The sequence below is a fragment of the Amblyomma americanum genome, chromosome 11 (assembly GCF_052857255.1).
Source record: "Amblyomma americanum isolate KBUSLIRL-KWMA chromosome 11, ASM5285725v1, whole genome shotgun sequence".
NCBI lineage: Eukaryota > Metazoa > Arthropoda > Arachnida > Ixodida > Ixodidae > Amblyomma > Amblyomma americanum.
In genome coordinates, this window is record NC_135507.1 from 3,025,397 (window position 1) to 3,163,303 (window position 137,907).

Here is a 137,907-nt window from a genome sequence, read left to right on the forward strand (position 1 = left end):
GTGATACCCTGGCTTGAGAACTCCCGTGAAATAGGAGGATCCCGGAAACTTGATTGGAATAATTACATTTTTGACTATTATAGGCTTATGCGCCTGGTTGCAGTTAGAGATTTTTAGCGGGCTCTTAGTGACAGCCACATCAGGTTTTAGAATTTTGAAAGTGCGATTACAGTCGGTGCTGTGGCTTGCAAGCCACAGCACCGACGTTAATCGCATGTAATAAATCTATCACGCCTGCACATGTGCAGGCGCGATAAATCTATTGGGTCAAGCCTTATATATACTTCATGGCGCGCGGACAGTGCTAATTTATTTTTGTTTCTTTATATAGCCTCGCCATACCATTCCATATCTATTGGACTGGACTACACACCAGTTTCTTTTTGAATATCGATCGCCCACAATAGCGAGAAATGCCAAACCAGATTCTGTGTGTCGGACGGATTATACGCCGGGTGCGGAGTATGTACCGCGATCGGGACAGTCAAGCAAAAAAAATTCATTTCTCAGCCAAAATTGAGTCCTGTGGATGATACGCCGGGTGCGGACTGTGTACCGAATGTTACGGCACTTATGAATTTTTAGAGGCCACCAAAACATTTAAGGGGCAATGGTATACCTAGGGAGAATTTTCCATTAGGTGACACAGGTAGATCAATTGCCAACAGACTCACTGTAAGGCGAATCTCGCCTGCATGCAAAACACCACCATCCTCAACGCACTCATGGAAGTTCAGCTGGTGCGCTTGGCGAGGCGGAACATCAGCAAAAAACCGGCGGGAGGAAAAGACGACGAAGAAACGAGGCGCCTTGCGGCCGACGGGCCGCTGGGCCGCTGGGGCCCTTTGCCATGTGCCCCGGTCCACCGTAAGCAGCAGCAGCAGCAACACAAGGGAAGATCATGTGGTTCTTCCGGATGCCCTCGATCGCCAAGGTCCAGCTGCTGGCTCTGGCGATTGGCTTCGGGTCGATCGCGGACGCACTGAACTGGCACTACGCCCGGGGCTTCAGCGTGTGCATCTTCAGCGCGCACACGCTCGCCTTCCTCATGACCGCCATGTACGCCACGCCGCTCACGGCCTTCATCCACATGACGTCGGGCACCGGCGCCGTCGAGTCCTCTGCATACCGGCACGCCTGCCGGCTGCACTACGTCCTCGCAGCGGTGGTGTACATCACGGTGCTCGTGTTCCTGGTGACGCAACAGGGTGGCATCGCCCGAGAGGCCGTCCGCTACCGGGTGGTGGTCATGTCCATCCTCAACATGCTCGTCTACTGCCTGCTGGCGTTCCTCGCGTGACGCCCTCTCGGTCGGTGGTGGCTACAGTATTGACTTAGTCGCTGAACTGGCGACCGCGTTGTTCTGTCTGAGTGCCGACGCTGACGAGGTTTGCATCCCACTGCATGGATGCCAAGTTGACACCAACGACACGCTTCGTTTTTAGCTTAATGACGACATTTAACGGCGCAGTGCGGTCGTGTGTATGTGTCTGTATGCCGGGTCGACAAGAATGCTAGTGCGCAGCTCTAGAGTAGTGCTGGCTGTAACCAAACGCCTCGGAGGTCCATGCTTTGTACATATATGTTCGCAAGGAAGACGGTGCCCTTCTGAACTGAGTAACGACCATCGCCAATATTCCGGAAGTTTCTCTTCGTTCCCACTGTCCCCTGACTGTCCGCACACAGCCGCATGCTTGTTCGCTGCCTTTGCTTCGACCTGCGCTATGAGCCACTGATTCCGTTATGCAACAAAAATATTTAGTACAGCCGATTCACTCATCGGCTATAGCTCCGGCCCTGTGCTGGTCGCCAACCGGAGCACGCCCCACAATTTTCGACGCCACCACAGCGCAGCCTGCATGAGAGAGGGTGTTGCGTGATTTTATGGGGATGAACTTCCTTTGTGCTGCCTGAGTGTTCCCAGTTATTGTAACTGCTTGCTTTTCCGAGTTGCCACATTACTCGGATAGCAGGAATTTCTTGATACCTCTTGCCGAATGTCGGTCGCCACCGGCTTGTTCTACTTGGAATTGCGTTCATGGTAAGCTGTCCGTCAGCTTTTGCGTATCCTATGAATGCGTGCAAGCTTTAGCGGTGTCTAAGGAGCGGTCGTAGTCTCCAATGAAGCTTCGACGTTAAACCTTGCAGGATTTAGACTTCTGACGCAACACGAGAGGCATCAACATTGGCGAGGAGCAAAACAACACTCGTCCAAACTTGCGTTTCAGTGCATTTATTTTTAGTAGACACAACGACAGAATGCATTATGGAACGTTAGTACGGCGCGTATTTGAATGACCCAGGACACTTTACAGCAAAAAAAAAAAACGAAGGCTAAACCTTTTATAAATCTGTGAAGCCACGTGGTACGCTTCCCATTGACACAATGTGAAAAGTGCTTTTCGTGTTGGGTGTCCCACGTAGCATGGCATTAAAATGACAGCGTTCAGCGAAAGGTTTGCAAAACCAGTGGCATATATATATACTGTTTAGTTAACCTCGCGGAAGTGCAACGGTCTGAAAAACAAGAATGTTTTGTCCTGTACCACAGCACGCCTACCAAGCACCATGAAAACATTGTGTACGGCTTCGTACTGCTCTTAGTTTAGGTTCGTTTTGGACTCATGAAATAGTTTTCTAATTAAAATTTTACCAGAAAAAAAACGGAGTTTGATGTGGGAGCGATGTAGCGCGACTTTATGCCCGTGAGAACCCACTAAAAAAAATTTCTACAGGTTGTTACTAGGCTGTAGCCGCTCCCTTATAAAAACGCCACATCAGTGTCGCCGAACAGACGCCGAAACCTTTTGACCGACTTCATCGACCAGCTTCTTGACACGTTGCGAGGCTCCGGAAAACTTCTGCAGATGTGGCCCAAGAGTTTTGATCAGGGCGGACACATCGTTGTATCTGCATCGCAGAAACCTGTGCAGAGCCGTGAAGCAACGGTACGCTTGTTCTTCCTCTACCTCTCCCTCCAGGTACTGTATAATAGCCGCAGTCAGCTCGGTCGCGGTGTCTTCGAACACCTCTCTCGCCGATAGATTGAACACGAGGGCGGCGCTAAGCTCTCCAGCTAGACGCCTGCCGCACAGGAGACCGTGGACCACGGCATGGATCGTCGCCTTGGCATTGCTGCACAAGAGACCGCTCAGTTCCTCGTTCCACTCGGAGGCGTAGAGAAGCCAGTCGCAGCTGCTGGTGTGCTTGCAGAGGTTGCAGAGCAGCTTCAGCACTTCGTCTTGCTCGTCCGACGGCAGCTTGGCGATCCGGTAGACGTAGCTCATGATGCAGTGGTTCTTGCGGTCCTGGTGCAGGAACAGGACGACGTCTTTCACGAGTGCCACCGCCTGGAGTACGCGCAGAAGCATGAGTCGGACGGCTGGCGACCCGTCCCGGTGGGTCAGCACCTTGTCGAACAGGTCAAACTGCTGCTGCCCGAGGGCGAACGCGCCATGGCCCTTAACAAGGTAGTCGCGCAGCTGTGTCAAGGCTGAACGCTCCCGGTCGGTGATGACGCGCTCCAGGTGTCTCTCTAGCTCTTTTAGAGCGGCGACACCGTCGATACGAGGGTACAAGATGGGCTGAGTGTCGCTGCCCCGCTTAGGATGACGTGTGGTTCCGGGCTGATCTTCGGATTCTTCGTCACTTCCGCCTTCTGCGGACTCGGATGTCCTCTCTTCCGCCCTCTTGTAAGCCGCACGGGGCCTCTGTCGGTCCGACCGGTCTGGTGAGGTTGACGTCCTTTCGCTTCGGTGATCAGGACGGGAGGAGTCCCTGGGTGCCCTACCGGAGCCAGAGCCGTGGTCCGGAGCTTTGTCAACTGCGACTGAGAGGTTTTCGAAGAGAGGAATCAACGTGTTGCCTAGTGGCGTGCGAAGAAACTCGTCGGGAAGCTCCAGTATCTCCCGCGGTATGGACTTTCCAGTGAGGAACATGGCCACGTCTTGCGAGAAGTTGTTGCAGTTGTGACGGAGGAGGTTGTAAGTGCTTCCCTTGTAGCTGGACTCGGCCAGCTCGTCTATGTAGGCCAAGAAGACGCTATAGGGCAGCTCCGAGCGGCCCAAACTTATGACCTGGTCCGGTTCTTCGAGGATGGTCTTGCCCGCCCTGCAGCAATCGATGCCAGTCGAACCGAAGAAGTACTCCCTACCGCGGACGACGATGCTTGTGTGCCACACGCCGGGCAACTGCTTGCCGAGCAGCATCGGCGTGATCCTCCTGGCCAACCCCTTAGAAAGGTCGTAGACGTAGAGCTCGACTTCGAAACCGGTTTCTGCGTTGTGCGAAGCTTTCGCCATATCTCCGATGCTCATGGTGATCACCTCGGCGAGCGGTCGGGGTGTCGATTTGGGGTAGACGCGTCACAACAGTGGCACAGCGCGGGACGGTGATCGCGGCAGTTCCTGCAGCTGATAACGTTCTACAGAGCAGCGAACAGTCAACCGTCCTCTTAGCGCGAGACCTGCGTTGCCTCTTTTTCTTCACTGCGCTGTCCCGTGCCGCTGCCTGCCTTTTTTTTCCCTCTCTATCAGAACACAGTGAAAAGTCGGAGAAGTCCGACTGTCTGCGCCAAATCTCCTTCTGCTCCCATCGTAGATAGACTTTTTGTTTCCATCAGAGATGGGCACTGATGCAAGCGCCACGCCATTTCCGTGATCATGAGTGGCGTGTTTGACGTCAGTGCTCCTGCACTATATATACAGTTTTGAACTCGTGAATAAAGATCATTACGTGTAATACCCCACGCGTGTGCGATTTGTAGCAGTGGCGACGAGATGTGTGGATCAAGTATGTTGACGGGACGCTCGCTGAAAAGTCGGTGACCAATCCTGTCACGCATATTTTGAGTCCTACGGCGTTGGTCGGCACAACGCAGGGCCGCAGGGCCTGCAGCGTTCGTCGGACGGAACAAAGCGAACATGGCTACTACGGTACCACACTTCGAAGAGAAGCAGGACAAACGGGAATGGTATACTCCACTCGCATCGAAGCAGTCTTCCAAGGTTAACGACATTTGTACAAGACGGAAAGAAACGCGCTCTCTTGATCGCCGCGCTCAACTCTAAGAGCACCGGTGTCTTAGCCAGCTGCTCACCAGGAAAGGCAAATGAGCTTACCTGTAACGAAGCAGCCGAAATCATGAGCGCCCATTATTCTCTGCAACGGAATGAAAAAGCAGCCAGTTATTTCACAAGGAATAAAAAAGACGACGAGCCGGTAAAGGAATGCCTTGTGGGAAGCTGGCAGAGGACTAACTTTGGTACAATCCTGCAATGCATGCTCAGCGGCCGACTGGTCTGCGGCATACGAGACCTCGACGTACAACGAACGCTATTAACCAAGGCAGCTCTAACGCTTTCAGACTGGCAGAAAACGAGGTCGCGGCCATAACCAACCCCACATAATTGGTTGATAACGAACCCGTGCCGAAGTGCTACTTGAGTGGCACTTCGCCCACATATCGCGGGTTCGGGCTAGAGCAAGCTGAGGTCATCGCCAGCGTTCGCCGCGCGCCTGCGCTCTCGCTCCGAAGGAGGGAAGGCGCAGCTATTATAGAGCACAAGTGTTTATTACATAGGAAGCTGCATTACATAACACTGCACTGACCCCAGACCTCAGTACAACCCATAGCCCAGCCGCAGCACCCGAAAGCGGGCCCACGGAGCCGCGCGCGCAAAGAAGACTACATACGCGCGTGACGGCACAGCCAAGGTAGATAGCATGCCGCACGGCCAACCAGAGGGCTAAATCACGCGCGACACAACACGAGGGAGGATGGGAAATGCGCGGAGCACATCTTGACGACGCCGGTCGCACGTCGATGGCTCATCGCGCGTCGTCACCGGCAATGGCTGGCGATGACGTAGAACCAGCCAAATCAGGCTCTCCCGAATCCGGAGCACCGCACAGGCGGGCGACAGGACTCATGAGGCTCGGCCCTGGACTCAAGCGTACATGCTAGGTGCGCAAGGTTACACCACCCGAGCTCTTGGTCCCCCGGCAAAGGCCGGGGCACCCGGGAGGCGAAATGTACGCACCTTTCTGCTGCCCGAATCGGTGGCGGTCTCTCCGTTCATTTCCCGCTCGGGCCTCTCGCCGAAACAACGCCCCAAAGCTGTCACTGGGAGTGACCCAATGGAGACGCGAGGTCGAAGCGGGAAGAACGGAAGGGAGGGTGATTTACAGCGGTTCTTCAAAAGAGCTTCCCTTGGAAAGGAGGACATGCAGCGCGGCCGCCTGCATTCCGCTCGCGGACACCCCACGGGGGGTCCCTAACGAGCAAACGGCCGCAGCGGGCGCGCACTCCAATCGCTCAAGAAGCCCAATCCCCACAATTGGCATACAATTCCCTCATCCGTCCGTTACTAGAATATGCTGTAATTATCTGGGACCCTTTCACGGTAACAAACATTCAGAAATTAAAACGAATACAGCATAAAGTAGTTAGATTTATTTTTAACTCATATGGCCGTGCATCTGTAAGTGAGCTCGTGAGGCGAAGTGGGTTACCCCCAGTTGTTGAGCGCAATCGTGTTTGTCGATTAAAGTTTTTCTTCCAACTTGTAAAAGGTCATTATAAAGTTAATACTTCTAATAATTTTGCTTACTCCTCAGGTTATAACACGAGACAAAGGCATGCACTAACAATAACCCCTTTGAACGCACGAAATAACTGCTTTAAATATTCTTTTTTCCGAGAACAATTACTGAATGGGATAAACTTAATAGCGAGACTGTTAATCATAATTCTTTATTGATGTTTGAAAAGTGCCTGCAAATGTTATGAATTTGAGTGTTTCTATGCTTGTATATTTTCCCACCCTGCTATGATCTGTACTAGATCGCAGTATCTATAAATAAATAAATAAATTCTTCCTAAGGTGCAGTGAATTGAACCAAGGACCTTCATTTCGCGATGTGAGCACGCAACCCATAGGCCACAAAACCGCGATGCTTATTGGCGAGTAAAGGTGAACCTAGTGTATGCGTTTCCTTACGAATGTGTGCTAATGAATAGGTGTGTCATTAGAAATGAGTTTTTTAATGAACCTCGCAGCAGCGCTCACGATGAGACAATGCATTCGCATTCCAAGCACGTTGTAGTCTAAGTGCCCTGCGTAATTTTTTAGCATCCATCGCTTTTGCGTTGGTAGAAGAAGCCTAGAAGAATAAGACGCTACCCCGCCATTCATCTTTGTAGCATTAAAAGCGAGGTTGCTCCGATGATTCTCTTGCTCACAGTATACACGAATCAGCAGTACTCGTTATGTTGGAGCGTTGGCATCACTTTATACACCATCATTCATGCAACAAAAGCTCATCATGCGCCTCTTGGTGGAGCTCGAGGTTCAGCGTAGAATCCCTCACAAGTCCTTCATGATGTTCTCGTAGTGAGCCGCGAGGGAGTTGCCCAGCGGCGTATCGAGAAACTCGCTGGGCATTTCCAGGACCTCTGGCGGTATGGAATTGCCGGTCAGGAACAGGGCCACGTCCTGAGAGAAATTGTTGCAGTTGTGATGGAACATATTGTACGTTGTTCCGCTGTAGCTGGACTCGCCGATCTCGCAGAGGTAGTCCGAGAAGACGCCGAGGGTAAGCTCCGAGCGACCAAGGCTGATGATTCTGTCTGGTGCCTGGAGGTTGGTGTTGCCCACTGGGCAGCTGACGACGCCCATAGAACCGAAGAAGTACTCCATTCCGTGGACGACGATGCTTGTGTGATAAACGCCGGGCAACTCCTTCCCGAGAAGCGTCGGCGTAATCGTCTTGGCCAGCTCCTTGGAAAGGTCGTACATGTAGAGAAACACCTCGAAACTAGTGTCGGCGTCGGCGACTTGCGAAGGACCTGCCTCGTCTTCGGCGCTCATGGTAGTGGGCGCGGGTAGCTGTGCCCGCGTCAGTTATGGGTTGTAGACGTGGTACTATATGCACAGCGGAGTCCTAGGTGTTACAGAGAAACCTCTTGCTGCCGATGACGCCGAACGAAACAGGGCATAGAGGAGCAGAACAGGGCTCAGCGCGAGATCTGCAGCGCCTTTTACTTCTTCTCTGCGGTGCTGGTCTGCCTTTTAACGCAATAGCGCCATCGCGCGCATTTGGCGACAGCCCGGAAGGTGCGAAAACAAAATTCCCATTGGGCGGTGATCTACATGGTCCTGTCTTCAAATGACATTGAAATTGATTAGAACATCAATTAAATTGTGATTTTACGGTCGCATCGTGACTCAAATGCCATGACGACATTCAAGAATGTAAAATGGAATAATTGCGCTGCAAATAAAATGAGGTTGAGATGGGAATCAACGCCAGGACCCTTGGGCCGCGAGTCAAGCTCTTTACTCCGGTGTACAGTAAAGGAAGGGAAGGGATAAGGGAAGGGATAAAGGATGGAGTCAAAGAAGAAAAGAAGAAGAGGTGTCGTAGTGGAGGGCTTTACGTTTTTCGTATCAGCGGCTGTGCTGGTTCCGGTGCGATATAGTTCTAGACTTTGTGTGATATTTTCTTTACTTATTAAATACGCAAAAACATGGAAGGGTTGGTACCAGTTATGTCTGCCACGAGTGAACGATAAGGGGATAGTTGATATGACATGATTACAAGACATAATACTGAGCAGGGGACAAGACACAGGAGAGAAGCAAACAGGACGAGCTCGTCCTGTTTGCTTCTCTCCTGTGTCTTGTCCCCTGCTCAGTTTTATGTTTTATAATCATGTCTGCCACGATATTTAAGACATACGAATACATTCTTTTATTTTAAAAAATACACATTTCACTTGTCTAGACAGTGCGTAGCGTTATCTAATACACAATGGAATTGTCAATGGCAATTCAGTTATTATTGTTGGGTTTGATCCTTCCGCAAATTCTATGAGGAGGCCGCGCTGCAACATGAGCCCCTCAACCCGAACAAAATTTCTGGCTACGCCACTGGCTGGCACCAATGTTACTTCTCACGTCACTGTTATGTCGCTTCATTACAGAGACGGCCCTAGAACTTCCCCCACATACTAGGCTCGTTGGTGCTCACGCTGACGGCGATTCTCGGGGCCACACTGTTCGAAACAGGCCGGTGACATGAATGCTTCTTGGCGAGTAAAAAAAAAAAGAAAGGATAGAATAAGGAACAGCGAGAGGAAATAAAAGCGAATAGCAGAAAATTGTTCGGTTCAAGTAGACCTATAGCGCCAGATTTCAATATCCTTGCCACCTCATAGCCTTGCTAGTCCGACAGGAATTCTACCATGCATGCGCACCGCATTACAAGTGTCGTAGCTTCGTTCCTTCAAAGTGGCGTGTCGCATTTGGCCGCTATTGACTGGCCCTTATACGACGCGCAGACGCACGAGGTAGAACAAGTGTCCAGTCGTCCAAACACCTGTCTCGAGCGCACCGGGGAATACCTAGGGCTCGAAGCAACACCGCATCGGGCACGTACTATCGGCGTCAAATGAAATGCGAACAGCGGAGAGCGTGGTGAAGCGTCTTTTGCACCGTCTGCCTGTCGTCATCGGACATGGACGCGCATCCGGTTTTCGATGGTTTTGCGTCTGTTTTCTTTGACGTTAGTTTTCTCGCTTTGAGCGCCACATTTATACTTCCCACCACCGATCGCAGCGCGGCTTCGCTGGCGGCTGCAGCCCACGTGGGCGAAGCTTCCTGTCCCGAAGCGCTCCCATTTTGCTTCTGTCATCGGTCTGTTATCAGAGTCTGGCTGCGATGCGAACGCTGTGTCCAACGCGGCCGTCGCTGAACCGCCTGTTTCTGGCGGTGAGCAGAACTTTATCGCCCTTCCACCACCAAAAGTGTGACAACCACTGTCGAAGAAAAAAGAAACAAAACAATCACAAACCAGAAGAGTGCGCCTATCTCTGATGGCGACATGCGGACGGTGTGACGTGGAGCTGTGGCCACGCGCTCTGCTGTTCGCATTTGACGCCAATAGTGCATTCTGATGGATTGCGTTTAGGTTAGTATCCTTGGAAGATAAATAGCTTCAGCCCTGTAGTTTTCGACCTGGAGTACGAGAAGGGCGGCAACAGCTGCTCGAGACGGAACAAGTTAATCAGTTTCAGCCGACCCAAGATAATATCGAGGCTGGACTTTTTAGCAGCCAGTACTCTGACTGCGCTCGAGAGGATCCCCAGCTTTGGTGCCCTCTGGAACGCAGCAGGCAAGTCACAACTGCTTGTTCATGATGTGCGACACGATAAGAATGCGCTGAGATAAGCGCAAGTGCCGCGAAACTGCTACGGTGTACACTTTACGCGTGCATTGTCTTGCGTTCCTCAATTCCTCAATATCATTCCTCATTCTCCTTAAAAAGTGTAGTTAAAGAATACAAGTATGATAGAGCGAAATAATCTTAGGCACATCGTTTGGTGGTTTTGCAAATACAAACTGCGGCAGAGCAGTTCATCCGAGTAGGTTTACCCTAAACTAATTAGCTTAATTGGTTTCGACTGCACATTTATTTCCTGCGCTTGCGAGCATTGGTACGACACATTTTCTTCCTTGCGAATCGCTGGACGAAAGGCGGAGGGGACAGGCGATTTCAGAGGAGGCACAGCAGCCAGAGCTGCAGGCGTAAGTTGTAGGGCTGGCTCACACGCATTGCTTTCCGGCGCAGTGCGCGATAACAACAGACGTTTTTAGCATACCGGAGACGTACCACCGGAGACGCATACCGGTTTACTGCACACTGGCTGCGCACGCGCAGTGGCTCCCCCTCACCCCAACAATGCCACTGCGCATGCGCGAGAGGGGTCCGGTAAACCGGTATACGTCTCCGGTAGTACGTCTCCGGTATGCTAAAAACGTCTAATCCATTAGAGACCGGCTGAGTCCCTCCGCTCTGTCTTGGAGGCACGGCCCAGGTGCGAAGAGCGAACGTTGCTGACGAAGCAGTAGATATTTGCTCATTCTTGATTCACGTTTCAAGTTCCTCTTGGAAACAGTATTTCGTGCAATTAAAAAATAATAATAAAATTACTGCCATGTTGTACAAGTGTGGACAATAATTAGCAAACGGAGCATGCTTTTCCGATCCCCACGCAAACGTTCCTTCCCGATTGTAAATGGAGAAACGTTAATTGTTTCTTAACGAGAAGCGCATATCAACGTCATGCATATACCATAGCCGGCAAATGCAGTCTGGCAACCCGCGAAGGAGGTTGTGTGCATTAATTTTTCCGTACCCCATAGCTAACTGTACTGCTACCGTGTTTTTTTTTATTGCTACCCAATACCCATTCGCTCAGAAATTCAGCATATATAGCTTCGTATACGACCGTTTATTTTCTTACAGCAAATATTACAGTGCTTATAATGATGCCTTTAATTCCGTGCCTGGAGCCCAACTACTGCTCTCATCTCCAGTCATAAGCTCATTTTCGCTGACAAACCACTGAGACCTGGCACGGAGAAGGCAAGACTGAACGTTTGATTGCTGTACGTACCTGTTTCAGTTCAAGAGATCAGTAATTCACCCGCCACGCTGGCTCAGTGGCTATATGGCGCTCAGCTGCTGATCAGGAAGACGTAGGTTCGATCGCGGCCGCGGCGGTCGAATTTCGATATGGAGGCGAAATTCTAGAGGCCCGTGTACTGTGCGATGTCAGTGCACGTTAAAGAGCCCCAGGTGGTCGGAGTTTCCGGAGACCTTCACTACGGCGTCCCTCGTAGCCCGAGTCGCTTTGAGACGTTATGAACTCTAATAAACCATAAACTAGATCAGTAATTCCGGCAATGACTCTTAAGAGCAAAGGAACTCGCCGATTCGAAGACTATCAAAGCAAGATCAGTGTAAAGAACGTAATACAGCTGGGAACTATTGACGGCGGCTACAATTGTTCTCGTTTTAAGAAGCAATACATGCTTCTCGATCCCTTCACTTTTTGAACACGTTGAAATCGATATCGGATGCCTTGGTGAGATGAGAAAGAATAAAATTAAGTTGCGCGAGTTTCCCATACAGTTTTACATGGGGAATTAAAAAAAAGCATTATTACAGTTCATTTTACGCATCTAGGGAAACGGAAGATATCAGAATAGTTTTTGCCCGGTGCCGGAACGGTTGCAAAGTTGTCGTGGTAGAAGTAGATATATAGCCAGGCGGGAATGAATGAATCACGCCGCTAGTACGCAGGTGAAAGCTGCGGTCAGGAGCGCAAAGCCCTTGCTGTGGGACACTCGATCTGGGCACCAGCTGATTTTGGGAATGGAAGTGTCGAGAAGGAATTCCACTGTTGCCTATTTGTTCGCTCAAACAAATTACCGTAATTATGTCGGCAACATATTCGCGTACGGCCGCTATTAGGCTCGTTGCACTGGTAGCTTTTGTAACAAATTTGGTGTCTTTGCATATAATACCCCTGTCACACGGGCATTTCGAGGGCCCTCGAACCGATAGTCTATCGACTCAAAGGCGATCGAGCGCTGCCACACGGGCAGTTTCAATGGCGATCGAGTCAATAGCCTATCGAGTCAACGGAGTAGCGCAGAACTCCATCGAGATTTCGAGGGCCTTCGAGCGCTGCCCAAGGTTGCTAGCGTTGCTTCGAGCGGCGCCAAGCGCACTTTCGTACACGACACATCCACGGTGCAAAAACATGAACAAACATTATTCGCATAAAATTTAATGCAAGCAGCCTGTAAAATTATTTGAAAATTATATTAGACTTGTTTTAAGTGCATTAATTTTGCGTTGCAGTCTTTGCGTTGCTTGCGTACTTAACGTTGACAACATGGCGGCACCCTGCCCGCCCGCTTTACAGCGATAACAGCTTCGTCGCTAATCCCTCAAAGCAATATCGTGTTCCAAGCTGTTGTATTCGCCTTCAATTTGCCCATTCTTACCCTCGCATAAAGTTTCAAGAGGCAAATAGCTCTTATTTTTCAGCTATCATGGCGATTTCCCACGTCTTAAGCCTGACGAAGCAGCGCTCCGACGCAGTTGGACTGGCTTGGTTTTGGCTCGTCTTGTATTAGTGTGGCTATAGCAGTGTATGCATATGTCCGTCGCGTACGTGTAGTTAAAAGGGTTTTGAACGACTTTCGCGTATGTCTGTATTTCAGCATTTAGTATACATTTATTAAATATTTTTGTAATTTTTCCAAAATCCAAAGTAGCGATTGTGGCGCCACACATCCGTGGCGTAAGACACGAGAACCATTTCAATGGCCATTGAGATTTGCCGTGCAGCAGCGGCGAGTTCGATGGCGATTGAGAATCTCGAAGACCCTCGACTCGAGGGTGATTGAAACTGGCCGTGTGACAGGGGTATAAGGCTAATCCGGTACGTGTTGCGCATAGAATCATTACTTGTACAGGAATTGCACAAATAGCGCGCCGTGTGCATACAATGAGCGCACGCTTCAGAACCACTACAGCGGCAGTTCTCTCATAGGAACGTTCGACTGCAGCTCTCTGCATCGGTGATATTTTCACGGTGATCACAGCACGCGTTAATTACCAGGCGTTATACAGGAACCGATATCGCTAAGGCTCAATTAGCTCCTCCGTGCCGTTGTTTCGCGGTTGATCTCAGCAATTCCGCCTAAATACACAATTCGCAATAAAATTTCCGTTAAGCACTAACGTACGATCACCAGAGATTTTCGCACCGGTTTCAAACAGGCCAAGAAACACGTCTTTGTCCCTGAATGATGAGCATGAAAGCGCACATTAGCTGAGAGCAAATGCTTGCTTCAATGTCGAATAGAAGTGAGCTAAATAAAAAAAAACTAGAAAAGAAAATATTCCGCGAGCATGTAACCCCGCTTCTAATTCCTGTGTTACGCCATGGTGTATTCTTCCACAGTGCCCAGATGGGAAGCTGCGAAACTGGTTCAGTTCTACGCTGACTGTTGCGTCGATCAGAGAAAATCGAAAAAAAAAATTATCTCGGTCTAACTGCAAGTTTGTTCGGACTCAGATTTCACACTGAGGTTGCATTTGGTGATCAGTCTTGTTTTATACTACATGTAAGTGGGGTACTAGTTTGATTCGGTCAAAATTATTTGGAAATCCCCATCATCTGCTGCGACGGTGAACCAGTCGAAAAGCTTGGCTGCAGTGGAACCCGTAGCGCCATCTCACAGCCATCGGAGAAACGAGCCCTCCACTGGGTACGGTGGGTGGCTGCGCGGTAGCTTTAAAAGTACTTTCTTAGCTACGTTATCATTGTTGGACGAAAAATTGTTTGCTTGTGCAGACATTTTGAGGGATAATAGAAAAAAAAATGCCGTAATATGGCGTTTGAACTTGTACTCTGGGGACCGCCTTATGGCACAAAGTACTAGGGGGCAATCTATACTGCACCTATGGCGGCTGAGCTGAACTAGTCAGACATTCCACTCTTGCATCCCTGGCCCCTATGACATGCACACGTCTCTCTCTTTTTTCTTTCTTCAATTGTACTCGCGATAAAGTCACGCGCACTTAAAAATTATTCAAGTGAACAGGCTTCATACGTGCATAGCAAAGGCCGGAGGAGCGGACGCAAACCGTGATTTCACCGGTGGCGCCAGCGCTGCGTCATGAAAAAAGGGTGCGCGCTTACCCCGCCGGCAGCGCACCTACTCATCTACAGATACCATAGTTCCAGTAACGTTGCTCCGAATCTCCTCCGGCCACCTCACTTTTTGTCGCTGTCTGTTACGCGTATCTTCCTTCTCCCTTACTCTTGAACACCATAGGTTAGCTTGCCTTCGCATGAAATTAATGCCCTGCCCATGCTCATTTTGTCTTCTTGATCTCAGCTAGAATATCATTAAACAATTTTAGTTGGGCATACGCTGTGAGCTTGCCTACGCAGCGACTCTACCGGTAACGAACGCGCATGCGCACAACGCTGCTTAGGCGCTCGCGTGCCACAAAGCGTGCGCATGCTACGGGCACGGTACGGACTGCGTTGACGGCAAGTTTACGAAGTCCAGAGTCGCCATATGTTCATATACGATAATGAGAAAGCATTTTGCTAAAACCTTTGGAAGGCAAAGGCCCGTACGTGCAGTTCGGCTTGGCTGTTTTCCACCTAGAGCACGAGGAGCCAGAGAATGTATGCTCGGGGCTGAATAGATTCGACAGTGTCAGTCGTGGCCACGTTGCGGGAGTCTTTTAACAGCCAGTGCACCGACCAGTCGAAGGAGGCAATGTGTGTTCACACACACACACACACACACACACACACACACACACACACACACACACACACACACACATATATATATATATATATATATATATATATATATATATATATATATATCGATCACTCCTCAGTCATCGTCGGTGAAGCTGCTGGCGGTGCGTTACTATCGGAATGCGTGGCAGTATTTCCACGAAGAGCGCCTGCCGTTTCGGGGTGTGTAGTGTCAGCAGGCGCAAGGGGCATGATGTGTTTCAGAAGATATTTTATTCCAAAGCGTCTTTAACAAAATACTTCATAGGAAGCGTAAATCGGTTCATAGCATATCAATGGCACATATTTATCATCATTGGTGGCAGTATTGTGAGAGCACTTCATTAAAATAGCACCATCTCTTCGCAACACTTAATTATTGAACAAGCCTTTGCGCGTGAAGAAGTTTCCCCCCAAGCTGCATAATCGAACCTGCGACGTCGTGCTCTAGTTGAGCCGCCGCGATGAGTCGTAGTAATGTGCCGGCTCATTCATGCCTGCAGGACACTATGTCTCAATGGGTTATTGAGCAGCGTCGAATCGCAACTTGACTGCGTTGACTGCAGTATATAATAGAATATGCTGCAGTCATTGTTGCGATAGGCATCTTGTCAACAAGAAACGTAAAAGCGACGCTAAGCCAGGTGTTGAATCACCGCAAAATGGAGCATCGTTCTCGATCTGCGTGCCGGGGAAGCAAGACTTGCATATTTACAAAGTAGACGCACTACCACACCGCGCAACTTCTTTTTTTTCTTCAAGCGGGGCACAGACTAATTTGGAAACAACGGGCTGGTGTTCTTGGGAGTCTGTCCGGGGTAGGCGCTGTACTGCGGGGTCCACGGCTGCCCCGGGTACGATGAAGCCGGACCCTGCTGGGCAGCGTATGGGCTGGGCGCTGGATACTGCCACGAGGAAGTCAGAGGCATGGCGACGGGAGCCCCGTACGCGATCGGGGCTGGGGTTGGGTACTGCGCCGCCTGCGGCCAGCATTGCTCGGGGTAGACTGGGCAGCTGGGGTCGGCACCCTGGAGGCAGAGAAAGGTATGGACTTCGTAACGATCTGACAGAAAATAGCCTCGTAGCCAGAGCTCTTTGAGGGGACCCTGACGACAGAGGAAAGTTGGCCTGTGTTGACAGACCATACTTTGTCATAATGAAAAAGAGACTATTGTCATTTAAAGCTCAGGTTTCTTAAGCGAGAAAAGGCAGACAAAATTGTAATGCTATAGCATTAGATTTTCAGCTTCTGTTGAAACTTCTGTGTGTGTTTGCATAGCCTCCTTTATACTTTCTGTGCCTGTCAACTCCGCGCTCCGCGGCCGTCGTCGCCGCTCCTCCTCCTTTGAGAAGTTACGCCGCTGGCTGCCGAGAGATGGCGACAGCGACGTTGGGGCGCCCACAGCAGCCCGGATAGCCGCGTGCCACGTGCTGTTGCTCTGTCGTCGTTACGTGGGCTTTTTTGCAGTGTGCAAGGTCTTACTTCCACTTTTCTGTGCCTTCCGATGCCGCAGGAATACAGCATTGCACCAAGTGGTGAGTGCCAGCTTTGATTTATCCTTCCGGCTATCGCTGCGTAGTGTTCAGCTGCATTAAGGCTTGTGAAAAATAGTGGCGGCACAAAAGCTGCGTTTAGCACGCGTCAGTACTGCAATAGTAATTCGGGATGTGCACGTGTTTTTTTTTGGACTGCAAATGCTCCTTTTTGTATTATTTTTAATAAAAATTCCACTACCACCAATGCTAATTGCTTCTCTGCCTAGCTCGTCTGCGTAGTATGTTGGATGTGCTCCTGCGCATTTTTTTTTACAACATACGCTAATTGTGAAATTTTGTGAAAAAATAGAAACAGAAGATTTACCTATTGTTATGGTGGCTACTTTAAAGTGAGCTTAACCGAACGATGGAAAGCTATATTAGTTTAAAATGTTGTCAACTCAATCGTTGTGTCCCTCTCTTGCATCGGAAACCGCCAAACTCGTATTCAGCCGCATTGAGGCCTGTGAAAAATAACGACAGCACCATAAACTGTTTATTACGCGCCAGTAAGGCAATAATATTAAATGTGCGCTAGTATTCTTTGGTCTGCGGTGCTAATTTCTTCCCTGGTTAGCTCGTCTGTGTGGTATGCTACATGTGCTCCAGGGCAGTATTTTTTTTTGCAATGTATCGGCTAATTGTGAAATTCTTTGATAAAATAAAAACACAAGCTTTACCTATTATGACCATTGCTTTGGAGTGAGCGAAACCGAAAGATGCAACGCGTATGTTTGTTTTCCTTGTTTTTCAAGTTAGAAAAAAAAATTGTTTGCAGGACGCGATGAATCAATTAATGTAACAGCTGATACCGAAATTGTTCTTCTTACAGCTCCCAATGGCATACTGCTGCGTACCATTGTGCCGGTCGGACAGTAAAAAGAAGGAGCCCGGCGTTTCTTTTCATGAGATCCCCGTCGAAGCTGCACAGCGTGAGCAATGGCTGAAAGCAATACGAAGAGATGACTGGGTACCTAACTGCACTTCCAACTATTCAAGGGTATGCAGCAAACATTTCAAAATCTCTGACTTCGCAGAGGGCAAACGGCGCCGTCTGAAAAAGGGAGTTGTACCATCAGTGTTCAGTGACTACCCGTCGTACTTGCAACCTCGAGTATACATGGCTTGCACTGACGCCGTAGCTGGGAACCCTGGGATACTGTTCCGCCATGTTGGTGCAGTCGCAGCGTTCGTGGTGCACTTGATGCAATTCGCGCGTACGGTGTACTTCGACGGCGTTGCGATGGTTATCTGCGCTGTTGTTGGATGCTCCAACCGCACTTGTTGGGCGAAATCAACAAACACACACTTTTTTCGTCTTCCAAAGGTCATCAAGCATCAAGGTGACCGTACGAAAGCTTTATGCGCGAAGCGACGGGAGGAGTGGCTGGCTCGGATAAAACGCGCCGAGCTTAACACCGAAAGGACGGGCATACGTGTTTGCGGCGCCCACTTCGTAAAAGGTAAGTCCGTTGCATAAGCACAGTGTTTATTTAGGTGCATGACGTACAAGCATAGCGGAAAATCTCATTTTAAACAAATTTTTCTTGCATTTTGTAGGCAGGCCGTCAAAACTGTGGGAGGAGACAGACCCGGACTGGGCCCCTACGCTTTTGCTCGGCTACAGCGCAAAACATGGTGATCCCGGTCGCCACGCTCGCGCGGCAAGACGACGGACCCAGAAACGCGCGGCTCAAGCGGAGTGTCAGGCTGAGGAGTCACTGTCGATCTTGTCGCGCTACCGGACCGTCGAAAACGGCAACAGCGATGAGCTTGATCACTTAATGCCGGCCATAGTGCGCGACGCGACAGGCGAGACCTAAATTGTTGGTCGACAAATCTGTAGCGAGCGATAACAATCTCTCCACGCATGACCGTTTCTTTTTTGCGCAATAACTTGCTGGGTTTCCAAACTAAGATAAACCAGCAACGGTTCCTTTCATATGCCCATAAAAATAGAATAACTCGCAATTTAATCTGAAGTCGTCCAGGTTCAGTACATATGAAGAAATGAATCACTAGCCTGACAGTTTGTAAACAGTTCTTTTTATAACTTTACTGAGTGATTGCCTACACTCAGTCACTTGTGGATTTAATAACCGTTATTTCTTTACTCTAATCCTTACAAAGATCAATGCCCTGCGGCTTACCTCTCCAAGTAGAAGCACCTTGTCCCCTTGCAGCTGTTTTGCCGACAGTCCCTTCACCCAGCCGCTAGTGAAATAATTATGCGCCTCGGTGAACTTAAACGCCTTCATTTCTTCAAGGGTCAGAAAGCTTGCAGAAAAAGCAAGGTAATTGACGATGTCACCGTAACAAATCTCTGGAAATATGTCGACATCGCTTGTGTCCGTTCCCGGCCGCAGCATGAACGGGTCGATATTATCGCAGAGACGCACTTTTTCCGCATACCGAACGCGCTCCAACCCCGTAAGATCTAAGCGGTAGGTAGCGTCTAAAGGCTGCTTACTGAGAAGCGGCGGCATGCCACACAAAAGGCAACAAAATTGCACGTGTTACCACTAGCGAGGAAACGCGTGCGATACGCACTCTACCAACTCCGCACAGACTGCACCAACATGTCCGCCGCAGCGCGCGCCGCCGGACGTGACGTCACATGCAAACCATGTATTGAAGGAGAGGCACAGTGTAAGCGGAAGAAAAAGAGCAGCTTTTCAGCATCACCATAGCCAAGATGAGCCAGCGAAAAAACTCATGAAGCATGACGAAAGCACGAACGTGGAAATGCCGGCGTCTGATGCTGACAGTGAGGTCTCTGAAGCCGCTCCAACTACAAGTGTCAACTATTTTGAAGTGACGCAACACCAATCAAGAGCCACTTGTACAAAGCATGAAGAAGAACTTGTCCGCGCCGACAAAACAACGCAAGCTGACATCAGATCTTCCTACTGGCTGGCAGTGGAAAGAATCAAGTGGAAGAGGAAGGAGAGAGACTTAAAAAAGCAAATAGAGAGGCTTCGCACCACGGTAGATAAATATAAAATGGAGCTGAAAAGGCTTAAAGAAGACAGTAATTTTGGAGATATAACATATATCCGGGAACAAGCGGAAGAAAAAAACATTGCTGCAGTTTTCCTGCTCAACCAAGTTGTCAATTTCAAGCGAAAAATGCCAACATGGTCTGAAGATGTAGTGCGACACTGCATTGTACTTAGGCATCTTTCTACAAAGGCCTATGAGCACGTCCGAAAGGAAAAATTGTTGAAGCTTCCAAGTAGGAACACACTACAAAACTTCATTGGAAGTACCTCTGGAGAGACAGGTTTTAGTCGCTTGGTACAAGCCCGGCTGAAAGCAGAGCTTGACAAGCTTGAATCGCCGCAGTCCAGAGTATGTTCTCTCATCGTCGACGAGATGCGAATAAAGCCAAGGTTGCAGTACAACAAGCAGCAAGATAGCTTCGTAGGCCATGTGGACATGGGTGTGGCCACCGATCTTGACAGTGCGCCGGTACTGGCAAATTCCTTGCTTTGTTTTGTAATTAACGGCCTGTCTACTTCATACAGAATACCAGCATCGTACTTTTTTACGAAAGGACTGAATGGCGCACAGCTGTCCAAATTGATGTGATATGTTCTCACTAAGGTTGAAGAGGCAGGCTTCAAGGTGGTGCGCCTTGTGAGCGACAACCATAAAGTAAACGTGAGTGCCATGAAGGACCTCTGCGGCGGATTCCTCACGTACAGGATACAGCATCCGTGTAATCCTGATCGGCTGCTTTTTTTAAGCTTTGATTATTGCCACGTCTTGAAAAACATCCGCTCTCAGTTCCTTGCACGCGACCTTGGAAAGAAAGGCGAGGTTTCGTCATCTCACTTGAAGAAATTCTACGAGATGCAGAAAGATTGGATTGTAAAACCTGTGAGGAGCCTAACCAGAAAACATGTTTTTCCGAACAATATTGAAAAAATGAACGTCAAACGAGCTGTCGAAGTTTTTTCTCCAGGCATTACATCTGCTCTGGAGTTTTTGAAAGAGCACGCAGGACAAAGCTGCCATTCATCATTTGCCTATGCGGGACCCACAATACTCTTTATGAAGAACATCCATCGGTGGTTCCTACTGCACGACACCAGCAACAAGTACCAACATATCGAGCAAAATTTCCCTGACGTCAGGCACTTTGACGACAAAAATGATTCTAGGCTGGAATGGCTGGAAGTTACATTTCCGCTATATATCGACCAACTGAAGAAAGATGCAACTTATCCTCGTGCCTTTTTCACAGCCGAAACGTACGAGGCCCTTCTGCTCACAACATACTCGACTGCTTGCTGCATTCGCTATCTGTTAGCTGAGGAGAAGTTCTGTTTTGTACTAACGCGGAAATTCAGCAGTGACCCGATTGAAGCGCTGTTTGGAACCCTGAGGCGGTCACTGGGATGCAACGACCAACTTGACGTGCGGTCAGTCCTCTCAGGACTAGAAAAAGTCTTGAAGACGGGAATTGCCGCGACATCTGAACACAGCAACGTGCTATATCATGAGAGTCACCACAGCACTGGACTTAGGACTGCAGGGCTATGTGCACTTGGGAGGATCGATGAGCTTCCAAAGGCTGCTTTGGAAATCTTGGGACGCTTAGACGTGCAGCATGTCCCTGCTTCTCTACCTACATTGCAGCTGTCGGCCACGTTCTATGTAGGTGGCTACATTGCTCGTGTGATAAGTGAACATATGGAATGTGAGCAGTGCTGTTTACTCACAACCAAGCCACCTACTGGTAACCCACTCGAGCAGTTCACGCGAGAACAGGACCGTGGTGGGCTGCTTTACCCATCTGACGAATTACTCTATGTCTTAGACACGCTGCGGCTGTTTGTGGAGACAAGCTTAAAAGAAAACCCACGACTTGAAAATCCACTGAAGAACCTGACAGATGCAGCTGTTCCAGCCATCTGTAAATCAAGGCTGCTGAAGTGCCCTTTCAGTGACAGCAGTCACCGTGAACATTTTTCTCTACTTGTGGCAACTAGATTCATCAGACCGCTGCTGGTGAACTACGCCTGTTCGATAACAGACAAGAATGATTTGTATAAGCCGCTGTTTCGGCAGAAGCCACTCTCACGAAAAGTAATGAAGCTGTAAAAGTAGCTACTCTTGTAGCACAGCGGCTGTTGTGAAATGTGTAAATAAATGTTGGTGCCTTTCTTCTTAAGTTTTGTTTTAGCGCAGCGTAGACTAGCATTGTAACTGTACTATAACCACTTACGCTAGCGGAGCAGTCATGTAGTTTTTCGAGCCATGCCCACGTATCTTGAAAGTGCCTCACATAACATGTCATAGCGTTGGTGTTACTGGCTAACAACTAACGTGATCACCTGTTATGCTTAGAGGATGTCTGCTTTACGAGTAAATATAACGAGTTTGTACGATTCATGCTTAGTAGCAGTTATCCCGCGAGCGAATAACAGCGCTCCCATCCTCGCGCCGGCATTCGCACCAGTGCGCCTCGACACCTACGTCAGTGGCGCCCTCAGCAGCGGGAGCGGCAGCGCCGCGCAACTTTACCCGACGGCGCCGCTGTATGGTTCGCGCGGCGCGTTGACAGGCAAACACGCGTCAGTTTGTTTGCAATTTTCAGTCCATCAACCGCCATACTCGGACTACTATACTGCAGTAGAATGTACCCGCTATGCTGTGACAGTGCTGACATTTACACATATCACAGTTTTTTTTTTGTCTGAGCTCTTGTCTAGAAACCTAGGTTGCTCACAAACCCGAGGGCTGGTTGTGATGACGTCACAAAGTCACGCGACTTCTCTCGACTGATCAACAAATTTTGTCTCGAACATCGGAGGGGTTCTGGTGTGATGCGGGCAACTCGAGCCTCAAGTAATGACGAATCAACAGTCGACATCATCATCAGCCTGACTAGACAAAGGCCTTTCTCACACTACTACAATTAACATTGTCCTGTGCCAGCTGCGGCTGCCTTATCCTCGCAAACTTCTTTATCTTATCCGCCCACTTATACTTCTGCCACCCGCTTCTACTCTTGGTATCCAGTCCGTTACCATTAGCGTCCATCGGTTATCTTGTTTACGCTTTATAGGCCTTTCGCAAGCCCATGTCTTCCTCTTGATCAAATCAAATCAAATCAGTTTATTTCCCATCTAGCACTACAGATGGAGGAATCGTAGAAAAAAGCTGCCCTTGGGCAGCTTCTGAGAGTGTCAATAACTCATTTTTTTATTCCTTAACAGAACTGTTGAAAGAAGCTGAGGGAAAGTCTCCTAATAAGGTGCGTTTCTATGGCAGTCTCTGCTGCATTGTGAGCACTAAGGGGTTCGCACTTCGCAAAATTTTGGTGCTGCTACAGCGACTTCAGCTGTAGCCACGCTGACCTGCAAACTACTTTGCGCAGCCGCATATTTCCCACGTGAAGAATTTTATCAAGCCGCACTACGAGGAGGCAAGCGACACGTCGTGTTTCTTCGATTTCATCATGTGGAACCACGGAAAGAAGGGCTTTCAGTTTCGGCCTGAGAGCCCAGGTGTAGAGCGCACGTGAACTTATCAATACGTAGACGAAATCCAAGCAGTGAACATAAACAGCGACGCGCGGCCAGAAGCAGCCGCACCCGGCGCGGACAATGCGAGGCTAGAGCCAGCCTAAACCAGATACCAAACTGGCCACGTGATCAAGCGCAGTCAACGGGCGTGGCACAATGGACGTGGTACTGACACAAGCCTAGAGATAGCGCTCGCGTCTATATGAGTCTTTTTAGATTAAAGCGGGGACCGTATTGGGACTGCATCCCTGGAGCAAGTTTTCCAATTGTCTCCTTATCTATGACGTTGGCCCAAAGCACCATAGCCCAAAGTTAGCCACCGGTCTCGGACGCCACGCTTTACCTCCTTTCGGTTTCTTTCTCCTCCGGCAGATGGCGAGGCAAGTCCGCAGTGCTTGCCGGCATAGACTATAAAGAGGAATCGGTAATTATTCCTATTTGGACTCGACGGAAAACACTTCTTTTGAGCGCTTGGAGGCGCTGCTGACCTGCGATAACTTGGAGGACCAACGGGTCCTCATACCACAGGTCCACAGGGCAGCTCAGGACGGTGGAGCCCTGGTGGAGGCCCCACCCATAAGCTCGCTCAACTCCACTTCACCTTAATAAAGCTTTTCCTCCTCATCCTCCTCCGACACATGACAAGACAGTCCGCTTGTCTTAGCGTTTCATACAGGAACACTAGCTTGCCCTCGCAGACTGTCCTAAGAGGGGAGTCAGCCGGGCCAGTTAGTTCATGATAGAAAGAATTCAAAGCGCTACAGACGGGACAAGGTGAAAAAAGGAGGTGTGTGTGTGTGTGTGTGTGTGTGTGTGTGTGTGTGTGTGTGTGTGTGTGTGTGCGCGCGCGCGCGCTAAGGGGGAAGCACAGAGGATATATCTTTCACGAGGGCGTAAATGCAGATACGCTTTTCGCATGGAAAACTCCTCAGTTTGAGGCGCTCGCCTCCTTGGCAGCCCTTATTCCTTTATTAAACACAGCTGCAGATAACCAATAACAATAAATCAATATCAGCGTTTCTCTCGCATGTTCCATTACGCTTTCGAATCAAGCTATTCACAGACGAAGTGCTGGGCAGCGGCAGCTAGAGTGACTGTATAAGTACGCAGAGTTGCACTTTTGTTTACACGGCGCTGCTCGCACCTCTATTGGCTGAACGCGGTCACGTGGTTGAAAGCATCCATGCATTGCGGAAAACCCATCTCATTCGCTTCGCTTAGCACTAGACCGTTGCTGACAGCCCATTCGTACACCTACTGCTCTTGTGCTGTGCGGCACTTTTTTTTTTTTTGTCCGGCAGCACATGTTCACTGAAACCGATGTATTCTTATCAATGCGCGCAATTTTTACACAAGTGTTCGCCGATTGCTAAAACGAAAACGTTCATGATTTGTGGTGTTCACAACAGTTGAAACGGATGTTTGGTCGAGTTGGTAAGCCATTTTAAAACAGAACAGCGCGCACTTTGACAGGTTTTGTTGGAACTGTATATATGTGCCTCGTTCCAAGCAATCAACATCAGTTGCAAGTCAGCGCTCGTCTGTGTCGTGTCTTCCTCGTAGTCCCTGTCAAAGTGCACGCTGTTCTGTTTTAAAAAGTTTACAACAGATGGCGCCACTCATCCACTACATGGCGAATATGTTTGCAACTGATAGGCCTTGGTGCAGCCGACGCATTACTAGCAAGCTCTGTCATTCCATTCCAAACAGAAACCCGTATGCCTAGAATAAACCAAGTTCGGCAGCCAGAATCAAGCGGTTTGAGCCTGCACTTATAGTGTAACCACTCCACCAAGTCCGCCTCCTGCATCGAAGAGCTGCGGCTTTCCTTCACAATTTGGATGCTTAGGGGAACAATATAGCGTAAAACGCGCAACTCGGCATGGTACTGTGCAGTAACTCTAGCAGCAGCCCGTGGTTAGCGCCGCGCGCTTGGTAAGACGCGACTCATTCGATGACTCTAAGCAGTGCAACCTGAGAGAGGCCTCGGCTGTTCTACCACTGGCCTACAGTGTTGCACATGTTTTGGGATGGCCTCGGCTACCATGAGGTCAGGAAAAAGCACCCCATGTCACCGCATACCGTGATTTAACAACACCGGGTAACGGCGCGCGTGGTCCTTGTACCGACGTTGCTGTCCCACTGGGAATTTGCACGCGAGGCAAGCACTGACCTCACGTTTATTTTCTGGCCCCACTTCTCGCCCGTAAATAGGCCTTCGTGCCAGCCCCGTTGTAATGAAGACTAACTCAGTCACCACTACAGCCTCGCTTCACGGTGCTGTGCTTGGTGCGGCTGGTCGTGACTTTTTTTTTTTTGGACCCTGCTGACACTGAAGCGGGGTATAGATATCGCGAAGTTATCTTAGCCTCAAGATGGGTGCGGAGCAACGAGGTGGGTTGGATGGTGATGATGATGATGATGATGATAAAAAAACGTCTATGAAAGACAATACACTTGCAGGGAGAGAAAAGTTCGCCTAGGGAATCTAGACCAAGCCGCTGTAAGCGCATGTGATAACATGTCGATGTGATCATTAGACTCCTGTATCGTGTCGTGTACCGTGTAACCGCCGTGTACCCTCCGATTTCCTAATAAGTACAGAGCCCTCGCCCACTCGACATCCTCCCTTCATGAAAGAAAAAAAAATAGGACTCAAGGGGCTTTACCGTACAAGGCGGATTTCGGGCCCTCGCTGATAAATTTTCCATCAAGGTTACACCAGTGCCATGGTGTAACAATACATCTGGCGCCCTCAGGGTGATCTGCTCATTCCGCGGCCTCCGCGATCAAGCGCGCCGTTGCTCGGTGCACTGAGGGCGCGCGGGCTCCCGGTACTTCACTAAAAGTTAACGGAAATACGGTACACGAGGTGCCTGTGTACCACGGTACTGTTGCCGCTGCATGGTCCACTTCGCGTGTAGTGCCCCGTGTATGGCTTGAGCACATTGTTTCGTTCGGCGCCTTGTCCCCGCGTGACCGTCTGCGCCTAACCTCGTTCGTTTTGCTAAATAGGCAGTTTGCCGCTGACTCCTGCTGTGTTCGCATCGGTCATTACAGTGCTGGTTGAAGCACCACTGCTCCCATGATGAACAGTTGGCGCGAATTTACAGAATCAGTCGAGCAGCTCGGGCTTGTCATGAAATTGTGACGTATGATACAAAGTTAGGTAGTATGAAGGAAAGCCTCTGACGATGAGAAAAACGCGGAGCTTTCGAAATCCTTATTGTGGAAAGAAAAACAGAACTTTAAGCCTCTGTAGACAGTGTGTACTTAGAGAGTATTGGAAAAACGGCTTCGAAAAGTACCTCGTAAAAAAAAAACAACCTCTGTATCGACAAAGACCATTTCGTTTAAAATTAAGGCTTCAAGAAACAGTTTTACATTTACCAGGTAGCAGCGAAACGTTAAGGCAACGTTTTTGTTGGTTTTGGTCAAAATTTTAAAACTGTTCTTAATATCGGTTATTTTCTAGCATTTCTGAAAAGTTCCAAATAAACGTCGCAGTAGTCTTTTCCTGACAATAAATAAACGTTTAAACAACATTGTTGTAATTTTCGCTAAAGGGGAAAAGTCACCATTTTGTGCCACCTGCTAATTAGGAGGGCGCACAGGTTCAATCAACGCTTTGTGAGGGGTCAATGAGGGTACATGAGAGCGCATAAATGCAGAAAATTCATGCAGTCCATACTTTCACCTCCTGACAGTTCTCTTGTTTGCGAGAGTGTTGAGATAAAAACGGTAATCGGGTCACATGACCATTTTTGTTTCCTGTGAAATTTTCATGTATTATGGGCAAATCCTATATCCAATGAGGTGGAAAACGTCATGTTCACTATTTCGCGACATCACTTGTTCGGCTCCTTGCGAAAAGAAGAGTGAAATTGTGTGGATTTTGAATATATCTTCAGTAATTGTATGCAAACTTTTCTATTTCAAGCACCGAAAAAATACTTTTTGGCTCCTATAATTTCGCAGCAAAACAGTCGCAAACGTTGTTAAAAAGTAGGGCATTCTAATAAGGGCAATGCAATAGTGGGACAAGACGCAGTAAGCACTTTAGTCTGCAATTTTTTCTCAGTATTAATCTATCCTTTTTACTGCAGTTGGACGAACTTTGTAGTTCTAGACTGGTCAGATGACGTTTAATTAGGCGCTTAAATCATCTGGAACGCAAAGTATTTGGAAGAGAAAAGACGAACTTTCAGGGAGATTAAGAAAAAATACAACACCACTGATTTTCTTTAAAATTTTCGTGAAAGACTATAGTACCCGGTAACTTTAGGTCAAGAAAAAAGTGTTGAATTGTGTTGTTTTACACTATAGAATTAAAGGCTCAATGCAGACCGTAATTCGTTCTGTTACCATTACTGGATATTGTTTGTTAAAGACATTAACTGTCGTGAATTCAACTTCGAACTGAGGGCATGTGGTTGCATTTTAGTTAACACAATGGCAACAGCTTAGAAAATACCTTGGAAGCCTGTTTTTGCTTGTAAGCCTTTTCATAAGCAAAAGCAGGGATACGTTTGCTTCTTCGCGTGGCTTCTCTACGTCGGGTTAATGGGAGCCAGAATTTTGGCGTAGTCCAAAAGTATTTCATGGCAGTTTGACTTGCAACCAGATTTATAAAACGCTTAGCTGAAACTTTCATAGCGTTTAGATCAAGCGTAGCTACTTTAATGAAAGTTATAAGAATGGTGCGCGAAATGTTATGTACAGATGTACATTGTGCGTGTAGTACTGTCAAATCTGCCAAGAAGGTGCCTTGGTCGCAGAAATATGATGACTTTGTACATGTGTTGGCGACGCTAGTGCCACGTGCGCCTTCGGCACAGGCAAGTTTTGCCGAAACGATGTGGCTTTCGCCGTAAAAATATTTGAAGTTGGTTATGAGCACGAAAAAACAACGTGAACTTGGGAATCGAGTGTGGTAACTTTGAAACTGAAACGCCTTTATTGCTATTAAAATAATGCGAGCGAATAGTCTATCCACAAGTACGCAAGCTCTATTCCAACAGGGTTTATGAATGCACGAAGGCAGAACTATAAGTAGACGATAATGTTTGGAATTTTCGTTTTGTCCAGTACTAAACAGTTAGATTTCAAAACTATGTACCATTCCTTTGTGACAACACATTTGAACATCAGATATAAAAATTTCAAAGAAAACAAGAAAATGTTCATCGGACTTCGATTACCGTCCTTATCAGAACACACCTTATATATACCCAACCATGAGGATGTTTTGAGCGGTAGTGATGAACGGGTGATACCGTTTTGTAATGAAATTTTAGCACTTTATATGAAACCGATAACAGGTACAATCTGGGAGATTTATGTGCGGAATTCTGCTAGGCGAAGAGAATCATTACTCTCTTAGCACTGAAAAAAAAAAAAAAAACCTTCGAGACGCAGCGCTTGAAGTATACGGGTTATGTTGTTTTCTAATTATGATTGGAACATTGTAATATCATTTAAACCATAGCATTAGTATAATGTTCGGACAATTTTCTAATGTTTGATACTATCTGGTTTGCCCAGTTTTATTTAGGATAAAGCAGTCTAAATACAGCTTGACAAGAGCACTACGCGATATTATGATGATGCGTATTATCGGCGTCGATTCTTACTGACAAGGAGAATGCGCCTGGTGATAAAAAACAGTCGCACTCCAGCTTCGAAAGGTTTCTGCGGCTGCGCTCACGAAATTAATTGACAACATTATGCTTTCGACACCGGCGAACCGTTATCGATCATCGTAAACATAAAGGATGGTTGGAAGATCGCGAAGGTTAGCATGCCAAGCTTAGAGGGAGAAAAAAAGAAAACCAAGAGAAAATGCCTATCTATCGATCTAAATCAGCTTATTGGAATTCAGACTAGAACCTTACCTGAATGTTTCGATTTCTTCGCGGAAATATCCCTTGCCGTCGCAGGAGTGCCGCTATGTAAAGGCCGACAAGGCACGATACAATAATCAGGGCAACCACGCCGACTACCAGCAAGACGCGTTTCACGGACATGGAGCACCGGCTAGCACCAGAACAACACTGCCCGACACTAGTTGCACTCGGCGACGTAGGGCGCAACTATTACTGCGCGACTCACAAACGTGCTAGTAACCATCTTCTGCGTTTACTTAGACGAGCTGTGCTGCCGCTGCTCCAATTGAGCGTTGTGCGCACTTCGAGTCCGCTATGAGGCGACGATACGGCGCAGTAACACTGCACGCCGGAAGCTGTGAGCGCGTAGAGGGGTTTCGGCCTTGGCAACGAACGCAGCAGCTGTGAGCCTCGAGTGCACAGAGCCGTGAAGGAAGGGCGCGCGGGTATTTGTTTCGCGTGAATGGTGGGCTGCTCCTGACATGACGTCACACGGTATGCAGACGGCAGCTCATGTCATGTCAGCCCGGACGCGGAAACATATCTGGGTATGTGCTGAAATAGTCGCCCTAGAGCCTTTCTGTCTTGGCCGGTTGGGACGAGAGAGTGAGAAACAGATGACAGAAAGGTAGGGAGGCCGACTAAGTATGCTGCTGTGCACGTGGGAAGGGGAAACAATGTAGCAGAGTATGCACGCTATTCGGGACATTCCCAAGGCAAGTCCTGAAATTATAAGCACTCAAGAGAATAATCACTCATTAGCATTCACCTGAGCACTGCCTTACTCTGGCTTACTCATGAAATTCGCAGTTGAAGAAAAGTTCGTCCCGGTGCGGTAATACTGGTGTATAATTACTCCTTCGCTGAAGTCTTCTCCAACATGAAGGATTCCCCTACATTCAACATTGAACTAAACTAAACGTCCTAATATCATTTTCTCTTAAGTGCTGTTCGTCTTGAGGTAATTTCCAACTGATTTCACGTCGCACAAAATGCGACAGTTGAAGCATTTCTGCACGAACTTTCTCGCGACTCCACCTTTCTTAGTAGCCTTGATTTCTTAGTAGCCCTCATTGATTACGATAAAGCATTCGACTCAGTGGAAAGTCAGCAGTCATACAGGCATTGCGGAATCTGTGTAGATGAGCCTTATGTCAAAATACTGATATATATATATATATATATATATATATATATATATATATATATATATATATATATATATATATATATATATATATATATATATATATATATATATATATAGCAATAAAATTCCAATAAGGAAGGGCGTCAGGCAAGGAGACACGATCTCGCCAATGCTATTTACCGCATGTTTACAGGAGGGATTCCGAGGCCTGAATTGGGAACAGTGGGGGATAAGAGTTATTGGAGAATACCTAAATACGATTCTTTCGTAAAGGCTTTCGTAAAAGATATTCCACAATACACCATATTCACACTGTCAATCAGGTGATAGGAAAATGTGCAGAATATAACCAGCCCCTATATATAGCCTTCATTGATTACGAGAAAGCATTCGACTCAGTGGAAACCTGAGCAGTCATACAGGCATTGCGGAATCAAGGTGTAGAACAGCCGTCTGTCAAAATATTAGAAGATATATATAGCAACTGCACCGCTACCATAGTCCTCCATAAAGTCAGCCACAAAATTCCAGTAAGGATTGGCGTCAGGCAAGAAGACATGATCTCGCCAATGCTATTCACCGCCTTTTTACAGGAGGTATTCCGAGGCCTGGATGGGGAACAGTTAGGGATAAGAGTTAATGTAGAATACCTAAATAACCTGCGATTCGCTGATGACATTGCCTTGCTTAGTCACTCAGGAGATGAACTGCAGTGCATGATCAAAGAGTTAGACAAGCAGAGCTGAACGGTGGGTCTAAAAATTAACATGCGGAAAACCAAAGTAATGTTCAACAGTCTAGCAAGGGAACAGCAGTTCACAATTGGAAGCGAGGTGTTGGAAGTGGTAAAGGGATACGTCTACTTAGGGCAAGTAGTGACAGCTGATCCGGATCATGAGAGGGAAATAACTAGAAGGATAAGAATGGGGTGGAGTGCATATTTTTTATCATAGATACCTCAGGGGCCCTTGAGGGCTTTACATGAGGGGTAGGTTCTCTTAGATCATAAATGGCAGTTTACCGATATTCATCTAGAGAAAAGTGTACGACAACTGTGTCTTACCGGTACTGACCTACAGGGCAGAAAAGTGGAGGCTAGCGAAATTATTTCAGCTTAAGTTAAGGACAACGCAGCGAGCCATGTGTTCAAGTTAAAGATGCAGCTTCTTCTTCCGCAAACGTAAACTCGGGCATTCCACAAGGCTCAGTTTTAGGTCCGCTATTCTTTCTGATCTTCATAAATGATATCGTCAGTGACATTCACGTCAAGATCAGACTTTTCGCAGACGACTGCGTCCTATATCATGAAATACGTAGTGCGAACGACCAGGCAGTTTTAAACACTTCCCTATCTAAAATACAAACTTGGTGCACGAAATGGCAAATGACTATTAATCTTAAAAAGACTGTGGCAATGACCGTTACACGCAAAAAGAACCCGTTATCATTTGCTTATAACATTAACAACCAGTGCTTATCTGTCGTTTCCAGTTACAAATACTTGGGAGTAATAATTTCATCAGATCTTAGGTGGAATGAACATGTAACACACACCTACAATAGAGCAATGAAGAAACTTGGCTTTTTAAGGCGTACGTTAGGGAACGCTTCACCTGAAATTAAAATCCTAGCCTACAAAACATTTATCCGACCCGTCCTAGAGTATGCCGCGATTGTATGGGATCCACATACACAGTCTAATATTACCAAACTTGAGAAAGTTCAAAGAAAATCAGCTAGGTTCATCTTTAACTCATACAGCTGGCGCACGTCCCCATCATTACTTCTAGAAGCTGCAGAACTGGAAAGTCTCACATTCAGACGTTACCGGGATAGGATGAAATTTTTCTATTTACTCTATCATAACCAATTGGGAATAGACAAAAGTTCATACATTCTGCCAGCTAACCGCCGATCTACGCGCTCATATCACACCAAAAAAGTCCTGGATTTTTCGTGCAGGACGGACGCATTTAAAAATTCCTATTTTCCGCGCACTATTTGCGATTGGAATGCATTACCCGCCGACACAGTTGACTGCCCAACGGTTTCCTCATTCCTCTGCGCACTTGCGCGTAAGTCCTGAGTGACATGTGGCTCCCCCTCATCAAAATGACACTCATGTTGTAAATACTATCTTGTGTTTCTGTTTTTGTTCTGATTTATCATTCAGCGTCCTGTATCTTGTTTGCTGATTTTGCTGTTTCTGAATTTGTTGATTTGTGTTGTCCACTCCTGCCTAAGGCCTGATAATAAGGCTGGCAGTACCTGTAAAATAAAATAAAACTGATAGGCGTAACGTTAAGAGACCGGAAGCGGGCAGCGTGGGTGAGGGAACAAACGCGGGTTAATGCCATCCTAGTCGACGTCAAGAGGAAGAAATGGGCTTGGGCCGGGCATGTAATGCGCAGGCAAGATAACCGCCGGTCCTTAAGGGTAACGGAGTTGATTCCAAGAGACAGCAAGCGTAGCAGGGGGCGGCAGAAGGTTAGGTGGGCGGATGAGTTTGCAGTCATACGGGGGCGCAGCTGACAAAGGACAGGGTTAATTGGAGAGACATGGGAGAGGCCTTTGCCCTGCAGTGGGTCTAGTCAGGCTTATGATGATGATGATGATGATGATTGTACAAAATGAAGTCATTTGTGAGTGTGTTCGTGGCTTATGAACCATAGCAAAAGCTGCACGAAAGCATTTTTAAACGGGAGCCAGTTTATGGACGAAACTTTTTCATATATTGTAAGACTTCACTGTAACAATCCACGTATCCGCAGATCTTCTATTAGCATGCTTTAAATTTGGTATATTAACGTTTTTGCTGTCGTGAAAAGCGTTTCCCATTGGTTTTCTACGTCTTAACTGCTCTATGCGAGTGGTGGAAACACTCTGAAAGAAAGGTTTTGCTACACATCGCAAGAATGGACCATTCATTACCTTCTATATTTCGATAACAATGCCTTACAATATTTCAATATTTAAATTTTTTTTGTCCAAGAAGGTTGGACATGTGGCGTACTTTCAAACGATCAAACGTTCCTTCTTGCAGAAGGAAATTCGCAGAGCTAAGCTATGGAGCCTGGAGTGGATTGAGTTGTGGAGTCTAGAAGGCAAACCTTCTTTGGCTGCCAGAGAAGAGCAAATTAATACTTTATGGTGATGAAAAATACTTGAAACCATGATGAGATCGAACACGCATGCAACTCTTACGTTTTCATTTGCCGTGGCCGAACTAGTCATGGACGGCGTCCATAAGTCGTAACACTTTACGTTATAATTCCGCTGTGACGCAGAAGGCGATTTCATTACTTTAATTCATGTCCCTCGGCTAAGGAAGACAGGTGTCTAATGAACGGTCGATAACTGCAAGAGGTTTAACTGTATCTGGTTTCTTTTGAAAATTGGTGCAAAATGCGAAAATTTCGTGAGTAGGGACTATTAGTTGTGAATTATGGCACATAACTGTCATGCGCCGAACGCAAGGTAGAGTGAAAGTTCGCTTAAGAGGAGTGGCGATTTCGATGAGTACCATTACAGCATTAGCTTCTTGCCCCTTTGCTGTATGACAGAATTCACCTATGCTGCGAATTGTGTTAGTAGGAGCAATGAAAGTAGTAGCAGTATTGCTACTCAAGCGTTGTATTCGAACTTATTTATTAATACCTCACAAGAACACGATCAAAATAAAAAAAGGACAGGCCATTCTACTGACTGATCACGCTTACAATGGCAGTGCCTCGCTTCTTTTTCACATAATAAATGAGCTGAGTTATTTTTGACACGCTATTTTGCAATACATCGTCACTGATAGGAGAGCCGGATGCTCTGGAGCACACTCCGCGCCTTCTGTTGGCTGCCCGTGGTGGCCCTGCGTTGTTGCTCACATCGCGGGGTAGGGCGGCGCAGTGGCGCTGACCGCGAGCGACGGCTGACCGACACCAGGGCCCGATGGCTGCATGAAGGCACCCGGTGCGGGTGACTGGACCACCACGGTGTGAACGTCCTGCAAAGTGGAATTGAAGACTCTAATAAAACCGAAAGCAACGAAAGCTGTTTGTCCTTAATTCTATAGAAAACGAAAGCAGGTACTTATGTTCAGTTACTTCCAAAGGAACGTGCACGATAAAATGCTACTTTCGGAGGGGTGGTAGTTTTCGATTAGGCCAGTATATTGCGTACGTGCATTTTTAAAAAAACTTGACAGATAAATACGAAAGTCTCTGTATATTTCCGAATAGATGACGAAAGAAAGAAAGAAGGCAAAAAAAAAAGAAAGGAAACGACTGAAAACAGGCACTTTTGCGAAGTACTTTGACTTGCGAAGGTTTTCCGAGGGCGTTTGCGTTCGTTCAGGTAAACAGCACCTTCGAGGCAGTTCACTGACTAGCTCTGCTCTATGCATAGAAGGCGTGCTTGTTGTGACGGAAGGCCTAGACGCCCTAGCCGCAGCTGCTACCACGTTCGGAAGAGGCCGCAAAGCTGTTCCTCCTGTTTCAGGGAGTTTACCGGGATAACGCGTGTGGCCTGGCGCAAGACAGCAGATAGGAAGTCATTGGGGAAGCCCTTTGTCTTGATCAATCCGTGACATCGAAGGAGCCCAAGCACTGCGCATTTTGAGCGGTGGCGCGACTTTAAGGATTAAATGAGCAGTAAGGACTAATTGAAAATGGCCTCTGTACCGATATACTTTATTTACTTATTTATTTATTTATGTGTTTATTTATTTATTTATTTATATGTTTTTTATGCCGAATTCCCTCTGGCGCTACGGGAATTATTGAGGGGAGCGGAACAGTAAGGAGAATTAACACATTACATGAATTGCGCTTGCAGCATCTTTTTCGTTAATCTCATACCCCGTCCAACTTTCTGCCACCCTCTGCTATGCTTGCCTTCTCTTGGAATTCAGTCCGTTGCTCTTAACGACCATCAGTTGTCTTCGCAGTTGTCAGTTGTCTTCCTTCCTCTTTATTTCGATTAGGATGTCATTAACCCGAGTTTGTTACCTCACCCACTCTGCCCTCTTCCTGTTTCTTAACGTTACACCGATCATTTTCCTTTCCATGGCTCGCTGCGTTGTCTTTAACTTAAGCTGAAATAATTTCGTTATTCTCCCCATAGGTGAGTACCGGAAATATACAGCTGTTATATACTTTTCTGTTGAGGGATATTTTTAGCCAGCCTTTCGTGGACTGAGAGAACCAGCCACATGCGCTCTACCCCATTCTCATTATTCTAGTTAATTCGCTTTCGCGATTCGTATCTGCGGTCACTACCGGCCCTAAGTAGACGGGAGAAGGCTCAACGCGTCGGCGATGGCCACGGAAACCACCCAGAGGGTAGGCAACCTGGAAGCCCTGGAAGGACGAGGAGGGTTGGCATGGAAGGAGTCGCCAGTTTTACTCGAGCGGCAGGGACAGAAATGTGTCACTTTGAAACCCAATCTTTCAGCGACAAAGGCGTCCTTCGCTGGCGAACAAATATCACCATGGCCCGAGAGAGCCATACACCCGATTTTTCTTGTAAACGAAAATTAGATGTCGTTATTCTCGGTGCCCGTTTTACTGGACGCGGGATTTGGTTCCGCAGTGTATTGTGGTGCCCGATTCATTTTATTGCTAATCGCAGAGTACGGGCCTTCCGAAGAAAGTGTCCTCTCTGCTGACGTGATTCAAGTGAGCCTGCCCTGCGTGCCGCTGGCGTTGCTTGTCTTTCCACATGCATGACAGTTTTGAAGCCTTCTGCGAACTGTTTAAAAGAAATGAAGTCTCTCTCTCTCTCTCTCTCTCACACACACACACACACACACACACACACACACACACACACACACACACACACACACACACACACACACACACACACACACACACACACACACACACACACACAGAGAGGGAGAGAGAGAGAGAGAGAGAGAGAGAGAGAGAGAGAGAGAGAGAGAGAGAGAGAGAGAGAGAGAGACGGAACCTGCGGCCCAGAATGTGCTCTTATGTGGGGGAAGAGGGCGGGGTGTGTGTGGCAGCAATCTCCACGCCACCTTATTGCAGGATGCAGCATGCATGGCCTCGCCAGTCTTTCTGTGCAGCAAGATCGGTCCAGTCAACTAACTGTATACGGTTGCCGTTGACTTCCCCGTTAGGTCAGCGGATATTTAAGTGCGCTCATTAGGGGTCCCGCACTTAGTGCCGAGAGGCAACAGCTAGGCTGTGCATCGGACCGTCTTGATCCTGGCACTCTGACGGAGGTGAATATTTGAATGCCTTCGCGATAGGCTACGACTTTGCCAAAGTCGCCCCGTCCTTATACTTCACGAACACTCTTCATTAGCTTAGTTTTCTTTTCTCCTTGCCATTTCGCCGTGTTAACGATGGCGGTGAATGTTATGGTGTCTATTCAGCTGCCGGCTTATCTGAGCTTAGAATCTCGAAGTAAGACATGATGTCGGGCTAGTTAGTGCATAATGGCAAAACTGAGCGGAGAAGACAGGACGGGAGGAGAACACGAAGGCGCACATAAAAGTGAAAAACTTCCAACTGGGTTTGTTTCGCGAAAACAGGGGACTTATAAGAGTCTTCAATGTAGCAAACAAGTTAAAACAGCAAAGAATTCATTACTAAAGAAATACCAATTCCACGTGTACATTGAAACCATGGAGAGTCTGGATATGCCCGTCTAAGAATTCTATCTGTCCTTGATAGTGATAAAGGTGAAATAACGCAGTTGTCGCCCCCTTTGGTGATGTACAATGCCTAGATAATTTCTGTTTTTGTCTTCGCCTTCGATATGAATTTCGTTTTCTCCAGATAAGGTAAACAACTTTCGCTGTCGCAGCCGTCAGTGCAGGGGGAGCTAACTGCCCGTACCGGTACGTATAGATCGCTTATGTTCCAAAGCGCACTCATTAAAACAGCGCCCAGTTTTGCCCTATGTCGGACCGGCCGCGCACGACAGAGGTATGTTGTAGATAACATCGGAGACGTGTGGAAGCGCTTATCGGTCCCCTGTTTTCCCGAAGTAAGTCTAGTTGGAAGTTCCGCGCTTTGCGTTCTCCTCCCGTCCCGTCTTCGCGCAGTTTTGCAATTGCTGACGCTTAGAATCATCCGCTGCAAGAAGCGACATGTTACCCTCTGCGCCATGCAGCCCCGGATGCAGCAGACGCAGCAGGCGACGATGGCCACGACGACGGCCACCACGATGACCACGATGGTGGCGATCACTCCCGTGGCCAGGCGGCCGACTGTCTCGCTGGGGTCCATCTTGGCACCGCTTTCTTTCTTTCCTGCGCCAGAGAGAAGCCACGCCCGTGGGCACCGCTCGCAGCGAGGAACTTTGCCTACCACACTCACTGATCTGGCACTCTCCTGGCGGAGGAAATGAAAAGGAAAAAAAAAAAGACTTTGAATGTGGACACATAGGGACAATCCGTAGGCCCATTAGAGTGCTATAGTGGATTCTAGGCGAAGCATGGAGGAAGGAAATGTTGGGAGTGGCCGTCGTTTTTCGAGCTGCATAAAAAAGTATGCCGGAAATGCCGTGTTTTCGCAAGTACATCAGAGATTCTTTGGTCCTTTGCGCAGCGGTGTCGTCTGCACAACCATCTGTCAGCTACTGGCGGACAGGCTTTATGCGAGATCGTCTGCTCGAGCAGGCTTTCCGAGCCACCTAGAGCGACGAGCCAACTGGCCAGACGGAGCCCTAACTTCCAGCTACAAAAATATTTCGTAACGGCCTCTCCTATATTCTTTTCTTTCCCTACGAGCCGAAGGAATGCAGCTGTATATTTGGCAGAGACTCTGCAGGGGGCATGAGTTGGTGAAATCTGCCGGGATATATGGTGGCTGTGGCTGGTCCAGGGTTGATCCAGAGTTAAATCAGTGGGAGAGGGCTCTCTCTTGGAGTCGATGTAACTTAGTTCGCAGCATTGATGACCTCGATGACTACGATACACTAACACGGGACCTTGCAAGGCAGCGATGTTGAACGACCACACGACACTCTGTCTAAGAAACTTCAACCTCATTGCCACTTGGTAGAGAGACCACGCACGAAAGATGTGCAGCAGCGGCTGAGTTTCATCTTTTGCTGGCTTCGCGCGGCTGCGCTCTTGAAGACGAATGCACGTTAGACTAGTTTGATACTGCTTAGGAGGAAACCAATTCGGCGTTGGTCCACGAGACACGCCGTGGTGGATTAATTTCGAATGCCTGGATTTGTCTAACGTGCCCCGAAATCTTATTACACGGATATTTTGCATTTCGCCTGCGTCCAAACGCGGTCACCGCGGCTGGAATAGCACCCTTCAACTCATGCTCAATGCGCACTGATCGCGACAACACGGCCTCTTCTCGCTTGGCAGTAAAAATACGGCATGAAATAAGCAAGAGGGAGAAGTAGAAAGGGTAATAGATTCATATATTTGCTAAGGGATGGGGGGTAACTATAGCGCTTCCGAAAATTACCACGACGATTCAATAAAAATGACGGCTTCGTGACAGAGAAACTCGTACAGAAATACGCGGATCGCGCACATGGGTAGAAGCATCGGCAAGCTTGGTAGGCGACGCCATCTGCCGGAAAGGCTGTTTCCAGTTTTTACAGTTTCCAGTTTCTCGGTACGCAATCACAAGTAGTTCAAAATTCTGCTTTGACATCACGACCGCAAAGTTCATACGGTGCAATCTGGGCAATCTGAACCCAAACGAATGAGAATTTTAAGCGGCGGATAAACGAGACTACGCACAAACGCGAAAGTTTGCAAATTCCTGAACATGATGCGGTAAGTGTCTTATAAGGCATAATTAAAGAAAACATAAACGTAAATACGTAAAGCACAAAAAAAGTCAATACGTAAAGGAATGCTAAATGCCAGTGTTCCGTTACTGCGACTAGAACATCATTAAGGTGAAACGTACGCTCAAAATCTAATATTTGCACATTTTTAACAAGATCTACAGCTTAGAGCATGACGATCGCTTCCTACATTTGTTTATGCTTAATTTGAAGGCCTCAGAACGCTGGCGTGGCCCAGTCAAATACTAGGACAAGATACACATACCCCCCTCGGTACGTATGCCATGCTCTTTGTTGATGTTACTTTTACTGCTGCACTACCACAGGTTTCTCAGAACTGTAAAGCTCCCAACGTGTTTCAGAGTGAGAAACAAATTCTACATACTTGTCGTCCGCAAGGCACGGGCTCCGTGACCGATCCGCCCACTGCGCCGGCCGGTGCTGAATGCAGTGAAGCGTGTACACTGGCTAGCTCGAGCCGTGTTGTTCCATGCGCGTACCAGCCCCGAAGCGAACAATGAGTGAACCCGAGAGGTGTGGGAGCGAAAGCGAAACCATACACCCAAGCTGCCTAAGCGCTCTATGGACCCAGACACGGGAGAACCCAGACAGCCAGCCCTGTTGTCGGGACGGTGCGTCAGGCCCCCTCCGTCCCCATTCGTCCGCGCAACTCTCTGCGTTGCCAAGGGCAGCATCCGTGGGCGTATGCTGCAGTCCAAGGATGCCTAGAAGACTGCGCATCATAAGCAATGCTACTCCTCGTAAGCTCAATGCATAAAAATTAGCATACATTGTGATTCAATATTTAAAAACTTACAAGTTGTCGCGCCACCTTTGGACGAGTAGCTAAACTGCTTGTGACTATTTTGCACGGTCAATATTTACAACACAAGAGCGTGTAAAGTATTATTCATTTCTAACAGATGGCGGTTTCAAATGCTGGAGCTCGTGGGAGGGCTGGATTCGATGAAGACGATGGTGTGCAGGGGCTTAACCACTATCAAGATCGCTAACCGCCGGAGCGGGCGCGTCAGGTGCGCATGCCGCGCGCTGTCTGGGCTCTCACATTTCGCGTTCAGCGGTGAGCCTGTCCGTGTGCTTGCTTGCGCCCATCTACCTGCGGGCTGCTGCCCGGACAGAAGTTGTTGAACGACGTGCCTGCGCGGGGCGCTGAAAGAAAAATGAAGCACGAAACAAAAAGCGCCTTAAGCAGGGCTGCCTTCGTTGTTTTTTTTTTAAAGCTAGCCTGTGTCGGAAAAAATGCCTGACGTTAAGAGGTTATTTAGAAACTGTTCTGAGATTTAATAATTCTAGCACTGCAGACATGCAGACCACTCAATTATAATTTATTAATTTATCAACGAACAGGATTTTCAGTTTTTGTGGAATAACTTCCAATATGTTAATCTGACGGCAAAAACAGCAGGAATATCAGTACATATTTAGAGCTCGTCGATACTTCGTGGAAGAAGAAGAGCAAAAAGGCCAAATTTTCTGTCCTCTGCGGCGACGGAAAATGTGGCCACGAGGAATAGCACGGACGCCGGAAAGGAATACGTGAAGAATACAATCTGGCACCCACAATACTGCCCCGGCGCCTAACGTATTCCTCCATGCTCCGGCAGTCGCCTATGCGTCAACGCTTGGTCCGGCGCCTTTGCGACGCGCTTGAAGGGGGCCCTGAAACACATTTTCAGTGCATTGTTTTACCTGTTGGTTGCATAGAATTAGTTATAGTTATGCTATTAGCATCGGTCGTACCACGTATACTACGGTTTTTAGTATTTTAATTAGTTCGCAAAAAAAAAATTCGTGGCGCTGACGGTGGCACCATACAGTGGCGGTTTTTAGCCGCGGATATGACCACTTAGTGGGAGCTTGATGATTGGACAAAAGAGTAAATATACTGCAAATTGTGTTCATAACTTGAGATCGTTGTGTCAAGTTTTTGTTTTTTTGCATTAAATTAACAAAACCAACTTGTTTGCCCTAGATAGCACTGTAAAGCAAGTAAAACAAAAATACACCACCACAGGCTCTGGCTACATTTTGCATCGAATGACTTTGCGCCTCTTTGTAAACATCCTACGACCTAGCGCTCAACACTTATGGCTACTTTCTATGTATCCCAGAGCGGCTTTGCAGATGTCACAAAATTCGGCGCATTTTCAAAAAAAAAAAAAAACGGCGCTGCTCTTAAGCAATCGCGCCCGTGCGCAGTAAAAAAAAAAAGAAAACAGCGGGGGAAGGACCCCCGGAGAGTGCGTAGCTTTGCGTACTGCTGCAACTCAGCTCGCCGGCGCGGCGCCGAGGGGGGCATGGCCGCGCGCGGCGTCGATTTTTCTCGAATGTCGGAGAAGTTTCTGCTCTTTGTCGACGGAAAGGGGGTAACCTTGACCGCGCCAAAGTGATACCCTCTCCCCTTCGCTCCTGCACCGATGACTCAGCGTGCCGCGAATGACCTAGATCGTTCTAGAAGGTGGTTTCCACGCTCGACCAATGGGGTCGCGCGCCCGGCGCAAGAAGAAGAAGGAGTTTGTGCAGTTGAAGCTGCGTGTATGTGCGCGCCTGCCCTAGCGCGAAGAACAAACAGACGCGGACTGCGCCTATAAATGAGGGGCTTCAACCGCTGTCTGTTAGCCCGAGCCTCCGTTCAAGCTTCCGAGAAGCGCGCCCGCTCGACTCCCGGGAGAACACCACTCGCCCATCCACGGACCAGCGAGGCAACGTGCGCCGACCTGCGGGACGGCCCCGTCGTGCTCCTCAGGTCGTCGGACTGTCGCAGTGCCCGGTGAACAAATTGTGTTTTGTTTGTCTCTCTGTATTTGTGCCCTTTAGGTGCAAAGATTTTATTGAATTGTTATCTCTCTCTATTGTTACTTTGCACGAGTGCATTGTATTTGTAAATCACTTCGTATCTGCTCGTACGAGTGATTGTGAAAGCGTCTGTATTATCTCTTAAGCTGTATAAACTGTTTTGTTTTGTGAACCTTTGGCTCTGACCCATTCTCTGGCTTGCGACAGGCGAAAGCTGGGCACCAAACGACCAACCCCCTTGTCACTTGGTAGCTGGTCTCCGGCTGAGCTTGCCACGCTGAGTCGAGGGCATCTCCTTTGTGACCGAGACCACTACCCCCCACACGCTCTAAGGGTGTCTGGGAGCGCACGCAAAAGTGCGCGAACTGATGACAGCGGAATCGATCCGATCGAGCCATTGCACTCTATAAGCGTTCGTTTCGGTTCCAACGAAGGATGCGTTCGTTTCACGTTTAGCATGCAGTGCGCATCGTCAGCTTGTGGAGGATCACCGGGCGGCGGCGCCAGATGGCGCCACGTTCCCGTCGACAGTGCGCGCTCCTTCTTCGCCGTGACTAACCAGCGCGCTAGGAGCGACGGGCGATGGCTGGCGGTAAGCAGTAGCGGTACGCGCTGTGCTAAATGTGTCTGATATCTTGCGCAGGCTGCCACACCGTCGCAGTGTGTCACACATCTTGTGTCACACATTATTAACTGCAGCAATTGTGCACCGCTATTCGAAGAGACGGCAATTCTGGGCAGGAGCAGAAACGAACACGCGCGGCTGGCTCTCGAAGCATTCCATATAAGAAAAAGGCTGAATGATGTGTAAGCGATACTTCCTTATCACTTTACACCGCCGAATTGAAGTTTTTCTGCTCGCATCGTTGCCAGTAATCTCGCACGACGAATTCTTGTTAGCTTGGGCAAGTGTGGAAAAATGTATGTCTATGCGTTGGTGTGAGAAGAATAAAATAGCTGTTAGTGTTGCGCCAGTCCTTGTGTTTCTCCTGTGTGTGTGGTTCGTCGAATGGTTTGCGCACATCTGTCACACCGTCGCAGTATCTCGCGCTCGAGTTCGGATCCATAAGGGAACGTCATTGACCAGTGTTCCCATCTGCGCCATCGATGCGACGATGAAGCATCACTGGGTCAGCTGGGCGTTCACATGGTGGTTGTAGCCATGCAAACGGCGCTGCCAGCCTTGGCATGAACGAGTTGCAGATAGCAAGCAACCATGGAGTGCATACTTTCGGGACGTGCTCAGGTAGGCTGTTTTGATTGGTCGCACTAAGCGTCGTCACTGCGAGAATGAAATGGGGATGGGAAGCTGCGCGAAAATCGAGTTGAGGGCTGCATTTTGTTCGCGTTTATTTTGAAATTTCTTCATTGAATATCTCCCGTTCTTAGGCATATATTCTTGTAATTCTTTTTTGATTCAGTAGCAGTGTGACATAAAGAATCCAAAAGAATCCATCTGAAGTGTAACCGGTATCCGCTCAAGCAGTGTTTCGCAGCCCTTTTAAGGTCGTGATTGAAGGTAGCCAGAAGTCGCGAGGATTTTGCGCACGCTACGCGAAGATGTTCACGAGCATCGCCACAGATTGCAGGTGTATACCAATGCAGGAAAGTGTTAAAGATAGAGCCGTCTTCTTTGCTGAAAACGCACAGTGCGGCGCTCGTCTGCGACGTCTTTCCAGCTCTTCACGGCGCGGATAAAAATGTTTGTTAAAGAGACACCGTGGACAACTTCCCGCCACTTGGTTCGGACCCGTGACGACCAGACCGACAACACTGTCACAGTTCAGAAGTGAATGGCGGCGCCATGGGTACCGGCACGAAAGAAACTATCTTGACGTCATTTTACTTGCCACAGCGGCTGGTGGTGGCGACACCTGTATTCCGATTTTCGACCTCTTCTAGGTGATAAAGGCGCCGCATTCACGTAAAATAGTCTTTGTCACTGTGCGCGGTAATCTACTGAATATAGGGCAACTTCATTCGTGCCTTTCACAAAGACGCACACATTAATAAATGGCGCTGGTTGACAAGCAGCAGAATGAGCACGTACATGATTTTAGAACGGCCGCCACGGTGGCTCAGTGGTTATGGCGCTCAGCTGCTGACACGAAAGACGCAGGTTCGACTCCGGATGCGGCGGTCGAATTTCGATGGACACGAAATTCTAGAGGCCCATGTACTGTGCGTGTCAGTCCACGTTAAAGAACCCCAGGCAGCCGAAATTCCTGGAGCCCTTCACTAAGGCGTCCCTCACAGCCTTAGTCGTTTTAGGGTGTTAAATACCCATTCTTCCTAAACCATCTTTGAGCCATCTGGTGGACTCGGGATATTAAGAGATGTGTGATAGGAATCGTGCGACCATGAAGTGGCAGTGACGACACGGACACGCGTTCTTTAATAAACGATGAAAACTGTATGGAGATTTCCAGTACAGATACGCAAAGAGCTGTTAGAGCACTTGACAAAAGAACCGTTTTACTGGTTTTTATTGTCGAAAAGCTCACTGACGTGGCGAGGAAGTCCAGCCGTTTTCCCTGGAACGGGATGTTTCGCCGCCATATTCGCCTCGCACAGTTCCAATTCCCTTGCTCTCACGTACGCACGCACGCACGCACGCACGCACGCACGCACGCACGCACGCACGCTACGTTGATGTTCGGCTGCAAAATACGCATCTATAAGCGTGTAAAAGGGCTTTAAAAAGTGCGCCCAAGTAAAGGTTAAGTTGTTAGGTGGCCTTGTGTCGTGTGTGTATTGTCTCTTGTTGGCTGTTGCTATCCTTACGCATAATGCACACGGGGTCTCGGAGGATATTCAAGCTGTGTGGAGGATCGGTCGGGGGTTTGCATTACTTATCAAGTGACCTATTTTGTGGCACCTGGCCTGGAACGCCAGGAAGCGGCCCGGAACCGTTGCCGTCCGGATTCGCAACCAGGAAGATGATAGGAATGCACGAACTGGCGTCGTCCGTCCAGCGCTGTTTATCGCCTTCCTTGTTGCTTTTGCAAAAGTCGGCCCGTCAGACGCGAGGCTTTTCGTCCCGCAGTTCCTGAACGGGTTCTGCAAAATGGTCCCCGTCAAAGTACGTTCTGAAGTCGTGTGACCTTGATTATGCAGCTACATGCGCTCACCTCTTTGCCAGTTTCCGTTTCACCCCCCCCCCCCCCCCTCCCTGGAGAGCTAGAATGTCTAGCTTGCACTGCCGACACGAGGAAAGCGCATTTTTCAAAACATAGAAACTTATTTGGCTTTTGCGTACTAATGGCTAGCTAAAAGCTCTAATTACAATGTGAGACATAAATGTAACAATTGGAGGACGGTTGTTATTTATATTGCGCTCAGGGTTGGATAAATATTTAAAAATATAATAACCACCTTACTGCTTTAAATCAATCAATCGGTCTATATTTAAACCAAAACTATGTATACGAGCCTGCTGAAGCCAAACAACGGCTTGAGTGGCAGTGCTCAGCCGCTGAAAGCATCTGGAAGTTTAGTAAAGCATAAAATGCAATCCAGAAGTTAACAAGCATCGGTTGGAAGTTTTGCGGAGATGTGTGTAAATGAAACAAGATTTGTTTAGTTTGTTTGCGAGAATTGATATCAATATTTCGACTGGCAGCTTATTATGGGTAAGTGGCGCATCGAACGATCTAGGGTGTTCGTATTTAGTAGGCACCCCAGGAAGAGAAAATCGCTCACGTGGACGCGCAGTTCGGCACACGCGCAGCACAAAAATCAAGTCTTAAAGGCTCACCACAGTTTTTTGACTTGCTACTTACAATACCACGCAGAAGTTGTTTTACCCCATATCAAAATTATTTGAAAATATTACCTAAGATCTTCGCTCAGACTCTAGGAACAGCTGAGTATTGAAAATTAGTTTCAGGAAAGCAAATGGCGCAGTAATTGTCTCACATATGTCGGTAGACACCCGAACTGCGCCGTAAGGGAAGGGATAAGGAGGGAGTGAAAGCAGAAAGGAAGAGGTGCCGTAGGGGAGGGTTCCGGAATAATTTTGACAACCTGGTGTTCATTAACGTGCGCTGACATCGCACAGTACACGGGCGCCTCTGCGTTTCGCTTCTATCGAAACGTGGTCGCCACGGTGGGGTTCGAACCCGGGAACTCCGGCTCAGTAGACGAGCGCCTTAACCACTGAGCCACCGCGGCGGGTAGGAGCAGCTGCACCCATCACGTTTTCGGGGCGTCTGATTAGTGTTCGGTTAGGTAGCATCACTAGCTGATTGCTTCGTGAGGCGTTCTTAATACAGCATGCCTTTTATACATGGATTCTTTCATTCACATGCGTCATTTTTATTTTGACCAAAGATGTGCCCCTCCCCCGCTACATCTTTGGAGACAGACACGAGACTGCTACTGACAGACCACTGTGCGTTGGTCGTCTACGCGGTCGTTTAGCGGTTGCATTTCTTTTTCAGCGCACAATTCAACTTTGTCTTAAAGATTTCTATTAAGGCGGTGCTGTTACGCCTTGCTTGGTGTATATTGCTGCCCACTCTTACTCTCCTGACAGAGCACGTTGACTTTCATATAGCAGTTTGGAAATTGCTGGAAGCTTGCAAATAAGTCACAAGCTGGCACTCCTGCTGAAAGGAGTCTCTAGCACTCCATTAGCTTTTGACGTGCAGGGCTTGTACTCTAGTTACTGCGTATTGTATAGGAAGCGATGGTAATCATTAAGAGAACGGCAATATCAATCGGCAATAACAAAGCGGCGTCTCGCGCAGCACGTTCGCAGCCGCTGGTTGCTACTAGTTCAGCCTCAGTTAAAAATGCTATGTCAATTGCCCATGCAGTAGAATACGGCAAAAGGCACACCCACGGCATAGAAATAATTATTTCGTCGAATGGCGTCTCATGATCACTTGAAAGGGAGGCGGCTCAAAGTGGTGAAGAAATTTTATTCAACCCAAGGTGGTCGGAAAGTCAAACGAAAGACAGACTACTTTAGTCATGAAAGAATGATCTCTCTCTCTCTCTCTCACTCAAATAACGGTGGATACATGTTTCGTTCATAACAATGTCCGGGGAACTCCGCCGAGCTACCGGCGGAGACGGTACTCCGTAGAAGCTCTGCGATTTATTATCTGTGCAATATACTACTGTGTCAATAGACTTGGCTTAAAATTTTTCTCACTGCCTGTGGCCTCTAAACCCCCAAGAGCGTGAAACCACCTTTGGATGTCCTGGGCGTTGTTGCTGTAGGCGGGCTGAGGCCAGCTTTCGGAAGCCCGAATAGAGAGAGAGGAGCTCCAGGGGCTTCTCCCTATACGGACTGAGGCAGCGGTGTAGACTGTGCTCCTTCTATGAAGTCTCTGCAGAGCCAGCAATGAAAATGCAGCGTGGAAGCAACAAGAAGAAGAACGTTTATTCGTGACCGCTTGCCGATTATATAGCGTAGGCGACAGCCGAGTGATACCGCGGTCATGCGAGGCAGAGGGCCCGTGCAAAGAGCGCATGCGCAACTGATACGATACAAGGAGCACGACACGACCTCTAGAAGCGTTGCTCTATAGAAGGCCTTCAGCAGTGATGCCAGCTGTGCTTATTGCCAAAAATCTTGAGCGCCTCCAGGCCGAGAAGGGCTCGACAGCCTGGAATCACTGCTCTGGAAAAGCTTTATACAAACAGACTGCTTCTCGTAACGCTGAGTGCCACATCACGAAGTCCACGTCTCTGCATTGGTCAAGTGTTCTGGGAACTGGTGAGACGAACGGCGTCACGCGGGCCAGGCTGAGTCCATGGCTCAGCGGACGACAGTGATCTCGCGGACAGTGCAGGCTGCTACGCGCGTCACCACGGGCTGTGCCACCGTCACTGTGTAGATCTGCGCCGGTGCCTCCTGGCACACCACCACGGGCGTTGGCTACCATTGGGTGCAGGTGGCGGAGGTTGTTTGTCAATAAGGCAGGAACCATGAAAAAGAAAATAATAATTGACTGGCGGTCATACAAGGTGATGTATTAGAATTTTAATTTCTGCATTGTCAAATTCGCTTTCAGTATACGCTTTGAACGGCGTTTTTCTGATTTCGCGTCCGCTGGAGGCGCTTTTGCTGCGCCCTACCTTTTCAACCTTTTGCTCTCGCTCCGACGAAGGCGGCTTCGACGCAAGCGCTAGTTCTGCTCGCTCCAGCTAGAGGTCGCCTCCTTATTCCTTCTCCATCTCTTTTCTCAAGAAATCCTTCGCTCCACCCTCCACCCACACAACCCTCCGGTCACAATGCACGCAACAGTGCGCTTTAGAGAGATGCGATGTCAGTGCCCACCAAAAGTCCCCTGGCGATCGAAATTATTTCGGTACCCTTCACTATGGCGCCTCTTTCTCTTCTGCCACGCCCACCTTCCCTCACGATGGCGTTTACATGTCCACCGAGAAATATTTGAAGGTTTTGTAATACGAAGTACAATCAGAAGTGCCCAAAAAGTGCCCAAAAGAAGTTAGTACGATTATACGGTTATAGTTAAGATGTCTGTTAAGGAAAGCGTAATGCACGGAAAAGAAAACATGCCGCTGAAAGAAATATATAGTTTTTGCTAGCACCTGCATACCAACAGAAATTTTTTGCTGATTGATTTGGTGTGTAAGTTGAATTTTAGACGAGAGTCAAGCGTGATTCCCGAGAAATATAGCGGATTCAGAGGCCTGCAGGAATGATGTGATCCCTCAGGTAAATGTGCGAGCTCATGATAGCTTGCTTTTGATGAGAGCTGAATGTCGTGCAGGTGCTTTTTGTCGGGTTAATTTGTAGTGAAGTTCTTTTGACACCACGTGATACAGTTACTGCTCCTTTCTTTTTCTCAAAGCCCATTATTTTGTGGAAGCATGGGTTATGCTGCTGAGGAAATAAGAAAATTTCAGACAAAGTCTTGAAACGCCGAGGACACTCTCATCGTTGGCCCCATAGCATCCGCATGCATTTTGTCCGCTACTTCTTCCGCTTTTCATCTTCCTATTGCATTGCTCCAAGCTCACCTTAACAACGAAACTTTCTACGTTTACCACATCACTAACCAGTGCCGGCACTACCAGGACTACAGTTTGATACAACTCCAGAACGAAACTGAAGACCCCCGTTAAAGGAAGACTTCCAGCCAATGGCATCGATCGATTTTCATGACATCTCGGTTGATTCGGTTAAGCCCCTTGCATCTGCCAGCCCCCCGCGATGTCAGGCTAGCAGGTGCGAGGGGATTAACCATGACCTCATGAGAATCAGTCGACGCCTTTGGCTGGAAGGCCTCCTTGGAGGGGAATTTGCCGCTTTGTTTTTGAGTTCTATCCGACTGTAGCAGAAGGCAACGGGGGTAGTTTGTGCCAGACAATTATCGCAGGCTTGACTACTGAACCCCCGTTTGGGACTAACAGCTTGTTTCAGTGCTTTACTAGCGATTTCAAGCAGCCGTGATGAGGGCGTTTCCGAGCATGCGGCTTTTGCAGGTCTACTGACCCAGACGGCAAGTCTTTGCGGGCTTTGAAGTGGCAGATTTTATGGGACGTTAGCGGCGAGGCAGGATGGCCAAACATCCATCACTGCTAAATAAATCTTCATGCCTGGAGAAGGTGAACAGAAGAGCTACCCAGTCGAAAAATGCGACAGAGCCGGCATCAAAGTGCGACAAATTTTTTCTTCTGTCGTTGCGACCCATTTTTTTTTGTAGAATTGCGAAGGTGTCTGTTATCATAAAAGAACTGGCTCTATCGTTACGACACGGGAATTCGCAATACTACAGAAAGTCCTGTTGTAACATCAACAATTTCTGTTGTCATGTCCCAAAATACTGCTGGAGAATCGTTTTTCACAACAGACAGTTTCTGTTGTGTTTTTCGATCGGGTACTACAGTGTACTATCGGAAAGTAGGGTGGACAGTCTCTAAGTTTCAAGCTTATTTCCTGCACTGCAAAATTTGAGGTGCCGTTTGTACCACTAGATCCAAAGTCCAGCGTCGCCATCAAATAATATATATATATATATATATATATATATATATATATATATATATATATATATATATATATATATATATATATATATATATATATATATATATACACACCAAAGGTGTTCGCTTTTTCACGGTAGGACTGTCCTGTTATTCAGGCACCGAGATAAAAGAACCCGAGAGCTCGCAGAAGCGTTTCAGATAAGAAAAGCAGGATACTCATGCATTAGAAGCCCTACATTAGCCTTGCATGCGAAGGAATTAACTATTATTGACAGCTTTTGTTAAGTCTTGATTTACCATTGCCACACGTTGTATAGCCCCTTGACCTGCATAACAGTGACTTGAAAAAAAAAAAGAAGTGTTTGAACGTTTCCATGTGTTGTGTAACCTCTTGACTTGCAGGACAGCTATGCTTGAAAGAAGGTTTTTTTTTTTCCGAATAAACTTCATTTGATAGTCCAGCGCCTTGTAGTGTGTCCTCTCCTTTCTTCTCTGTCGTCGCTGCGCGCTGCTCCGTAGCTTTGAATGCATACGGACTTGCCCTATTAACCGTTCTAGCACAGTCAAACATGCACTGTTGCGCTTTATTTGGTGCTCGCATATTATTTGTGTATTAATAATGTTACATATACTGTACTTCGCGGTGCTTTTCTTTGTTCTTTTGCCGAATGCAGTACCCTATTATGTCCTATCTTTTGTTACCTCACCGCGATTGTTATCACTATCATAGGAATGACTCGAAACAATGGTGTACGGTATTCTGACAAAACTCAGAAACTTCAAAGCCAGCGTAAAATGCTTCAAAAGTGAGAATCGTATCGCGGACTGAGGAAAGGGATATAGCAGGTGTGGCGTTGATAAGCAGAGAGACATCAGAGTGGATATGAGATAACGTCTTTATCGTCATCACCAGCTTGACTTCAGCCACTGTAGGAATAAGGCCACTCCGATATTTCTTTGATAACCCGGTTCTGTGCCAGCTGCGGCCACCTCGTCCCCGCAAACTTCCTGATCTCATCCGTCCACTTGACTTTCTGCCGCCCCTACTACGCTTGCCCTTTCTTGAAATTCACTCAGTTACCGTTAGGGACCATCGGTTATCCTGCCTTCACGTTACATGCCCTGCCTTAGCCAATTTCTTCTTGATTTCGACTAGGATTTCATTGCCTCACATTTGTTGTCTGATCCACTCTTCCTCCTTCCTGTTTCAACTTTACGCCTATCGTTTTCCATACCACACCATACCATACCATACCATACCATACCGTACCGTACCGTACCGTATCATACCACACCATACCATACCATACCATACCATCCGCATTATTTGAAACACGAAGGCTCGAGTGACAAACGCGGCGTCACAAAAGGAGTTGTGCGCCTTTCGATGGAGGAAAAATGCAAAGGCGCCCGTGTGCTGTGCGATGTCAGTGCACGTTAAAGATCCCCAGGTGGTCGAAATTATTCCGGAGCCCTCCTCTACGGGCACCTCTTCTACCTTTTTTCTCTCAATCCCTCCTTTATCCCTTCCCTTACGGCGCTGTTCAGATGTCCGCCGATATGAGACAGATACCGCGCCATTTCCTTTCCCCCAAAACCGATTTTCAATTTTTCCTTGTTCGCGGCGAGCCGCACCCCTCCATCAGCGCTGCACTCGGTGTGTTCCTCAACTCCCATACCCCATAGTGAAGGCACAGCTCATTTCCTTTTCTCTGCTCACAATCCCTTTATGTATGTCAGTGAAGTTTCGGGCTTGAAATATGACGTGTATATAAAACTTTTGTTTGTCATCGCACTGTGAGAAGGTTGGCGAGCAAACTCACCCTTCGGCAACAGCAGCGCAGAAGGTAGCTCTTCAACATGTAATACAAGATCGTGGACGGGACGCAGACAGCAATAATGATTAGAATGACGTAGAAGAATTCCATTTCGTCGACACAGCCCACAACGTTGGCTGACGCAGTCGGCTGGACGGGTACTGGTGTTGTGAATCAGTAAATGAGCACAAGATTCAGTGGGGACTCCGGCTTATTTGCGTTTCCTCCGCTGTAGTGCAGCCAAGCCTGGGAGTTGGAAACGTCGTAATTAGAGAGCTTTAGCGTGTAGCACTGTGTGCGTCAAGTGGCAAAGACAAACAACGTTAACACATGTAAAAATGGAAAGACAAAGAAATGCTTGCTGCAGAACAGTTGATGTGGGGGCAAAATAATACATGGTGCAGCGAAGAAGAGTGGCAGCGCGAAGTTTCACAGGAGCCCATCGTTCAGAGAAAGCGAGGAGAATAACCAACACCTATTTAAGGCAAAAGAGGAATGCCTAAACAGACGTGAGGCAACAGCTCCAGTGGGATGAGAAGTTCGTACTTTAGAGGAACGCATATACGCGCACCGACTGGCTAGTTTAAACCCCAGCAAAGCCAAACTCACCACACGATTTCTGATCTCCTTCCAGGTCAATCACCGAGATTTAGAAGTCAGAACCAACAACTCAACTGTTTAACCTCGCGCTACTGAAAATCTCTCATTTCGCTGTGGTCGTTTCAAATATACTCCTTTAGCGATTATTTGGCGTCGCTATATATGTCTTCGATGTACAATACCAGCGTGCCTGGACGTAGCTAGAGTAGCTCCAATGAAAACACCGCGGCACTCAGGTGGAGAGTTCAGTTTGACCACAACTCAAAGCAGAGCTCTCATACCGGCCGGGGATGCGTGCAGGCGGGGGAAGCACATCCTTCGCGCCAGTGCAAATACGAAGCACATTCGCGTGTCGCTTTCACCAGACCACTACAAAAGCCTTTGCACAGGTTTATTTATTGATTTTATTGTCGCTTCTATTTGTATGCTAAGGCATCTTCAAAACGCCAACTACAGCTGCAGTGATGTTCTCTCGTGACGCGTGGCCTTGCAGCATGAATAAGCTAGAACACTGATCAGTCGTTCAAGAACAAGCTTCCCAGCTCTTGCACAGAAATTAATCGATGAACGAACATATCCGCAGTGCGAAAGGGCAGTGCAATTCGCAGCTCACACATAACTTCGCCGGATTCACCACGCGTCGCATGACTCACCCGTTGTAGGCCTCTGCCCCTTCCTTCAGCTCTCGGGGCTGTATGTGCAGACCTGAGACGAGTTAGCACGGTCGCCCGATGCCCACGGCGTGCACTCCCGCCCCTGTAATATCGGTGCAACGAACAGCTGGCATCCGAGCGTATCGGGCGCCCGCATTAAGGCGCCTTCGCAGGAAGCGCGTCGATAACGGCTGGGGCCGAGTTGCGCACAGCTCGCGGGAGTTCCTCAATGCGAGTGTGCGGCCGAAAGATTAACCGTCAGCGTTGTTCGGCAACAACGGACTGGAGAGGGACACAAGGGAGGGTTTAACGTCATTACTGACGAAACGATTAAAATTGATTTTTTATTTGTTTATAATACTTTCAGCCCCTTTGGCGCTGTTACGGGGTGGAAAGAAGGAAAATAATAAGAATACGAACAGTAAATATAATAAGCTGAAGATAACATTAACTGATTTAGCAGCGCTCACCACGCTTGCGCACACCTTGCGCGGGAACCACGATACCTCTAGGCCTCACCGGTTTACCCATGGCTTTAGCTGTGCTCTTAAATTTGAGGCAGCCATGAGGGAATTCAGCAATACGGCCAGATCGTGTCTTATAACGGAAAGGGGTTCTTCTCTTTCTAATTTCCTCGTCGCTGTCGTATATGTTGTGATTTACCGTTTGCGCTTATGGCTATGGTCGTTCACTACTCCGGCAGCGCTGCACCGTACTGCGCTGAGCTGTTTTGTCGTCCTGCTGTTTTTCCCTTGCTGTCCTTTCGTGGTTTTGTTTATCCGCCGTGCTGTTTTGTCTGGCGTGCAGTTTTGCCGTGTGCTATTTTTTCCCTGTGCTGTTTTGTCGCTGTGCTGTCTTTTGTGCGCTATTTTTACGCAAGCTGTTTTGTCGTGTGCTGTTATTCCGTGTCCCCATGGTGCTCTGCTGCTGACTCGAAAGATGCGGACCCGGCAGCGGCGGTCGCATTTCGGTGGAGGCGAAATGCTTGAGGCCTGTGTACTGTGTGATGTCAGTGCACGTTAAAGAACCCCCAGGTAGTCGAAATTTCCGGGGCTCTCCACTACGGCACTCCTCATAGCCTTAGTCGCTTTGGCGCGTTTAACACCATAAACGAAACTAACTAATTTTCTTGGCGCACTCAGTGGTTGGCATTTCGAAAGATTGCGCGTTAGAAAATGGACGCTATTGACTGTAGACACCCTAGTTTTCGGCAACGTGATAACAGGAAAGGAAGCCATACGTGCTGTACTAAAATGTGAAGTTTTATTAGAAATGTAATATGCTTCCTAATTAAATGATCTTGGTCGAGAAAGGAATTGTACCGTAGCAATCCGTTTCGATGCGTATCAGTGCGTTACCGCGTCGATCCTTTTTTGGTGTTGGCGTGGTGCAACTATCAGAGATATCGGCCCGTTCCTCCTTAGAAGCACCGAGTAAACATCCATGTTTTCAAATTCATTCGGGATTGTTGAGCTTCTTACGCTCACCTGTTTCTGTTCTCCGTTGCGAGAGGTCAGCGACGCAGTAAAGAAAACTGACAGGGAGTCTACAGAGTTCTCAACTAAAGGCTACAAAAGTTCAATCTGCTAGGTTCTCGATCAGTGTCCCTGCCTATGAAACTGAACTCATGCTTCTGAGCGCAAAAAGAGGCCCCCGCAAAAAAAGAAAAACCCAAGCACCTGGCTCCCATGTCGAATGATCGTAAAAACGTCGTCGTCATCGTCATTCAGTGCTGCATTGAAAATCTTAAGGAAGACTGGATGCGAGTGTCGCATAGACAGCCGTCCTTTCTACAAGAAACAAGGGCGTTAACGTCTGGGGGATCATTGAAGGAAGAGAAGAGAGTGGCGGGCGCCCACAGGACGACAAGTGTAAAGTTATAAGAACCCCAGTAAGTGCTCATTGGAGATACTTTTCGTGACGTCACATGTGCTGTGGTATCACATATATTATCTAAAAGGACAGGCGCGTCGGCGTGCGCTTGAGAAAAAAATTCAAATTCCTAAAGGGTAGGCAAAACTCACAGTTACCCAATCAGTGCTGATCTAAAGATTGCGCGTCTGATTTTCGAGCGCTTACATTTTAGTGAGGCAGGCTGCTCAACGCACAGGCGAAATAAGGCATGCTTTGTTTGACAAGTGCGTCTCGTACAGAATTCAATCTGACCCAAGATGTCACACCTATCCCCTCTTGGCCTCTGCTCAAGAGAAATTTATTAATAGGTGCAGCTCTCACACTTTTATCAAAGACTATTGTGGAGGGTGTTGGAAATGGCAAGATAATGAAAACAATTTCGCTGATCAGTCATTATCACGGTTAGCCCAGCCTGCTCGTAGCGGCATGTTCGCTGCTGCTGCATCCTTTTAAAATACCGGGGCCATTGTCTAGCCGAGAGCAGTAACTCAGTTGGCAAAAAAAAAAATAGATGATTTCGAACTAAAAATATTTAAGGGTTATCGATGAGGCACAATGAATTGACGTCGAAACTTTATTCAACTCGAAGTCGTTTCAGGTCATTCTTGACTGCGGGGCTTGTGAACAATGAAAAAAATCGTCGACAACTGGCGGAGAGAGTGCTCTGAGATGCTTTACACAGTGCTCATTTTGCGCCTGGCGTTGTAGACTTCAAGCGTTAGAATTTGCTCGCTGTAAGCGTTCATTTTTACAGTTTCACCGTAGCATTCGTCTTACTGTGAGACGCCTGGTGCTCGAAGTGAGCTCTACAGGTTCTCGGCGTTGCTCTAGAAAGGTTGATACAGTGCTGCAGACTGCTCTTCGAAGGTTTTGGTAGAGTACACTGAAGCCTATGTCCTCGATACGCCGTTCAAGAGGGCTTGAGATAGTAACGTAAATTTTGTTCTGTCCCGGAAGTCTCCAGAGAACCGGGAGCGCGGCGGCGAGCGAGCTCTAAACGTGCTACTCTACACGGGCTCCGACGCTACCATAGACTTTGCTCTTGGTCAAAAGTCTCCAGATCTCCAAGATCACGAGAAGGCTTTAAAAGCTACAATTTTCACTCCATACACAGTTTACACAGAGCCCAGAGGCTCAGAGGCCACGAAATGGGCCTCCGGAAAGCTTCTGCCGTTCTGGCTGTTTTAATCAGTGAGGACTGTATCTCGAGCACCAGGCGCACGGCTCTGACCCCACTGTCCCACTTCGGGAACTGTACCGGTAACGAACAAAATGGGCCGGGCATTTTTGAGAAGCACTCTGCTGCACGAAGTGCGAAGTTCGTAAACGAGCCAAGAACGACCCTTCAGGAGGGGATGTCCTGGATGGCGGTGACCTCTCGGATGGCGGTGACCTCCTTGACAGTGGCGACTTCTGTCACGACGGGCGTTGGCACAGCCAACGTCTGCACGATGACCGTTGGCGCTGGTTGTTGGCGCACCACCACCGGTTCTGGCTGATGTTGGAATGCAGGCGATGAAGGTTGTTCGTAACCGAATTCGGCACCATGAAAAAGGAACCAGAAAAAGAGAGATAGAAAATCGTGACTGTCAGTGGTGAGTACGCGCGAATCTTTGTTCTTCGTGCCGTCGCGAACCGGTGCTGGCGGAAAGGAAACTACAGAGCTGATGTTAATGTGGACATTTTGCGAAACGTGCGCCCAGGCTTGAATGGCTAGCCATCATTTAAAAGTGACTGCAACTATAATCAGTGCTACTCTTACAGCTTGAGTGAAGTCTTTGATTCGGAGAATCGCACTTAGTGCCTCTCCTCCTCATTTGCTCCAACCTTCTTATCGTAGCTAGGCGCCTGATTTCACACTAAGAACTGCATGAGTGACATTCTCTGTGCAGTGAATGAAAACTGCCGCCAAGCTGCGGCGCTGCACCTCATCCACCATGAACACCCGAGGCATGCCGGGAAGACAGCGCTTCGGATTGACATTTGACGGCTTGTTTTTGTGCTACGGATTGGGTTTTTTGGTTGTTAAGTTTCATTTTCACCATTGTAATATTTACCCATGTTTTGTGGGCTTTGTGGTTGTGCAGTGGAGCTACGCACGCAGCTCATTTGAGACCCGAAGGCACTTGACTCGAACTGAGCCCGCTAAGAATAAAGTCCACTTGCCCCTTCACTGGGAGCCATTTACGCAGCAAGCTGGGCTTTGCTCAGCGGGAACCTTTGCTATTTGCGCACTGAAGTGTGAAAGAAAGTAACAAAGTGTTTTGTGATTTGAGAACTCAGCAGTCTGCTGCCGTGACCACTGGGCACATTTCTCGTAGGCGTCTCGGAGACAACTTTTAAAAGCGCAAAGCACTTCGACAAGCGCAACTCGTGTTAACCGCCTACTCCCCGAGGATTGCTTTTGGTCCATTTCGAAGAGTGACGGTGGCCGCGCATTGCATGCAGGGACGACTTCCACTTCATGAATTAATTCATGCAATACCCGCATGGTGCGCTTGCCAGCATGAACATAGCCGTCACTTATTTGTGGTAGGTTCACGCTTCCTAATCCGTTTTTCTTGGCAAAGCCGCTAAGCGCAGCGCCAGGACATGCCTAGAGCCGGCCCTCAGGGCGCGCAAACAAGTTTCTCATAGAAAAGCGGGTGATGGGACAAGTTTCTCATGGCACAAACATATCGTACGCACGAACATCGGGCGCAATAGCAGACTACACCATTAAACGTTTCTGTTTTTCACAATGCTAAAAGGGAAGCCTCTAAAGTGTAGTATTTTAAGCGCTAACAATTCTTTTGAAAGAATATTTGCTGTAAAAAGTGTCTGTCAAGCGCAAAAAATTATTTTCCACGATTAGCTATATTTGGCGACATGAAGAGAAAGCCCTCTCTGGCCATGAGCAAACTCAATGATCGTTTGCTTTTCTGCTCATTTATTGCAAGTCACAGTAAGCATATTTTATTAGAGGACATACTGAATGTAAAACTACGCTTGTATTTTTTGCGAAAGTTTGTATTTCTGCAGTCGTAGCCATGTTTTGCGGTCAAGCCAAGTACGCGCCTACGCTGTCTTCCCGGAATTCCCACGGTGGATGAAGTGCCCTTTAAGAAACGCGCATAGACGGTGGCGCCAGCTTCCGGGTAATGCTTAGAACCTATGCCTATAGCTGTTCAACCCTGGGGGAGATAGCGTCTTTTGCAATGATGCGAGATCATGCGGTGTGTTCGTTGTCGTCAACTGTTTTAACAAGAGAGCTGGCTCTGACTGGTTGGTTCATCTTTACTTAGCGCTGTTCCACCTTTTTCGCCAACCGCCTGTGACGGCGAAACATCAATAATGATAAGACTGAGCGGCCAACCGCTTAAGAAAGCACCAGACTTCTCGAGCGCAGTTCTGTGCCAACATTTCAATGAGTCGGCAGGAAAATGCCAGGTGATCATATTTTTGTACGTAAGCGGATATCGGCCGTTGCGTTCACACGAAAGAAGACGCATTAGCTGTCGTTTCGCTTGTGCGGCTGTCGCGCCGAAAAAGTTAGTCGTGCGTCTGCCTACGGGGATAATGTGTGAGATCCATTTCGTTGTTTTTCGATGTAATTTTGCCGTTCATTGCTCGCTGTACGTTATCATTGCCGCCGGTTTAGAGAATTTTACCTTTAACCACAATAAATTCTTGTTTCTCCGTTCCTCCGTCATTTCTTGAGAACAGCTCGCCCCTTCCCTGGGGCAACTGATCGACTGAACAATTCTCACTTGTTCCATAGTAACAGTGTGGGCTTTGGGCCAAGGCACACGTCGCATTGGAGGTCTCGCGATAAATGCTACCCGCCCCAGGTGGTGGAATCTATCATCCAATGGTGTACGTGTGCTCACACGTAAAGCAACGTGCGCCAAGGTTGCCAGGGGCTGTTGACAGAGCAATTGAATCGCACGTTATCTCAGCCCACAACTGAGAGACCGGGGCGCCGAGACGGATTGCTTTTGTTTGGCAAGGACGCAATATTGCTTCGCTGCCAAGATAAGCTGAGAGGAGAGTGCGTATGTGGGCCCTTAATACCAAATGACAAAGCTGGGAGTTCTCAGTATGCTCCGACATGCATTCCCGATAATCAGCAGTTGCGATAAGGGCTCTCAGGACCATGACATTTGGGCTCTTCTATATTTGTCGGTATTTCGCTTACACCGCTAAAGCAAAAGGTACCAATGCTTATTTTATTACTATTTTTTACCTTTTATTAGTATATTAATACTAATTACACTGCAGTTACTAGTGCCTTTTTGTGAAATTCGATATTTATATATGTCTTGTTTCGACTTAGCTGACACTATGACTGTTGTTATGGTGGTTGGAGTTTGAACGCAATATTGTCTGTCGTGCTTTTGCTAGAGGGCTAATTCTTTATATGGGTGCGTTTTCAGGTTCTGAGATAGTTCTTCACGGGGATGGCAGTATTCTTAAATAAGCCGCCACGGTAGTTTTGTGCCTACAGATTCTCCTGCAGATCTAAAGGTCGCGGGACGGAATACCAGCCACGGCGGCTGCATTTCGATGGAGGTGAAATGCAAAAAAGTTCGTGTGTTGGGCGACGTCAAAGTATGTAAAGGGCTGTAGGTGGTTGAAATTAACCAGGAGCCCTTCACTACAGCGTGTCACAGGTCACGTGCCGCTTCGGGACGTTAATCCTGTCCCACATTGGCCCTGTCCACACGCCGAGAATTTTGAAATAAATAAGTAAAAGATACATACATGCATCATAATCCCCAGCACCGCTACGTCAGCTGGAGGATAAAAGCCTTCCCGATTTATTTCCAGTTTGCCCTGTCCCTATCGCATCTCCGCGTCTGACATCCTGCTCTCCTCTGCTGTTTTTCTTCCTATGGAATCCACTCTGTTTCCGCCAAGAGATCATCGGTTATTTTGAATAGGTCTTACATAACCTGCCCATGCCTATTGCTACTGCTTGATTCCAGCTCATTAACCCGAAGTAATCCTTTAACACCCGGTTAGCCCTTTCTGTTTCTCAGTGTTCATCGTCATCATCATTATCAGCCGAAGTAAACTGCAGGCTGCAGGTCTCTGCCTTATCTTTTCATTAACTGCAACCTGTGCCAACTGAAGTCAGCTTATCACCGGAAGTTTCTTCATTCATCTCATGTGTTCGCCTGGTTCTTAGCCGTCTATTGTTACGCTTGCCATCTCTTGATATCCACTCTGTTGCGTCATAGAGAACCCCGGTTTCTTGTCTTTGCGGTGCATGTCCTGCACATGCCGATTTCTTCTTTTCGATCGATTTCTCTCAATGATACCCTTGTCCCTTTTCTTTCGATCCCGCATCGGGCTGTCCCCAGCCTAAGTTCACACTTCTCAAAACTAGTCTGGATGTCTTGAAACCCAAGACGAGAGCTTGCAAGATATCTCAAATTTTTATTTTAATGGATGTCGGTAATTTGATGTTTGTAACTTGAGAGTTCTTGCATGCATACGTGTCTGTTTAAATTTACACAAGACTAACGCACAACGGATACGTAAAACGTGTTGGCTGAGTCACGTCGCCTGTTGCCACTGGCCCACTGTCCCAGTCCTCTGGCGGCCTTCGTTCCTGTCTCTCCGGGCACGCCAAAGTCGGCCCCACGTGAGGGCTGGGAACCGGCCTCGGCCCATGAAACTTTCTCCTTATTTTTGTGTGACTTCGAAATTCTCGTGTGCCCCCAGTTAAGAGAGGAGGCTCAAGAGCACGCATACCTTAGTGAAGCAGCACCAGCAGCAGCGCAGAAGGTAGTTCCTGCAAAAGTAATAGACGCACACGGCAGGGACGACGATGGACAGAATCGGGAGGATGTAGACGAGTGCTTCTGCCATCGTTGCAATGACGCTGGCAGCAGAGTTGGTTGCACTCGGCTGACGTCCGCTGGGAAGGCTGCTGGCGAAGTGACCGTTGGATCTGCGCAAGATTCAGCGCAAAATCATTATTGTCCTTGCGTACTCTACATTAGCATTACCGTATAAATTCTAAACGCGAGCGAGGAAATGAAAACACGCGAAAATGTGAATCAACTGTCATCATTTCGTCGCTACAAACCCATATACGTAACCCCCCCCCCCCCCCCCCCCTACCCCCCCCAAAGAAAAAAAAAACTGCGAATTTGTTCAGAAAAATACGACTACTGCGGAATTAAGAGGAGCAAATTTGGGCGATCTTTGAATGCTTAAAGCTTTAAAACTCTACATGCACATGCTCGGACACGTAATCCAAACAAACAGCAGTAATCAAGATTATTCCCTTCCGTTGCCGATTTCAGAATGAAGACTTGAAAGTTTTAAGCACGTTTGGCCGTTAGAATTATATTTAGCACTGAGTGATCTCACAGCAGGTCTTTTGGATTTATGGCCATTAAGGCTTTGCTTTCGTAAAAAAAAGTGTTCTGGAAGGCTGTTTGTGCTGTACAATGAGGACACGATACATTTAAACCAGGAGCTGCGTTTCTACAGTTTGAATTATACGTGATACGGCGGGACCTATAAGAGTAGAGAAGCGGTTTTTAGGTAGATATAGGTGTTAATAAGTGTCAGCGGGACAATTCGAAAGCGCAACGCCAGAACACTATAGAAATAACAACAATAAGTTTCCTTTCTTCATAGGGAACTTGTTTTGACGCCCCGATAGAGAAAACCTGAACGAGAGCACTATTAATAATAACGACACCACTTGTGATTACTTTCGATGGTCAGTAACACACTTTGAGAAATGCAAGTGCTCAAGTTTCCCCAACTAAATCTCATTCGTGTCCCGTTTCACTTGTCCTGTTGGCGCTTCATTTGACGCCGATAGTTTGCACGTAATAACCTAATACCGGCGCGCTGAGACGGAGCCCGTGTATGTGCAATGCTCACAGCGTCGGAAGCATCGGCCTTAACGGCTTCGGCTCTGAGCTGCTCTCGGCGAAGAGAGAGACCACATTTTTACGTTGTTCGGAGTGAAGTGCTCTTCCGACGAATATTCGCCGTCTTTCTGTATGGCAGCCTATTAAGCCACCACCCACCGGAAGAGCCTCCCAGTGGGTGTACATCGGAGCACGCGAAGGTAAAAATCCCTCTCTCCACTTCGAACCTCTACGCACCAAAAGACCACACAGTAGTGCAACGACAAAATGACGCGAAACAAATTCGAAACGTAAAGACAGTACTGCTAACTCTTGGTCCGCCGCGGTGGTTCAGTGGTTATGGCTCTCGGCAGCTGACCCAAAAGACGCGTGTTCGATCCCGGCTACGGCAGTCAAATTTCGATGGGGGCGAAATGCTAGAGGCTTGTGCACTGTGCGATGTCAGTGCAGGTTAAAGATCGCCAGGTGGTCGCAATTTCCCGAGACCTTCACTACGCCCTCCCTCATAGCCTATCGCACGGTGTGATCGCCCGTCAGTTTTCTACTGCGATAGCAGTGGCACTTAGCGAAAATGCAGCGACGCCTCGGTAAGTGAACCCACAACCCTCGAGAAGCACCCCGTCCCACCCCAGCAGAGAGATGACCACCCATCCCGCCCTCTCAAAGCGCCTCACCACCACCCAGATACCGAACCCTGCCCCCCAGAACCTCCGCCCACCACGACAAGGCCTCCTCAACTAAAAGCCCGTGCAACAGGGGAACAAAAAAGGGCACGACGAAATCTGAATCAAAGACGCAGTGGAAGAGGCAGCTGCCCTCCAGCATCACCAACCACCGATGCACCTCCCGACCCAGCATTTATTAGCTTGACACCATCAAAGCAATAATCCAGGGCAAATCCAGATGCTATCGCACGTTTCTTGCAACAGTTTTAATGTGCGCCCTGTCAATTTCCTCCAATAAATATTTTTTTTTCAATTCGACATCTCCCGGAACTGGTTTAAAGTTGGCAGGGAATAAGTTAATCTATATATTTTAAAACTGATTTCCTGAGGCTTGACACAATAATTTACTGGAGTCACCAGGGCGGCAAACGCGCAAAGGTAGCTCGATTCCGACGTCCCAGTAGTCTGATTAGGCTGCACCTCAGTCGCAGTTTCACCTACTACACTACACTCTCGTGCGAAAATGGGGGAGCCTTTACCTTACCTTTCGTTACCCTTATATCGTTGGCCTTATGGCGTAGTTCTAATCGTCCCAAATGTCGTAGTTCTACACGGTCGTTCCTATGTCCTGGTCCTGCTCGTCCCAAATGCTGCAGTCCCGTGTCGTGGTCCTTATGTCATCTGTCGTGCAAGACGTACCCTCCAGTTGCTGTTAGGTTGTGCAGAGCACTGTGAGGAGCGACCAGGACCGCCAGATGCTCACGGCGTACACTGATGCCTCTGCAATATCTTCGGCGCGACGTTCGCGCAATCAGTGCTCTCGCCGTCCGCATCCGTTTATATCGGCCAGGAACAGCCGCATTAAGACGAGCTCGCAGGAAGCGCCACGATAACGGCGGGGGCAGCGAAAAACACAGGGAGTGAGTTCCTCAATGCGCCCTAGTGCCTTGGGCGCTGACTGGGGAGGTTTTCTGTTTGACGAGTATTTTTAAACGGGAAGGAGGGACAAATAGACACTTTAAATTGTCAAAATAAAAAAGCGGTCATGTCCTCGCTAACACCACTGTAGTCTGTTGCACGAATATGTATACATGTTGCACAACGTTGCGTTATTGTCACGTGTACGCTCGCAACAGTAGGTAGAGGGTTTCGCGCGGCAGCTGTACAGCACATTTCCTTTGCTCTTCCTCTTCTAACGGCGGTTGCTGTTGAGGTCCTTGAGTTTAGGTCGTTTGGATGTTGAGCGCGAGGATGCTGTATTAATTCCCGACCGCGGCGGCCGCGTTTCGATGGAGGCGAAATGCATAAGCTGCGCGTGTGCTTTTAAACGTCTCTAACAGCACACGGACTAATGTCGAACTCAAGGTGTTCGATATTAGTCGCGAGGCCTCCACTATAAGGTACTTCTTTTCCATTGCTTCTTTCACTCTCTTCTTCTTGCCTTCCCTCAGGGAGTCGATGAAGTGTCCACCGAGAACCGAGATAGTTACAGTGCCTTTCCTTTTTCCATAAGCCGTTGTTATCGATAGTGACTTTCTTCTCTGTCTATTACTTTTTCCTCTCAATCGCCTTCTTCTACATCCACTTGGAAACAGGGGTAACCTGTAACATGGGTAATCTATAAAGTTGCTAACTTGGGTAACCTATGCTGCCTTCTCTGCAGTGTTCGTTTAAAGACCCGTGGTGTTCTTTCTTCTTATTAAGTTTAACTTCTACCTGAACTGCTACCCAGGGAAGATGTCCGTGCGCGGACTGACTGAATGACAAATTATTGTGAGACTAAGACGAAAATTTAAGAAAAAAAAAGAGTACCGGCCCGCGCCACTTGTCTGAACGACAGACGAAGAAAAATGTGCGAACACAAGAAAATTAAAATTTAGATGTGCAATGCCTTGCCGCATCAATAGCGTGGACAGTCGGGTCAGCTGGTGCACGGTGCTTTATGAATGAGCCAGCAGCAACAGACGGAAACACAAGGAAAACAAGGTACGCTGCTGGAACGCGCTGGTGTAAATTGGAAGACCTTCATGTTAGCGAGCCAAGCAACGTATGCGTAGGCGCGCGAGCACGGAAACAGGATAGCTGATCCTCGCCTGTCGCTTTCATAAAGCTTACTACCTCAGCAGAGGCGGATTTAAATCAGAAACCATACTGAAACACACAAATACATCATACATTATACTGAACTACAGAAAGGTGTAGTTAAATGGGACCGCTTCCCCCGCCGTCCCCTCCAAGAGTGACCCATGAATTCACTCCTAAACAACAGTGATTACCTTCGCTGGTCCCAGATTAAATCACTATTATTCACGATATCACGAACCCACAACCGAAAAAAGTGCTCTTCTTGGCCAGCTGGGGGCGGATTGTTACCAGGCGTTTTAAGGAAGACTTATAATATAATAGGTTTCAAAAATAGGCGCCTTGGGGTAAAAATATGGCTTTTGCAGCATAGTATTACCAGTGTTGGCGTATACCGGAAAGACCGCGAATTGTCCTAATTAGTAAGCTGGTTAACTAATAACTGATAATTAACTTTTTAACTTTCACGGCTAGGCAAATGGTGGCAATTAAAAATTTGTTGGCGGTAATTAGTAAGGGCCATGTCAGTTTTTAGAGTTTTGAAAATGCGATTATCCTGGGCGCTGTGACTCGACAAAAACTGGCTACATCGTGTCAAAATACATGCGCCTTCGAAAAGCATGCAAACAAAGCAGACTTTCCAGTGCACGTAACTAGTAAAAAAAGCCAATTTTTTTCGAGCCACAGCCCCAAAGGTACTCGCGTTTTATAAATTATAAAAACAGATATGGCTGTTCTCAACGACCGGGTACAAATCTCTAATTGCAACTAGGTGCCTAACTCTAATAGTCAAAAATTTAATTATTACAAATTAGTTAACCATGTTTACTGCTCAGGACGGTTCACCGGTTTTCTGGTGTGCGCCAACACCGGTAATACTATGCTATAATAATAATTGGTTTTTTGGGGAAAGGAAATGGCGCAGTATCTGTCTCATATATCGTTGGACACCTGAACAGCGCCGTAAGGGAAGGGATAAAGGAGGGAGTGAAAGAAGAAAGGAAGAATTAGGTGCCGTAGTGGAGGGCTCCGGAATAATTTCGACCACCTGGGGATCTTTAACGTGCACTGACATCGCACAGCACACGGGCGCCTTAGCGTTTTTCCTCCATAAAAACGCAGCCGCCGCGGTAGGGTTCGAACCCGGGAACTCCGGATCAGTAGTCGAGCGCCCTAACCACTGAGCCACCGCGGCGGGTCAAAAATACTATGCTATAGAATCCACATTTTTACCTCAAAAATCCTATTTTTGAGAATTACTTAAAGGCTACCGTGAAACGCCTGGTATAGGCGGCTCTTAGATAAGGCGGACAAGAAGAGGGCGTGATTCTTGTTTGCAAGGTATAGTTCTCGGAGTTTAACCGCAGACAAAAAAAAAAAAAGAGGTGCTATGTGTCTCACCCACTGAAGTATTCTCGAAGACGGACGGGCACCCTCTGTACTTAGAAGAACCTCTTAAGAAGCGTGCCACATCAAGAGAAAAGGCGATAACTGTGTTAGTGATACTTCCCTAGTGCTGCGGAAGATAACTTCCTGCGCGGCTTATGTTGACCTCTGCACAGGCTTGATCTGCCTTCCTTCTCGCGTGTTTCCCTTTCTTTAGGCACTTGTGCACACTGCCTATATAAGCCTCAGTGCTGTTAATAAAACCAGTTGACAGCTTGAGCTCTTTCTGTCTTCTTGTGTCTGGCTTTATGTGTGCCCAACTCATCTTAAGAACAACCGTCTGTATGGAGTTCAGCTGTGGAGTTTGTCGATTAAGCTCTATTCGTTTAAGGCGAAGCGCAAAAAAAAAAAACGTTACAAAGTGACCATCTAAGATTCTGCGTATTTATGGGGTACGGCATTGTATTTCAGCCTCATTCAACTAATTATTAGTAATTAGAATTTTTTATTTTTTTCAGTGTTTATTTCAGAATGCTGTTTTCGGTGTCTTTCGGCGAATATTACTTCTTACTGACAAATTACCATTTTCTTTATTTTTGGAGATATGGTAGCCATGTGCGGTCAAAAGTCACTTATAGTTTATCATGGGTTTTTGGTCAGCCTGACCATTATATTTACCAGTAATTAGTGCACAGATTACTGGTAATTACTGGTAAAGCAAGTTATAGCTCTGCTTGCAGAAGAAAATGCTGTTGGCTGTAAAGGAAGTAACGGAGGTTAAATGATAAAACTGTTGGACAAAAAAGCAGGTGGAAGTTGTTCTCTAAACTTTGAATTGTCATGCTATCGCTAGAGTGCTGTGTGAGGTTGTGTTAAAGGGTGGGGCATCACGTGGTCGACGTGTTGACAACAGCGACGGAACAGCCACTTAACCGCTGCGATTGCCAGGACATGACACTTTTTCGTGAATATTATGCAAGGTCTCGAGTGTTCTTACACGCATTGAACATGGTTCATCAAGTGACTGCTCCAGGCGGGTGATGGCAGTGAACGGGGCAACGCTAGCAGACGATGTTTGGCGACGATATGGAGCCTCCCAGTTTCCGGAGTCGTGTGAGGTACAGGACCACTTCTTTAAAACGCAGAACTGCGTTACACATTGCAACCGTGCACTACTTCCCTGGATTGCACAAATCGTTAATTTTATACTTTGACTGAGTGGAACTGCTAGTCACTAGCCAGCTAGCTGCGGCGAGCATGTCAAGGATACCGACCTTTTTCGGTGAAACCGGAATTTTAAAAACTGAATTCGGCGTAATTCCATGCGACTTTGAATGCGTGAGAGCTTTTACCCTGATAGCATTAGAATTGCCGTCACATCAAAACCCCACTGATGTCTGGTGTCGCGAAATTCGCTGATTGGTCGAGTGCGGTGCCGTGACGTTGTGACGTCATCACAACCTGCCCCTCATGGCAGGTAACAACCTAACCATCGGATTGTGAGCAGCGTGCGTGCCCACTATGGCTGGTGGCAATTAAATTAAAAATTGGTTGAGATAAGTCACGCGACTTTGTAACGTCATTTCACAGCATCCTAGTTTCTAAGAGCAACCTAGAAAGATAATAGAAATCAATAATCAGAAAGCAATGTGATGTATGCCAACACCGTCACAGCATAGTGGATAGCTGCTACTGCAGCTAGCTGTTCGAATATGGCGGTTGATTTACAAAACGTTGCAAAGAAACTGAACTCAAAACACACCCAAAGCGGCAAAACAAAGTTGCCACGGGATATGCGACAAATGCGAAATCTAATGCTATCGCATTCCACTCTTGAGATGACTGAAGCGCCTCCACAGTTTTTCCATTAGATCAGAGATGTGAGGGTGCCATTCTGCGCAAGTGTACTTGAGTATTGGACGAACGTTTTTAATGTAAAGCTGCTCTTTTGCTGTGCATATGGGGCTTTGTGAAGATTATGTCTAATGAGCTTCAGCAGTCTAGATGATTTTAAAATTAGATGTTCAATATACAAATTCCATGGTAAACCTTTTGCTGATAGATCCCGAAGTATTCGCAATTTTCAACCCTCTCAAAAGGTAGTCCGCCTGTAAACGACACAGATGCCTGTAAGATGCCTGCAAGCGACACAGTCGTCTGCATATTATTTTACTGTGCACTCAAGGTCTTCTACAATATAATTTATACACTAAAAGTAACAAAGGCACCAAAAGAGATTTTTCCACTCACTGCCTTGGGTGGTCAATCTTTTGCGCGCTATAATAAAACTCTGAATGAAGGCCCACTCAGGAGCCATGCTTCAGGCACGCCATGACACTGTGACGTCATAGTTAACGCTGTCGCTGACGAGCTCTACGAAACCTACCCACCACTCTAAAACTCTGGCTTGCTGTGCGACGTCAGTGTGTGTTAAAAATTTCGGCCAGGGTGCCGAATTAAAACCAGGTGGCCAAAGTTAATCTGGAGCCCTCCGCTAACGCATCGCAGCTTCATCAACCCATCAATATCGGTCAGATGATGAACTATGCCTCTGCAAAAGCCCTGAAAACCTGCCTGATAAGTCCATCGCAGCAGAGAGAGAGAGAGAAATTGGCGGGCGGTTTAGCATTGCTAAGCAAGTAATATTTTGCGAAAGCACAATTTTTTTTGCTAGTGAACACCACCGCCATGTACCCGAAAGCTCGACTGAGATGTTCACTGACCCAAAGAGCTAGTTGTGAGCGTATTTAACTTTTTCGTCGTCAGTGCCAATTTATCCAATGTACGCCCGTAGCCTATACCCTCCAGTGCCGGCTTTCTTCAGCAATGTTGTCAGCGCCAACGCCTGTTCCTCCAGTGCCGGGTTTCCACCATAACGTTGTAAATGCCAACGCATGCAGCCCACATCTCGCTGCCACTAATACCACATAGCTCGAACCGCGAGTATCAGTTGATGAAGACGACGACGCGCAGTGCACAGCGCGAGAGTGTGTTGCAGTGTTACGCGAGGCGTGTTTGGCTGGGACGATAGCCTCGTGCTCTCGTGCAGTGGTCGGCGAAGCTGATCTGTTACTTCACCCCGCCGCGGGTTCGAGTCACACTCGCGGCAATATTTATTTTAATTATTCACTGTTTTCCCAAGGTCGCCCTCAAGATCAGGCTTCACACAAATCGGTAAGCCGGTTGAACCTCGTGAAGCAGTGCTTACTCACTGAGAAGAATTAATCAACCAGCCTGGGCGATGAATCCAAGAGGCAACAAGAAGAAATGAGAGCCACCCATGGTTGTTGCGCATATTCCCCTAGAACCGGACGCAGGTTCCCTCGCAAGAGGAGCGGTGTCTTGAGGGAAACAATGGTTTTTACTGCGATAATGGAATCTCGCAGCTTATGCGTCAGTGGAAGTTTTGGCGTAGTTTTGGATAACTAAGCGTCGTTTAAAGGAGCCCATGCACACTTGAAAAATTCAGCTACCTCAGCTTAACTAGTTATATTGTCCTGCAGGTTGACCCGAGGACGATTTACAGCGTGCCTAACTTTAAATGCGTAAATGAACACCTCAAATAATATAATATCTAGGAATAAGAACGATAGTTTACTATAAATCGTGAAGTACTTGAAGTCACGAGAAATTGCGTCTAGGCCAGAAGTGACGGCAGCTCCGGATAATAACAGTAAATCTGCGTTGTGGTGAAATGAGTATGCGCTGTCAAGGTATGAGCAGAAACTTGCAATTACTGCTCAGAACGAGCGTATCTAAAATAAGGAACCTACCGTGCCAATACTGCTCCTCACGGTGACACCAAAATAGTGGGAGGCTACGAATAATTCGGTTTCAGACCACTGAAGTGCTTCTTATATTCTGCCTCTTTCATTTTGCATAGATGCTTACAGGGTTTGTTGCTAAAAGTAAGAAAAGAATGTGGAGGTTCCGGGGATTGAACCCCGGGCCTTTCACATGCAAAGCGAACGCTCTACCACTGAGCTACACCCCCGCACGGACTGCCTTTCTCCACCCGGACCAATAAGTGTTAATCTGTGAGTGCAGTGTCTTTACAAACCTACTTCTTTCGTTAACGCTCCTTATAATCTTGTGCTGTTAAATGTAGAAAAAAGTAAGAACGAAGGCAGTCGCCTGTGGAGGCGCCGGAGATTGAACCCGGGGCCTTTCACATGCAAAGCGAACGCTCTACCACTGAGCTACACCCCCGCACGGACTGCCTTTCTCCGCCGGGTCCGATAAGTGTGGACCTGTGAGTGCAGTGTCTTTACAAACCTACTTCTTTCATTAACGCTCTTTATAATCTTGTGCTGTTAAATGTAGAAAAAGTAAGAACGAAGGCAGTCGCCTGTGGAGGCGCCGGAGATTGAACCCGGGGCCTTTCACATGCAAAGCGAACGCTCTACAACTGAGCTACACCCCCGCACGGACTGCCTTTCTCCGCCCGGTCCGATAAGTGTGGACCTGTGAGTGCAGTGTCTTTACAAACCTACTTCTTTCATTAACGCTCTTTATAATATTGTGCTGTTAAATGTAGAAAAAGTAAGAACGAAGGCAGTCGCCTGTGGAGGCGCCGGAGATTGAACCCGGGGCCTTTCACATGCAAAGCGAACGCTCTACCACTGAGCTACACCCCCGCACGGACTGCCTTTCTCCGCCCGGTCCGATAAGTGTGGACCTGTGAGTGCAGTGTCTTTACAAACCTACTTCTTTCATTAACGCTCCTTATAATCTTGTGCTGTTAAATGTAGAAAAAGTAAGAACGAAGGCAGCCGCCTGTTGAGGTACCGGGGATTGAGCCCGGGGCCTTTCACATGCAAAGCGAACGCTCTACAACTGAGCTACACCCCCGCACGGACTGCCTTTCTCCGCCCGGTCCGATAAGTGTGGACCTGTGAGTGCAGTGTCTTTACAAACCTACTTCTTTCATTAACGCTCTTTATAATCTTGTGCTGTTAAATGTAGAAAAAGTAAGAACGAAGGCAGTCGCCTGTGGAGGCGCCGGAGATTGAACCCGGGGCCTTTCACATGCAAAGCGAACGCTCTACCACTGAGCTACACCCCCGCACGGACTGCCTTTCTCCGCCCGGTCCGATAAGTGCGGACCTGTAAGTGCAATGTCTTTACAAACCTACTTCTTTCATTAACGCTCCTTATAATCTTGTGCTGTTAAATGTAGAAAAAGTAAGAACGAAGGCAGCCGCCTGTGGAGGTACCGGGGATTGAGCCCGGGGCCTTTCACATGCAAAGCGAACGCTCTACCATTGAGCTACACCCCCCCACGAACTGCCTTTCTCCGCCCGGTCCGATAAGTGTGGACCTGTGAGTGCAGTGTCTTTACAAACCTACTTCTTTCATTAACGTTCCTTATAATCCTGTGCTGTTAAATGTAGAAAAAAGTAAGAACGAAGGCAGTCGCCTGTGGAGGCGCCGGAGATTGAACCCGGGGCCTTTCACATGCAAAGCGAACGCTCTACCACTGAGCTACACCCCCGCACGGACTGCCTTTCTCCGCCCGATCCGATAAGTGTGGACCTGTGAGTGCAGTGTCTTTACAAACCTACTTCTTTCATTAACGCTCCTTATAATCTTGTGCTGTTAAATGTAGAAAAAGTAAGAACGAAGGCAGCCGCCTGTGGAGGTACCGGGGATTGAGCCCGGGGCCTTTCACATGCAAAGCGAACGCTCTACCACTGAGCTACACCCCCCAACGAACTGCCTTTCTCCGCCCGGTCCGATAAGTGTGGACCTGTGAGTGCAGTGTCTTTACAAACCTACTTCTTTCATTAACGCTCCTTATAATCTTGTGCTGTTAAATGTAAAAAAAGTAAGAACGAAGGCAGCCGCCTGTGGAGGTACCGGGGATTGAGCCCGGGGCCTTTCACATGCAAAGCGAACGCTCTACCACTGAGCTACACCCCCCCACGAACTGCCTTTCTCCGCCCGGTCCGATAAGTGTGGACCTGTGAGTGCAGTGTCTTTACAAACCTACTTCTTTCATTAACGTTCCTTATAATCTTGTGCTGTTAAATGTAGAAAAAAGTAAGAACGAAGGCAGTCGCCTGTGGAGGCGCCGGAGATTGAACCCGGGGCCTTTCACATGCAAAGCGAACGCTCTACCACTGAGCTACACCCCCGCACGGACTGCCTTTCTCCGCCCGGTCCGATAAGTGTGGACCTGTGAGTGCCGTGTCTTTACAAACCTACATCTTTCATTAACGCTCTTTATAATCTTGTGCTGTTAAATGTAGAAAAAGTAAGAACGAAGGCAGTCGCCTGTGGAGGCGCCGGAGATTGAACCCGGGGCCTTTCACATGCAAAGCGAACGCTCTACCACTGAGCTACACCCCCGCACGGACTGCCATTCTCCGCCCGGTCCGATAAGTGCGGACCTGTGAGTGCAGTGTCTTTACAAACCTACTTCTTTCATTAACGGTCTTTATAATCTTGTGCTGTTAAATGTAGAAAAAAGTAAGAACGAAGGCAGCCGCCTGTGGAGGTACCGGGGATTGAGCCCGGGGCCTTTCACATGCAAAGCGAACGCTCTACCACTGAGCTACACCCCCCCACGAACTGCCTTTCTCCGCCCGGTCCGATAAGTGTGGACCTGTGAGTGCAGTGTCTTTACAAACCTACTTCTTTCATTAACGTTCCTTATAATCTTGTGCTGTTAAATGTAGAAAAAAGTAAGAACGAAGGCAGCCGCCTGTGGAGGCGCCGGAGATTGAACCCGGGGCCTTTCACATGCAAAGCGAACGCTCTACCACTGAGCTACACCCCCGCACGGACTGCCTTTCTCCGCCCGGTCCGATAAGTGCGGACCTGTGAGTGCAGTGTCTTTACAAACCTACTTCTTTCATTAACGCTCTTTATAATCTTGTGCTGTTAAATGTAGAAAAAAGTAAGAACGAAGGCAGCCGCCTGTGGAGGTACCGGGGATTGAGCCCGGGGCCTTTCACATGCAAAGCGAACGCTCTACCACTGAGCTACACCCCCCCACGAACTGCCTTTCTCCGCCCGGTCCGATAAGTGTGGACCTGTGAGTGCAGTGTCTTTACAAACCTACTTCTTTCATTAACGTTCCTTATAATCTTGTGCTGTTAAATGTAGAAAAAAGTAAGAACGAAGGCAGTCGCCTGTGGAGGCGCCGGAGATTGAACCCGGGGCCTTTCACATGCAAAGCGAACGCTCTACCACTGAGCTACACCCCCGCACGGACTGCCTTTCTCCGCCCGGTCCGATAAGTGCGGACCTGTGAGTGCAGTGTCTTTACAAACCTACTTCTTTCATTAACGCTCTTTATAATCTTGTGCTGTTAAATGTAGAAAAAAGTAAGAACGAAGGCAGCCGCCTGTGGAGGTACCGGGGATTGAGCCCGGGGCCTTTCACATGCAAAGCGAACGCTCTACCACTGAGCTACACCCCCCCACGAACTGCCTTTCTCCGCCCGGTCCGATAAGTGTGGACCTGTGAGTGCAGTGTCTTTACAAAGCTACTTCTTTCATTAACGTGCCTTATAATCTTGTGCTGTTAAATGTAGAAAAAAGTAAGAACGATGGCAGCCGCCTGTGGAGGTACCGGGGATTGAGCCCGGGGCCTTTCACATGCAAAGCGAACGCTCTACCACTGAGCTACACCCCCCCACGAACTGCCTTTCTCCGCCCGGTCCGATAAGTGTGGACCTGTGAGTGCAGTGTCTTTACAAACCTACTTCTTTCATTAACGTTCCTTATAATCTTGTGCTGTTAAATGTAGAAAAAAGTAAGAACGAAGGCAGTCGCCTGTGGAGGCACCGGAGATTGAACCCGGGGCCTTTCACATGCAAAGCGAACGCTCTACCACTGAGCTACACCCCCGCACGGACTGCCTTTCTCCGCCCGGTCCGATAAGTGCGGACCTGTGAGTGCAGTGTCTTTACAAACCTACTTCTTTCATTAACGCTCTTTATAATCTTGTGCTGTTAAATGTAGAAAAAGTAAGAACGAAGGCAGCCGCCTGTGGAGGTACCGGGGATTGAGCCCGGGGCCTTTCACATGCAAAGCGAACGCTCTACCACTGAGCTACACCCCCCCCACGAACTGCCTTTCTCCGCCCGGTCCGATAAGTGTGGACCTGTGAGTGCAGTGTCTTTACAAACCTACTTCTTTCATTAACGTTCCTTATAATCTTGTGCTGTTAAATGTAGAAAAAAGTAAGAACGAAGGCAGCCGCCTGTGGAGGTACCGGGGATTGAGCCCGGGGCCTTTCACATGCAAAGCGAACGCTCTACCACTGAGCTACACCCCCGCACGGACTGCCTTTCTCCGCCCGGTCCGATAAGTGCGGACCTGTGAGTGCAGTGTCTTTACAAACCTACTTCTTTCATTAACGCTCCTTATAATCTTGTGCTGTTAAATGTAGAAAAAGTAAGAACGAAGGCAGCCGCCTGTGGAGGTACCGGGGATTGAGCCCGGGGCCTTTCACATGCAAAGCGAACGCTCTACCACTGAGCTACACCCCCGCACGGACTGCCTTTCTCCGCCCGGTCCGATAAGTGTGGACCTGTGAGTGCAGTGTCTTTACAAACCTACTTCTTTCATTAACGCTCTTTATAATCTTGTGCTGTTAAATGTAGAAAAAGTAAGAACGAAGGCAGTCGCCTGTGGAGGCGCCGGAGATTGAACCCGGGGCCTTTCACATGCAAAGCGAACGCTCTACCACTGAGCTACACCCCCGCACGGACTGCCTTTCTCCGCCCGGTCCGATAAGTGCGGACCTGTAAGTGCAATGTCTTTACAAACCTACTTCTTTCATTAACGCTCCTTATAATCTTGTGCTGTTAAATGTAGAAAAAGTAAGAACGAAGGCAGCCGCCTGTGGAGGTACCGGGGATTGAGCCCGGGGCCTTTCACATGCAAAGCGAACGCTCTACCACTGAGCTACACCCCCCCACGAACTGCCTTTCTCCGCCCGGTCCGATAAGTGTGGACCTGTGAGTGCAGTGTCTTTACAAACCTACTTCTTTCATTAACGTTCCTTATAATCCTGTGCTGTTAAATGTAGAAAAAAGTAAGAACGAAGGCAGTCGCCTGTGGAGGCGCCGGAGATTGAACCCGGGGCCTTTCACATGCAAAGCGAACGCTCTACCACTGAGCTACACCCCCGCACGGACTGCCTTTCTCCGCCCGGTCCGATAAGTGTGGACCTGTGAGTGCAGTGTCTTTACAAACCTACTTCTTTCATTAACGCTCCTTATAATCTTGTGCTGTTAAATGTAGAAAAAGTAAGAACGAAGGCAGCCGCCTGTGGAGGTACCGGGGATTGAGCCCGGGGCCTTTCACATGCAAAGCGAACGCTCTACCACTGAGCTACACCCCCCAACGAACTGCCTTTCTCCGCCCGGTCCGATAAGTGTGGACCTGTGAGTGCAGTGTCTTTACAAACCTACTTCTTTCATTAACGCTCCTTATAATCTTGTGCTGTTAAATGTAAAAAAAGTAAGAACGAAGGCAGCCGCCTGTGGAGGTACCGGGGATTGAGCCCGGGGCCTTTCACATGCAAAGCGAACGCTCTACCACTGAGCTACACCCCCCCACGGACTGCCTTTCTCCGCCCGGTCCGATAAGTGTGGACCTGTGAGTGCAGTGTCTTTACAAACCTACTTCTTTCATTAACGTTCCTTATAATCTTGTGCTGTTAAATGTAGAAAAAAGTAAGAACGAAGGCAGTCGCCTGTGGAGGCGCCGGAGATTGAACCCGGGGCCTTTCACATGCAAAGCGAACGCTCTACCACTGAGCTACACCCCCGCACGGACTGCCTTTCTCCGCCCGGTCCGATAAGTGTGGACCTGTGAGTGCCGTGTCTTTACAAACCTACATCTTTCATTAACGCTCTTTATAATCTTGTGCTGTTAAATGTAGAAAAAGTAAGAACGAAGGCAGTCGCCTGTGGAGGCGCCGGAGATTGAACCCGGGGCCTTTCACATGCAAAGCGAACGCTCTACCACTGAGCTACACCCCCGCACGGACTGCCATTCTCCGCCCGGTCCGATAAGTGCGGACCTGTGAGTGCAGTGTCTTTACAAACCTACTTCTTTCATTAACGCTCTTTATAATCTTGTGCTGTTAAATGTAGAAAAAAGTAAGAACGAAGGCAGCCGCCTGTGGAGGTACCGGGGATTGAGCCCGGGGCCTTTCACATGCAAAGCGAACGCTCTACCACTGAGCTACACCCCCCCACGAACTGCCTTTCTCCGCCCGGTCCGATAAGTGTCGACCTGTGAGTGCAGTGTCTTTACAAACCTACTTCTTTCATTAACGTTCCTTATAATCTTGTGCTGTTAAATGTAGAAAAAAGTAAGAACGAAGGCAGCCGCCTGTGGAGGCGCCGGAGATTGAACCCGGGGCCTTTCACATGCAAAGCGAACGCTCTACCACTGAGCTACACCCCCGCACGGACTGCCTTTCTCCGCCCGGTCCGATAAGTGCGGACCTGTGAGTGCAGTGTCTTTACAAACCTACTTCTTTCATTAACGCTCTTTATAATCTTGTGCTGTTAAATGTAGAAAAAAGTAAGAACGAAGGCAGCCGCCTGTGGAGGTACCGGGGATTGAGCCCGGGGCCTTTCACATGCAAAGCGAACGCTCTACCACTGAGCTACACCCCCCCACGAACTGCCTTTCTCCGCCCGGTCCGATAAGTGTGGACCTGTGAGTGCAGTGTCTTTACAAACCTACTTCTTTCATTAACGTTCCTTATAATCTTGTGCTGTTAAATGTAGAAAAAAGTAAGAACGAAGGCAGTCGCCTGTGGAGGCGCCGGAGATTGAACCCGGGGCCTTTCACATGCAAAGCGAACGCTCTACCACTGAGCTACACCCCCGCACGGACTGCCTTTCTCCGCCCGGTCCGATAAGTGCGGACCTGTGAGTGCAGTGTCTTTACAAACCTACTTCTTTCATTAACGCTCTTTATAATCTTGTGCTGTTAAATGTAGAAAAAAGTAAGAACGAAGGCAGCCGCCTGTGGAGGTACCGGGGTTTGAGCCCGGGGCCTTTCACATGCAAAGCGAACGCTCTACCACTGAGCTACACCCCCCCACGAACTGCCTTTCTCCGCCCGGTCCGATAAGTGTGGACCTGTGAGTGCAGTGTCTTTACAGAGCTACTTCTTTCATTAACGTGCCTTATAATCTTGTGCTGTTAAATGTAGAAAAAAGTAAGAACGATGGCAGCCGCCTGTGGAGGTACCGGGGATTGAGCCCGGGGCCTTTCACATGCAAAGCGAACGCTCTACCACTGAGCTACACCCCCCCACGAACTGCCTTTCTCCGCCCGGTCCGATAAGTGTGGACCTGTGAGTGCAGTGTCTTTACAAACCTACTTCTTTCATTAACGTTCCTTATAATCTTGTGCTGTTAAATGTAGAAAAAAGTAAGAACGAAGGCAGTCGCCTGTGGAGGCACCGGAGATTGAACCCGGGGCCTTTCACATGCAAAGCGAACGCTCTACCACTGAGCTACACCTCCGCACGGACTGCCTTTCTCCGCCCGGTCCGATAAGTGCGGACCTGTGAGTGCAGTGTCTTTACAAACCTACTTCTTTCATTAACGCTCTTTATAATCTTGTGCTGTTAAATGTAGAAAAAGTAAGAACGAAGGCAGCCGCCTGTGGAGGTACCGGGGATTGAGCCCGGGGCCTTTCACATGCAAAGCGAACGCTCTACCACTGAGCTACACCCCCCCACGAACTGCCTTTCTCCGCCCGGTCCGATAAGTGTGGACCTGTGAGTGCAGTGTCTTTACAAACCTACTTCTTTCATTAACGTTCCTTATAATCTTGTGCTGTTAAATGTAGAAAAAAGTAAGAACGAAGGCAGCCGCCTGTGGAGGTACCGGGGATTGAGCCCGGGGCCTTTCACATGCAAAGCGAACGCTCTACCACTGAGCTACACCCCCGCACGGACTGCCTTTCTCCGCCCGGTCCGATAAGTGCGGACCTGTGAGTGCAGTGTCTTTACAAACCTACTTCTTTCATTAACGCTCCTTATAATCTTGTGCTGTTAAATGTAGAAAAAGTAAGAACGAAGGCAGCCGCCTGTGGAGGTACCGGGGATTGAGCCCGGGGCCTTTCACATGCAAAGCGAACGCTCTACCACTGAGCTACACCCCCCCACGAACTGCCTTTCTCCGCCCGGTCCGATAAGTGTGGACCTGTGAGTGCAGTGTCTTTACAAACCTACTTCTTTCATTAACGTTCCTTATAATCTTGTGCTGTTAAATGTAGAAAAAAGTAAGAACGAAGGCAGTCGCCTGTGGAGGCGCCGGAGATTGAACCCGGGGCCTTTCACATGCAAAGCGAACGCTCTACCACTGAGCTACACCCCCCCACGAACTGCCTTTCTCCGCCCGGTCCGATAAGTGTGGACCTGTGAGTGCAGTGTCTTTACAAACCTACTTCTTTCATTAACGTTCCTTATAATCTTGTGCTGTTAAATGTAGAAAAAAGTAAGAACGAAGGCAGTCGCCTGTGGAGGCGCCGGAGATTGAACCCGGGGCCTTTCACATGCAAAGCGAACGCTCTACCACTGAGCTACACCCCCGCACGGACTGCCTTTCTCCGCCCGGTCCGATAAGTGTGGACCTGTGAGTGCAGTGTCTTTACAAACCTACTTCTTTCATTAACGCTCCTTATAATCTTGTGCTGTTAAATGTAGAAAAAAGTAAGAACGAAGGCAGTCGCCTGTGGAGGTGCCGGGGATTGAGCCCGGGGCCTTTCGCATGCAAAGCGAACGCTCTACTACTGAGCTACACCCCCACTTTTTTTTGTTTTGTTTTTATTGGCGTTGAACAAAACATACACAGGAATAAATATCTCTAGCCAAACTTTGGCTGAGGCAATTGAACAAAGCCTGTTAGTAGTGACTAGTGGTGGTTAGTAGTGGCTGTTAGTGGTGGTTAGTGGTTAGTGGTGAAGAAAGCCCGTTAGTGACCACCCAGCCAGGTGGCTCAGGCTGACTGCGGAGAACATCTGTGTGAAAAGTTACACTTTCTATGAAGTTTTCCTTGACTGGCCGCACATTTACGTCTGCGTCCTAACCGCCATGTTCGTTTTCCATACGGTGTGGAGGCCTAGTGGCATAAGCATGTCGTGTGGAACTTCTCCGCTTTCTATAGGAAGAAACCGGGTGCCGTAAGGAGTAACAGGTAGTCCTTTTTTTAAAGTTCTTTGCAAGATATCACAGTGGAAAACTGGGTCCCTGCAGTGGATGAACACAGTATCGATGGACTGCCAACTTTCCTTTCTGCCTAGCAAAAAAATGTTTCCATCGCCAAAACTCTATTCATTACAGTTGTGCACCAGGTGGCGATGAATTTCATGTTACATTGCCACAGCCTAGGGACCAATTTTTCTTTTGTCATCCAGCATGACGAACAATCCCAATAGGTTTATGCGCATGGTAGCGTATTATGAGAAAGAACACGTGCATTAATGCTTTGCCACTGCTCGACCGTGGTGAATAACGACGAGTAAAAGTGAAAAACAAAAACGAAACATTGCAGCTTATGCTTCCATACCCAACGGTTCTGGACAAGCGCATGGTTTGAGCAGGAGGTTGCTCATGGACGCAATTTTTTCGCATATCGCTAGATCGCACCATAATGGCTAATATTTCCGCAGATGCCGCTCGAAACGCTTGCAGTTTTCGGCGATTTATTGTTATAAACGCAGCCCATTGATCTTCTATGGCAGCCTAAACTACTCACTGCGAGGGCAGGACAAGCTTTAAAGGCAAAATTTTCTTACACATTGGAAAGTTATACCATTCCTACCAATAATTTTTTAACCATATTTTACAATACTGCATAGTTGCCTCACAATTAATGGTGAAGTCCAAAAAAACTGAACTTGTGGCTTGTTCTGGTACTTCGGTGTATGCAATAAACTTGAGAGAATGTCCAGTTTTGTGTTCGTTGTCGTTTTTGCTCCAGTTACCACGTTAGAGATATTCAACTAACACTAGCTGGCCCAACTCTCATTCATTAATTTTGGATACCGAGGGCTCTGCATACCCCCCGCGTTTTTCTCTCCGGCTTCCTCCTTTTATTTGAGCCACGTAAATGCGCAGCTGAATAGCTCTCTATGCTTCGCGATCCTTGGCCGACCCTCCGGTGTGGGCGTATGCCGTTAGGACAACAGTAGCATATCTCCTCTGTCGGCGGTGTCTTGCAAGCACAGGCCAACCACCCAGCATAATGTCCTTAGTCACTCTCATTTTCTCGGAAGTGTGACGGGGAAGGAAACCACGCTCGTTTTCTGGGATTGTTAGAGCATATTTAATAAACGCAGCTCGTCTTTCGCTGTTTCCGGTTTGACCAAATGAAGAGTGCGTTTATGACCTCGACTGATCGGAGCTTATATACGTTGCAGAAAGAGCCCGCGGTGGTATAAAGGATAAGAAAACATAGCGGCTTTTTCTGTTCGTACGACTACACGATACCGGGAATTGTTTACTTTCATTTTTTTTGTCACTGAGATTTATTCTACCGGACGTAGACAGTGACTGCACTCTAACTACGAATGCGCCTATATGGGAGTAAAAAGGGGAGTAAGCTGTCCTTTAGCAGTGTACTCATTTTTTTACTCTTTTCTGTTTGGAGTGTATGTTTGTTCCTGTTCTTCAACTGCGCAACAACTTGGTCTAGGATTCTATTGAGAATTAAGCACTTATTCGGCAATACATCCAATTGAACCACTTTTTCACAATTGGAAACTGGCATGCAGTTTTTCTTTCCCGACCGAATTGGCCATTTGCTGAATCGCGAAAAGCACATCTTCTGCTTGACCATGAGGAAAACATCGCGATCTATTTGCGAGGAGTATGTGCACTGTAAACACGAATTAATCTCTACGGAAGTGAACGGCCTTCTACCGCGACCCCTAATTAGGCCGGGGTAGTATGTGCCCAATCCGCATTCCCTGGCCCATTTATAAAATGTGCCAGAGCACTGTTTTCCCCCTATAGGGTAATAATTGTTCACAGTGTTGCATTACGCTTCGTTAAAACTCGATTTTGCGACTACAATTTAGGTTTTTGTTTTCTGTCTAACACGGCTTCTGGTATTCTCAGACTGCATTGCTCAATAGAGTAGTGCGAGTCAGGCAAGCCTAGGTATTCTGAAGAAACGCGTTTAGTTCACGCGGCTGCCACCATGTGCCGCTTCGCGCAACAAGAAAATTTGGAATGTTCGGTACACCCTTTTGATTATCCATAGCCGTCGGAAGCAGTAGGTGCGCTCGCAGGAGCCGTTTTAAAAGTCAGTTGTTGCGGCGAGTTGGAAGAGTAAGTTGTCATAGTCAACATATTCGCGCTGAGTTTTACCGCACCCCAGTTATCTCTCAATGACAAGTGAAAATATCCGCTTTGAGTAACGCGGTGGCCGCTACTAGAGGCTGACAGAGAATGCTAGTTGGTGTTGAGCGCTGAGCGATCTCGCTAAACGAAGCAGGGAAAAAAATTATGGCAGTCATTTCGATATGTGAAGGAATTGTGATAGCATTTTTCTCTCACTCCCCATTGTATTGCACCTCTGATTCTATTGTAATTGTTATCCCATTCTTATTCAATTTCCATTCGCAATCGCTTTCTTCTTTAATTCTTTTATCCATTCTTAGTGATTTCCATTTTTCTTTCAGTTATTCTAAGTTCGGCGTCTTACTTCTTTCCCTTATTAGGGGAGAGGGGGATGGTTGGCTAGTGGCAGGTGTAGGAAGAGAAACCCCCTTAAACACCACCTGTCAAGGCGGGCAGTTTTCGCCGCCGTCATGGCAGTCCTAATGCTATCGAATTAGGACAGAAATAAACAGAAGGCAAGATGAAATGAGAGGCTGTTACAATAGAAGAGGGAGATGAGTCGTATCTCCTTGCTTACTCAAAGTGCACGCGACTTTCGGTACACGTGGCACGAAGAAGCGGGCCGCATCGCGGAGACCCCGCTCGGAATGGCGCTAGGCTCGCTCATTGGGCGCAGTCCTCATCGTCCCTGTCTGCCGCCGCAGCTCGGAGTGCTCCCCGCTCCATTCGTCTTCGTTAGCGCGCAGCACTCGCTTGGCCACGACAATCGCGGCCTTCGCACTTCGTGTAGCACACAGCTCGCCTGCGTTCCCCGCGAACAGCGTTCGTTTATTTAAGCGGTACGGGTTGTTCCCTTGTGACAGCCGTGTAGAGAGCTGAAGGATGATCATCCGACAAACACGTGTCACGAAGAGACTATAAAGGATTTATGTAACAGCCGTGCGCTTACGAACCATGTATAGGACTCTGTTATAGACCTTTTGGCAGTGTGGAATGTGGCTTTCCTTGTTCACGGAACGTCGAAAATGCAAGAAACTTGCGATTCCATCGAGGCCTGTTTGAGCCATCACACGAAGCGGGGTGTAAAATCACCGGTGGTTTTGGAAACTTTCGCAACAACTCGTGTGTGAAAATCCGACTCTCTGACTGCATCACAATTAGGGCGTCAGCAGGCTGTCACGCCAGATGCAGCGCAACGATAACCGCACAAAAGAGAGAAACACGTGCGCACACGTGTTATTCTATTTTTGTGCTGTGGTCGTTGCACAGCCGTTCATTTTATCATGCACCAACTCGCCCCACACCACGTTATTCTGAAGACCTAACATTTGGCGTTCTTCTGCGTCCTCCGACCGCCCTTTCTTCTGCGTCCTCCGACCCCCCCTTCCGACCCCCCCCCCCCCCCCCCCCCCCACACACACACACACAGGAATTTTATGATTGCGAGCGCCTGAACGTGCCATCCTGTAGCTGTACCACCAGCGCAGCGAAGGCGCCGAGGGCCTCAAACATGGTGCGATTTACTTATTAATGTCTCTTTATATATGTGGCTATTGTATACAGTGCGCCTAAGACTAAGCAGGTGAGTAAATGTTATCATAGAAGGGGTACAAACTTGAATTTGGCTCCGATGAGGTTATGTAGAAAATAAGTAAAACCTAACGAAGAAAACATTCTAGACATTGAAGCCATCAGCTGCTCAGACCTGGCTTATAATTGATAAACTTTATTGACTGAAATGGGGGTTAGGGGTAGTGGATTAGGAAGAGTTTGGTGAGGGAGCAGCGGTCGGGGTTCCTTGGTCCAGGAGCCCGTTGGCCTCGCGACTGCGGCCCCGGCTCGCTGTTCCGTGCAGCATGAGCTGACGCTGCAGGTCCGAGACCCACTGCTCAAGACTGGGGCTATGCATGTTAGGCGTTGTGGGGCCAGACTTGCGTCTCTAAATTGTCTGCTGCAAATGAGTCGGCTTTAGAAACATAAAACAGTTCATGAATACACCTATTAGTGCCAGAAGGACCACTGTGCACGTTCCCGGCCAGTTGCAGAATTTCTCATGAAAGTGCAGCAGGCAAATCATTCAACTCGTTAACTATATTCGAAAAAGATGAATCATTAAACGCCTTTGCCCAGTATAACACGAACGTAAGCAAAGCTACAAATGAGCCTATTTGGTAAAGCTGTGTAACCAAGGCCGGCAACAACAGTCTTAACAGCAGGCTCTGACCACCTCGAGCTTTCACGTGTGTAACACAACAGAACTGGTGACGAGTCTTTGTCACCACTGCCACTCTCAACATATCTTTTTATTTTTATTTTTCTGATTATATTTTCTGGAAAAATTTCCCGCCAAATTTGTGCTGCGACTAGATTATGCCTCGGCAGGATTACACCCCCGGCCCTCCCTCCTGCAGGAACTCATGCATGTTGTCGATGTTTTGATCGCATGCATGCGAGATGCACCCTGTCTTTTGTAAGCACCCCGTGGCATCAGCGATGACATAACATGTACTACATATCGACTTGAAATCCTCGCTTATTATCGGTTGCTGGGTGCAAGCATTTGTTTCTATCGTTTTTCTAATTCGTTACGGTTATTATCGCGCGTTCCAAGTGAGGTCAGTTTGACGTATGCATGGAGCGAGGATGCTAGCGTCGGAACGAGCATATTTATAAGCATTTTTTTGTTGCTCGCGGCGAGCCAAGCAGACGCCAAAACCATCGCACACGAATATATCAAACGTGGACACTGCAAACCTGTGAGCGCGAGCGGAAGAGCACGTGCGAGAAAGCCCGAAAGACCTTACAGAATTGTAAACAAAAATAAAGTAAAAGAAAAAACCTCTTAGGCGATCTTCGGTGCGTCGTTCGAATGCGTTAGCAGCCAAACGTTCGTTACATCCGAGGTTTGCCCCTTATATCCGAGGTAGTATATATACTGCGTTCGTATAGGTACTTTGCTAAGTTCGTTCGTTGCCCCGGTGGGAAGACTGCCACTGGCCACTGACAGACGCGGGCGCTCAGCATTTCCGCTTTCACAGACCCATCTACTTCTCACGCAGTAATACAAGAGAAGACCTTGGGATAAAGCGGAAGACTACAACATTCTGCGCGCTGTTTCAAACGGCGACCAAAAATAGGGAGGCGGCACGTGGCGCGCTTCTCTGTTGCACCCTGTTCCTTTTTTTCTTTACTAGCAAGTGGATGTCACTGCTTTCGAACCCATCTTCCCTTTCCGCCCTATAATAGCATGCTTTCTTAGGAGTTCTTTCTTTCCGTGTTTCTAATGAGAATGAATGAGAAGGGACTGTCATTTTGTGTCGAAGGCAGTTATACCGTTACAGAAGATTGACGTCCGGGAGAGCGTTAAAGGAGGAGTGCTCAAAAAAAGAACCAGAGAAACAAAAAAGCTCGCGTCAGTGTCACGCAACGGTGGAACGAAGAACTATTACAGCTGTTTCAAATTGTCTCACGAACCTAATGGGAAATGATGACCTATACGAAGGAAGTGGAAATTATGGTGAATCAAAGTAACCGCGCGCAGAGGCATACACAACTCAAAACTTCGGCGCATAAAGTATTGACGAATTTAGATACATTGGGTTGAAATCTCCAGTGCATGTTGGCTGTGTTATGCCAGTTCTCTTTCAGTTTCTTTACCGTTGTCTTTTTGAGATTGTATTTTTGATGCTGTGCGGTGAGGAGTGTTCCACGTTTTCGAAGTTACTCTGTGGCCGGATGAGGAAGTAATGAGAAGGACCCTTGATGAGACCGCGAATCTTTTCCTCATGAAGGGCAGTGATGGCTCGCATAGATCGCCATTCGCTTGCGATGCTCAGCTGCGCCTATACGACTGAGGCAAATGTCAGTCGAAGGGCGAGAGTCTAACCTGGCTATTCCAACTGCATACAAGTCCGTAGTCTTCATTCCGAGCTCATATATACCAAGGCCATAGTCACCAAAGCCCCTAGAGCTCGTGCGTCTGCAAAAGCGAGCCGTTCAGCCTTTACACGGTCACCCTGAAAAGAAGCAGAACGCCGACGCTTACCACGACAGCGAGCACTGAGTTTCTTTTTAAGCGCTCTGGAGCATTTTGCACTTGGCAGAGTGTATAGGCGAGTGGTGTCATACGTTATCGCAATGCTATAGCTAGATGGTTAAAATTCGAACATATTTAGCAGTGCGTGCACCTGCCGGGTGCACCTGGCGGGTGACCCTATACAGCGTGGGTCACCCGGGATCGAGACAAGATATGTCGAGTAGACGAAGACAGGCATAGCGCGGAACTTACCTTCGCCCGCACACATTTTTTGTTTCCTCAAAGCGTTTGTGTTCCCTGCAGTTCACCGGCTGTGTGCTGGCCATTCACCCGTAGTGGGTATATACGTGCCATCTATATTTGAGGCCAACCAACCACGTAAATAGCGCAAGACAGCACGGCACTTGAAAAGTTGTACGCGCAATTACTCGAAAGCAGTTCTAAGTACTGTGGGCGCTGCAACATGCGGCCATCAAAACCGATTGTTGGATATCCTTGCGCTTTAATTACGAAGTAATCGGGAGACGTTGTCAAGTTTCATTTCAGGGCATAACGAATTGCATTAAGAAAATAGCGGTGCTATACACACGCGGACACTATAGCAGAGGAGGCGAACGGCAATCAACAGCGTAGTAAGTCGCTGTAAGAATTCCATAAAGTCGCACAGATTAGCTACCAGGCCTGCAGTTACCGTACGCTCGCGTTCCTACGTTTTGGAGACAGATAGACATTACACTGCGGAAGGGAAAGTGCTTCCCATTGCCAGCGCTCTATGCAGCGTATCATGGTGCACGGTCATAAACATGGAAAATAGTGAACTCAACAATATGTTTGTGCCAGAGCGACGAGTTGCGCGGGTTGACCCATGCGCATACTGGGAGACGTGTGCTGGCCCCTTCGAGTAAAAGAGTGCATGAAATTTGCACAAAAAGACGGGTGTTCTGGTTATTTCTCTACTAAAACTGAAAATGACTTTGGATATTATACGTCAAGACCAAAATGTGCCAGAAAATAACAAAAACTGTGCTTGCCACGAATAACAGTGGAGTAATTATTAACTGACTCTTTAAACTTTGTTTTCTTTCATATTGTAGGGAACTGAACGCTTTACATTATCTGCCTTGAGACATGCTAGAGGAGCACAGTGGCCCGTGAGGGACGCAGTAGTGGAGGGTTTCCAATCAATTTCGATCGGCAGCGGTTCTCTAACGTGCTCGTACATCTCAGCGCATGGTCGTTCATGAAATCCATGCCTTCCACGGCAGGCTTCGAAGCCGCGACCTCGTCTCAATATAAAACAGACCACTGCCGAATTATATGTCTAGAGTGCTTTATTTCTTTTAATGCACTATGACTGTTAAACTTGTCTCCCGAGAAGGCAGGCGGCGAGCCCTGGAAGCTCAACACGCTGAGAAGATTCGTGATTAGCTGAAGTCTTGGCCATTCACATTTAAAATATCTCCATTTATCAGCACAAGAAAGTCAAGAGTAATTCCATGCATCCGTGCAGCTTTGTGAATTTCATCCCCGATGGTGTTTATCTGTTGGGAGCCTTTGCTTTCCCGCTTCCCCTTCAAGGTTCCGCCCTCATGAAAATGGTCTATTTGTTATCTAATGACATATATAAACTTTATTGCCTTCCCACAGATGTTTGCTTTTGTCTGTACACAGTCTATAGAGTATAGATTGTGTATAGAAAGGAGTTAACTAAATCATTGTGGCCATAAATCTTTAGATTGCTTATAGACAGTTTATAGAATTTGTATAATCTATAATTAGTCCGTAGAATTTGAGCATAGAAAGTCTATAGACTTTCTCGACTACATTAGGCTAGCCCCACTGAATCTCACTCAGCGGTGCATGCGCGGCGCACTCCGCGTACGTCGCCACTTGTGTACGCTCGCTCGACAAAGGATGTGTGGGAAAGAACTCCTCACGTTACACGAGCGGTGTCGTGTTCGTTGGCCGTGGATTATTCCACGAAGACATTTATAGCTGCGTTAGGTTCTTGTATTTGCAGCAATTTTGTTGCGGAACGTAACGCTCTCGAGAAATACGATGACGTCGATTAATCCAAGAACAAAAGGTTCTCCAAGCGAGTTCGTTTTTAGCGGCGACGCGGCTTGGTGACAGTGCTCGACCCAACTGCGCTACATCGCCCGCGGTATTAAGCACGAAACGCTTTTGGCTCCTTATTGCGACAAACTCGGGAGAACATCGTCCAAAGCTGACGGTCTGCTGCTCTACGTTTTTTTTTTTTTTTAGTGAACTACGCTCCAACAAGCCCCACAAGACAAGCTGCAGAATAACACCAACTCAAACCTGGAGAAAACATGAAGCTGCACTTAATAGTTGTTGCTTTTTCGGTTTATCCAATACAAAAACCGAGGGCGGACAGGCTAAAGGTTTTGCTTTCATGCTCTCCTGAAGCAGAGCGAGAACGCCCTCTACCAGAGCTCTTGCGTTTTAAACAATAATACAAGCTCTTATTCGCGTGCCCAGCTGCCCTCGTAACATCCCTCGACAAACATACCTTCCGGCTTCCTGGTGCTCTTGGCTTGCCGGTGACCAGCCTGTCATACCAGGAAGTCTTAGGATGAACAGACCCTGATAATATTCGGTGCTAACGTATCTCTGAATTGCGTATTTTCCTTTTCCTCTGGAGCTTAGCCGACAACAAAGGACCTCTTTTGAGAGTTATATTTCGTGTCAAGTAACCCTCCTTGGACTCAAGAAGCTCCTTGACAAAAAGTTTTGTTGCATCCCCGTTCTTTTCCATTTTTTTTTTGCGTGACCGTCATCTACTTACATTATTCTTCCAGAATGGCTAAAAATATCAGCGGGATAATCTCAGCTATCATTCCCACTCTGATTGATGTATAATCATTTTTTTTATTGGATTTGGTACTGATGGCTTTCAGCGCTGACAATCGATATTTAGTATTGGCTTTCGTTTTTTTTAACTCCGTTGGTTCTTAATTTGATTTCCAGCAACTCTACGAACTTTCACGATGCGCTTTTAATGCCTGCGTAGATCAAGACCGCAATTTGCGGACTTCATGGTGTCATTATGTAATTAGGCAGGTGATAACGATTTCCCGCCAGTTTTCTAGCGAACGTAATGGCGGCAGACATTGCGCAAAAGTTATTTTTTATTCATGAAATTCGCGTGGCATGCAGGTACCGTACGGCACCACATTTGCGCACCATTTCCACTCTCATATCCGCGCAAATGAAAACATATGTTGATATGCTTGCGCACTCGTGCGCAATTACCATAACGCCTGCTCCGTCGAGCCTACACGGGCGCAAAACAAAGGAAAAATAAAGAAAACAAATGTGATAAAGGTGAACGCAAAACGAATACGTAAAGGCCCCGTGGGAAGCTTTCCTTCCGCGATGGAATCCGCGGCAAAAACGCCGATTCACCAGCCTCAATAGTCACACGGTATAGGCACGGAGGGAAACAATGAATTCCGACGTACTTATTCCCCGCATTCTCCGATATGGGTGCAGCTGGCGGACATCGTCAGCGATTTTCTGAGCTACCGACTTCACCGCCCTCCCGGAATCGATAGAATTGGCTCTTATCTCCCCTGCAGTCTCTCGAGAAATACATAAAAATAAACAAATCAAAATTCTGTGGGCGCTTGTTTTCTTATATCAGGTATACTTTGTGATTCTTTTTTTACTTTTACGAATTTTTATTTTAAACGCAGCGAGAGGGACGTCGCTGGGGTCTGTGCACTGTAGGTACAGTCGGGGATAAAGGTCTGGAGACCACGTGTTCCTGAAACGAAGCCGATTGTTCTGTTATTAGCCAGCGGCTGGAGGCCGCACTTGTGGAGATGAAAACACAAAATTTTGACATTCACCTCCACAGGTGTGGTCTCCTGCCGCCGGCTAATAGCAGAGCTGTGTGCTTTGTTTCAGGAACATGTGGTCTCCAGACTTTTGTCCTCCACTGTACATGATAGAGCTCAATGATTAGACAATTAATTAACTAAATAAGGTTTTATTTTTTATTTTAGGGGGCTAGATTGCATTGCGAAATTAAAGACCGTCAACATCAGAGGCCCAGTTTTATTATATTTTATTAAATCTGCAATATGGGTCGAAATTACGAACGTCATATATGCTCTTTTGAAAGCTTGTTGAGTTGGTTTCCCGCATTGCATAGGGAAGAAATGGCGTTGATGCGCACGGTATCGTCGCCGAAATCACGTTGACTGCTTCTACGATACGTCATGGAATACACAAGCGGCGTCTGTATTCGCTACGTTAGAAATGCGAACGACACCATTTTATAAACGCGCAATGCGCAATGCAATGAGCGAATGCCATCTCAACGACCTTTCAAATGCTTGTTTTTGATGTTCGATATTCTGAACCACACAGCCGATTAACTAGTAGTAGTAGTAGTAGTAGTAGTAGTAGTAGTAGTAGTAGTAGTAGTAGTAGTAGTAGCATAAAAAATTTATTCCGCAAAATGGGAAGGGGGTTAGGGTAGAGGTGTTGAGGTGCCGGTAATGTTCTGTACACCTAGGATCTCAGTGGTCCTTGTTGCTTCTTCGCTTCGCTGAACCAGCGCTAGCTGTTCTTGCAGTCGGAGCCTGACAGAAGCCCCTCCTACTGCTCGACTGACGGGTTTTTAATCTTGGGGCCTGTCGGGGCACGTCCAATAACTCAGTGTGGATTGGTGGAGGGTGGCTATCTTTCCGCACCACACGCATTCTCGGGTGAAAATAAAACTGGGCTCACCTCCGATGTTGACGGCCTTCAATTTCGCGATATAATATTGCCCCTAAAATAAAACAAAACAGAAGATAATAGGTAATTTTGGCAGATTATTCTCCGAATTGTTGAGCTCTATCTACCTTCATACATGATGTCCGCCTCGCTGTACAATCCTCTGCACCGACGCATCTCTCCCTCTTTTTAAAGTAAGAATCTTAAAACGTTAAATAAAACGCGTCCTGTATAAGAACTTAGGGTGATGTACTCTTTAGAGCAAAATAGTTCTTCAGGAATTTCGGTGCAACAATGAGCGAACGGCTCCGGAACGCCAGCACTGGCCCAGGCAGCCAAATGCGAACTGTTCTTCTTGTGAGGAAGCAAATAATATTAGGGGATTGCAAGGCGCGAAAAGCGCGGTACAGTAGAACTTGGCTTGGTAAACGAGTAAGAATGCAGTGAATTTATATTTATTCAGCCATAGTCATATTTGTTACTGCCGCGGATATTTCAAACCTTATTAGATGAGCATGGTTGCTTGAGAACTCGACATTAGAGCGTCAGTAAGCTGCACAGAAATGAGGCTGAGACCCTAAGCCTGAAGAATACTACCTACATTATATTTAGGCCCATCGACGTTGTTGAACGCTACGCAGTCGATACTCATTACGGGAACACAATAATTGACAGAGTCAGCAGTCTCAAATTCCTCGGTGTCTGGTTTTCCGAAACTCTTTCTTGGAATATTCACGTTACTAAGTAAATCTTATATCTGATCTATGTTATGGTTATGGAACGGGAAAGCGAAGTGACTCACGCCGTAGTGGAAAGCACTGGAGAAAAGATGAATATCTGGACTGCTACGGAAATCGGTTTCGACGAGAAGGGCTGCCTCACGTTTTGGCAGACCCCTGCTAAATTCTACCATGGACACGGTAGTATAAAAATGCGACCGCCTCTGTGTTTCCAATATGAGCATTCAAGCTAGCCGCAGTAGTTAAAAAGTCATTACTAAATTTTAGTAATCAGCTGTCTGACGGTGGCAGTTGTCATCTCACTTTGCGTCCCTCTTGCCGCACAACTTATGCGCAGAGGTGGATTCCACGTATCTCCTAGCGCTAATTTTAGGAAGTCTGTAAAGCTTATTTTGATCGGCAGGTGTATGTGATCCACCTCCTACATGCTCGAGTGCAGTCCAATCATATGAACACGACATATGTGGCCTGTGCTGTATGCCTCTTAAAACTCTTTCGTTACAACGGGAAAAGGGCTGTTTTTTTCATAGGTCTCAGACAAACATTTTTTCTAGAAAAAGTATGCTAGGCAAAAGTGTATACACGATGCATAACAATGACTGAAATAGAATGCGCTTTCTAATCAATTTATTTCAACAGAAATACTTGCTTTAAATATTGTGAAAAAAAAGAGAAAAACAACAAAAATAAAAAAGGGAAAATTGTATCTACAATACAGTAGCTCTCCAAGATAACTTATTAAAAATTTTAGAAACTACAAAATGATTCAAATTCTTTTTGTAACTTGGCATTAAAATGCAAACGTTTTACCTCAAATAATTTTTGAGCTAGAAATTTTTTCTTTACGCTCTTTGAAAATGTTGATTTCAGAGTGTTCTTGATATGATTTGTACAGTCTCACACACACAAAAAAAATAGAAGTATTACGTTATGTGCCAAAATGAACCTTGAAAAGCGTGCTTTTTAAAAATACAATTTGCAACTAATATAATTTCAGGAAAAACAGAGATAAATTATACAAACACAAGTATTATGCAAACGAAACTAACAGGCCAACGTTCCGGCTCTGTTTCTCCGTTTCCGCCTTTTCGGCGTCCGAACCAAAATCCCATTATTCCATGCGTCGAAAATATCTGCTGCCGATGCAGTAGAACGCTCGTGCAGCGGGGGTTTTTTTCGAGCGCGCACGGTTCCCGCGCTCGACGCCATGTTTGGAGCGGCGCATACGCCGTAGCCTCTGCTTCAAGGGCGTTGCAAAAATTCGCGCCTCGTGGGGAAATTGCAATCTACCCAGAAAAATTAAATTAATTTCCGAACAACAAACCAGATGGCGCCGGATCATCGTAGAGACTTCATACGCGTCTTAGCAGCGCTCCGCTCGCACAAGCGTACCGGAGAGCGAAACTAACAGGCCAAAGTTTTGAGCGCATGAACGAAAATACAGCGATGCGACATCATCGTTCGAGACCCCGCTACTCGATGCATCGAAAATATCTGCTGCCGATGCAGTAGAATCGCGTGCAGCGGGATTCTTGCGAGCGCGCACCGTCGCGGCGCTGGCAGCGCTCTACGCAGTAGCCTCTGCTTCAAGGGCCTTTAAAAATTCGCGGCTCATGAAAAAGTTGCGGTCTACGCAGAAAATCAAACTATAGTTTCTGAAGAACAAACTAGATGGCGCAGCATCACCGTAGAGGCTCCAAAGGAGCGCTGCGGTTCCCGCAAGTTAACCGGGAACAAAAAAATAAACATGCCGACGTTCTGGGCTCTGGTGGTCTGGTTGCGCTGTTCGAGCGTCGGAAACAAAATCTGACGATGCAACATCGTCGTCGAAGTGCCTGCTAGTCGAAGCATAAAAATAAATGCTGTAGACGCAGCAGAATTGCGTGCAACGGGGTTGCGTGCAACGGCCGTCCCCTTGATCCTCAGTCCAAGGCACTTCGGCGGGAAATTTCACAGCTTTGTTTATTTCACAAATTGCATTATAACTTTCCACAGCTAAGAAACTTTGTTCTCCACCCGCCGCTGTGCACTTCACGCCGACTTTTTAACTCTTTAAGAGTACAACGGGCACACGGCTCCACAAACTCGTTCAATGAATCTTTCCTACGCTGCACCATTGCGTTATGGAATGAACAGCCTGATGACACTGTCATTGAAAGAGAACCAATTAAATGCAGGCAGCTATTAATAGCGCATTTCAAGTACTGAGTTATTTTTCCGCGTCTCTGAGTGTGTGTTTTCTTTTTATTCTCGGGTTGTTCTTGAGCCGCTTGAGTCTTTTATGTTGATGTTTGTAGAATAGTTATAACATGAGCCTGGTACCTTGAATTTCTGCTTGATATTATTGAACATTGTATTATGTCTCGGCCGGACCCCTCATACGTAATGCTCTAACCTAAGGGCCTTTAAGGGTAAACAAATGACAACGATGATGACGGTAGTGATCATCAAAATGCAATGCGAAGTGTTAATAATTGATTACAAACGATTTAGCGCCGGCAGTTTGCGTCTCGGTCGGCGCCAGCGCTGAAGTGTGGCTTGACTCCACCAGCCAACCTGGACAACCACATTGCTGATGCCGTCGCCGCAAGCAGTGGCGGTTCCTGTGAATAACCGCTGGGCTCGGCGACGTCACAATAGTTTAGGCAAGGGCACCTTGACGGCATTCGATGCAGGTGGAAATGCCGAGCGGCTCCTCGGACGACATCCAGAAACATATTAAATTATTTTACACTCAACGCCTGCGGCTGAAACTTGCTATAAGGCTTCTCCTTACAGTCATATAGTTTTCGCGCGTTGGAATTTTTGTGTTATCCTCCTAAAAAGTGATGTGGACGGAGTTTCCACGGGTAACGACTACAGGGCACACTGCATTAGCTTTTGGGGCGCCTATCTAGGGATGCAAGCTGACGGGGGAAAACAAAAACCTGAATAAGGATTTGTAAGGGACCTGTGGATGCCCGCGACTTTGTTGGAACCATCCGTCCTTTTGTTGCTGGTCTGGCGATTCCTCCTCCCTAATCCCCGTCGGTGTGTCGGCAAGAAGCGGGCGAGGCGAGGGAGACGGACGTTGAACATCCGGGGCCACGACAGAGCTGAGGGGAAGGAAGGGGCACGTTTTCCCAGAACTCCCCGAGGTCCCCGTTTTGCAGCGACGATGCGGCTGCGCACGGAGACACGAGCAGTGACCCTGTCGAAGCCGCCATACGCCGGCCGTACCCCGTCGTCCTAGCCAAGACCGTCTAGGTTGGAAGGTCGGCTGAGCATTTTTTTTTTTTGGAAGGGACAACACCGCCAGGCGATACGGGTTCGGACGCTCGCGCTTCGCTTGGAGCAATTAAACGTGACGTACGGTCAGCGCGACGGCGCCAACGCCCGAAGACGGTGTATACCAACAGATCTCCTGTTTGTGGGCTGGCAGAACGACACGCAGATAAAAAAGAGAGTTGCCGCCGCACGTTCAACTGCAGCAACGACATGAATAATAATAATAATAATAATAATAATAATAATAATAATAATAATAATAATAATAATAATAATAATAATAATAATAATAATAATAATAATAATTGGTTTTTGAGGAAAGGAAATGGCGCAGTATCTGTCTCATATATCGTTGGACACCTGAACCGCGCCGTAAGGGAATGGATAAAGGAGGGAGTGAAAGAAGAAAGAGAGAAATAGGTGCCGTAGTGGAGGGCTCCGGAATAATTTCGACCACCTGGGGATCTCTAACGTGCACTGACATCGCACAGCACACGGGCGCCTTAGCGTTTTGCCTCCATAAAAACGCAGCCGCCGCGGTCGGGTTCGAACCCGGGAACTCCGGATCAGTAGTCGAGCGCCCTAACCACTGAGCCGCCGAGGCGGGTGCAACGACATGGTTGGCGCCACTTTCCAGATTTTGGGGGACGCCTGTGAACGGCCGTCACGAAGACGAGTAGTTACGAGCAGGGATCAACGCTCCCGTTTGTTACTCCCGGCGGTAGCGGCTCGGTTGAGATCGATAATTGCCCTAACGCTGGGAGCCGCCAGGGTCACGAGTTTCTAGGGAGCCTGCAACACGTGAGAGTATTTTTAATGCATTTTTGTGTGTTTCTCTTTTCACTTCGTAAGGGAGAGGGCTTGGGTAATGCTGTGGAAGTATGGGGAGGGCATGTAAACCTAGTGGGCCCATCACTTTGAGGGCCCATTCCCGGAATGCCATTTTGTTAAAGAAATTTTGATGTTCTTTTCGCGTTGTGTGTTTTAGTTTGAGGGTTTTGAACGTTACAGAACTGGAAGGCGTGCCATACAGTTGGTAAACCAACCATGTGTTAGTATGTTTTGATTGGGTGGTGCAAAATGTGGGCTAGGCTCTGAGACCTTTAAAACCGGGCCCCGGAGCCTGCGCAATGATTCTGGGCTACGGTCAGATGCAATGCATCTTCGGATATTCGGCTATGCCGAATAATTGCCTCCCTTAGTGTTAGCCAGTTTCACCTTTTGTTCTTTAACGTTATTGCCTCTTAAATTGTCTCTTGTGCATCAACTTGTGTGTAATGTAAACTTTTGTATGTAAAACTTCCAGTCGTACTTTAATCCCTGCATCCTAATTCTTCGCAAGACCGTTTCTGAGGGGGCACCCTTGGTGCGAAGAAAACCTTCAGTCAGTCAAATCAACCAACCGTCACTGACGGGGCACCCCTGATGCAAGGGCGATCAACAACGCAAGCAAGCCAGAACTTTACTGGATACCGTCCGGAATAAAATCTCTTCTGAGACACCGTACTGGTTCGAAGAGTTTTGTCGGAATCCGTACACAGACATCTTAGGAAATTAAAAATGCTGATGTTTATATACTTCCAGGGCGGCAGCTGCAAGGTGGAAAATCCCGTAGCAGATCGGCCGTTCAGCTACACGGCCGGGACAGCAAAAAAAAAAAAAAACATCGGAGCTCTGGGTAACTGCGGAACTCTGTAGGCTACAATAGCGCGCATCAATCATCGCCTTTTCCAGCGCAGTGTTATACAGGGTTCAAGGTTCTCGAAACGCAGGACCTTATATGCTGGGTGTACTACATGCATATATCGACGGTCCTGTGCTGCTTGGAAGATTGAGCAGCTCTTCTGTCACTAGCGTCATAAGCCTATTACACTCACCCCTTTTCTTCTGTGCTCCCGTTATCCTTTCTTCTTCATGGAAAGCCTCTAATAGGCATGAAGAGAGTCGCTATGGAAGACTGCTGTTTTATTTATTTTTTTCATGCCACAGGGGCTTCCTTCTGTCGCTCATTGCGTCCCCCCATAACCGAGAGGCCACAAAAAGGTCCCCTGTCGCCGACTCGGACGTGTTTTACGACGACGTAGCCGCACGACATACATCACCAGCAGCAACGTTGCAGGTTTTGCACAAACACAGCCTCTGTTGCGCAGCCCATTTGCCCCCCGGCGTTGTCTTGTTCGCATCATGTACTAAGCGGCCGCTGTCTCGTTTGTTCGCTCTTTTCTTTCCGCTTCGCACCCTCTTTGCATGAACAGTACACCGGCTGCTCGAGCCACGTCGTGCGGAGCAGAGCTTTCCCGCGTCAACCCTCGTTGGCCATGTCCCGGGTGGAGCTAATGGTCTTCCCTAATTAATCCTGCCCGCCATTAGGAGTGTCGAGTAAAGCATGCCATCTTTACATCCTTTTATTTTTGTGTGTGATCAGCTCTGCGCTTACAAACGACCGGTGCAGATATAACGCGTACAGAGAGGGAAAGTGAGGCGGACAGCGTAGGGGAGGGATAGAGAAGTAGACCGTGTGCAGTGGTTTGTGGTGAAGGCCGCCGCACAGGCGGTTGAATTTTCAGCCACGCTCAGCTATGGGCATGGGAAACTTGGGTTCATCGCTGGATAGCGGGGAGAAAGGTGGCATTCAGCCGATGCTGAAAGCCAAAGGCCTCTCCCATCTATCCCCGATAGATCTAACTTCAAACTTGTGAGCTGGTGTGTCTTCACGCGCTGACCGTTCACATGATAAAAAAGCGAGGAAGAGGGGGGGGGGGGGGGACGTTCTTCTTCAACTAAAATTTCATCTGAACCGGACGTTTTGGAATCAACCCAGTTTCTTGAAAATTGGTTTTCGGGGAAAGGAAATGGCGCAGTTATCTGTCTCACATATCGGCGGACACCTGAACTGCGCCGTAAGGAAAGGGATAAAGGAAGGAGTGAAAGAATAAAGGAAGAATGAGGTGCCGTAGCGGAGGGCTCCGGAATAATTTCGACCAACTGGGGATCTTTAACGTGCACTGACATCCCACAGCACACGGGCGCCTTAGCGTCTCGCCTCCATCGAAACGCGGCCGCCGCGGTCGGGTTCGAACCTGCAGGTACTCCGGATCAGTAGCCGAGCGCCCTAACCACTGAGCCACCCTCTTTCTCGCGGTCTTTGACAACGGGCAGCGCGATCAGGGCCTTCTCTGTTGTCGGCCCGCACTTAGTTATCTCTCCAGGCCTCGCACTTATCGGCAGCCCTTCCTTGCTATGTAGCATGAGTCTGCTCTCCTGCCTGAAAACTCTCCAGTCTACGTATGGGCCACAGAAGCTCCGGCGATAGAACACACACGCATGATCTGCATATATAGTAACGATAGACAATAGATGCTCTAGGCACTAAACCGTCTTGATTCTCGCCCGCAAACGGGGATGAAGATTGTCTGAGGGGTGCCCGCATCGGATTTGAAGGCATCGAGGCGCTGTTCTATTTCTGATCGGCTACGACTTCGCCATACGTGAAGTCCTTAGTTCCTTTCTATATTTTACTTTTAACTCAGCCGTTTTTGCTCTTTTCCTGTTTTAATCCCTCGTTCCTTTCCGCGAGTGCACGGTGGCGCTCTGGAACATCCTCATGGTTAAGCTCGTAACTTTTCCTGATCACCTCACCATTTCTCCTTCTTCGGTGACTTAAATGCCTGCCTGAGAGGTGGCCGTGACTGAATCAATAGGACCTCGCTGTTGCAATGAGGACGTCTTAAGCATTGCTCCACAACCACACCGTTCGCAAATTGTGTCTGCAAAAGTGTGACAAATCACTCACTGCTGCATAAAATGCCCGTTTCATATTCATGTTTTTAGCGATTAGTTAGAAATAAAAATTAATCACTGTTTACTTCTATACTGCGAATATATACTGTACTGCGTTAAGTTCACGATTGACGAAAGGTTTTGTTGAAGTTGCAGATTTGAAAGAGAGATGGGCTTGGGAAACCGTAACTCTAAAACGAGCAAATTCTGTATGGAAAAAGCCGCGTTGACCATATCTTTACAAAGTAGAAAGCTAAAAAAAAGCACTTAATTGTGTCAATCGGACCTATTTTCCCCAACCACCTCCCACAAATGTTATTCGTAGATACGCATTTTAACCTAAATAATATGTTGAAGTGTAATTTTCTGGGAAAAAATAAGGCAGGGTGATATTGAACAATGCGCGAACGATGATAATAGGACTGAGATGGAAAAAAGAACAGCAAGAAAGGCAATTATTGGCGCGTGCTTCCTCATGCATAGCAGATAACAGCCCAGCAACAGGATTACAACTAAAAGAAGGTGTCGTTGCCCCCCTATCAACCAAGGTTAACTCGAGGGAGCAGTTCTACTGGGGTTTCGTAAGGGGCGCCTGGCTCCTCTCGAGGTCACCAGGCAACACCGCGTTGCAAGGCTCGTGTGTGTACAGTGGTGAGCAGCCTGGTCTAGAGCGCGCCGACGGTGCTCTGAGGAGCAAGTGAGCGCCATCTAACGTTACGCTCTGGGATTGAGTTGTGCGTCCCGTGAGCATGCGCGGCAAGAACAGAGGCATGCCTGATCATCGGTTCCTCGTTCAACCCCCGCCTTGCGAGTTCGTTTCGGGCAGCTACGGCCGCGCTGCCTGCATTTGTGACGCTGTGACGGTTGCCAGGGCGTCACCATGGCGCCGTGTCTCACGAGTGTAACGAGACGGCCAGGCAAGCAAGCGCGAGTGATAGCGGATGATTGTGCGTTTCTGCAACCGGTTCCTAGATCTGTACGGATGAAAATGCGATGTCCCTTGTAGCTGATAGCACAACACAAAATACACGCCATCGGACAATGCGGCTGAAGCGCATGGTGCATTGCGGTAAAGCGCTAACCTGACACGGACAAGACGAAAACAGACACCAAACAGCCAACTAGGCCTAGTTCTCGCACTCTTAACCTGGTGCGTGTTTGAAACGCGCGATCAGCCTCTATCACCTGCACTTGCATGCATAGCCGCCTCATGGTTCACGCGAAACGCTTTGGTTTTCCGGCCACTGTTACATGGCATTCAGTGCGGCCCTGACTGCGTGAAGCGCAAGCACTGAGCGGAAATAAGGCCCAGTGCCCACGAGGGGGCACTTTATTTTGGCCGCGCATGCGCACGGGACGCACAACTTAAACCCAGAGCGTAACGTTAGATGGCGCTGGCTTACTCCGCAGAGCACCGTCGGCGCGCTCTAGACAGTGCTGCTCACCCCTGTAAGTACTTGGCCAAACCACGGTCGCGCTAATGGAACAGTACGGCCTCCCTGAGATGCCGCGCTGGCATAACGAGGTGCCGGAGTTTGCTTGTAGGAGTACGAACATCGACAACGCGTCCCTTACTTTCTTTCCTTCCTTCTTTCTTTCTCTCTTTCTTTCTAGAACATGTTCAAAAGGACAATAGTCGCTGTGCTACATTGGTCTGCGTTTCATAGTGATAATGTTAGATTTTGAGAGAACAAACTAGGGAACGAAAGAAGAAGCAAATGAGCAACAAACAAAAACAAACAGGCCGCTGAGAGAATCCTTAACGTTCCAGGAGAGGCTGGACCCCTGTTAGAAGTTTTATTCCTCGACGGCGCTCGCCATGCCTACCATAGCAGTGGAGCCCAGCATGTTTTACTGCCTTGCGCGCAGCCTGACGTGGGGGAGGACGCAGAGAACGGAGCTGTATAGGCTTGTGCTCGCTATTCTTGGGCAGCGGACCTTCTCTCTTTCGCTTCAATGCGGACACGGACACAATACATCACAGTCACAGTGACATCATGACAGACGGAGGCATTCAGCATTAAAATGTCACATTTTCTTTTTTGTGTCTTTGTCTGTCTGGGTTCATCGATTCATTGACTAACTTGGCTGGGAAGCGGAACACATGGTGCGAAATCGGTGGACTAGAATCTTTCCCTCTATTGCGCGTTACGCTACGACATACGCATAAAAATCGCCATATTCTTTTTGCGGAATATCGAGGCGCGGCAGAATGACGCTCGACTTTTGGAAAACAAGTGACAGTTTGAACACTTCACATGAAGAAGCAACATGCTCCAGACATGGCGCACACTCCGCGGATAGAGCCATTCGCAGGTGAGCTGTGTATCCTTATTCTGTTTTACTAATGTTTAGCTAGCGTCATTTTCCTGGTTTTCGAAGCTCTGCAAACAAGGGTCAGGAAAGAGAAGATAGTAAAAGAACTGAATAATATTAAGGGCTGGTTTTAGCATTATGAAAACATTTGTCATCCTAAATTTAGTTTTGCTCGTTGTTTCTTATGGTACTGATTTGTTTCGTATACGAAACATTACTACCCTAGATATAAGGAAGCGATTCTATCAGTACTTCGGCGCGTTTAAAACACGGTACCTGAGCACTTAAGGCTACATGTAGTGGAAAAAAATGACGGTATGTGTGCGTCTTTAATCAAGTTACTGGTTTGTTTCAGGTATTGGCACAGACAGTAAAGGAATGAGTAACCTTCAGAAAATGATAACTGAACCATTTAGAGTCATGATAATGGACATAAAAATGAGATATATTCACTTTTTTTTTCTGGGAGACAGTTCAGTTCTCAGAGTTCAGATTAAATTTGCTTTAACATTCTCGCAGTCTAATACGCACTGAGAAAGAAATTTTGATACACAGTTTTTAACGTGTCCACGAGACGGGTGTAAAACTGAAGGAAATCTCTACAGCGTGTATGTAACAGACAAACATCATTCGCATGAGTTGCGGCCTGCAATATTTGATAGACGACGCAGAGAAAAAGCTGTTTTGGAAGCAGAGAAAGAAATCTAGTTGAGATGTTTTTAGAGAGAAGTTCGCTGAAGCGTTTGTCCAAAACACTTAGCGATCTCACTGATTTACCTTGAGAGGATATGACAGCCTTCACAGGGCATATGTTCCTTTCACCAAGAGAACGTTTGCGTACGCAGGCTGATGTTGAGCACAACTCGAACTGACTTCACAGGACGCTTAAGTTTATTCAGCACAACAAATCGAATTTCAAAGGTAGTTTGATCAGGTTAAGAAATTAACAGTTTAAGATATGCTAGAACAATGTACTGTCGGAGACAAAAGTGCCCAGGACACATGATCGACATAAAAAGCCTTGTCATCAGCCGGTGGTTGCAGATCACGCTGTGGAGATGACTAGGCCTTGGGCTCTACAAGGTAATTCGCCTAAGACATTACACAATTTTTAAAAATCGTCTTTTTGAGTTAGAATAACGATTTGTTTTCGGCATAGCATTGTCAGCAGTGGAGTACATCGAAATACGGCTAAGACGTGCTAACTAGCAGGCTGGTTAACTAATACTGAATAGAGAACTTTCCAACTATTGCTGTTAGGCTCCTTAATTACTGACAGGCGTGTAGCTCACCTTTAGTAACATCCATATCAGTTTTTTGAATTTTGAATCTGCTGTTACCTTCGGCACTGTGGCCCAACAAATTTGGGCTATTTCGACGAGTTACGCGTGCTGGAGAGGTTGCTTTATCTGCAAGCTTCTCGAAAGCGCATACATTCTAGCGCTGTACACAAAATTTGTTCGTCCACAGCTCCGAGGGAAACCGCATTTTCAAAATTCTAAAAACTGATAGGGATATTACTTACGTTAGGGTATACACTCCTGTCAATAATTAAGGAGGCTAACAGTGACAGTTAAAAAGTTAACTATCCAATATGAGTTATCCAGGCTGCTAGGTAGGAGGACTTAGCTGTATCCCGGTGTACTACACCGCTGACAACGCTATGCCGAAAAAAGCGTTCTTATCACTAAAAATGGCTATTTTTTAAAATTGTATAAAGCCTTAATTAGGTGAAACACCCTGTATAATATGTGCTAGTGAAATACGCCGAACAATAGCGCATTCGCACCTATAAGCAGATATCACCAGTCGCGTGCCCTGTAAAATTTTGTCCCCAATAGTACGTATCCAACTGGCCAGATAACTTGTTCTCCAGTGCGATGCCCCGAAGAATAATACCATTAAAAAAGTTGCGGGTTGAATAAAATGACACATCATGTATATTAGCCGCGGTAACGTACACGATGTTTCTGACCGATGTGTGTTCTTCGCCTCGACTCAATACGCGAGTCCTGAAAGCTTTCAGTGGCCGTGCTGTAGGCTGAGCTTTTCAGTCAGTCTTTCACTACTCCGCTCCGGTCACCAGGCCGGCGCAAGAGTGCACTGAAATACGCGCGCATCGGATCCATCCACAGGCCTCAGATTCACGTTGGTTTCGGTGAGCCACTCTCGGCCGATGGTGGCCACAGGACGTCTTGGACCACCGGACACAGACACACAAAAATACAACGAGTCTTGGTCGGCTTTTGTTCTGTCAGTCGGACGAGAGGAGCTTCGGCACCTCATCGAAATGTCGTCCACACCAGACGCCTGTGCGAGCGACGTGTCCGATGTCTCCGCAGGTAACTTGAGCTAAACATAGGCCAGGCTATCGCTGCTGTAGACCTCGGTTGCGGACACGAAGACGATTTGGTGATGTTCAGGAAAGTCCGAAGGGTTATCCTCGTCAGATGAGCGAGAAAGAGACAGAAAGTAGGACGAGCCGCTGACAGGAAAAGTGCTTCGGGCAGGTGTGTGCAGCAGGGAAACAGGGCGAATTACATTGTCATCTTGCACTCATCAAGAAGACATGATGGGATGGAAAGAAAAACGCAATTTTTTTTTCTGTGTCGGCATCACACGTTAAAAGAGGGCGCCTAAAGCTTCCTTACAAACTGTGCTGGAGCCACTAAGACAGTAATGCAGGAGCATTCAGCTTTGCCGTACCGTTCTTGAATCTGCCGCCTGTTGTTATCATTTCAAACCAAACTTCCCCGTGCCACAAGATGCCTTTTTGGGCGTCCGGAGCTGCTGCGCCACCTCATTCTAAATCTAAAATTAGATCTCAGGATATGGACAAAGTTGACGCTACTTATCGCTCTTCATGTCGACAGACTTGCGGATGCTATTACAATCCCAAATTACGTTTTCCTTGTTTTACAAGGGGCAATTTCTAATTGCGTGTTTAAGCCTGTTATATCCAGTCGTCATGGAATCTCCATCCTGATAACAGAACCTGCAGACATGTTACCTTCGCGCGCATCACTGTGTGAGGACCTCCTCTAAATCCTGAAGCTGCTTACTGCTGTATGTAACGACGAGCTCTTGATTACAACAAGTTCAAATTTGGATATGTGTTGGCCTCTCATTTTGCATTCTTGTTTTTCCTGCGACACTGTACAATTCTGCCTCTTGGTACAGTAATTGCAAGATAACTCTTTTTTTGGCTGACCTTTGGCCACGAAGCACCGTCTCTTCCCTTCTGTGGTCAACCCTGAAGAGGCTGGGCTAAAGTGCACTTCCGTCCATTGTGTCCTTGCAAGGATTTTCAAAGCGCATTAGTCGGGCGTTTGACTCTCGCTCCTGAAAGGCTAGGAGTGTTTCCCTTGTAGAGTTTTTAAGAGTTACAACTTTCGAAGCAGCGATGAAAAGCGTCTTCGATAACTCCTGAGACGGTATACTCTCGCCCTTGGGCGTCCGTAGTGAGTATGCTGCATCACAGTTCTCTGGCAAATGTGCCGTCCGTCGTTTGGGAAGGATCCGCGTACATGGCTAGGCATGCTCCGAGGTTCCGGCTGTCGTTCCAGGACCCAGGCGATCCATTTGCTTCGAGTCATTTCGCAGGAGCAGCCACTGCCGTCCGCTGTACCTCCACGCGGACGGTGGCACGCCCAGCAGGGATCCTGACAAGGGACCCACGAGCGCCTAGTGCGCGGCGCTCACTACTCGAGGTGCCCCGCATCGCGTTATCCGTTCGTGGCGATGGCTCCGGGTGCAGCGCCGCAGCTGGTCCATCGGATGCAGCGGATGCCCGGCTGCGGAGGCTGGCGTCACGTGACGTACGTGGCCGAGCGCCCCAAGCTGAGGCTGGTGGTGCGTGTCCGGCTCAGTCGCAGCGTGGTGCCCCGCTGCGGGGGACCGCGCTGCCGCACGCATCCAAGGATGGCGTCCCGGAAGGACACCCGGAAGGAGCGAGACATGAAGCCGTAGACGAGCGGATTGACGCAGCTGTTGAGGTAGGAGAGCAGGTGGAAGCAGGTGCGCAGCGGCTTCAGGTAGGAGTAGTTGAGCGCCGAGACGCTGCCGAACGCTGTGAGCACGTTCAGGATTAGGATGGGAGCCCAGCAGAGCACGAACAGGGACACCACCAGGATCAGCATCTTGATCACCTGCGTCAATCAGTCAATCAAATCAATCAATCAATAATTAATCAATCAACCAATCAATCTCACTGAATTGAATATATGAGACGAGCAGCCAGTGTAACGGTAAGACGCAGTCAAGACACGATTGAGTTAGCCAATCAAAATCGCAGTAGTTCGCACGAACATGAATATCATGAATATCTTTTGATATGGTGGCGCAAGTGAAGGCCCTACGCATGTGCTGGCAGCAGTCGACGCTCTTGCAGGCAGTGATGCTGGATTGCGCCCACTGTGCCAGAAAAGAACCTTGGAATGCTGACAGGAATAGTCAGAAGACATGCGCAGGAGGTTTCCTCGTCCTTGATGTACAGTACAGTGCTTGACTCAATGTCATCTTGTAAATTACGTAATCGAATGACCACCGTAAAACACGCAGGCGGGAATTGCGTCCTTTGGTCTTTCGCCCTAGCCACAAACGCGGACCGATGCCACACTTGGATCTGATTGTGTAGCGGCTACCGCATACGTCCACTACTCTCACTGTGCAGTGTATTAGCAGTAAGCACCATTTCTTGCTGCGCAAACAGTGTCCAGCTGCTGGAAGGTACGAAAACTGACTCAGACATATTGCGCCAGTCTGCGCGAGCGACTGCATGGCCGAAATGGTGAGGCGCGGGCACATACTCGATTAGCTGTGTTTCTTCGCAATCCCTGTTTGCACGGGGCGTGTATGCACCAGCTTCATCCTACTACCTTTCCTGTTTTGCTCATGCTGGCGTCGCTTTGTACTGTACGTATGCACTACAGTGGGCAGAAGTGCCCAGGACGCAATAACGCACGCAAAAAAAGTGTGTGTGGGGGAGGGGGGGATGGTGGGTGCGGCGTTCTCACAGTGCCCCGGTGTTCCTTCGGCTTGCTACGAGAAGCAGAACTCCGGCAGCCCCAGCAGCCGACAGCACCGAGCTGCTCGTAAAATAAAAAGGCGGTGCAACGCGCCGATGCCTTATCTGAGTGGCGGCATGCGCCGGGAAGCGAGCCAGCTTGTCGACTCATCGTATGGACAGCTTCTCGCACTAAGCCCTAAGGAAGCGGAGCAGACGCTTCCTGACGAGCACCCCTTGGCGCATGAAATGGGCGCGCCATTGTGGGACCACTGGGTGACTCTGGTGACGCTGCGATGCATTGAAGCCTGCAGTGGCCACTTCGTTTCCCGATAGTACCTGCTTGACTGTGTCTTCATCGGCGCGTGACGGCTTGCCGAGGAACCTCTTGTCGCCGTTGACGCCGAAGCCCGGCTTTCCGGGCGTCTTTTCAAGCATCTCCGTGCAAGCCCTGCACAAAACAAGAGTGGTAGCATAAGGTGAGTGCTTGCGTACAATAGCACTGAAAAAAATTCGGAGAAAGGGAAATGCGGTGGGGAAATCTAGGTAGGTTGTAATGTTCTATCCTGCACGGGTCACTGCATTTCAAAGGGAAAATACGTGATCTTATTCGTTTGATGAGGGAAGTGCATGTCCTGCTAAACCCTTTTTAGGGCGAAGTCACACAGAAGTGTGGGAACTGAGTGTCGAGAAATTGTGAGCGCTGTATAAATAAGTACTTACGAACTATATATTTCCCATCTGCAAAGTAATTCCTGAGGGCCTTGCTTAAGAAGCTCCGTTAAACGTCTCTTGCACTATCTCGCGCCTTTATTCTTAGACTGCGGAGGCGGTGGCGGCATAAAACGGAGTTTTAGACATCGGCGCCGTATTTTTTAGCGTTTTGCACTGTGTCGTTCCGTTTTCTCTTCGTTTATTCCTCAATTATTGCTACCGTCTGCCACGGACTACGTTATCGGTAAGCCACGACCAATGATAGAGGACCAAAGAAGGCGCACATAAGCGAAAAATGGCGAAACACGGCACCTGGTGCGGTTACAAATATTGTGAGCGCATTAGCCAGCCCGCCATCGCGAAGGTGGAACTTACGTGCCGGATGTGAGGTGCGCCCTCTCCCGGACCACCATCCAGAGCTGGGCGCATATCTTGGCGTATGCGTAGCCCATGACCAGTGTGGGTATGCACAGCACCAGGATGAGCATGTAGATCTCGAAGGAGCGCCACGCGCTGGGACTCGCCTCGTCGCGCATGCACCAGTAGGCGCGCCGCCGAAGACCCATCTCCACGTGCACCTGGAGCATAAAGATTCGTTATCGCAAAAGGAAAGGCGCCGTAAGTGTCTCATTTCTCGCTGGACACCTCAAACGCGCCGTGAGGGAAGGGATGGAGGAGCGAGAAAAAAAAAAACTACGTGCAACGAAAGGACTTAACCACGTCATTAGCAGACACGGACCGGGAATTTATTAACGCGATATCGTCAAGGAGCTCGTGTCTCTGAAAGTTCGGCGTTGTCGACGTGAGCGAAAAATCCCCCGAGAAGCAACCTGGGAGACAGGTGGGTCACATTCGTCACGTGGCCTCGCAGCGTCATCATAACCTTCCCACCGGATAGTGAGCAAGCTGCCCACCATGACAGGCGGCAGTTAAATTAATGATTGGTTGTGAGAGATACTCGGGAAGAGCAACCTGGGTCGCACAACGCCCACCGCTGGGAGCACCTGCCATCGCGGGGCAGTGGCGCATCGCTTAACCGCTGCGCACCACTGCGCCAGGAGTGGTTTGAGGACTCCCATGGATTCATGAACGTAAAGTAGAGAAAGACCAATTCCGCATATATTTAAATTAACTCATTTCGATACTGCGTCATACTCTTAGCGCGGAGCTTGTGTCCGCTCCAGTTTTTTTATTTGCACATAACGACTCAGCACAATTAGGGCGATTCTCCGCATCAATAAAATTGATTACCTCTATAATTTTTATTCTTAAATTCTTGGCCCTGATCATGGGCAAAACCGTAGTGAAATCATTTTTTACCGAAAGCGAAACGATTACAAATTAATAAAAACACATCCCGCCGGTGAGATCCGAACCCACGACCTCGGCATGTTGCGTGCGGTGCTCTACCGACTAAATTCCGACAGTGACTGCCGCCAGTCTTCTACTTTCGGGGGTATTTATGCTGCATGTGACCTAACGTTTGAGAGTGTTCACCAGTGCCACCATCGATTATAGCGGCGGTCGTTGGAACTACCTACGCAAGTGCCACGTAGAATGTGACTGAATGGTGAGAGAGGCAGCTGTACGAAAACTCTCCAATGCCTCATATGGTATCTAGACTGCCGGAACCGAAGTTCTCACCTGACTATCACACAAGGATGGGAAATCTCACTGTTATGGTAATACGATACGTGCTAGTACGCGACTACCATAACTATACCAACTAGAATCAAAGGTAGGCTAAGGGGTTCTAAACTGGTCACAGCAGCACTTCGCTATGAGACGCTCTGTAATACAGGGCTGGCCATTGCGCGGTGCTTACTGTGTAGCGGCATTTTAGTGCACGGAGTAGTTTTGTATGTTAGTATCAAAATACGGCAGACGCGGCCGCAATCAACACCGCGAAATCATGCTCAGCAGCCGGAAGAAGGAGCAGCCTAAAGTGAGCCACAGCTTCGATCCGGAAACAAATGGAAATGCAGAAGTCCAAGTGAGAAGCTCTTTTCGTTATAAAAATGAGCGAAATCCTCATGAACAGAAGTCGAGAAAAGAGAAAACGTTTTATGCACACTTATCAGTCAAACGTTCACAAGGATATTAGCTATGGTGTATTTATACATGTTTTCAAGGCAGAAATTACGATGGTATTTTAGTAATAATTTATATCTGAATATTGGATTTGGCTCCTATAGTTATGCAACTGGGTCGTTAAAACATTTTGTTCTGAACGCATTACCTTGCGCGACCTTCGGGACTTACCCAAAGAAGAAAAAACATGAGTTGAGCGTTTTACCTTAAAAATGTCGGCGGCAAACCTGATAAACAATAACAATGCGAATCACATTTAACTTAAGTTGCTCACGGCGTATAGTGCTGATACCACGCTGCCTGGGCCAAATTTGCACTGTGGACCTGTTATCCTCGTAGCACGTGCAGAAGTCATTAAGCCTGCCAGTCTCGTTTTCCCAGTTTATCCAGAGCTTGCAGCTTCGGCAGGCTAATTTTGTTTGCGTATTTCTTGTTCCAGGCGCGCCTGTATTGTTTTTTTTCTGTTCTTGGAAGCAGGCACGTCCTTCTTAAGCGAGAATTTGGACAGAGCCATCAATCCTTTAGTATAAATGTTCTAATTGTTTTTAGCCTCATGAAGGCCGGCCAGGTTTCAAAATGTGCTAAGGAATCCTGTGTTCATTGGCTTTCATCTCTTCATGACTGAAATGCACGCACAAGACAGCACACAGGTGCACAGCTCCATAAAAATATCAAAATTTCAATAATAATAACTGGCAATAAAATGAAACATCTGCTCTAAGCGACTGCAGTTCGTTACTCCCAAAATAAAATAGGTGATTGAAAAGCAGGGATTCAGCCATCCGTGGAATTATGTGCTCGAGGGCACGCAAAAGCACAGCATGGAATTTCCAAGAACACATGTTGAGAGCCACTGCTTTAGTCTGCGCAGCGCTTGCAGCTCTTTTCGCTAGTCTTTCGGCGTAGCTCGTCGCCTGTTCCGTCGCACCCGCGTATACCTTCCTCGTTAAACTTCCATGCTCACCTCTGTACGAATTCCTTATCCGTTTTCATACTATCGCGTTTTAAACATTGTGCAACGTTTTTTTTAATGTAAGTGTTTGATGCTTGTTATTTCTCGTAAAGAATCATATAACATTTTCTTTAATTTTTCTTCTTATGTGTGATAAGTTCATGCATGCCCGGGCCCACTCATAGTCCGCTCACAACCCGGTAGTATCACGCGATTTTGTCAGCGCAGCGCACGGTTTGTTGACTCCGTGACGTCCTAGTAAGCCTCTCATTAGATTGACATATATTGATTGGAAATTGCCTTGTACTTGGCTTTTTTTTTGGTTAAAAATGAATTCTTTCTAACGGCACACTGTACTTATATAGGCTCAGTCTGACATGACCTTTGGTTTTCGCCACATTCCCTGATGGAGCACTTTTAATAGCCGAAAAATCTTGCATACGTCGGTTGCGACATTCGGCTAATTAAAAAACAAAAGAACTCCCTGAATTTTTTCTGGCAAAAAAAAAAGACGCAATAAATGGCACACCCTCCGTAAGCACCTCAACCGGCGCCGTGAGGCATGAGATCGAAGAAGACATGAAGAGGAGAATAAAGAAAGGTCGGCCGCAGTGAAGGGCTGCGGATTGATGGAGTGCTTTAAAATACGCTTATACAGCACTGTAAGCAAGCATTTTCGCATTTTGCCGCGGTGTAAATGTTGCTGCCGAGGCCGGGATTCGCTCCTGCGACCTCGCGCTCGGTAGCTGGAAGCCACGACTACTCAGGCACTGCGGTTTTTTTGTTTTTTTTTTCATTATTTCACAAACGAAAACACACTTCTTAGATCGGAACAGTGAGAAGGCTTACAGGCAACTGATATCACTAGAAGGGGTTCAAGTTTGTCCTTTTTTCAATGAACCTACGCTCAGGTACATATGTGTCAGTTTTTTAGAACCCTAGTATTTGCCGAAACAGTCACTGCGGCGAGTGGTTGGGAAGCGATGAGTATCGAACGGTGTTGGTTTGTGCGAATGGTTTGCTATTTATTGCATTCCGCGATTTGAAAAGAAAGCGAAGACATTTTTTGTTGCCGCAGTGTTTGTATTGAGCGCCCGATATCGAGGCGAAACGCCAACCGCTAATGGCAGCTTTGAAGTCGCTTAATTAAAGCCGAAAGTTGGGCAAGTTAGGTAACGTTAATGATGGAAAAATAGCGCAAAAGGAACGCGAGGGATGGAAAGGGAACGACGCAGACGAGCGCTTGGCTGCCGGGGAGCGGTTGTGGCCAGCGATGAAGTAGATACGCTGCTCGTGGCGACGCCATCGACTGACCATCACAGCGGGGAGGCTTCTCCGTACATTGATGGAGCCCTGATGACAGGCGAAGATACGATGGGTATGCCATTTGGCTCGACTGGCAGTTCCGCTAATTTCCGCTGCTCGGGGCAGACCTCCTTCGGCTTTCACGTTTCCAGCTGCGGAGAAGTATATATGGTGCCCGAGGAAGAATCTCGCTGATAGGTAATTCTACGGGACGGAGCGAATTCCAACAGCGCGATCCGGAATTCCGAGCCGGAAGTCTCCGATTGGGCTTATATTTGGATATGCTAATGGCAGCACGGAAGGTTACATCTCTTCCTTCAGCACCAGTCGTCCCCGCCCCAGACCGCTCTTCTCCCTTAACCCCTTCGAGTACAGGGGAGGCTTAGATTTGATCTTTCAGCGTGCAATTCACTCTCGTAAAAGAAAGTGAGCTCACTGCAATGGTGAATGAGTTATTCAACTTGAGTGCTGAAAGGAAAGGCGCTTTGCGAGTGCGCAGAAAAAAAGTGCGTTGTATGCTAATGTGCCCGGGAACTTAGTTAAAGCTCTCCGACTCTGTAATTTACTTTTGCCAACGCGAATTTATAAAAACCCTTTGCAAACCGGAAAAAAAAAAGTTCAGAGAGCCACAGGGAAGTCGCTTCGCGAGTTTCGTTATGAGCCAGTCTTACAAGCCGTCTTTTGTTTATTTGCGCGCTCCGCAAAACGGCCGGGCTGCGTCAAAACGACGCATACGGAGTAACTTGCTTAAATGCAAGCACCAATGGGAAGAGGCGGGTCGCGTATTCCATGTGTTGTTTTTCTTTTTAATTTCATTTTAAACGCCAACGGAGGCGAGACTGGGCTTGCCGCACACACGCCAGTGAGGAGAGGAGGTGGCGGAGCGAGGAGAGACGGAAAGGCTGCCGCTACTACGGCATTTTCGATGACTTCAGTGCGTTGTATATAGAGCCTTCGTGAAAAGTAGTATTCAGCGAAAGGGGTTGGCTTCCTAGCCGTGCAGTGGGGGTCTCTGTAAAACCTCTCGAATTCCTATGTTCGGAGGAACTAGGACGCGAGTTCCTTACTCCATTGAGATGTCTGGGACGCTGGAAATACGCAAGGAGCCACAGTGCATGACTTCTAAGAAGCAAGTCTGGTGGGCGAATGCTTTTGAGGAAGGCTGCGTTAGCTTTTTCTGCCTTTAACCCCCTGAATTCCATTCCTCAAGGCGTGGTTCACGTGTCCCTTGGACTTTCTTCACAGCGTCCTCCTCATCCTTCCTTACCTGCACGAAGATGATGGGCAGCGCCGTGAGGAACGCTGCGAGCCAGATGAAGATGATCACCCGCCGAGCCTGGCTGAAGGTGCACAGGTATCGAGAGCGCACCGGGTGGATCACCGCGTAGTACCTGCGCACACGGTTAGGAGACGTGCATTCTCGGCACAACGAACATTTTTCAGTTAAGGATCGCCGTGGCAAAATCTAGGCTGCAAGGCCGGTACGCACCGTTTGCGAAAAGATTGCGGTCCACTGCAGTGGCTCGTTCACACTTGGGCAATCGGCGGCGGCGGGAGAGAGAGAAATCCGTCGCCCCCGAAATGCTCCCCCGTTAACTTTCCGGTCACCACGTATGGCCACCACGTCGCCGCTTCGACCGCGACCTCTCGCGTTAAGCGTGCGCCTCCACGCCTCGTCGTGTGCTTGTCGTCTGCTCGTGGCGTCACAGATGCAGTTTAAGAAGACTTTAAATCGATGCACTCTACGCCCCATAAGCGTATGCACGCTTACGTACACTAAACACAGGTATTCTGCGTGACGTTACGCCATTTCTCGCATTCTCACCTTTTGTTCAGCTTATGCAAACGAAGACGAACAATAAGCTCAGCCTAGTAGAGCCATCTAGTTGTTAAAACGTGAAAAACTTCTTCAACAAACCGACGCTGCTCTTTATACCCATAGAAGCTGCAGAATCGTCACTATATATAAAAATAAAGGAAATTTATCGCTCTTGCGTTTTGTTGTAGGCGAGATGAGATGAAGCGAAAGACCGGTTTCCCATTTATGGCCAAAGAATCTACTGAAAACGGCAGTAACAGGATAAATTCAGTCCGAGGCGTCGGGTCCGGCTTCGAAGGGCGCCGCCATGTATATCGCCGCGGCTACGCAACTTCCTCCTTGCCGTCCTAAGGGCCAGTGGGAATTAGCGTGATTTTTCCGGCGGCAGAAATCGGTCATCGACTGATCCGACTTTTTTTTGGCTATTTCGGCGGAATCTCGGTCGCGTCGGCGGGTTCCGCTCGCTCTCGCCTCCGGATGCCAAAGTGTGAACGAGCCGTGAGTTGGAAAGCTGCCGAGCGGCGGCGCTTCTATCAGCGCCGCTCGGCACCGTGGAGAGCGGGTAGTGGGGAACCTTCAGAGGCATGCATGGTTTCATTCATTACGCTTACTTGAGAGAACTTTCGCTGCAATCGCAGCTAAATTTTTCGAACAATAACCACACAACTACAAAAGTGTTTGCAGTGCTCCTCGCTGGCAGTAGTCTCTGTTCCCAGAAATGATGTTTTATTTATTTATTACCTCAGAGGTCCCGGGTATGGGACATTACACGAGGGATGGGTGTGACATATAAGAAGATAACTAGTATAATATGAGTAATCGCAATAAATGAAGCGGATAGCGCGATTTTGTACTTTTTCGAGGGTTAGTGCGAGGTTTGACTGAATGATGAGGGTCCCATAATGCTGAAGCAATTCTAATTTAGGTCGGACGAAAGTTTGGTACGCTAATAACTTGATGGAAGGGGCAGAAAAACGAAGACTGCACGTAGAGAGGAAAGGGTGCGGTTAGCGTCATTAGCAATGTCCGGGATATGTGAAGACCATGATAGGGCGTGAGTTAAAACAATGCCCATACACTAACATGTAATTATGGAAGACGCTTCAAAACCAAAAATAAACATTCAGGGGAATGTGGGATTGCCTGTAGTGAAAAGAAATCATACATGTTTTAGCACGATCAAGGGACATCAACCAATGTTTGCACAAAGTTTCGATTGGGGCTATAGATCTTGCTGAAGGATGTCGGCATCAGTTCTTCTAGAAATCAGGCGGTAAATTGCACAATCGTCGGCAAATAATCGGATGTTAGAGGTATACTTAGGCGCGCCTCCAAGCTAGCGTGCATGCGCCTTCCTCGTGGAAGGCAGAGCAGAGGGGGAATGTGCGTGGGATTTTTGCGTCGTTTCAACGCATTCGTTTCCAAACTGTTGCCAGCCCGATAGTGAGTAGCCTCGAAGCCTAAGGCGCTGCCCATTAGGAAGGCTGAACATCATTTATCTCCCTGATAAACTACTCAATATGACGAACTAGGTTCAAGCGGCAACGCAATAAGCTCCATTCCCTGCGTTTTCCCTCCGCAGTGGTGGGCAGGTTGTGATGACGTCACAAGATCAAGTGACCTCTCCTGATCCGCCAGCTAATTTCGGGAAACACGCTGCCATTTTTGCGGAATGTGGACTCTTACGCTATCGCATTAATATACGCTAGCATCAACGCATCAGCCGAAACTTCAGTCCTACAAGATGTTGATAGTTTTTTTGATCCATGCGGATGGCACTTAGTGAATCTAGTTCAATTTGTGGCGCTGGAGCTTAATAAATCTTTAGTAGAAAGTTCAGCCTAGTGTTGCGAGTATAAATATAACGTGGTATGAGTTTTTCTTCAGTTAACACTAACTGCTACTTGGACCTGCTGCCTCCCACGTGTTGGACTTGTTGTCTGAAGTGCCACTATGGCGCTTTAAGGAGTGCCTGTTCAACCTCTAAGGAACAGAATTTGAATGCGCCGGCTCCTTTCCCAAGAAATCCCGCCCTTAAAAGCCGAGCATCATGCCGGACCATAAGCGTGCACCCATTTGAAGAAACGATGGCTTTCCGGCGGACAGCGGGAGTCGAACTGGCCATCTCCCGAAACCGAGGGGGGCGCTTCTGTTGTCATGAAACAAACTCCAACAGAACCCTCCGACCAAGATGTGGTGGGTGCCTACGGACTGTATGCAGCTTTAATTTTTCATGTTTGCCTATTTTCGTTGAGAGAAGCGTTAGCAGTAGGGAGGTTGCGCAGAGTGAACAATGCTAAGCTGCGCCGCCACGGTGTCTCAGTTGTTACGGCGCTCGGCTGCTGACCCGAAAGACGCGGGTTCGATCCCGGCCGCGGCGGTCGAATTTCGATGGAGGCGAAATGCTAAAGGCCCGTGTGCTGTGCAATGTCGGTGCGCGTTAAAGAATCCCAGCCCTTCACTACGGTGTCCCTCGTTGCCTGAGTCCTTTGGGACGTTAAACCCCCATAAACCAAACAATGCTAAGCTCGCTGCTGCGCCGCCACTTGGACGCCAAGCCAACTCGCGGGCAGATCGCTGACTCTGGCCGCTTGCAGGCACTGCAGCCCATCACGGCGCCACTAATAACCTGCGAGAGCGCCAGATGTGGCCGTGCGGGCTCGAGAAGGAGGAGAAAAATCTGCGTGCCGCCGTAAATGACAGCGCTACGGAGGCCCGGGCAAACGGGCGTGCGTGCTGTGCCGACGAAAGAACGGCGTCGAGGGCGCTTATGGAGCGCGCGCGCTCTGGCCATTGCTCTGTGCACAGGCGGTTGCTTTCGACTGTGGGGACAGACGGGCCGCCGGTTTTACGAGCCCGCGCGCGCCAGCCCGGTGCGAGCTGGTTGCTCGGTCGGCGACAGCACAGCCTGAGAAGACGCAGGCTGAGGGCTTGTGTGAGGAAGAGGAGGACGAGGCTGAGGAGGTCCAGTACCTTTAAGGAGCTCTTTCAGCGTGTTCTTTGCGGCGTTCTTACACCTTGTGCGCGGGCTGCGGTTCAAGATGGCGCACAAAGTTTGATAAGCTCGCTTCAGTCTGCAGGCGTCATACAGGTGTCAGTACACTAAAAAAGAAAAGGAAAGCTTCTGCCAGCAGGAAGGCCACGCTCTCTATTGAGAGTCAAAACAAACTCCTACGGATTTTCTATACCTATTGTTGTAATGGTCTTGGTGCATCGTCATCAAGTTTGTCATTGCTCGCGGTGGTCTTCTCTAAATTCGTGCATTACATGAGATGTATCCTTTGGTTAGTACAGGCTTGAAAAGTGCTTTTGATTAGGAAGATATCGCTAAAGGACACCGCATTTATTCCAGATTAAGTTCATTCGCTAATATCTAGAATACTTGCTTTATGTAAACCTAATCCAGTATAGGGTAGTAGACAAGTTCAGCCGTGAAAATTGACTCATTACTAGATCAGCGATTTTCAATACAGCGCCTACCAAACGATATAAAGTAGGCCCGTGCAAAAATTGACGGAAAATATAAAGGTTGGTGAGATTGCTCGTCCCGGAGCTTTTGGTGGGTTCACGAACATAGCGGAGGAACCATGGAGGAAGATAATATGCTGTCTTGTTTTGGCTGGGAGCAGTTTTGTAAAGTTATTTTCTGTGCGCATTTCAACACCCCTTGAGTAGCGGCCTCAACCGAATCATTCAGGGAGGGCGACGAAGAGAAAAAAATAAACAACGAAAAGGGAAGGCTGTGAGAAAGAGCAATTTGGGCCCTTGCATCGGCTATTACGCCTCATAGCCTTTCTTAGTTGAACGATGAAGTCCACTCCACTAACGACTGCTACTCGAGACAACGCAATGGTACAAATAAGCTGAAAATATTCCAGAAATAGATTAAAAATGCGACGGATATACTCTGTACGCACTAAACAGGAATCACTTGTATGAGAGCAAAACGAAAGTAAGCCCTCCCTTTCAGGAGCCCTGTTGTAGATTTCGCTCGCTAAAAATACAAAACGCTTAGGTTGGCACTTCTCAGTTGAAAACATGCGAAGTGCTAGTAGTTCCGAAGATTTCAACTGCCGTTTCAGTCTCCCCAGTTTGCTAACCTCAATATATTCGGTGTCACGTTTAAAGCTTCCCCACTTTGCTAACTGTATCAAGTTACTGTGCTTCGCGATGGTAATATGCCTCCGTTGCCAAGAGTGAGCATTCCATACATTTAGTGATTGAAGTGTGCCCCAGAACTTGGGCAGCATTCCCTGCCTATCAAATAAAGTGCGCTAGAGGGCAGCTCACTCCTTTTTTACTCCCATATAGGCCATTTCGTGGATAGCATGTAGATACGCTGCAACATATTAATATTACAACCGGAAATATAACTGACTGTCGCCTCGCAACTTCTCCAAAATAGGCCAGCCTTGCATCGTGGTCCGGGCTCTGAGAACAGTCACCACTGCACACAACTTGGATCGAGCACGGAGCTCCGGGCATGCTGGTCTCGTTAGCGTTCGGGAGAGAAGAATCCTCGCGGCCGTTGTTCGTGCGACGCCCGTTCGCGTCAACTGCCGTCATTGTTTCAAGAGGAGGAACTTGCGCGTATCAGCGGCCAGGCTGCCGGCACGTGCCATGCCGCTACACGCGACGCAAGCGTGCTCCTGTTTGACGAGGGGGGCGCGGAGCTGACGCCGAGTTTCTAACACGGCTGCGTCGTAGTGGGGCCGAGAGGCAGGACCCGGGCACGCGGTGAAGGTTGAAAGGGCGTAATTCATCGCACTGCCAGCAGTTGTTACTCAAGAGGCAGCAGCTACGGATCTGTCGGGCTGAACAACTCTTTAGAACGTTTCGTACCTTCTGTGCAAACTTCCTGCACTAGTTGGGACGGCACTGCACGCGCGTAAACCGCATACTTCACGGACTGTTGCTCGAGTCCTGAGTCAAGCCTGCCTAGCCTCTCTCCGTGGAGTTCGTCTGGAGCGTTGAAGATATTGTGCAATGAAAACGCGCTTTGGCTTTTTTCACCAGGGTCCCTCCGTTCCTTGATAGAGGAAGTGCTCAGGTGCAGCAGTCGGCGGCCCTATTTGTAAGCCTCCTGAGGCTTACATCGTGCTCCTGCTTCTCGCACCCGTATTCTGTGTAAAGTTGTTGTGGCGGTGCCGCTGATACGAAATCGTTGGGACTGAAAAATTCTGCGCTTGGTAATGTTGCCGAGAAGGTTGGGCTCAAAAGTGTCCCAAAGTGCTGTCGGGCTCTGTACTGGCTGGAATTCGGCTCGAACTTTTTTTTCTGCGGCGTTCGTTGAACGCATGGGCCACCATTGGTTTATAACTAGCCTTGGCGAATTAGCGGTTAACAATGATCCGTTCCGTAAAGAACAGCATGACTTGGGCTTTTTTCTACCTGAAAAAAAAAACTCAATAAACAAGCGAAAACAGCGACGTAGTGGAACCATGCATGGATGTTACAAATGGCAAAATTAAACAATTACCTGCTTCGTAAGTGCCTGCTGATTTATATGCCCACAGATCAGGCGTGTCCGATGGTACGTGTTATTTAGCGCCGTCTCAGTTTATATAGATGCTTCCAGGACGGAAATAAGCTATATTCCTGTTGAACCCATCGTTTCAAAGCTATCTTGTACCCAAAACCTTTCTGCAATGCATATCGACGACTGAACACGAAATTAGTGATGAGAAATCGGCACTCCTGCACTGCTGTGGCGAATCTCGCAGTTGGACAAGTGGACATTAACTCGCGTGGTCCAGCCCTTCAAGCCATTCTTCTGCCGCTTATGTTAAGCTCATCCTGACCTGTTAATCCTTTACTTACGACGCCTATTCAAATCGCTCAAATTGAACGATGGCGCAAAATGGTCCATTCCACGCTTTCCAACGCAGTCCAGTATATTGCAAAAAGACTGTACTTCGGTTTAGGATTCAGTTTATCTTTTTTTGTCATCCTTATGAGGCAGTATTTTTAAAGTTGCATCAAAATTTGTGAATCCGGAGCGATTAAGGCGAGCGTGGCGTCCAAAATGGCATCCTCGTTTCGTGCCGATGCTGATCAGCAGCGGCGGTGCTCTTGCGAATCCTCAGTAAATTCACGCCTGATTTTGTAGATGCAAGCGACAGCTGTCTTTAGCTCGAACGAAGATTACTGCTGCACCCAGCCCGGACTTTTGACAGGTACCCGTATGCAAATTTGTTTTTGTCGTTGCCCTGAAGATTTTTTGCTTTCCGAAGTTACCGGGCATGTTCTAAACTATTCCGTGCCACCAGCAGTGCGAATTTTCTTCAAGACGGGCCGGGATCGCCTTTGGCATTTAATTCTGGAGGAGGCACGGCTGGACGGGCGAAGGGCTGAAGGACAGGAGGACAGGGACGGATCTCGTTGGGGTATTCGCTCCCGTACCTCTCGATGCTGAGGAAGGTGAGGTTGAGCACGGAGCAGATCATGGACACGTGCTGCACGTAGAGGAGCAGCTTGCAGCCCAGCTCCCCCAGCGTCCAGGTGTAGGAGAAGAGCTGGCCGAACTTGACCGGCACGCAGAGCAGCACGATGAGCAGGTCGGCCGAGGCCAGCGAGGCCAGGAACAGGTTGGAGATGGAGCGCATGCGCGGGAAACGGGCCACCGTGTACACGATGAGCAGGTTGCCCACCAGCCCCAGGAGGAGGGTGGCCCCGTACACCACGGCGGTGGGCACCAGGTCGGCCAGGTCGAAGCGCCACGCCGACTCCTCGTAGTCGTAGTCCTCGGGCAGGTCGTCGTCGTCCTCGGTGAACAGGGGAGCTGCCAACGACCCGTTGCTTCCATCGGGAGACATTGGAGCGCTGGCTTCAGCCGCTCGGAAACCTTTGGGTTCCGCTTCAGGTCCTAGCCGAGAGTTGTCGCGGTCATGGTGCGCTGCGGAAGAGTACCTGCGAAGGAAAACAGGACGACCGCCATGAGTTAACGCGTGCGCGGCTTTTCTCACGACATGAACAGAACAGAAGGTCCGTAACGGTAGATGGAGGCTGAACTTGTACCTGGAACTCGGTTTCGTATATTCTCCAGAATATAGCCGGCATGCTGTTCCGGATGTGCACATGTGAAACAGTGTTTTTAAACATGAAATGATCTTAAGTTAACTCGAATGTTGTTCCATGCATTTTATTCGTTTTTGTACCTGCAACTCTGTTTCCCTTGTTTAAAGGGAAATTTTTAAAAACTTTCTCAGTAAGTTCCCCTCACTCGTCGCAACCTTTGTGGAATCAGATTAGGAGTGTAGGGAAGATGCAGCCCACTGTGGGCTAATACGAGTGCATACTGCCGATCTAGGGTGTACGATAGCAACAATATATATATATATATATATATATATATATATATATATATATATATATATATATATATATATATATATATATATATATATATATATATATATACATATATATATATATATATATATATATATATATATATATATATATATATATATATATATATATATATATATATATATATATATATATATATATAATCCAAGGACAGAACGGCTGACGACGGGACGGGGTGTGCTAATGACCTCCGCATGCCGCATGCGGGCTTTTCCGGTGGCCTCTTTGTTGTGGTGTCAGTATTAAGCGAATAATCGTGCAATCCAAAATATGCATTGTGTATATATTTGCCCTGAGATTGCCACGAACGCGCCACTGCTGACGACGCTTGTGAATACGGAACCATTGAGCACACCGCGAATGAGGCTACTACGGTCCGACCCTGGACTTTTTTGTAAATGAATAAATTTCTTTTGTTAGAAACAGCGGTACTTAATCAGGAGTTATCTGCAGGTGCCTGTCTCTTGTCTAGGTTAGACAGGCACGCTCGGCTGCTAATTAATTTCTTGTGCCCAGAGTCAACAGAAAGTGTGGGCTTCAACGTCGACTCCCAAGATCTGCCTGGCATAGCTAGTCAATCACCCTGGGTGAAGGATGAGCTGACACATCGTTAACAAAGGTCACGCGTTCTTTATATAGCGTGGAAGTGAACGTGGTATTGGGGATAAATTTCTAGAAACCCCACTGTGCTAGCGCCAGGGGTTCGCTCTGCTAGTTCCAGGGTTCCATCCTTCTGGCTGCAGCAGATATGTTTTACAAGCTCCGGAGCTCATCGCTTTCCAGAACTGGTCTTCAGATGGAAGCTCAAAACTTTGCCCTGTCATTTCCGTTTCCGCGTTGGTCTCAAAGATGTTGAACTTATGGAAAGCGCAGACATAAACGCAAGAAAAGAGACACGAAGAGCGCTTTCTTGTGTTTGCACATAAAGTGTATCCAGCCAGAACGGACGCAGGACAACAAATAGGAGGCGCACACACAACACCGGCAGCCAGCGGTGTTGTGTGTGCGCCTCCGACTTCTTGTCCTGTATCCGTTTTCACTGGTTCCACCGTCTATGCATCATGAACCAAACAGCCCAGCGTTTTACGCTCTTCCTTGAGTTTGTGCGTGCAGGCGCTCTTGATAAGTTCGCAAAGGCTCAATAGAGACGAACACCACACACTGTTCAATACACCATTAAACGTGCACCCGCTGGTTCACTTCACTTCAATTCTTTTCACTTTATTTACTTAAAGGCCTCCGGGATGGGGGGTGCTACATAAGGGGTGGGTCACATGTATAAATCAGGTTTAATAAACGAAGAAAACACGTAAGGTACATAAATTGTTCGCTGTTAAATATAGTCTCTAAACAATTCACAAATGTTGATGGACAGGTGATTGCGGCGATGTCGTGTGGAAGGCTGTTCCAGTCCGTGGCTGAACGTGGAAAGAATGGCGATGCACGTTTAGTTTCAAGGGTCATGTTTTCTATGTGTATTATTACGTGCGCGTGCATATGAGGACCGCCGCAGTACACTCGGTGAATCATTTCTTTCATCAGGCACGCGACTCGACAGAAACCGGGTAAAAGAAGCTGCCACTTGCCAACGCACGCCTCGGCTCTGCTTTGCCTTGGTTCAGTTCTCCCAGCTGTGCGGCGTCTAAAGATAGGCCGAGCTTCATCTCCATACATTCGAGCGGCCCCCGCAAAAGAATGCAAATTCTGTTGACTGGAGCTTTGCAGCGAGGCTTTCTTTCTCCAGATAGGGCCTGGTCAAGACGAGTCGGATATTTTGGCGACCGCTTGCGGTGCTTGAAAATTCCCCGACAGTGCCGACGAACTGAGAGAAGCCTTCTTTGATCGCTCCCACGCAGGCGCTCTTATCGTGGCTATCCGTCAATGCCGATCGTTTAGCGATTCTGGGCTCTTGGCGCCCGCATTTTATTGAGCAGGCAAAAACGTGCTTTGGAAGAGGCTGGTCTTGCAGCTGCTTGTTGAATACTCTGATCTGTGAATGCATTTGCATTACTACCGTTCTGTCTATAAGAAATATTGCCAGAGTTCTCACAAAGAGTGGCACCAATTTTCAGCGTGAAACATATTTAGCTCTCTGGCGAACGAGTGCACGAATCTGCTGTGAAGCAAAAGCCGAATCGGGGACCAAGGCTTCCGTAATTTTCTATCATAATGATGGAGGGTTCCTCGCTCCATCTGGCCATGAATGTAGTGGCGACAGCAAGACTAACGTGTTCCGACAAATGTGTGTGTGTGTGGGGGGGGGGGGGGGGGGGGGTGCGTGCGTGTGTGTGTGAAAAATAGGAAAAATTATTTGTGAGGAAAAGAAATGGCGCATTAACTGTCTCACTTCTCGGTAGACAAGCCCACCGCACCGTGAGGAAAAGAATGAAGGAGGGAGTGACAGAAGAAAGAGAGAAAGAGGTGCGGTAGTGGAGGGCTCTGAGATACTTTCGACCACCTGCGGATCTTTAACGAGCATAATAGCGAATGGGAGCCCGTTTTGCATAGTACTGATGTAAGAATACACATGTCCTCTCGTCCTTCCTCCACAACCTCATCCCCCTCCTCTTTTGTCTATTGGCGCGAGTGATACCCGGCGCCTTTCCTTCCTCTCTTGTAGCCTGCTCACAGCTCGCCTTTACTCGTCTATTAGATGGGCCCTGCGTTCTGTCAGGGATTTAGACCACGACACCGAGGCTGATGAAAATTCAACGACCGGCTTCTAATAACCAGCGGGAGTCATGTAAGTAAAAGAAACGTCGGGGTACGTCTTTATTTTTCGTTCCTGTATGAGACACCAGCCGCACTTGAGTAAAACTGTACACAACTGGAGAAACAGAAGCGAGAATGACCGCCTCGACTGGTGCATTTGCCAGTTTGAAGCAGGAAAATAAACTGGTTGAAATCATAGATACACAGTGATTCGGGCGTTCCTGTACGTATGACACAGCCAAACTTTGTTTTACAGACCTGCGACGCGTAACTAAAGCGCTGTCGTGCCCGGAAAAGCACAGAGCTAGCGGGCAATGGCGTTCTAACTTTTCTCTAGCGTTGCGTAATAAAAGAGAACTCTTTATGAATTTATGTACTACAAACGCACCAACGGCGCTTACTTGTATACGTATCAAACACGCCTTTATTTTCATTGCGTAACTAATGACATGATTTTGGCCTTCGATGCGTGGTTCGTATTATTCTAGCCCAGACCGTACATGAGTACAGATCAAAACATCACCAGTCATGGACTGCGAACCGCTGCGTGACCAAAGCTTTGGCGCCCTGCACCCTTATACAAAACTAACGTGCAACGAAGGACTGTGAGTATAAAACGTCAGATTGCAAAAAAAGTATTTCTTAAAACCTTTTATTATTATCCATGGGTTTCTGACGAAACAAATAAACGAATTAGAGCCTGCAACGATACCAGGAAAAAGACGAAACGGAGTGGTGGCGCAAATTAAATACTGCAGTGCGGGTCGGGGGTACTTGATTGGAGGGGAGTGTCACTCGTGCTAGTTCGTGCGTAAGCAACGCTGCATGCCCCGCGTGCGTATAACGAGGCGCCGTCCATCGCGGCACGCGAAAGAGTTCGTGGAAGATGACTCGTGGTGAAGAAGGGCTCGCGCACGCTGTTCCCTCGCGAGGGCCTGCATTAATGCTATCGTACCCGCAGTGAAGCTCTCTTGAGAAATTCTCTGACGACGTTTGCAGGAAAACCTTCAAACACTTGACCCGTCAAAAGAAAAAAGTTATGAACATGAAGCAACACCGTCAAAAGAAGGGGCTGACTATGCCTCGTTATCTTGGCTGCCTTTGTGTCCTCGAAGAACTGACATTGTCTCCCTGCTTTTTTTCTTCTTTGAAGTCGCCTTCTTCGAGCCCGGTGTCAAGTTCGGCCGAGACGTCAAAGTTTCAACTGTTCTGCCCTTCGTGCTCCAGCGACGCTTTTGTGAGCGCCGACATTGCTGTGATCCCGAGCGAAACAATTCGAAATCGACTTGAAATGCCTTCTCATTTTCTCTAGCCCTGCGTCGTTGTTTTTTTTTTCCCCGCCGTCCAGTAACCGTCATTCCGCTCCTCTTCAGTCGTATACGAGCTAAATGAGCGGCGTCTTGTGGGAGCTCTCAGCTTTGAAAGAGCGGGCAAGTGAATTCCGCTCATGCTCCGAGATGGTATCTGAGTCCTCGGAGTGTTTGTGCTTATCCGTTGGCACTAAAACAGACGCTCCAGCTGCCATCAGGCAATGAGAAACGCGATCATGCCCATGCATTGTGTGCTTGCCGTGTTGGGCTAATTGGTTACACCCTAGTTGGTGTAGTTTATCATAAAGACTGCATCCTTATACTAAGCGTTTATACACGTGAACGAACGAGTGTTGTCTGACAATTATTTATTCAATTCAATTCAGTTTATTTTACCAAAATTTTGGAAGGATATCTGGGGCTAAAAGCTATAAATCACAGCTTGGCATGGCCCAGAAAACCTCTACAAGGCAGTGCCAACATAGTTACTAACATTTGTTAACAGAAACAATGGAAAGGTGGAGAATAGCAGACACTGTACAATAATAATTTTGCGTAGTTTTTCAAAACAAACAAGCTTAGTTTTCAGTACAATCAGAAATAATACAAGAATGCATCATGCATACATATTTGAACATAACTTTAGATTCATACGTTCATATCTGAACCAAGATATTGCTAAGTTACGAGAAATAATAGATCAGTGAAGCAAACATATATAAAAAAACAGTACTATTTTTTTAGTTTGGAAAAAGATTCCTTAAGTTGTTTGAATGACATTATCTCGACATATTGTTGTTGATTGAGTATTTGTTGGAGGTTAAGCTGTAATGGCTGAAATTTGTAGACTGTGCAGCAATGCGAAGTAGGCCATAAGTCAGTACTACGAGTAGTATAATGAACTAACTTGTTGTTTATTTATCGCACGTCTCCTGATGAGGCGCTACATGAAAGGAGGGGGGTAGTCGCTGAATGCGCAATGGAACTTATGCCTTGAAGTGGGCAATTTTGTAGAGCGGCACTGCGTCGTTAATGATATGACAGCAGGTCTTCGCTGCCTTAGCTAAAAAAATATTACCGGGGCTCCTTAAGCAACTTAGTGCGAATAATGCAAAAGAATTGCAATGATATTATAATTCGTTTACAATTTCATTTTTCTCCCCAATTCGATTGTAATTCTATACTAATTCTCTTCCTTTGTAGTTGGTGCAGTTGTAAGTACTTGTGCTGACGACTACAGGTTAACATTTCTTGTTTTTTCCGCATTTGATTATGTCACGCAGTTTCGACTAATCGCAACTTTTGTAAGGCTCTACTTTTGGGCGACGTCGGGTTTTCTTGTCTATGAGCCACGTAATGCTTTCGCATTATTAAATCTGTTCAGGTGGGCAGCGGATGCTGCAGTTATGGGGTAGACTGCGTTATAGAATGATTCAGGCGACGTGAAATGGGTGAGCACGTGCGGGAGGATAGAGTTTCCAAGCGGCAGAATCAATGAAAAAGACACAGCGCGACTATTTTTGACGCCGTCAATCGTATAGACTAAAGATTAGATTGGGACATGTTTTCAGATTCTCGAAAGAAAGCAGCAATCAGAGTGCAAGGATCTCGCTTCGCTATTTTGGGTTGACCGGGACCCTACGTCACGGTTAAACTGGTGAAGGACCCATACTCTGGTTCTGTACACAAAGCTATGCCGGTTTAATCTGGTACTTTAAGACTACTGAGTTAGCGCAAAGGGCCGTCTGTTGTAAAACGATTTTTTCTCAAGCACAGCCTCAAACGCCTGGGCACATTTCGTGACTACGACTCCAGAGAAAGCAAAACTAAGAGGGAGTGTAAAACAGGCATCCAAAGTGATGCGAGAAGAGCGAGCTCCGCAGACCGCCTCAAAACAACGCGAGGCACCACCGGCTTCGAATGTCTTTTTCAAGGTTAAGCGGCAGTTGCCTTGCTTGAACAATCGACGTGCAAGAGAAAGCGCCCGCGTTAGTTCAAAGTTAGACTGATGTGCACAATGTTGCCCGCATTTAGAGTTGAAACGGTAGTGCTGCTCTCACTTCGCAAATACTAATTCTGCTCAGCAGTTTCGCCGCTGCGTGGGTAATTGGATCATATCGAAGACTTGTGGCGATTGGTCCCCGCGGAATCTCGGCTCCGATCGAAGCGCGGTTTAGTTGAAACCAAAGTTGAGTGGCATACAAAAAAAAAAGGTATTTTGTTAGCATCACCCACCCTCTCTCTTAGACACAGAGACTCTTTGTAGTGTACTTTCTGTTGTACAAACGGTTGTGCAGATGGGTCTACAGGTACTCCACTTTCACAGGCAGCATATATTATAGCGCACCAAGTACGTTTCTAATATCGTTTCATGAACACATAGCCACCTCCAGCGAGATGCCAGAGGAAGATTTCTTTATTTCATGTTTTTTTTTTGCATTCATGTGATTTCTCTCGCCTTATTGTATCGTCATCGGCTTGCATTATATCTGTTCACTGCTTGTTTTTTTTTCTTCACGAACTGCGCAATGAGCTCTTATTTTCGGAACTTCCCAACTCGCGCCATCCTCTTGGGGACTGAAAAACCTAGCTTTCCAACCTCGGTCGGCCTTCTTGATCCAATGTGAGAATATTGTAGCAGCGATAAAGAACGCCTGACATAAAAAAGAAGAAAAATAGTGAAGGCATGGGCCCAAGCTCGCGCTCCTGTGCTGGACCTTTTCTTTTATTTTTATGTCACCCTGAAGAGTGAATGCAAGCTTCCGAGCTGCACGCGGCGAGCGGCAGCTCTCATGGTAGGCTTTGCTTTCTCTTCCCGCGTGTCTCGCTCGTGTGCAGCGCCTTATCGCCGGCGCATGCTTGCAGAGAGTGCAACAGTTCTCGCCTCTTATATGCAGCACTGGATAGAATCACGCATATCCGATCGGATTTCGCTGAATGCATTCGCATGCACAGAAGTGCAGTGGCTCAGTGAGCGCGATGCAAGAACGACGACGGATCCACCTGCTGCACCAAAGAGTCGCGCGGAAATTCAATACACGGAGTGCTTCGCAGAGCAGGGCGTCGCTCATGTATTCGGGTTGCGAAGCAAAGAGGGCTGCTAGCTTGACAGAGCCGCTCCCTTCGCGACCGTGGTTTTCTGCACGCAGGTGCACCTCAGCAGGGAAGAGTGCCCTGCAGGGCTGTGCACTCCTCCAGGGCACGGGTTAACTGATCTATGTAGGTCCTGCAGATGGCTAGAATGATGTGCAGAAGGGCACATTGAGACCGACCGACCGGTAGATTGATCAATCATGAATTGATTTCCTTAATTAACTAATTAATCGATATTTAACGCCCGCAGACTGTTACATTTGGCTTATGGCTTTATCGCTTAATGCGGTTTAATGTCCCAAAGCGACTCAGGCTATGAGGGACGCCGTAGTGGAGGACTCCGGATAATTTCGACCACCTGGGATTCTCCCACGTGCAAAGACATCGCACAGTACACGGGCCTCTAGCATTTCGCCTTCATCGAAATGCGCCGGCCGGGAAATGCGGCCGGGATTGAACCCACGCTTTTCGGATCAGTAGCTGAGCACCGTAACCACAGAGCTACCATGGCGGCCTTACATTCGGTATCAGTCTTGAAAATACTCAACATTACATTAATTAACGTACTCGATTAATATACTTAACACGCTTGTTAGTCAACCAGTTATTTCTTAATAATAAAGAACAATCAACTGTCCACTCGTTCCGCCAGCCAGTCGGTCAGTCACCTGGAGTCCACTATTGCTTTTTTCAAAGCCCACTCTGTTGCTTTAGCACACACAAATCCACTAACCTTTGGCCCCAGCCCATTGACCGCATTTAACTCAGTGATTGGATCATCCGACTCGTCTGCAACAGGTGCGGGATTCGATCACCCGTGCTATATAGCCAGTATCTACCGGTGATACAACGGGCCCAAGCTTTCCCTCAGCCTGGCGCTCGGCTTCTACTGGCGTGAATTGCTTATGAAATGGGTCTTTGGTCCTACCGTGTGCAGTCGAAAACCGCCTTGTGCCATGACGCAATTTAGCCAAGGTTGTCTTTGCCATTATAGTAACAGGTGATGCAGGTGCCAACCCCTTGCACCTGGCCTCCTTGTGCTCAACCTGGGGATATGCTAGCACGACAACTGGGAGTAGCAGATGCACTTTTTGGTTTGGGGGACCACCACCTTTTCGAATGTTAGCAAGCTTCATAGATTACAAAAACGAGCCCTTAGAATCATCGTCAACGTTTCTCGAGACGCACCAACAGAAGCGATTTTTTGTAAATTGAATATAATTCCTATCCCGCAGCAATATGAACAAACTTTATTAAGGCGCTACAGGACTACAGCCATAAACACAGCTATCTTCTTCAAGGAACTCTACAGACTAGAACACAAGTCTCACAATTACAGCACTCGTACAAAAAATCATTTCGTCATTCCAGAAACCCGAACAAATTACGGACGGCAGAGCATTAGTTACACCTTGCCTCTTCTTCTAAACACAATTCAATAGTTACAGTGTGCAGATAACGCTATTATTTTTATTACCTCACTGAAAGTGTGCATTTCTGTAAATATGTTTTCCACACTGCGTGTATGTTATTTCTTCCTTGCCGCAATCGTATGTCACCTTTTCTACAGTATTTAGTTAAACATTATATGAAAGTGCCATTTCGCCCTGTTGTTTCTGTTAAAATTATATTTCATTGCATAGTCAACTCATACGCCGAAGTTAACAAGTTTTTGTAAGGGGCGCAGCCCGTCGTCAAGCCGTTAATAGGCTTTTTGGCTGCGCCCCTAGCATCCTTGTAATGTTGAAATAAAGATGACTTGACTTGACTTGACTAGAGCGATGTACTGATTTTTCCTTTGAACTGTCGCCTTCTGCCTTTGGCATTTTGCAAAGCTTATCGTTGAGGATTGCTTATCGCGGATCACTTCGTACAAATGTGAGAATGTTTATCGTGGACAAGTAAGAACACGAATGATAGAGTGATTTTGCGAACGCTTAACAAAGAAGTTAATGATCAATGGATGAGAAATAACCGGCTTGTTGTTCCTCATTGACGAGCAACAGTCAGTGCACTTTACAGAAGAACGAACGTCACTGACTTTATATGTCTGACTTGTCATCTCTGTTTGAGGCCTTTTCATTTCATTGGTTTCCGACCGGTACACTGAACCTATGATGTTGCTGAGTTACGTTAAAACTCACTAATGCTTCGTGGCTTGCAGCGAATAACGAATAAAAAACTGGCTGCAATATGGAATTACTTTTTTCTTACTTTTTATTAATCGTTACGTTTTTATTAATCAAATCTTTGTAAAATGACGACCTTAGGGACGCGTCAAGGGATGCTGTCCTGGAGGGTGAAGAGAATGAAAATGTCGAAAGTTGCGTCTCACCAATTTTAAATTATTTTACCACTTAACACGCCGACAAGCCTTATTCTGTCTGGCGCGCAAAAAAGAAGGCAGTTTACTAGATTTAAGACTAAAATATCTCGGCTTCTTCAAAATCTTTTCAGGGAGGTCGTAAAATGGAACAAGGAGCAGCTGCCCGCCATGGAAGCTGTATAGCTTTGAACTCGGGCGCGTTTCGGCACTATAGGGCCTGACGGGGAGATTCTCCTTTGTGGCTTGACCCGTCCGTCTGATTTCTTTACGGCTGCTGCATCGTAAAGGCGGCCGTTGAACTGCTCTGCTGAATTCCGAGCAGCAATTTCACCACGACGAGGACGACCACAGATCGCGAAATTGTGAGCTCCGGGAACTTTGCTCCCTAAACGCTTTTTATTCCCGGACACTTCCCGTCTGCTCCGCGTGACTTTACAACAATGCTGGCTCAATATATATATATATATATATATATATATATATATATATATATATATATATATATATATATATATATATATATATATATATATATATATATATATATATATATATATATATATATCTTCAGTGCTCGCGAGACGTTGAAAGCGAACGGTTGGCACGTTTTTATACGCACATTTTCTTTTCATCCCAAGTTTTGATCGGGGTATTTAGTTCGTGAATACTTGAGCGCTTTCGTCGAGATCAAAGCGGATGATGACGAGAGTACTAATGAACATCACCCTATTGCACAGTCTGGCTGAAATTCTACAAATTAGTGACTGTTAGTAATGAGCGATAATCAAAGAAGTCTAGTAGAGCGTGATGCGGCTGCTGTGGTTAGGGCTTGGCATGTAGTGTTAGAGCTAACCATTTTAAACCAGATTTCCTGGGTAGCATACAGAAAGAAAGGTGTCACGCTGACCGGCACATAGTATGCACCGTGGATTAGAGAACGCAAGCTCAGAAAATTTTACACGAAATAAAAAAAAACGCTGAAGGCAGGTTGCTAGTCACACAGAACTGCCGACCAGTGTCAGTTCAAATGCTAGAGCAGATAGGAGGGAACGAAACATAATTGAGGGTTGTGGAGTGTCTCATAGTGAATTAGGGAAATTCGTTATGACTGCATTAAGAGGCTGGCGCAGAGCCGCAATAATTGTATTTCTTTTTTGGGGGTGCCTCTCGTTCTGCATTGGATTCAGCACGGCTGATGAGGACGATGAGGACGACGTACACGATGCCTGCAGTGAGGTACGGGACGTTTGGTGACTGAATAAAAATACAAATAGAAAAAACACAAAGGTTTTTTCGTTGTTTTTTTTAGCGTGACTGAGTCATGGAAACGATTGTGACGTGAAAAAAAAAAGGATGATGGCGTTCCAGAATAATGCTGCGCTGCACAAAACATCTATGGAGCAGTTTCTTCCTTACTTCAAAAACAAACAAAAAAAAAAACCCGGCCGCGGCTGAGGTTTCCAAACTCGCAACTTCATGACAGTGCTGTGCTAAGGCGCATAGCACACATCCCGGAAAGGCAGGGTCTCTTGAAGCTCGTTTTAAGTCTCCATATAAGAGAATTGTTGCAAGTCATGAAGTAGTACGCTACGCCTTAAATCCCTAATTTGTAGGAGCAGGGAGGATATAAGGGAAATTAAGAAACATTAGGACGACAAACTCAAACAGCATTGCGCAGGTAATGCGCAGGGATTCGTTCACTTTATAAGTGGCATGCATTCTATTGTGTGTCGTGTGTGTTGTGTGACGATCTGAAAAAGAAAGCGTTAGCATGAGACACGGGAAAAGGACATTGGAAGACGCCAACCCGCGGCTTTCTCTTCATATTCTCGAAATTGCACCAACTAGCCCAACTAGGCACTCAGCCGTCAGTGATGCTCCAATCAGAGTTTTCCTTCTTTAGGGGAATTAGAGAGGTAATACTTGCCGGCATAGCAGTTTTACGGAGGTTCAAGAAGTTGTGAGAACAGAAATTTCTCAAAATTTTCTGAATCTCAACTTTCCGATTTGACGGCGGTTGCAAGTTTGTGCAGGGAAGAAAGGTCTGAAATATGAAATTTTGCCACTACAATTAAGAAAATTTTTGGTTACGGCATGGAACGTGACTGATTACTGTCATGTGGATTGTGCATTTTGTGTTTTGTGTCGTGCATTACGTAACGCCTGTGGCGTTGTGTCGTGTACTTGGGTCGTCTGTTCTGTGTGCTCTGCTGCGTGTATTCTTTTCTGCGGTCGACGCAACGAGGTTGATTCACGTAGAAGCCCTGCTACGGGCATCGATCTATCAGCGTCTTAGAGCCAGAAGGTCTGCTCCTCCCATGCTGAGGCTGAAGGTCATCTGGCTCTTGGATTTGACCTCTAACGGAAGGCGCGCCGCACGTGCAGAATCGCGCGTGGCATGTGCCTCGATCTTCGCCGATGCGCTGGCTGCTGCTCGGCCGCTCCCCCTCGCCAGTTGTGGCATGTGACGTGTGACGTGATTTGCTCTTGAGCCTGGCAGTCACGCCTGTCGCTGCGCCGACCGCCGCTCTGGACGCTCGCTCTCTCACTTGTGGCACGTGATGCATCACGTGATTTGCTCTCGCTGAAGTCTTGAAAAATAAAGGTGAACGAAAGCTAAACCGTGTCTAACCATGTTTAACGGAGCTTTCGCTCTGTATGTCCTGGCTCAGCTGAGTTGATCCACTGCCACGTTTATTTCAATACGCCTCGCTCACCCGGCACCGATAGACTGGCTGTCCTCCTTTCGTCTTACATGTGTCACAGTGATCCGCAGCGCTAGTCAGAAAGAAGCCTGTTATGCGTATCAATACCCCTTCCATCCAACGCACACATACAAACATGCGTACACACGGACGCACGCTTGTGCGTATACATATATACATAAATGCGCCTTCTTGATATTAAATATTCATGATTATGTATGCATATGTTTATCTATAGCAAACACAGTTTAAAACAGCGACACAACCATGTCAGAAATACGGTGAAATGTTTTGTAGTTTTGTAGGAAGGACATATTTTTCTATAGCTTCGCAGTATTCTTCTTTATGAGGTTAGTTTTTTGTGTAGTGCATTTATGTAGTCTGTAGTTTAGTGCATTTATGTAGTCTGTAGTTCTGTAGTATTTTTCCGCAGTAACTACACAAAATTCTGTTTTTACTACAAATATTTCTGTTGTTACAAGTATTTGGTCAAACTTTACAGAATATCTCTTGTGCCGAATGCTTTTTATTGTGTTTTTTGACTGGGCAATGTAAAGGAACAGCACAGCAGCGTGTGAACCAACCTTGGAGGGTCCATGATCTGAGGGTTTGTATTCATGACTTTATTTTGTTGTTGTTTTCGGTCGCGTGTCTACGGGTTCTACCCGAAGCTTCGTTCTTGGCGCGTGGATATGCGACAGAAGCGTGGGAGGAAGCAAAGAGCGCCTGGCTTATCACCGTCTCCACGCGAACGCACCCGGTCCTCTCGACTCATGAATGTTTGAAAAGAGAGCCGCTGCTCTGCGACAACAAATCTCGCGCCACTCTCGGCTCGCCCCCGTCTTGGAAATCTGCAAATCTCGCAAATAATGACGCGGCTTATATTCGTGCCATTTAGGGAAACAGCGCTTGCTTGGCTTCAGGGCAAAGCAAGGTGGTGGGAGAATGGCTGGGTAAAACCTGCACCCGTAGGGGGGACGCCTTTCAGGGGTGCACGCCTGCTGTCGCTGCATATCCCATCATGCGCGAAACATTAATCTGCCCGGAGGCGTGGCGCTGCACTCGCGCCTATACTTTTTGCATGTACACATATACAGGTAATCCTCGCATTCGCAGAGTCCAAAACGAACGTCGAGCTGCTGGGTGCTTACTTCTGGCAAATAGACGGTAATAGATTTTTGGGATGAACGGTGTGTGGGGCGACGTATTACCTGAGCATGGGTAACTATGTGCTCTTTGCACCTGCAGTAACGTGCAGCATTTGAGAAGCTACACAGATGGCGTAAGCTCATCTCATCGCTGGCTGAACTCACAAAACTGTTCGCCAATAGAAATCAGAACAGCTCGTGGCAGCTCATTCCAACATGGTTACACGATTGCCAACGCGGTATGCGACGATAGATGATCCGGGCAGTCCTGATGTGTAGTTAGGCTTGCCAGACAATTATGTGCAGATAACTTTTGTACTTAGTCATGGGGCGACCCCGGTCGTTTGGGCCTGCGCAACGCTGTATGCTTTTTAGTACTGTAGCGAGAAAGAGTGCGGCGCATCGAGTGGGCAGCTTTCTATATAAGCCTCAAAGGTCGCAGCGGCGATGCTGACAGGATTATTTTTGCGTTTGAAAGGAGTTCTTTGTATGCCATGTGATCAATGCAAAAAAAGAAATAAAAGCACAAGTGGTGTGCCGAGTGTTTCCATAGCAATCCTGATCTTCTTACTAGCAAGCGAGGGCGAATCAGTGACGCACTGTTGCGAATCGAAGACGCAGGGCAATATTTTTTTCAGCACGTATAAGACTTACCTAGGAAGATGTTTTTGCAGTGTTCGACGTCGGATAAACAGTACATCAATGTGATGCCTGCTGTAAACACTGGAGAGTTACAGCACAGCGCGATCCGCAATCCGCTACCGCAATCCGCTTCCGTAGGTAGCCATTGCGCATACGCAGTTCGCTGTGATGGCGCCAGATGGCGCGAAGTGCCGGCAAGCTGTGTGCGAGCCTGCCACAACGTGACCAATCAGCGCGTACGCACTGCCGACGCAAGGCAGCGGATCACTGTAGCGGATCGCGGATAGCGCTACGCTACGACTGTTTAATGTGCAAGTCAAGTTATTACCGTGCATCCTGAGCTTCCCAGTAACTTCAGGTGACACTGAGCCGCTAATGGGCTCTTATTCTCTTTTCTTAATATGCGTAAGCATTACTTGGCTCATGTGTGGCGTCCACGGAAGGTGTGTACAGAAAGTGTGTACCTTCAAAACTCCTTTTATGGCTTGAGGTAATAAAAGGTTATAAAAAAAATAAAGTGTGTACACTTACCCGAGTTACTCGGTAGTAATTCGGGTAAGTTCGGGTAATTTGTGAGGAGCGTCACGCCACGAGAAGTTGCTCGACAAGAGCAACATGGGGCGCACAATCCCTACGGGTGGCTGTGACAGGAACAGCCACCTGCCAGTGCAGTGATGGCGCATCGCGTAACCGCTGCGCCACTGCGCATGGTAGTGGTATGAGGACTCACCGCCATCTACGAATGTCAATTAGAGAATGACCAGTTTTGCATATATGGGCATTGACCCACGGAGCTCTTAATGGTGCGTGGTTTGGTGACTAATGCGAACTATGTTACACAAACGTAAAAACCACGAACGCACCAACGGAAACAGCAGTAGTGTACAATGCTCTCGCATTCATAGCGCGTAAGCAGACTTAAGTGGCCCCGGTAGTTTTTGTAGCCGTCACGAATTTCTGAAGAAAGGTTGGTATTTGACAGCGGCACTGGTTATCTTTGGCGTCAATTTAACCAAAGTGCACATAAACAGCGACGCACTACAGTCAATTACTGCTTGAGAACGCAAAGGAAGGTCCGCCTCCAAGTGACCCTTAAATAGGTACACAGCCGCCAGGCAGTGACGGAAACCCGTAAACTTACATCATAAAAAAACAGAATAGCGCTGCAGATGTGAACAAAGAAAGAACGAGATAGGGCGTGTGCTGTTATGTTTATAATGTAAGGAGCCCAACTATAGACCAAGTTTCCACCCTGACACTATACGCATGTGCAGCACCACAGTGCCGGACTTGTTTCGAAATGGTCGCCTCGACTCGTGGACTTGCGACCTCGTTAGTTAATTTAGCGGAGTTTATTAAAAAGCTGGAAGAAAAACGCGAGCGTTTGCTTCAGCAAGGAAATCATTTCTTTGCTGCTCAACGCCGGGATTTTATTAAACATCGCTTTTTGTGCCGCCGTTATAAAACACTGGGGCTGATAAAACAGCTCTCTTTATTATTATGCAACTCTGCATTCGACATCATGTGATTGTTCCAAATACAGTAATTTGTGAATAGCGAGTAGCGGTTCTATGGACATCTTTAAGTGGCGCAGGTCATGAGCGAAGAATCCGCGGAGGCAAGTCTTCTGGTGCATTGCCGAGCTGTAACTGACTAATGCCGGGGACAAGCGAGCATTCCAGAAAAGAAAAAAAAAACACCACAAAGAGCATGTTCTGGAGAAATGAATATTGACGTTCACCAAGTGTCCAGAAATATAACACGCTCTTGCAGAAAGACGTCTGGAGCGCAGTGAATGCGTGGGACAGTACAGAGTGTAGTGGCTGGGCCTTGCTTACTCAAATCAAAAGGAAGTAGCCTCGCGAATAAACCAAAGTATAAGATGAAGAAGACCGCGAAAAGGCAAAAACCACTGCTTTCTTTTGCTTTTCCACTTGGTCGGTTTTGACATGGCCCATCTCGCCCAGAGCAGGGATCCTGTTGCTTGAGCAAGTCTGCTTCACTGGCCCACCACGCTACAGCGTGTACCGTTTCAATGTTTTTTTCCTTTTCGGTCCCGGCGTGTACAGCTACTCACGTATGGTATAACATTCTCAGTATTGGTTAGCTCTACTCATACGTACCACGTTTGACGTGTTTCCAAGTGCGTTCTATTCTCCGAGGTCCCTTGTTCAGGGTAGTGCATTAGAGTGGGGGGGGGGGGGGGGGGGGGCGTGTCCTTCTTTCTTTTTCTTGTTTGTGCTTTTGCGTGTTCCTGCAGTCGAAGTTTGGTCCAGGGTCTAGAGCCGTACCATCCCAAACTGCAGGCGTATCGGCGTTGCAGTTATGTCCCGGATGGATGGAGCGAGTCGCAACCGAAGTGAAGCTGCTGATTTTCCCTGAAATGCGATCCGTCGCTCCATTAGGTGCTTCCGGTGTTGTCCACGGGTCCCGCTTTAACGATCTGGCGAACAGAGGGGGGAATCCCCGCGCGCTTCGCATTAACGCGACCATCTGTTTCCACGGCTGCCTTATTGACAAATGCGCCATCGCCGAACCGCACAGCGAGGTAATTCGGGGCTGTGGACACGATGCGGATGAGCTGATGAAGGGGAGAAGAAAGGAAGGCGGAAAGGGGGGAAAGAGATGCAGAGAAGAGGGCTACGAAAGGCCGTGCTCCTTGCAGCTCCTTTTGTGAGAGGAATGCTCTGTCACTCTGCAGTTGCACTTAGCGACAGATTTGTCTCATTTTAACCCGATGGTTGTAAAAAAGGCTTATGTGCGCCAGTGACGAGGAATTCGCAATTCCTGTTTTCCCGTTTTAACGCGAAAACGTTATATGTCCCATCAACACAAAAGCCGCCGTCCAAGGGACGGAATTTGGAGGATATCAGAACATCATCTGACGCGGCGCCGAATTTCATTTCGGTGCCGCGTCATCGTGGTCAACTCCTCCCCCCTGCATCGGGGTGGTGTCATGTGTCATCTAGTCGCTAACTTCTAGCGCGGCCAATATTTTCGAATTAGTTGCCAATTTTTTTCCTCTTACTAAACTACTCTCTTGACCTTCTCCACAAATGCTCTAGACGTCTCTTGCTTGTTTCTGCTTTTTGAAAATTGAGCATGCTATTTCGAGACCGTAATGCTTTCGGATTCTTGCGGTGGCGTCGGGCACTGAGGGTTGGAGGGTCTTACACTAGGCAATGATATGCTTAAGATAACGGAAGGCTGGGCTAGTTGTTAGGCATATACATCATAGCGCAAGAGAACAGAGCAGGCAGACTAGAAGACTGGACGAGCGCGAATATGTTGTATCTTTTCCCTGTCTTGCATGCAGCAACAGCAAACGACATCCGTGATGACAATTTTTTTGCCGGTAACACTTCGTCCTCAAGCAACCGGTCCAGGTATCTAAAAATAAACCACTCCCGTTGCGATTGCCAAAAAGTTGTTCCCTTTTAATCTTAGGTTTAGTCGACCTGTACAGCTCCAGCGTTGACTTATCCAACATTTTATTTTGCCAGTGAGTTTTTTCTGAGGATCGCAAGCCGTTTAGTTCTCCGTTGCCTGTAGTATGGATACTGCATCGGTATAGGTGACTGAAATTTTTGCCACTCATCGTTTCTCATTCATATGCCTCGACCGTTCTTCATACTGCGCCTTACTTTTTTCCTCACGCGCTTCGAACGTTCACCCTTTATCACCTTGAAATGCTTGATTAGTAGTGTTTCCATGTGCACCGAAGGCAAGCCTACCGACTGTCCGCTGCTTGATTGCAAGCACCGAATCTGTGGCAGATCCCAAGCACACCAGATCATTTGCAAACGCCAAGCTCGGTACCACTGCGCCTTTCCAGGTTCTCCGAATAACATCACACTTGCTATATCCGGGCTCAGAGCGCGCGATTCTTCATGATAGCTGCGTTTCTTTTTGCTTTTTTTATAACTCCCTCTCTTTGGTCTCGCGTGTAGTATCTGCCATCATTTATCCAGATGCCAAGATATCTGTACGCCTTAACTATAGGTAACTAAGTTTTGTAGCGTGATCGTGCCGTGATTATCATGTAAACCATGTCTCCCGATTTCTCATCGCCCAATCTGAGTCGTAAAGCCTCCGCCTCTTTTCCGAAAATGTCTGCCAAATCTTGCAGGCCTCTCACGCCGCCTGCTGGAAGAACTATGTCATCGGCATATATCAATCCCGGTATGCAACTTGTCTCCAGTTGGCCCCTTTGCCTCCACCACAGAGTGAACCCTAATGCGCTCCTTTATTTCATCCGTTCAATCTCCTTGACGTGGTGCATAAATAGGAGTGGCAATAAAGGACATCCTTGCCTAAGTCCCTTTTTAACCGCAACTTTTCTGCAGCTTCTGTTTCCTGCCAATTCACAGCTACGTTGTTCTCCTTGTAGATTTCTTTTACTAAACGTGTTTCACTACCCACACCCTCTTTTTATAAAATTTGCCATAACAGAGCGTGGCTTAGATTGTCATAATCCCTTTGTTGTCTAAAAACGTCATCCACAGTGATCGTACTTCACTTGGAGCAATTTCGGTGCATTGTGGGACTGCGAACAAGTTGTCCTAACTGCCTCTTTGTCTGAATCCATTCTGCAGTTCCTCGAAAAACCTCTGCCTCTCCAGTCCAGCGT

General features: G+C 47.8%; 5 protein-coding genes, 1 long non-coding RNA gene and 41 other non-coding genes across 48 annotated transcripts in view; all 47 read right to left on the minus strand.

Moving 5' to 3' along the window:
- Window positions 1-2,536: 2,536 nt before the first annotated feature.
- On the minus strand, window positions 2,537-4,464 carry LOC144109401 (uncharacterized). Its single transcript, XM_077642188.1, has one exon. The coding sequence runs from the start codon at window positions 4,314-4,316 to the stop codon at window positions 2,778-2,780; it is 1,539 nt and encodes a 512-aa protein (XP_077498314.1). The 5' UTR covers window positions 4,317-4,464; the 3' UTR covers window positions 2,537-2,777.
- A 2,903-nt stretch (window positions 4,465-7,367) lies between these two features.
- Window positions 7,368-7,871, minus strand: LOC144110876 (desumoylating isopeptidase 1-like). Its single transcript, XM_077643946.1, has one exon. It carries the CDS (start codon window positions 7,869-7,871, stop codon window positions 7,368-7,370), a length of 504 nt encoding a protein of 167 aa, XP_077500072.1.
- Window positions 7,872-15,404: 7,533 nt separating this feature from the next.
- Window positions 15,405-29,466, minus strand: LOC144110243 (uncharacterized). The gene is made up of 2 exons (XM_077643080.1): window positions 29,154-29,466; window positions 15,405-16,215 (listed from the first exon to the last, which is right to left on the minus strand). The coding sequence occupies exons 1-2, from the start codon at window positions 29,283-29,285 to the stop codon at window positions 15,961-15,963; spliced, it is 387 nt and encodes a 128-aa protein (XP_077499206.1). The 5' UTR covers window positions 29,286-29,466; the 3' UTR covers window positions 15,405-15,960.
- Window positions 29,467-33,925: 4,459 nt separating this feature from the next.
- Window positions 33,926-53,187, minus strand: LOC144111499 (uncharacterized). Of its 2 annotated transcripts, XM_077644822.1 has the most exons (4): window positions 52,940-53,187; window positions 51,693-51,932; window positions 37,416-37,570; window positions 33,926-34,291 (listed from the first exon to the last, which is right to left on the minus strand). In XM_077644822.1, exons 3-4 carry the CDS (start codon window positions 37,545-37,547, stop codon window positions 34,169-34,171), a joined length of 255 nt encoding a protein of 84 aa, XP_077500948.1. In that variant the 5' UTR covers window positions 37,548-37,570; window positions 51,693-51,932; window positions 52,940-53,187; the 3' UTR covers window positions 33,926-34,168. The 2 variants fall into 2 exon arrangements, with proteins under 2 accessions (XP_077500948.1, XP_077500947.1); XM_077644821.1 differs by lacking the exons at window positions 51,693-51,932; window positions 52,940-53,187 and adding an exon at window positions 39,467-39,791.
- Window positions 53,188-55,408: 2,221 nt separating this feature from the next.
- On the minus strand, window positions 55,409-63,214 carry LOC144109969 (uncharacterized). The gene is made up of 3 exons (XR_013309661.1): window positions 62,941-63,214; window positions 60,593-60,791; window positions 55,409-56,348 (listed from the first exon to the last, which is right to left on the minus strand). It is a non-coding gene; the product is annotated as an uncharacterized LOC144109969 (long non-coding RNA).
- A 6,572-nt stretch (window positions 63,215-69,786) lies between these two features.
- On the minus strand, window positions 69,787-69,858 carry TRNAA-UGC (transfer RNA alanine (anticodon UGC)). Its single transcript has one exon. It is a non-coding gene; the product is annotated as a tRNA-Ala (tRNA).
- Window positions 69,859-70,001: 143 nt separating this feature from the next.
- Window positions 70,002-70,073, minus strand: TRNAA-UGC (transfer RNA alanine (anticodon UGC)). The gene has a single exon. It is a non-coding gene; the product is annotated as a tRNA-Ala (tRNA).
- Window positions 70,074-70,215: 142 nt separating this feature from the next.
- On the minus strand, window positions 70,216-70,287 carry TRNAA-UGC (transfer RNA alanine (anticodon UGC)). The gene has a single exon. It is a non-coding gene; the product is annotated as a tRNA-Ala (tRNA).
- A 142-nt stretch (window positions 70,288-70,429) lies between these two features.
- Window positions 70,430-70,501, minus strand: TRNAA-UGC (transfer RNA alanine (anticodon UGC)). Its single transcript has one exon. It is a non-coding gene; the product is annotated as a tRNA-Ala (tRNA).
- Window positions 70,502-70,857: 356 nt separating this feature from the next.
- On the minus strand, window positions 70,858-70,929 carry TRNAA-UGC (transfer RNA alanine (anticodon UGC)). The gene has a single exon. It is a non-coding gene; the product is annotated as a tRNA-Ala (tRNA).
- A 142-nt stretch (window positions 70,930-71,071) lies between these two features.
- On the minus strand, window positions 71,072-71,143 carry TRNAA-UGC (transfer RNA alanine (anticodon UGC)). Its single transcript has one exon. It is a non-coding gene; the product is annotated as a tRNA-Ala (tRNA).
- Window positions 71,144-71,286: 143 nt separating this feature from the next.
- TRNAA-UGC (transfer RNA alanine (anticodon UGC)) lies at window positions 71,287-71,358 on the minus strand. The gene has a single exon. It is a non-coding gene; the product is annotated as a tRNA-Ala (tRNA).
- Window positions 71,359-71,500: 142 nt separating this feature from the next.
- TRNAA-UGC (transfer RNA alanine (anticodon UGC)) lies at window positions 71,501-71,572 on the minus strand. The gene has a single exon. It is a non-coding gene; the product is annotated as a tRNA-Ala (tRNA).
- Window positions 71,573-71,714: 142 nt separating this feature from the next.
- Window positions 71,715-71,786, minus strand: TRNAA-UGC (transfer RNA alanine (anticodon UGC)). Its single transcript has one exon. It is a non-coding gene; the product is annotated as a tRNA-Ala (tRNA).
- Window positions 71,787-71,929: 143 nt separating this feature from the next.
- TRNAA-UGC (transfer RNA alanine (anticodon UGC)) lies at window positions 71,930-72,001 on the minus strand. Its single transcript has one exon. It is a non-coding gene; the product is annotated as a tRNA-Ala (tRNA).
- Window positions 72,002-72,143: 142 nt separating this feature from the next.
- TRNAA-UGC (transfer RNA alanine (anticodon UGC)) lies at window positions 72,144-72,215 on the minus strand. Its single transcript has one exon. It is a non-coding gene; the product is annotated as a tRNA-Ala (tRNA).
- Window positions 72,216-72,358: 143 nt separating this feature from the next.
- Window positions 72,359-72,430, minus strand: TRNAA-UGC (transfer RNA alanine (anticodon UGC)). Its single transcript has one exon. It is a non-coding gene; the product is annotated as a tRNA-Ala (tRNA).
- Window positions 72,431-72,573: 143 nt separating this feature from the next.
- TRNAA-UGC (transfer RNA alanine (anticodon UGC)) lies at window positions 72,574-72,645 on the minus strand. The gene has a single exon. It is a non-coding gene; the product is annotated as a tRNA-Ala (tRNA).
- Window positions 72,646-72,788: 143 nt separating this feature from the next.
- Window positions 72,789-72,860, minus strand: TRNAA-UGC (transfer RNA alanine (anticodon UGC)). The gene has a single exon. It is a non-coding gene; the product is annotated as a tRNA-Ala (tRNA).
- Window positions 72,861-73,003: 143 nt separating this feature from the next.
- TRNAA-UGC (transfer RNA alanine (anticodon UGC)) lies at window positions 73,004-73,075 on the minus strand. The gene has a single exon. It is a non-coding gene; the product is annotated as a tRNA-Ala (tRNA).
- A 143-nt stretch (window positions 73,076-73,218) lies between these two features.
- TRNAA-UGC (transfer RNA alanine (anticodon UGC)) lies at window positions 73,219-73,290 on the minus strand. The gene has a single exon. It is a non-coding gene; the product is annotated as a tRNA-Ala (tRNA).
- A 143-nt stretch (window positions 73,291-73,433) lies between these two features.
- Window positions 73,434-73,505, minus strand: TRNAA-UGC (transfer RNA alanine (anticodon UGC)). The gene has a single exon. It is a non-coding gene; the product is annotated as a tRNA-Ala (tRNA).
- Window positions 73,506-73,648: 143 nt separating this feature from the next.
- On the minus strand, window positions 73,649-73,720 carry TRNAA-UGC (transfer RNA alanine (anticodon UGC)). Its single transcript has one exon. It is a non-coding gene; the product is annotated as a tRNA-Ala (tRNA).
- A 142-nt stretch (window positions 73,721-73,862) lies between these two features.
- On the minus strand, window positions 73,863-73,934 carry TRNAA-UGC (transfer RNA alanine (anticodon UGC)). The gene has a single exon. It is a non-coding gene; the product is annotated as a tRNA-Ala (tRNA).
- A 144-nt stretch (window positions 73,935-74,078) lies between these two features.
- Window positions 74,079-74,150, minus strand: TRNAA-UGC (transfer RNA alanine (anticodon UGC)). The gene has a single exon. It is a non-coding gene; the product is annotated as a tRNA-Ala (tRNA).
- Window positions 74,151-74,292: 142 nt separating this feature from the next.
- TRNAA-UGC (transfer RNA alanine (anticodon UGC)) lies at window positions 74,293-74,364 on the minus strand. The gene has a single exon. It is a non-coding gene; the product is annotated as a tRNA-Ala (tRNA).
- Window positions 74,365-74,506: 142 nt separating this feature from the next.
- Window positions 74,507-74,578, minus strand: TRNAA-UGC (transfer RNA alanine (anticodon UGC)). Its single transcript has one exon. It is a non-coding gene; the product is annotated as a tRNA-Ala (tRNA).
- A 142-nt stretch (window positions 74,579-74,720) lies between these two features.
- TRNAA-UGC (transfer RNA alanine (anticodon UGC)) lies at window positions 74,721-74,792 on the minus strand. Its single transcript has one exon. It is a non-coding gene; the product is annotated as a tRNA-Ala (tRNA).
- Window positions 74,793-74,935: 143 nt separating this feature from the next.
- On the minus strand, window positions 74,936-75,007 carry TRNAA-UGC (transfer RNA alanine (anticodon UGC)). Its single transcript has one exon. It is a non-coding gene; the product is annotated as a tRNA-Ala (tRNA).
- A 142-nt stretch (window positions 75,008-75,149) lies between these two features.
- Window positions 75,150-75,221, minus strand: TRNAA-UGC (transfer RNA alanine (anticodon UGC)). The gene has a single exon. It is a non-coding gene; the product is annotated as a tRNA-Ala (tRNA).
- Window positions 75,222-75,363: 142 nt separating this feature from the next.
- On the minus strand, window positions 75,364-75,435 carry TRNAA-UGC (transfer RNA alanine (anticodon UGC)). Its single transcript has one exon. It is a non-coding gene; the product is annotated as a tRNA-Ala (tRNA).
- Window positions 75,436-75,578: 143 nt separating this feature from the next.
- Window positions 75,579-75,650, minus strand: TRNAA-UGC (transfer RNA alanine (anticodon UGC)). Its single transcript has one exon. It is a non-coding gene; the product is annotated as a tRNA-Ala (tRNA).
- Window positions 75,651-75,792: 142 nt separating this feature from the next.
- TRNAA-UGC (transfer RNA alanine (anticodon UGC)) lies at window positions 75,793-75,864 on the minus strand. Its single transcript has one exon. It is a non-coding gene; the product is annotated as a tRNA-Ala (tRNA).
- A 143-nt stretch (window positions 75,865-76,007) lies between these two features.
- TRNAA-UGC (transfer RNA alanine (anticodon UGC)) lies at window positions 76,008-76,079 on the minus strand. Its single transcript has one exon. It is a non-coding gene; the product is annotated as a tRNA-Ala (tRNA).
- A 143-nt stretch (window positions 76,080-76,222) lies between these two features.
- Window positions 76,223-76,294, minus strand: TRNAA-UGC (transfer RNA alanine (anticodon UGC)). Its single transcript has one exon. It is a non-coding gene; the product is annotated as a tRNA-Ala (tRNA).
- Window positions 76,295-76,437: 143 nt separating this feature from the next.
- TRNAA-UGC (transfer RNA alanine (anticodon UGC)) lies at window positions 76,438-76,509 on the minus strand. Its single transcript has one exon. It is a non-coding gene; the product is annotated as a tRNA-Ala (tRNA).
- Window positions 76,510-76,652: 143 nt separating this feature from the next.
- Window positions 76,653-76,724, minus strand: TRNAA-UGC (transfer RNA alanine (anticodon UGC)). Its single transcript has one exon. It is a non-coding gene; the product is annotated as a tRNA-Ala (tRNA).
- A 143-nt stretch (window positions 76,725-76,867) lies between these two features.
- TRNAA-UGC (transfer RNA alanine (anticodon UGC)) lies at window positions 76,868-76,939 on the minus strand. Its single transcript has one exon. It is a non-coding gene; the product is annotated as a tRNA-Ala (tRNA).
- A 143-nt stretch (window positions 76,940-77,082) lies between these two features.
- On the minus strand, window positions 77,083-77,154 carry TRNAA-UGC (transfer RNA alanine (anticodon UGC)). Its single transcript has one exon. It is a non-coding gene; the product is annotated as a tRNA-Ala (tRNA).
- A 143-nt stretch (window positions 77,155-77,297) lies between these two features.
- Window positions 77,298-77,369, minus strand: TRNAA-UGC (transfer RNA alanine (anticodon UGC)). The gene has a single exon. It is a non-coding gene; the product is annotated as a tRNA-Ala (tRNA).
- A 142-nt stretch (window positions 77,370-77,511) lies between these two features.
- On the minus strand, window positions 77,512-77,583 carry TRNAA-UGC (transfer RNA alanine (anticodon UGC)). Its single transcript has one exon. It is a non-coding gene; the product is annotated as a tRNA-Ala (tRNA).
- Window positions 77,584-77,726: 143 nt separating this feature from the next.
- TRNAA-UGC (transfer RNA alanine (anticodon UGC)) lies at window positions 77,727-77,798 on the minus strand. Its single transcript has one exon. It is a non-coding gene; the product is annotated as a tRNA-Ala (tRNA).
- A 142-nt stretch (window positions 77,799-77,940) lies between these two features.
- TRNAA-UGC (transfer RNA alanine (anticodon UGC)) lies at window positions 77,941-78,012 on the minus strand. The gene has a single exon. It is a non-coding gene; the product is annotated as a tRNA-Ala (tRNA).
- A 143-nt stretch (window positions 78,013-78,155) lies between these two features.
- On the minus strand, window positions 78,156-78,227 carry TRNAA-UGC (transfer RNA alanine (anticodon UGC)). Its single transcript has one exon. It is a non-coding gene; the product is annotated as a tRNA-Ala (tRNA).
- A 143-nt stretch (window positions 78,228-78,370) lies between these two features.
- Window positions 78,371-78,442, minus strand: TRNAA-UGC (transfer RNA alanine (anticodon UGC)). Its single transcript has one exon. It is a non-coding gene; the product is annotated as a tRNA-Ala (tRNA).
- Window positions 78,443-78,585: 143 nt separating this feature from the next.
- On the minus strand, window positions 78,586-78,657 carry TRNAA-UGC (transfer RNA alanine (anticodon UGC)). Its single transcript has one exon. It is a non-coding gene; the product is annotated as a tRNA-Ala (tRNA).
- A 22,300-nt stretch (window positions 78,658-100,957) lies between these two features.
- Window positions 100,958-137,907, minus strand: part of LOC144111001 (QRFP-like peptide receptor) — a 131,400-nt gene continuing 94,450 nt past the window's right edge. Inside the window, exons 2-6 of the mRNA XM_077644084.1 lie at window positions 118,373-118,879; window positions 111,419-111,542; window positions 106,179-106,381; window positions 105,429-105,540; window positions 100,958-104,232 (exon numbers count right to left, since the gene is read on the minus strand). Coding sequence (XP_077500210.1) covers window positions 103,894-104,232; window positions 105,429-105,540; window positions 106,179-106,381; window positions 111,419-111,542; window positions 118,373-118,785 — 1,191 coding nt within the window. The 5' untranslated portion in view covers window positions 118,786-118,879 and the 3' untranslated portion in view covers window positions 100,958-103,893. The remainder of the gene's footprint in view (window positions 104,233-105,428; window positions 105,541-106,178; window positions 106,382-111,418; window positions 111,543-118,372; window positions 118,880-137,907) is intronic.

Coding starts and splice junctions, on each gene's coding strand:
- LOC144109401 (XM_077642188.1), bottom strand. CDS start 4,316: ATGAGCATCGGAGATATGGCGAAAGCTTCGCACAACGCAGAAACCGGT.
- LOC144110876 (XM_077643946.1), bottom strand. CDS start 7,871: ATGAGCGCCGAAGACGAGGCAGGTCCTTCGCAAGTCGCCGACGCCGAC.
- LOC144110243 (XM_077643080.1), bottom strand. CDS start 29,285: ATGTCCGTGAAACGCGTCTTGCTGGTAGTCGGCGTGGTTGCCCTGATT. Junction 16,216..29,153: donor GAAGAAATCGAAACATTCAG/GTAAGGTTCTAG, acceptor CTCTGCCTCCAG/GGTGCCGACCCCAGCTGCCC.
- LOC144111499 (XM_077644821.1), bottom strand. CDS start 39,776: ATGCTGCCCTTGGCAACGCAGAGAGTTGCGCGGACGAATGGGGACGGA. Junction 37,571..39,466: donor CCGTGCCTTGCGGACGACAA/GTATGTAGAATT, acceptor TCTCTGGCGCAG/GAAAGAAAGAAAGCGGTGCC. Junction 34,292..37,415: donor GGGGCTGCATGGCGCAGAGG/GTAACATGTCGC, acceptor TCCACTTTGCAG/GACGTTCACACCGTGGTGGT.